This window comes from Lactuca virosa, chromosome 5, assembly GCF_052849685.1.
Source record: "Lactuca virosa cultivar CGN04683 chromosome 5, Lactuca_virosa_CGN04683_v6, whole genome shotgun sequence".
Classification (NCBI taxonomy): Eukaryota; Viridiplantae; Streptophyta; class Magnoliopsida; order Asterales; family Asteraceae; genus Lactuca; species Lactuca virosa.
In genome coordinates, this window is record NC_136430.1 from 96,506,593 (window position 1) to 96,650,771 (window position 144,179).

Sequence of the window (144,179 nt, forward strand, 5' to 3'; positions counted from 1 at the left end):
CTTGGTGAGAGAGAAAATCTAGACAAAGATTAGATTTAATGAGATAGGAACATGGATTTACCACTAGATTGAGGAATGAAGCAACAATTAGAGGTGAAAAACACTTACAACTTGAAGATCTTGAAGAATTTTCGATGAAGGTAGACAGAGAAAGCCTCTAGAGTGTGCAAAGTGTGAAATGAAGGCATCTCATCTTTTATATAGGGGTGAGTTTACGGACAAGGGTGGGTTGGGGGGTGTACGGCCGTAAACTCGAAGGGGTGTTTGGCTTGTATGCTATGCTTTGACTTTGAAAACCTCGGTTTCGAATCCAAAACTCGATTGAACTGAGCTTAGAATATTCCGTTAGACCAAAATAATACTAACGTGAACGGAAATAAATCCGAATTGATTTGTTTAAAACGTAAAGTCCTTCCCAAACTAAGAAATTTGACGGAATTAAATAAAAACCTAAATTTTATTGACGGAAACTGGGTAAGGATAACGGAAAAAGTTTCGGGTTGTCACACCGACATAGTGACCAGTTTTACCGCATTTGAAGAAGGTCACCTCTTTACTGAATTTCCCAGTGTGTTTCCTTCTACACTTGTCACACCATTTTTCTTTATTGCTATCCCCATACCTCTTATTGTTGGGGTCAGACTTTTGGGAACCTATTTTTGTTGTCAGATCTTGAAGACCCCTCAAATTTTCTCTTCTCGCCAACTTCGACCTTGTTGGTGGCTCTACTCTTGATCATCTCTTCAACGGACTTAGCAGCCCAGATGGCTGCCTCAAAAGTAGGTTCCTGGCGTACTGGCACAACATACTCCCATGGTAGTCCCTTCGTATACTTATCGATTTTTCTTAGCTCGTCAGGGAAAATGCGTAAAGCAAACTCCATTTTGTCTGTGAAGGCATTGGTATACTCGTTAATGGACATGTTGCCCTTCTTCAGTATTTGAAACTAATTCTCTAGTTCTAGCATGTTTTGGCTGAGCAGAACTTGCATTTAAAGTGGACCAAAAACTCTGCCCATGTCAGTTGTAGTGGCTCATTGGGGCGTATGGTCTTCCCTAAGGTGTTCCTCCAGCGAACAACACCACCTCTAAAATGATGCACTGCATAAGTGGTTTGTAGTTTCCCTTACAACCATATGTTATGAAAGATAGCTCCATCTCAGAGATCCAGTCCATAACTCCGATTGGATCTTCTTTCCGAGTAAAAGTTGATGGCTTGCAAGTTGTGAAGTATTTGTAATTTCATCCATTTCTTACAATCCCTTCGTCTTGGTTATTTCTTCTAACCACTGGCGGTTCATCTTGGCCAATGGTTCTACTATAGCTTCCAGCTTTTGATTGACCCTCATTCAGGTCGGGCTGTACATTGGGTACAGTAGGTTCATCCCTATTAAGCAACATTTGCCTCATCTCCTCCCTTTGTCCGGCTAGCATTGCATGAATCATTGCTTGGACTCCTGCCATCGTAATTGGCTCGGGTGCAGCTCCTACCTCTGGTGCACGCTCAATCACAGGGCGCTGATTAGCATTAGGATTTCCATTAGCATTTCCGAATGCGATTCGAGTCCCCACCATGTGGATCTATACACCAAATCAGACGTTCGGTGCGTAGTGACGAGAACTTAGATAGGGAAAGCTTTATTTATGATAGACGTATAAATCTCCTTATCTTTTCGAAAAGTTACATGCTAGTTCTAATACAGTAACAAAACGTTTAGAAATCTGAAAACATAAATTTTACAGATCCGGTCGGCAACAGACCATAGATCCGGTCAAACGATAGCATCATAAATCATTTAGCACATAAAAGCATTTTAGGCGTCTTTCCTAAATAAGCTAGTGCTTGTGTCTATTCAGGTGTACTACCTAAGATATATTAGACACACTCCTCACGATCATCGCTTAGCATTCTAAGTTTAAGTCTAGAAATAAATCCTTATTCCTTGTTCACTTAAACTAATGCTCTGATACCAAATGTGACATCCCCAAATTCACGGTCATTTTAAAAATTTTATTTATGCTTATTTGAAAATAAGAGTATTCATTTTTAAAGAATAATATTGCGAAGTTTTTTCCCAAATAAACATGATAAACATATTATGAAAGCATTTCCGAAGAAATGTATTTTGTTTATATTAAAACATTGGGATGTCATCGTCAACACACAAACATAAGCATAAACTTTGACAACCCGATATTTCGAGTCAGTGTAATGTTCAAAAAGTCAAATATTATAAACTATATTTGATGTAATAAAATAATATAAAAAATGAAGTCTTCTAAAGTCTCAATTGGGATACAAAAAATATTAAATATTGTGCCAAGGTTCTCATAAATATAAAGAACAGTCAAATCCGAGTTATAACGAAGAAGTTATGACCAATCGAAAATCCGCGACACAACCAGTAAAACACTGTTAAACGTAAAAAGTGAAATTTCAATAAAATACGTTTTATCCTTAGGTATCGAAACGAAAGTCATAGATTAGGTTAAACCGTGAGCATACATAAAAAGAATGCCCAAATCTGACTTCGTATGAGGAAGTTATGATTTTTCTAAGTTTCGGAACAGCAGTAGACAGCTAAAAACTTGAAATGGAGATCGAGCGACTTTTAGCCAACACGAACTAAACGAGTATCGAAGAGCTCGTCAATGGTAATACAACGGTAAAAAGACAGACGGAAACAGACGTCGGGTGAAGAAGTTATGAATTTTTAACGGATTTATCCTGTCCCGGCCTGTTAAAAATATATTATTAAAAATAAATCAAAATTTGCCGATGAAGTCTAAACGGGAGTTGTAGATTATATTCTCACCTATGCGTGGTTATAATGAACGTCAAAAACAGAGCTCGTATGCGAATGTTACGCATTTTTGAAGTTTTGGGCACACACTTCGAGGCTTATCTGAAGGGTTACGCCCAGCGTACCCAATGCACGGCCTCAGATCGGCCACGTCGCCCTTACACCCTCTACTACCGTCCCATACGAAGACCAGAGACCGGAGACGTCATTGCTGACATATGCCCCACGTACGAGGGTAAGCCAAGCGTACGAGGTACGCCCCGCGTACTTCGGAGTACGCCTAGCGTACGAAGCCTGTCAGCCCCCCTATAAATAGGATGCGAGGGTTCCGGTTTCATTTGCCATTTCACACCTTTTCTCCCACATTCTCAATCTCTCGAGCCTCCCGAAACTATCCCGACGCCCCGGTTACGTACCCGAGTCCCGACGAAGGTCCGAAGCTCCGAGATTCCCGAGGAATATACCACTTCCCGGTCGAGGTGCCGCCCGAGAAAATCTTGTTTTCTTCAAATCACCACACTTTCCAGGTGAGTTCATACCCCTACGTTTTCATGTCTTTTTCTTGTTTTAGGGGGGGGGGGGGAAATACAAGTGAAACACGAGAAAAACTTAGGTTTCAAATACGCACCGTTATATATGGTTTCGAATATTTTACTTACACCCTGCTTATAAATGTTAAACAACGTTAATACCCAAGTTACACCTTACATGCAAAGTTGGCATTACGTCAACTTTTTATCACCGAATGGAACACACTTTTGAAAAACTATAATAGGTATAGTTTACGAAATATTAATGACAACTTTACATAAACACGATAAAAAAAGGAAATACTTTTATTTACAAGTAATGTGGACTTTTCATTCCGTAAATCTATTGATACTAAGTTTTGTGAGACATCCGGCTTCACCGTACTCTGGAGTATGCATTTCAAGTCCTGTATTATAAACCATAATCTCTTGTAGGGAGAGCGTGATACTTGTATATAGATCGATACGGGATTGACAATCCCGCACCTAAACTGTTAGCTACAGTTAGACCGGCAGGTCTGGGGTGACAAACATCATAACACTGCAACACCTGAAGAACGTTGTTACAGGCAGTCTGGGTCAATAGCTTGGTTATAAATCTCACATGAAATATCAAAATATTTTGATTTACGAGACTCTTAAATGCATTAAGTGTTACATTATATATGTATAAATCCACTTTCACCATTTTAGCATAAAAGATACAATTGCATCCCAGCCTTTGGCACTTTTTCAAACTATCACACATACACAGAAAATATTGGATTTTTTGGAAAACACGTTCAGTTATTTTACCGAAAGACATACAAATTTTAGTACAAAAACGCTTATGAACTCACCAACTTAATTGTTGACACTTTTTCGAAACTACTTGTATTTCTTAGGGAATCAGTAATACAGGTAACCATCAACTTTTCGAAAAGGAATGCTAAGGCGTCTGTTATCAAAACATTTTAAATCATCATATTTGTAATATTCTTTTGAAACATGTATTACATGCAACGATGTAACTTTTATTATATTTATGATGGTTGGGTTAGTTTCTTTACAAATATTCAACTGTTATGATACTACGTTAAGTCACCCACCCCCGAATGTTTCCGCCATTCTGGTTTGGGGGTGTGACAAATTGGCATCAGAGCATTGTTTATAGTGAACTAAGTATATCGAACCACATAAGATATACAAACTATAAATGCAAGGGGACTAAAACCCTCTAACAAAACGTTTTCATAAACGATACTTTTAATAAATCAAAATGATATATTTTTTTATATAAAAGTATAAGTACACGCATGCATCGGTCTCGTATCATAACTAAAATTTTACAAAAGTATTAAGGCAAGTTGCGACACAACGATTAGGCTCGGGGTACGTAAGCAGATCGAGAATAAATATAGCCTGATCAACTATAGTTATCCTGGATGTGACCAACGTATGTCGAGGAATGGTCGTAGTGAGCAACAAGTCGAAAACTTACCAAACGAAATACTAGAATCAAACTTACAAATTTGAAATACTATAGGAGTATTTTATAAAACCATAAGAACTATAATAATCATGTGAACCTCGATATTTACTTAAAATTAGGAATAGTCAAATAAATAAAAAATTTATTTATCAAAAGTTACCTTTTACTACCAAATTTTTATATAATTCACTTGCCTCTACTTCTGGACTAGACAAAATGGTAGGATTTCACATTCCCGGGGATCCCTACTACCCTAACCAGGGTAATGGAGGCTGGATTGAGGAGGACCCAGAGGAAGATCCCGAAGAGATCCCCGAGGAAGAGCCAGAAGAGGATCTCGAGGAAGACCTAGATGAAGAGTCAGAAGAGGAAGGAGATGGTGGGAGCAGTGACTCGGAACCCGAGGTCTACAATCCTCCCCGAGGAGCAGCAAATCCCCAAAGGAACTTCCAGGGCCCGGCGCCCCGCTGGGCTGTGGATCTGAAGCGATGGAGCAGGGAGCAAGGGCAACGCCCACCCTACGACATGACATGAGGATTTTATAACCTCAGCAACGGGGGTTCGGCTGACAGGGCACTCCCTGTCATGGTTCGTCGCATTGCCAACCAAGGCGAGCAAGCAAGAGTAAATGTCAGCCAACTCTTGGACATTGGGGCTACCGCTGTTGTCACTGCGGTACCTCTTCGTCGTCTGGACGAAGAAGATGAGCGGACAATAGAGCACACCTTTTCACTTCAGAAGGGCATTACTGCTACTAGAGCCGAAGTAAGGGAATTCCGTAAGAACCAAGCCGCAATGGAGAGGCACATCATCGAGACTGAACGTCAAGTAGCCCGAGCTTAGACTTCCACAACCACATACCATGGTCCGCAGCGTGCCACCCGCTCGGAGTAGAGCGCGTACTTATGGTGCTATATATATTTATACTTATCGACTAAGTGTTGGTGTTACTCTTTCCTTTAAATGTAAACCCGATGGATTGTGAGTGCACAATTCGGGGGCCCGAATGCTGTCAAGTTTTCCCTTTATCATTGATGTACCCTAGACCCATGTAAGGTCAAATTTTCCTGATCGTTGTATCAAATATTAATATCAATGAGAATGACACGCATTTATTATTTCCTTGAGTATACCATTAAGTTCTTTAGATACTAAGGAAATCATACACTTATTATTGAAGGTTTCCCCTTTACTTACAAATTTCGGTAATGTTCGGAGCGCAAAGCATAGGATACTAAGACTTTTCATAATCATTTCTGAAGACTTATCAAGAATTCGTATATTAACTTATGGCAGAATCATGCCACCAAGAAGGAATCCTCGACGCTTCAATACTACATGAGCACCAACACCACCACCACCTCCACCTCCGTCAATGGATGCTGCTACCTTTCAGGCCACTGTAACAGCTGTCGTAACTGCAGTAATGGCTCAAATGAGTAACAACGGATCAGGGGGAGGAATAAATAGCTCTACTAAAGGCCAAAACCAGGGATGTTCCGGGGAATGTACTTATAAGGACTTCTCCAATAGCAAACCCATCCCCTTTAATGGAACTGGGGGAGTAATGGATCTATACCAATGGAAAGAGAAAACGGAAGTCGTGTTCGAGATATGCTCATGCCCCGAAGAGAGCAAAGTAAAATTTGTCGTATGTACTTTCTCCGAACGAGCCCTAACGTGGTGGAATGGCCACGTCAAGTCACTAACGCTGGTAGTGGTAAACTCCATGGGTTGGGAGAGCCTGAAGCAAATGCTACTGCGAGAGTATTGCCCAAGGGGCGAGATCCAGAAGCTTGAACAGGAGCTTTGGGGATTGTCTATGGTGGGCTCGGACATCACAACCTATACGAATAGGTTCAGTGATTTGACAATACTTTGCCCAGGGATGATGGCCCCAGAAAGCAAGAAGGTGGAAAGTTATGTCTGGGGGCTGTCGCCCCAACTTCGAGGAAGTTTGCTAGCTACCAAACCCACGACGTTCGACAGTGCCAAACAACTAGCACAGTCCCTCGTCGATCATGGGGTCTGCCAAGATGTCACGACCGTCGTCCCAGAACCAACCAAAGGAAACAACAACAATAACAGCAATGCCAACAACAACAACAAGAAGAAGTTTTGGAACAAGAGGAAGGGTTAAACTTCGCAAGAACCTTCAAAGAAGCAAATAGTGGCGGTCCATGCCGCTACTGCCCCCACTATTGTCCCTGTTACCCCTACGCCGGTAAAACAATATGCTGGAAACCTACCAAAGTGCAACAAATGCAATTACCCTCACAATGGGAATTGTCGGGAGATGCACTGCAAAAACTGTGACAGGAAGGGGCACACTGCTCGTTTCTGTAAGGCACCAGCGCCACCAATCACCCAAGTTCCTGGTACTGGAGTGAGCCAGGCATGTTATGGGTGTGGGGAAACTGGGCACTACAAGAGAGATTGCCCTTAGGCAAAGAATGCTGGCGGTGTAGGAAGAGTGATGGCAATAGGGCAGAACGAGGCAATGGCCGATCCCACAGTGGTTACGGGTACGTTTCTCCTCAACAACATTTATGAATGCATACTCTTTGACTGTGGTGCGGAGAGAAGTTTCGTGAGTCATAAATTCAAACATTTACTTAATCAAAAATCCCAAGCACTTAATAAGATCTTTACAGTAGAAATGGCAAACGGTAAGACAGAAAGCACAAACGATATGTACATAGGCTGCATGTTAGATTTAAATGAACACTCGTTCCAAATCGATCTAATGCCGATCACTATAAGAAGCTTTGATGTCATCATCGGTATGGATTGGTTAAGCCTTCACCATGCCGATGTACTTTCTCATGAAAGGGTCGTTCGCCTTAATCTGCCAATCGGCAAAACTCTTATCATTTATGGGGATAAACCCGGTACCAATTTACAAATCATCTCTTGCGTCAAAGCCCGAAAATACCTTCGCAAAGAATATCATGCCTTCCTAGCCCACGTGGTAGACCAGAAATGAGAAGTGAAAGAAATTAAAGATATTCCGGAAGTCTGCAATTTCCCCGACATTTTCCCTAAAGATCTTCCAGGAGTCCCACCAGAACGTCAAGTCGAGTTCAGGATCAACTTGATTCCCGGAGCTACCCCAGTAGCAAAATCGCCGTACCGTCTTGCACCGACAGAAATGCAGGAATTATCCAGCCAAATGAACGAGCTTCTAAGCAAAGGATTCATCAGACCGAGCTTCTCACCTTGGGGAGCACCAGTTATGTTCATAAAGAAGAAGGACGGATCTTTTCGCATGTGCATCGATTACTGGGAACTGAACAAACTCACGATCAAGAACCGATACCCCTTACCGCGCATAGACGATCTGTTCGACCAATTACAAGGAGCGAGCTACTTCTCAAAGATCGATTTAAGATCTGGGTATCACCATCTGCGAGTCCTGGAAGGAGACATTCCCAAAATGGCATTCCGAACTCGCTATGGTCACTAAGAGTTTGTAGTGATGCCCTTTGGATTGAGAAATGCACCGACGATGTTCATGGACTTGATGAACCGAGTGTGTCGTCCTTTCCTGGACAAATTTGTGATCGTGTTCATAGATAATATACTCATCTATTCAAGGATCAAGGAGGAACATAGCCAACACCTCCGACTGGTCTTAGAAACATTAAGGACAGAGCAGCTATACGTAAAATTCTCAAAGTGCGAATTTTGGATCCGGAAAGTAGATTTCCTAGGTCACGTGGTCAGCAAGGAAGAGATACACGTGGACCCTTCCAAAATCAAGGCAATCGAGAACTGGACAACTCCAAGGACTCCAACGGAAATCCGACAATTCTTGGGCCTCGCTGGGTATTACCCGAGCTTCATACAAAATTTATTGGAGATTGCTAAGCCACATACCACCCTGACTCAGAAGGGTGTAACCTTCAGCTGGGGAGAAAAACAAGACGCTGTATTCCAAACACTAAAGCGAGCCCTATGCAGCGCACCTTTATTATCTTTGCCAGAAGGAACAGAAGACTTTGCGGTCTATTGCGATGCGTGAAACCAGGGACTTGGATGTGTCCTAATGCAACGAGGGAAGGTCAACGCATACGCCTCGAGACAACTCAAGACGCACGAGGTCAACTATACCACGCACGATCTCGAACTAGGAGCAGTCATTTTCGCTCTAAAGATCTGGAGGCACAATCTCTACGGCACGAAACGTACAATCTTCACCGATCATAAAAGCCTTCAACACATCCTCAATCAAAAGGAACTCAACATGAGACAAAGGCGGTGGGTAGAACTACTAAACGATTACGAATGCGAAATTCGTTATCATCCCGGGAAAGCTAATGTAGTAGCTGATGGCCTCAGCCAAAAGGAATACTCGGGCCGCCGAGTGAAATCTTTAACTATCACGACCCATTCACACCTGTCCACACAAATCAAGGAAGCTCAAATAGAATCCTTGAAATCTGAAAATGTGGTGGATGAAGCCTTAAGAGGAATGGATAAGAAGCTTGAAGTCAAGGATGATGGAGTTCGTTACATCATGAATCGGATCTGGACGCCAAAGTTTGGCGGATTCAGAAATGTTGTTATGAATGAAGCCCATAAGACTCGATACTCCATACATCCTGGATCGGATAAGATGTATCTGGATCTCAAGAACCTGTATTGGTGGCCAAACATGAAATCCGAAATCGCTACCTATGTAGGCAAATGTCTGACTTGCGCCAAAGTCAAGGTAGAGTACCAAAAGCCCTCGGGATTGTTGCAACAACCGAAAATACCCGAGTGGAAGTGGGAGCGGATAACCTTGGATTTTATAACCAAGTTACCCAAGACAGTAGGTGGACTTGACACCATCTGGGTGATCGTCGACCGGTTAACCAAATCCGCGCACTTGCTACCAATAAAGGAAACAGATAAGCTGGAAAAACTAACTAGAACATACATCAGGGAGATTGTACGACTGCATGGTGTACCAATATCCATTATCTCGGACCAAGATAGTAGATTCACCTCGAGGTTCTGCCAGTCACTACAAAAATCTCAAGGAACAAGGTTGGACATGAGTACCACCTACCACCCACAGACCGACGGTCAGAGTGAGAGGACCATTCAAACCTTGGAAGATATGCTAAGAGCTTGTGTGATCGATTTTGGTAAAGCTTGGGATACCCATTTACCATTGGTTGAGTTCTCGTACAACAATAACTATCACACTAGCATCAAGGTTGCTCCATTTGAAGCCCTCTACGGCCATAAGTGCAGATCACCCCTGTGCTAGGCTGAAGTGGGTGACACGCAACTAGCAAGAGGTCGAGTACCCGACAGCACTCTCACTGGACCGGAAATCAGAAGGGAGACTACAGAGAAGATTGTCCAAATCCGAGAACTACTGAAGGCTTCAAGAGACAGACAAAAGAGTTATGCGGATAAAAGACGGAAACCTTTGGAATTCCAGGTTGGGGACCGGGTACTATTGAAAGTCTCACCCTGGAAGGGTTTAATACGTTTTGTAAAACGTGGGAAACTAAACCCAAGGTATATCGGACCATTCGAGATCCTTGCCAGGATCGACCCGGTGGCGTACAAACTTCGATTACCGCAGGAACTCAATAACGTACACCCTACCTTTCATGTGTCGAAGCTAAAGAAGTTCTTATCCGATGAGACCCTCGTCGTCCCTCTGGACGAAATTGAAATCAATGAGAGTCTCCACTTCGTAGAAGAGCCAGTAGAAATCATGGATCGGGAAATTAAAAGAACTAAACAAAGCCGCATACCCATTGTGAAGGTTCGTTGGAATGCCAAGCGAGGACCTGAATACACTTGGGAACGCGAGGATCAGATGAAACAAAGTACCCACATCTTTTTCCTAGTCCATAAAATATATCTTAGATTAAATTTCGGGACGAAATTCCCTCTAACGGGGGGATGATGTGACAACCCGATATTTCGAGTCAATGTAATGTTCAAAAAGTCAAATATTATAAACTATATTTGATATAATAAAATAATGTAAAAAATGAAGCGTTCTAAAGTCTCAATTGGGATACATAAAATATTAAATATTGTGTCAAGGTTCTCAGAAATATAAAGAACACTCAAATCCGAGTTATAACGAAGAAGTTATGACCAATCGAAAATCCGTGACACAACCAGTAAAACACTGTTAAGCGTAAAAAGTGAAATTTCAATAAAATACTTTTTAGCCTTAGGTATCTAAACGAAAGTCGTAGATTAGGTTAAATCGTGAGCATACATAAAAAGAACGCCCAAATCTGACTTCGTATGAGGAAGTTATGATTTTCTAAGTTTCAGAACAGAAGTAGACAACTAAAAACTCGAAATAGAGATCGATCGACTTTTAGCCAACATGACCTAAACGAGTATCGAAGATCTTGTCAATGGTAATACAACGGTAAAAAGACAGACGAAAACGGACGTCGGGTGAAGAAGTTATGAATTTTTAACGGATTTATCCTGTCCCGGCCTGTTAAAAATATATTATTAAAAATAAAGTCAAAATTTGCCGATGAAGTCTAAACAAGATTTGTAGAGTATATTCTCACCTACGTGTGGATATAAATAACGTCAAAAACGGAGCTCGTATGCGAAAGTTACGCATTATTGAAGTTTTGGGCACACACTTCGAGGCTTATCCGAAGGTTTACGCCCAGCGTACTTCGGAGGACGCCCAACGTACTTCGGAGTACGCCCAGCGTACCCAATGCATGGCCTCGGATCGGCCACGTCTCCCCTACACCCTCTACTACCGTCCCATCCGAAGACCAGAGACCGGAGACGTCATCGCTGACGTACGCCCCGCGTACGAGGCTACGCCCAGCGTACGAAGCCTGTCAGCCCCCTATAAATAGGATGCGAGGGTTCCGGTTTCATTTTCCATTTCACACCTTTTCTCCCATATTCTCTCTCTCTCTCTCTCTCTCGAGCCTCCCGAAACTATCCCGAAGCCCCGGTTACGTACCCGAGTCCCGACGAAGGTCCGAAGCTCCGAGATTCCTGAGGAATATACCACTTCCCGGTCGAGGTACCGCCCGAGAAAATCTTGTTTACTTCAAAACACCACACTTTCCAGGTGAGTTCATACCCCTACGTTTTCACGTCTTTTTCATGTTTTAGGGGGGTAAATACAAATGAAACACGAGAAAAACTTAGGTTTCAAATACGCACCATTATATATGGTTTCAAATATTTTACTTACACCCTGCTTATAAATGTTAAACAATGTTAATACCCAAGTTACACCTTACATGCAAAGTTGGCATTACGTCAAGTTTTTATCACCAAATGGAACACACTTTTGAAAAACTATAATAGGTATAGTTTACGAAATATTCATGACAACTTTACATAAACACGATAAAAAAAGGAAATACTTTTATTTACAAGTAATGTGGCCTTTTCATTCCGTAAATCTATTGATACTAAGTTTTGTGAGACATTCGGCTTCACCGTACTCTGGAGTACGCATTTCAAGTCCTGTATTATAAACCATAATCTCTTGTAGGGAGAGCGTGATACTTGTATATAGATCTATACGGGATTGAAAATCCCGCACCTAAACTGTTAGCTATAGTTAGACCGGCAGGTCTGGGGTGACAAACATCATAACACTGCAACACCTGAAGAACGTTGTTACAGGCAGTCTGGGTCAATAGCTTGGTTATAAATCTCACATGAAATATCGAAATATTTTGATTTACGAGACTCTTAAATGCATTAAGTGTTACATTATATATGTATAAATCCACTTTCACCATTTTAGCATAAAAGATACAATTGCATCCCAGCCTTTGGCACTTTTTCAAACTATCACACATACACATAAAATATTGGATTTTTTGGAAAACACGTTCAGTTATTTTACCGAAAGACATACAAATTTTAGTACAAAAACACTTATGAACTCACCAACTTAATTGTTGACACTTTTTCGAAACTACTTGTATTTCTCAGGGAATCAGTAATACAGGTAAGCATCAGCTTTTGGAGAAGGAACGCTAAGGTGTCTGTTATCAAAACATTTTAAATCATCATATTTGTAATATTCTTTTGAAACATGTATTACATGCAACGATGTAACTTTTATTATATTTATGATGGTTGGGTTACTTTCTTTACAAATATTCAAATGTTATGATACTACGTGAAGTCACCCACCCCGAATGTTTCCGCCATTCTGGTTTGGGGGTGTGACATAAACAAACCTTACATTCATTTACGCTAGTGATCTACATCTCATTTAATCTCTGAGTGTAATGTAGCTTCGTATCAACACCTATGATACAAATAAACAGCGTGGTTCAGGTTGGGAAACCAGGTGAGTACATAGGGATTTCAATCCCACAATGTTATATCACACACACACACACACACACACATATATATATATATATATATATATATATATATATATATATATATATATATATATATATATATATATATATATGTGTGTGTGTGTGTGTGTGTGTTTTAGAACTCACAACATATACAATTTCGCCTCATATAAGCAATTTTTACCCCACCCCGTCAATCCTTACAACGACACGATCTATACTCTCAGATCTAAAATTAACCTCTTTACCTAATCCATACACCCGGATCTAAAACTAACTTATTTACCTAATCCATGCTTCCAGATCTAAAATTAACCTCTTTACTTAATCCATGCTCCCGGATCTAAAATGATCCTCTTTACTTAATCCATAATCTCGGATCAAGTATGTCTAATAGATGCTCTCGGATCAATAATTGTGCCCATTCCATACTCTCGGAATAGGGACAATTAACTATACCTTAATCCATAATTCCGGATTTATGACAAATAGTTGTGTCCTATCCATACTCTCAGACTAAGGACAACTGACTAACTCTAATCCATACTCTCGGATGAATGACAAGTTTTAAAGTTATTCCCTCTGTGTATGTCTCACGCGTATTCGTAAGGAGATATTACTCAATATTCCTCTTAATCAATTTAGGAGTACTCTTTATCCTAAATCATCATATATTATCAGGTATGCTCTTTAACACGTATTTCAAGCAATGTCAGATGTTTCACACATAAACATATAAATTAATACTTGTGTTAAAAATCATGTGCATGAAAAGGACTATGCGCTCACTTGTTAAAGTGGTGATTCCAACTTGGACAGCGCTTCGCTTCAACATAATTTGATTTCCTTCGATGTAACATAGTATTATTACCACTAGATTTTAGTCTAAGATTTATCTCGACTATTTACAAGCGTTATTATTTTATAAGTGTTAAACAATACTTTTCAACTACTATATATACAGACAGGGGCCAGACAGGAAACACCGGAGGGTAGGACCATTTTGGCATTATAGCACTTCTGAAATCCAACAACCCTATGCAACCCTTCAAACCAGATTCCCCGTACCGTAAGTAGTTAAAAGATATTATTATAATACTTTATATATTATATTTTATAATATATATATTGTTTATAAGTTCATAATAACGATAATAAACTTAAACATAAGCTATAGTTAAAGTAGGGTAACGAGCTCTGTGGGGGAAGGACTTCCGAGCCGAAAAGCTCTTTTTCTCGGAGCCTTCGGGCGCTCCGGGGTTTTCCTATAGCACTTAGAAGTTACTAGGGATTTGGAAGGGTTTTAGAAGGCTTAGAGAGAAGTTAGAGAGAGAGAGAGAGAATGGGTTTTTGGTGTGAGAAATGAAGGCACCCTCGCATGCTATTTATAGGCTGAATTTTGGACCTACTCGTCGAGTTGGTGCCACATGTCACGTTCTGGTGGCAAGGCATGGGGAGAAAAAAATGGTCCAGATTAAACCATGTTACCCCTTACGCAGCAGCACTATTCCGACTTCTAAATTCCGTAACTTTCGCATACGAGCTCCGTTTTGATGTTCTAAATATCCACGTGTACGTGGAGACATATTCTACAACTTTCGTTTAAACTCCGTCGGCGAATTCTCGACCGTGTAAAATTCATAACTTCTACATACAAAATCCGTTTTCGACTATCTTTTTATCGTTTAACTCCTATTAATGAGATTTTCAATTCTCATTTAGGTTGTGTCGGCTAAAAATTGATCGATCTAATATTCGAATTCCGGGCTGTACACTACTATGCTAAATCTTAGAAAAATCATAACTTCCTCATACAAAGTCAGATTTGGACGTTCGTTTTATGCATGTTCTTGGTTTAACGTTGTTGGATTACTGTCTAAGTCCATAACTATAATTGGTAAGACTTGACCCGACCCGGCATGGTCCATTTGGGTTGCATGGCATCATGCATTTGGATAGACTATAATGAGAGAAATAACGCTTAAGGTTGGTTAATATATTATAAGTTCTAATATATTAATAAGGTTATTTAATTAGTATTGATCAAGAATTAATTTGGAATTAATTAAGTGGTCAAAAGGAGACTAATTAAATATATGGGTTGATTGTGTAAATCATTCATTCTTATATATGTGGGCTTGTGATCCAAGATTCCTTATGTTGGACTAAGTCCATGGGGTGACCCATGGAGGTTAAAATCCATGGAGCATAAGGAATGGGTAAAGTTATGAGTTACATGGTGTAACCCTAATAGCCACCATATAAAAGAATCCCATGGCTCAAGAAATCGTGCACTAATGTGTGAATATGAGGGCTAGACGATTTCAAGGAGTGTTCCATTTCTCTCAAGTCATTCCATGTGCATTTGGTGTTGTGTGAACCATTTGAGGTGTCACACTTCGGGCACTAGGCACTCAAGCTTCATGAAGACATTCTATATCAAAGAGGTATGTATTCTATCTTGTTATATTTATTATTTTGTATGCTAGATTAGGATAATACCTTGGATGTTCATAATTGTATGTATAATAGAGAAAACATAGATCCAAGGTATTTAGGGTTGCATGTACACTTAGGAGTGTTAGAATGCTCATAACCCAACAGTGGTATCAGAGCCTAGGCTTGTTTTCTTGTTATACTTGCAAAAGTAGCTGAAAAATCGAGTTGGATGCATATATTCGATTGTTTTGGCTGGAATTGGACTAGGAACATTACCCTAAGATGTTTTTGGACTTATAAACTTGTTTTTGATGTGGTAATGTTCATGCTAATCCAATTTCTAAGATAATTGTCATAATTTCAAGATTTGTATTAGTTTATATGTTCATGCTAATTTCTTGAAGATTGATGATTTGAATTATCTTGTTCTTATGAGGTTCTTAGATTAATAGAAAAGTTGTGTGAAATAGTTGTTTTCAATCCATTTTAATCTAAGAGTTGATTCCAAAGTGTGTTTTTGTATCTTGTCCTCAAGTTATATGAAAAGTCACATTTAAGAATCATAAAACTCATAAAAGTTGGCAAAGGTTACAAAATGAAGAGTCTAGTTCTAATTAAATGGTTTTATGACTCCATAACTTGTCCTCAAGTTATGGAGGTTCAAGAGTCTCTTCATTAAATTAAATTAAAAAAAAAGTGTAACCTTAATTAGTTCCATAAGTTACAATAAAAAAAAGTTTTTTTTTTATTAATTAGTTTAAAGTCTTCCATAACTTGTCCTCAAGTTATGGAACTTGAAGAGTTTTTTTTTTTTTTTTTTTTTTTTTTTTTTTTATAATTAAAACTACTTTAAACTCATAAGTTATGGAATTAATTAGTTTTGAATAGTTTCAAAACTTGCCCTCAAGTTTTGGAATTTGAAAAGTTTTCACTTATGAATACTTTAATTCCAAGTTAGCCCTTAGAATTTTAAAAGCTAAAATTCAACCCTTATACTTTATAATGTTATAAGTTAATAATATTTATATATATGTATAAGAGTAAAGTCAGTCTTACCATTAGTAGCCTCATTCACGAAGCCGGTCTATAAGGGGGGTATAAGGTTACTGCCTATAAAATGGCAGTTTAATGGGTGTCCACTCTCACCCACCGCTTCCTTGACTGGTGGAGGGTCGTTAGCCGAACGGGTAGGACAAGGACTATAATTCTCCTTTCATTAAAACTATTAATGATAAATACTAAGTAACTAAACTCTTATTAATACCCAATCTTATTTACTTAGGAAAATGTGAATTTGGTGCTAACCCATGAAGCGTGTGTGGTTAACCGGCACACTAACCTGGACTTAACAAGGTAGGCAAAGGGTAACTTAATATTTATCATAGTATCGGTGGAGCGTGTGTGGTTAACCGGCACACTGATTAAGGGGTAAATATTAAGGGTACCAAGTATATTTGCATGGTTATTCACACCTTGTTTTGTGATCCTCGGCATCCTAGTCACAAAACCTGAAGGGCACACTCGAGATTGAAACATGCCTTTGAACAGTTCAATGAATCTCAAAGATCTAGGACTTTCAAATCCAATTAAAACCTAATAAATTATTTCGTTTTTCATGGTGGAAATTGGTGAATCGTCATTCACCTACCTTCAAATATTTTATAGCTTGGATTACGGCATCCCTCTTCTAAGTTATAAAATAGTTTGTTGGGTCCTAGCCTTAATATTTCATATTGGGTGTCATATTAAGGACTTTAAATCAACTATCTTGAATATCTCCCAAAAAGATGTCTGGTCTAGACATTTATGATCTTCCCAAATCTCTTAAAACAAGCTTTCCTAAATGAAGATGATGTCCCATGGATATCATACTTCTTTCACCTCCTCCAATTATTCTCCCTAACCCACAAGTTCCTAAAAAGTTTAAGGTTACTCAAGCCCTATTGGCAAGGAATGGTCTAGGTGTGATCACATCTTGGAGATGTAGTCACATATTGACAAGCCGGGAGAGTTGGGTGTCAAAGTCTTGAGAAAGTTGGTGGCTCAACTACTTTCTAAGTCACATAGTGAGTTCTTTTGGGAATCCTATGAAACAGACTAAGACAAGACCCGTAATGATCTTATCTATTTGCTAAGATCAACTTCCTAAAACGCTATGGACATTGACAATGATGACATTGGATATCCAGTAAAGCTCTCTCTTCCCAATGGAAAGGGATCGGCCATAGTCAACTCGGTTGACCCAATGGTAAAGAGAGAGGCGAAATCTGAGATAGTCCCATTATCAAGGGTCCATAGGTAATTATTGCCAAAGGAAGGGGCATTGGTTACGAAGCTGCCAAATTTACCTAAGGATGTTAAAGTCAATAAGTTTGGCTCTACTTCAGGTAAAGTCCATTGTCTAACTCTATTAAGTACATGCTGATTCTGATCGCGAAGATGGATTTCAATCGCATGGTTCGGTGATCAGAATTTTGGGCTATTACTTAAGAGTTATGATATTTATATTGCTTAGGAATAGATAACAACAAGGTTTTCATATGGATTGTAAGGATAAGTTTTTCCGTAAAGTTTTAAAATAAAAGAAAAAGGTTTTGATTTTATTTATTTTAAGTATCCTTACAATGGCATTTTGTGAAAAGTTGTTGCTTATAAGATTCCATTGATAGCAATATTGGAAAAATGGATTTGATTCTTTCGGTTGTGGTAGTGTCTAATATTACCAAATAAGGAAAGATTCTCATCACCCAAGGTTCAATTGGACCGAAACTTGGAATCATGCAAGTTGTATAGTATGATGAATGAGAACTTTCAGCTTGGAAAATAAAGACTAATTCCTTATGTGAATAAGGAAAGGACTAAGGGATCGAGTACACATTCTTGTGCACTGGTCAAGTCCACCACAAAAGATCAAGAAGACTATTCGTCATGATTTACTTAAGTTCAGTAAATATGGTTATACTTATAAGTTTAAGAATAAGTATGTAGCATTGGAGAAGTTTCAATGTGAGACAGAACGAATAAGAAGAATCAAAGTATGGCAGAAAGATAAAAGTTTCTCAAATCTGAAAAGATGGGAGAGTACTTTAGTATCATGTTTATGATCATCTTAATTATTAAGATACCATATCACAATTGGTCCTCTAAAGTCATCTTAGTGCATTCTTATGACTAAGATGAGGAGTCATGAATTGTTGAAATGGTTAAATCAAAAAGATGAGTCATACTTCGTTCCAAAACAATTCTTAGAGTCATACTCCAAGATTGTAACTTGAGTGACATATCTTAAAGAGGGTTTGTTAACACTAGTCAAATGTAAGAGTAAAAGGTTATCTACTCTTGTACATTTGAAATTGGTAAGTTGTGATGTTTTGGATAAAACAGAGACCAACTTAGGCCAATTGTGTAAAGTGTTAGTCTTGATAAAGAATCCGCACTATCTCTTGAATATTTGACAAGGGAGTCTTATATGTCAAGAGGACATTGGGAGTCTTAAAGCTCTTGAACGTTTCAAGACTTAATCAAGAATAAAACCTAAAGTCCTTCACTAGCACACGAATTGAGGTTTATAACCTATCGTGTTGAAATTTTTGTGCCTATTCAAGTTGGCTTTGCATAGGAGTTCTGAGAGTTCTCAATTGGTTGCACAACTACTTCGAAGCAATGGCAGGCACCTGAGCTGCCAAATGGCAAGAATTTAAGATTGCACAAGTTTAATCAATATGAGTTTGGATTTGTCACTAACCTTGTCTTGTGATTATGGTTTTGACAAATTCACATGGATAAGAACACATACACTATTAAATCTAAGTGTCATAAGGTTTCTCTCCGATTCATGAAAATGATGGTGAGGAAACACTTTCACTATGTAGATTTTAGCTAGATAGGAATTGTGATATTTGCATTCTCAAAGTCGTTAGTGGAGCGTGTGTGGTTTACCGGCACACTAACATGGACTTGTGAGAAGTGGCAAAGGACTAAACAATTGAGACTATGATTACGGCATCCCTTTTCATAGTTCTAAAATTGTTTAGACACACATGTGAGCTATCTAAGAGAGGTGTATGATTTTGATAAAGTTTTATCAAAACAATCTAGTATCAGAAATCTGAACTTTGGTAAGAAAGTCAGCTGATTTTTGAGTACATGTCAAAGCTAGTGGGAGCATAAGTGTTATGCTAATAATCATCATGTTAGTGGGAGCATGATAATTATGACAAAGGTTGCAAGTTAGCAATGTTAATTATAGAAAACAAAAGTTTCAATTCGTGAGGTTGCAGGGGTTGAAAAAGTTGTTTTGCTATAATTAAGGGAGAGGAAATTATACTTCATTTCAATTCTAAAAGCTTAGATTGAGATTTTAATCGTATTTAATCAAGGATATATATATGAATTTCATGTTCGAATGGCTCAACATAAGGAAATTCTATATATGGGTCCATTATTTGCGTTCTAAAATTCGATTATGATTACGGCATCCCTTTTCATAATCTGAATTTTGAGAACTTGGCAAATTGAAATGGAAATATTATAGCAAAAGACTGGTTTAGTCTTTATGTGAGACATCATGAATCGTGTCCCATATGCTTCGGATATAGGATCGATTACATGTGCTATATTCATCCTTTCTAAAATTTTCCAAATGCCTAGGGAATTATGAAGGGAAAAGGTCTAGAATTGGATATGACTAAAATGATTAAGCAATTGTCGAGGACAATCTAAGGTTTACCAAAGATTGGTTGCTCAAGGACAGTTGGAAGTATAATGTTAATTCTGGAAGGACCATCTTGACATAATCTGTAAGGAGGCAACTCTTGTTCAGAAGTGATAGTCAAAATGGAATATGGAAATGTTTCAAACTTAGAAATTATTCAATCTGTGTAAGATTAGGAAACTTAATGAAAGAAGGATGTTTCCAAGGAGCTGATCTCCTTTGGAATGCTCTGTAATGATTGTTGTCAAGTCTTTCTGACTTCGTGCATAATCATTAAGAGGATCAATGCATATAAGTTTAGAATCTAACGGATTTCAGTAAATGGCATGAATTTGGAATTCTTGCATTTGCAGTAAGGATTTGGGACTGTGAAAAGAGGATCATTGGAGTGATGTTCAATTGATCTATTTTATAAACTAAAGATCATAGACAAACATAGTATGCATACTTGGTGTATGGCATGACTAGTGTTTAGAAAACATAGTGTACATGCTTGGAGCATGGGACAACTATTGTTTTAAATTAAAGTATAAAGTTGATTAAACCGAAACAATGAATAATGAGTAATCAGTATGGTGATAAATAAAAGTGTTTATTTATATTCATAGGGTTTGATACCATATTTGATTCATTTATTCTTGTGTTTCACTTTGCATGTTTTGACTTCCAGAATAACCAAGTCGCTCTTCCTGAATGATTAAGTTATTCAAACCATCCACAGTTGGTCATATGTTGGAAGTAGATATGAATCAAGACTGTCATGGGTTGGTTTGTAGAGGTCCAAGTTGGTGGACAAAGTGGTGCTACAACACTCATGGGTGCTCATAAGTTCTGAGTATTGGATTCAACCCGCGCTCATTTGAATCACTTCATGGATTTTATCACGAGTGATCATGAGACGATAATATCTTATATTCTTCAAACCTATAGATATGAGTTGTTACTATGAGTTGGTTATACATTGATTGCACGAAAACGCATTGGTAACTCGATGTTATAAAACGTGCCTTTGTGTACGATTCAACAAGTAGTAGAACAAGCCATATGAGTCGAAGTTTATCCATTCCTTTTACCTTCGGGATAAAAGCGATATCTGTGGGCCCCTCGATGATTTAAAGATGATACATGTGAGTGCTTGGACAAGCCAGGACTGATTTGATTTGTTCAATCAGTCAGTCATCATGAATCGGAAATCGGGAAACAACAAATGGACAGAGAGAATGATTGATAATCCATGTCTCAGTCCATATGATATCTAGAATGGAGGAATATATGATCCCTTATCTAATGGACAAGTCATTGACAAAGGTCAGAGTTCATCGACAAGGTCAGAGTTCGACAGAAGCTTTTGAGAGCTACGATTGTTGATCGGTTCCTGAAGTCATACGCAATAATAGTTTTAGACTTATCCAAGTGGGAGACTGTTGGATTAATGTCTAAGTCCATAACTATAATTGGTAAGACTTGACCCGACCCGGCATGGTCCATTTGGGTTGCATGGCATCATGCATTTGCATAGACTATAATGAGAGAAATAACACTTAAGTTTGGTTAATATATTATAGTTCTAATATATTAATAAGGTTATTTAATTAGTATTGATCAAGAATTAATTTGGAATTAATTAAGTGATCAAAAGGAGACTAATTAAATATATGGGTTGATTGTGTAAATCATTCATTCTTATATATGTGGGCTTGTGATCCAAGATTCCTTATGTTGGACTAAGTCCATGGGGTGACCCATGGATACTCCATGGAGGTTAAAATCCATGGAGCATAAGGAATGGGTAAAGTTATGAGTTACATGGTGTAACCCTAATAGCCACCATATAAAAGAATCACATGGCTCAAGAAATCGTGCACTAATGTGTGAATATGAGGGCTAGACGATTTCAAGGAGTGTTCCATCTCTCTCAAGTCATTCCATGTGCATTTGGTGTTGTGTAAACCATTTGAGGTGTCACACTTCGGGCACTAGGCACTCAAGCTTCATGAAGACATTCTACATCAAAGAGGTATGTATTCTATCTTGTTATATTTATTATTTTGTATGCTAGATTAGGATAATACCTTGGATGTTCATAATTGTATGTATAATATTTATGGTTGCATGTACACTTAGGAGTGTTAGAATGCTCAAAACCCAACAAACGTATACTACGAATTTCATTTGTATCGTTAAGGCTAAAGAGTAAGTTATCAAAAATTCACTTTTTATGTTACGTGGTGTCGTGTCAGTTTAGCCTTAAAACTTTGATAGGTCATAAATTCTTCGTTATAACTCTGATTTCGACGTTCTTTTATATGTACGAAACCCTTGTGACATATACTATAACTTGGTTTAGATTATTTATTACAAATAATCTTCTATCAAAAAGTCATTTTTGACGCTTATTGTCTCTAAATTCACTAGCCCGAATATGCGGGGGTTACAAAAGTGCCCTCTCCCGAAACATCGCGGTGATCTCAGCCATCGTCTCAGTAGTCTGGCGGAGATCCTAAAACTCTCACGCCAACTGCTGCACCTCAATCACCAGTGTGAACTCAGTCCTGAACTTGGTAACAAAATTATCCCACGTCCTCGAATCAACAACTTCATCACCCACTGCACGCCCGAACTCCTCCCACCAATCTCGTGCCCTGTCCTTCATAAGACAGGAGGCAAGTCTAACCTTTGCCCCCTCTGGGCAACTGCTGGTGCGAAAGGCGCTAGAAACATCCAATAACCACCTCCTGGCCGCTATCAGGTCCTTCGCCCTGTGATAATCCGGAGCTCCACATGCCCGGAACTCCCTGAAGGTCAAACAACGAAAGGTACTCAACCGCTCATCCAAAATCTCCAGAATACCCTCCTTGACCGTGCTAAAGATCACAAGAGTCTACTCAAGAATGCAATATGTAATGTTAGCTGAGATGAACTCCCTAGTCTGATCATCTAGCTGTTCGACTCCAGAACCTGAGCCCGAGCCCTCTCCAACACCAGAACTGCCAACACGTATGCCCTGCAATGAAACTATATTGAAAATAAACCTTATAAACCATCAGAATAATCATCAGAATATATTGAGGCATCACAATCTCTACAAGCTTCTTGATTTCATCGCAACCCTCCTTGACTTGAGTACGGATCCTCTGCTTCGAGTAGTATGGGCCGATACTACCATCCACATCTATTCGTACGTTCTGCAAGGATTGACTTGAATCCGCCAAGTCACCCTATATCCAAACAATTAATCCTCAACAAAATAAGCCTCCCAGCACTGGATCTCATCCTAGGTTTTCCTAGGGTGACTCGACATCACTCTTCATTATCAACAGCAGAAGGAACTCCTACTAACGTCCTCTAACTAGCTTAAAAATACAATTACATATCAGTAAAACATGATAATTCTTCAAATGAAAGGTCTCACACTACAACAGTTGGACTCACACAAGAGCTGCGCAGTAGAGTGAAAACCTAACCTTCTAAAATTATATAGTTCACACAATATGTAACTTAGCATATTTGCTCACTAGTTAGCTAAAGCTAGCGAGAACTCATAAAATCACAAAGCAAGCAACATTCGAGCATCAAGTAATCAGAACCAAGCATCACCTAATCAAACCATCCTATCACTGACTGATCAGTACTAGTATCCAAGTCTATAAGCTCATATAATAGGCATATAAAGGCATCTCTCCTAGCATTCTGCCATGAAAATATTGAGCAGATCCTTAGCCCTAACTAGCATGAGATTCCCAGATTCACACATCAAATCATATCAAATAACATGTATGGGTATTTTAGGAAACTTACTTGAGATCGATCGATTGCATGCACCAAACCCTTTCTTGTATTAGACAATTTGTTTTCCTTTTTAAATAATTTTCATTTTTTTGAAAACTTTAGCAAATCCTCAGTTTGACTTCTGACACACCCGAGAGTATGTCTGAATCCTTGAAACCAAGGCTTTGATACCAACTTGTTACATCCCAAATATAAGACCCAAAAATTTCATTTTAAATTTAATAAAATATATCCCAAATATATCATAATAAAAATCCATATAAACAGATGTATCGATCAACATATAATATCAGAGTAAATCAAGAAAATGTGGAACGAGGTGGTGTGTGCCCTACAATCATCCCGAGCTCTTCCCTTTGGAACCGGAAGTACTTGAAACATAAACTCAAAACTATAAGCACAAAGCTTAGTGAGTTCCCCAAAATACCACATACCATACATACATAACACATACTGTGTCCTGCCTAATGAGTGTATCGGGCCCCGCCCACACTCGCATAATAGGCCCCACCGACTGAGTATAATGGGGCCCCGCCAAAACTCGCATAACGGGCCCCGCCCAATGAGTATAATGGGTCCTGCCCAAAATCGCATAACGGGGCCTGCCCACATATAATTAATATAAGAATAACAGGTAATAACATACATAATAACCATCAGGCCCCGTCTAATAAGCATACAAGCACACACACATACATGTGTCACGCAGACATCGAGTATTCTAACATAATAGATCATGGGCCGGAATTGGTGCCTTCGACCAACTAAACATGGTGAGGAAACTCACCTCGAACCGCTGAATCATATTGATAAAACTCTGGTTGCTGGTCTGACAAATCCCCGAACTATCAATACCAAATATCATCCAATTAATGATTGGATTCCAATCCATAACCATAAGTACAAAATTAGGGTAGAAATACCATTTTACCCCTTACCTAGTTTGGTCCAATACTAAGGCCCAAACCTACAATCTAAAAGCCCCAAATACCAAAATAATCATCCAAGGCCCAATCATGGCCCAATTTTACAAAATAGGCCCAAATCCCTTTTCATGTGCCATTTCCAAGAGAACCCAAAGTAGGCATCAGCCCAAAAACTTGATGGCTCAATAAGGCCCTAAGCATCTAAGTCCAAATATGGCCCAAACCAAAGCCCAACTAGCTGAGTACGCGAGGAGTACTCAACACGTACGTGCCACATACTCGCATTAAGGCTTGCACGCTAAGCGTACTTGATGGTACGCCCAATGTACTCCATCATTTGGCCATTTTCCATTTCCAACTCTTAACACACTAAGAGATCACTCAAAACCTTAGATTTGACTTCCTTGATATGGTTTATCATGTTAAGTTGCTAAATTTACGTGCATGCATGGCTTAATGAAGTTCTTAAAGCTCAAAAGGACTTAATAGATGACTTAAGCCCCTCAAACGACTTTGCTCATAAAATTGACCCAAAAAGGGACCAAAAGCACAAAAACCATGACATGAAGAGATCTAAACATACACAGATAAAGGTTGGGACTTTATACCTCTGAAGTCACGAAAAGATGGAGTTAAATCTGGATCTCTAAGATTCCTTCAAAGAATAAGTCCACCAACTTCTTCTTCTTTCATTTCATGGAGCATAAACCACCAATATCAAGATCAAGGCTCAATAACACACAAAGAGGCTATTACGGTTCAAGATTAGGGTTTTAAGGAAAATGAGGGTGGTAAAGAGACCAACCCTAGGGACTTAAGGACCTTATATGGGGTGCAACACCCTAAAATTAGGGTTTTGTTATCCTCCACGTACGCCATGCACAACCCTCGTAAGCCCAACATACGAGGATTCTACTCAACGATCAGGTGCCCTCCTTAGTATGTTAAGCATACCATGTGATACACCCCACGTACTACCCTCTCAGCTAGTATGCTAAGTGTACCCGATGGTATGCCCCACGTACTAACTCCAATGACTAAATTGAAATAAATTAAATATAAAGTGGAAAAAAACATACCCAAATCGAGTGTTACAAGGAGAAGGAGCTAGCCAGGGAGAAAGAACAATCGAATGGAAGCCCATCTCAGAATTTTTGCACCGAGATGAATAGACTGATGATGACTCCTTGAAGTGGAAATCATTGAACCTCTGCGGCAAGGTGATGAAGAAGATGAAGACCTAATTGAAAATGTTCTTTTATGACTTCAAGCTATCAGGGAACAACCAATGATGGTTCTATCAGAAGAAGAAAATAGGATATGGTCCGTTGTCTCTTGGCCATCATCCTTGGCAGAAGTGCTCAAGCGAAGCCATGAAATGGCGAGGCTCAAAACCAAACTAACAGTTGATGCCTTTCGAGCTACACAATCCATGCTTCCACCAATACCTACTCCTAGAATAGCTCAGATCGATAAAGGTTCTCCAACCGATAAACCTAATGATCTCCCTGAAGAGCCCCTAGTTATTCCTCGACCATAATTCATAATCTTCGAAACAGTCCAACAAATCATCTCTGACCTACACGAGCCTCCTCAAGACAAAGGAAAGAAGATTGAAACTGAACCTGACAACACAGTGAAGATGTTCAAAAAGTCTTAGGGTTGGTCTCAAGAACAAATAAATCAAGCATTGGAAGAAATCATCATGATTCAAGCATTGAAACACAATTCGAATCCGATGCTAGGCATATCTCCTCTTTTTCAAGAATGAGTTAATCATGATATTGATATTGTGCCCTTCATGTACTATGATCTTCTAACATAGGATGCTGACCAACTTCATCTTCCAATCTCTCCTCAAGGTAAATTCTACATCAAATATGCTCCTCTTCATCCGAATTATGATTCGAAAATAATCATCATGACAGAGCATGAGAGATTGAGAACTTTCTACTCTGTTAATGCACATCCTCAAAAAAGAAGTGTGCTCCCAGAAGCCGATTACAAAGATCGATTGATTCGTAAATAAGGTTCAGAGCAAATTTGATCTCAATTGTATGCTGTACATATACTATGTCTCTTGGAGTAAAGAAGCAACACTCACACTCATGGATGCTAACTTTCCCTCAATCAACCCCAATGACATTATTACAAGTGTTGCTTACCTCCGAGATCGCCAAACTAATCACTCAAGCATCGGAGCTTACAGTGCTGCAGTCAACTTCCTGAAAACTACGTTGTAAAATTCTGCAAGTCCGATATTGAATTTGCACATTTGTTCAGAAAAGAAAATATCTTGGCGAAAATCACTTATGATTTGCCTGAAGCTCAAATCTTGGAAGAAGGACCCATGGAAGAATCGGAACTCGGATACGTCTATCTAAAAAAGAAGACCAAACAAAAAGAATTGTTTAGAGTTCTTCACAAACACCTACTTCCCTCAAAGATCTTTCAAAAGTTCATCTCCAACGCTGCAAAGAGAGAAGCTCCTGAGCATGTGAAGAAGATGTTCATTAAACACCTAAATTGGTACTTGGAAGTCCGTAGTTGGGTACAAAGTGCTTATCTTTTTATGTCTGATGAAGCCAACCGGGTTGATTGATATCTAAGTTCACGTAGGGGAGATTGTTGATGCATGAAAAGTGAACCTCTTTCAACCCGATCCAAACCAGATCCTAATTCAACCTTAGTTCGAGATGTGAAGAATTCTGAAGTCTATACTCTTCCAAGATGAAGATATTTTCAAAGTTAATCTTTTGATGTGATAGAGTCTGTACAAGCATTAAATGTTTTTTGTCTTTATGTTAATTGAACAGTTTATAGGACTAATTCAGTAAATCTTTTGGGTCAGATTTGTCAAACACTTAGTTTTACCTAGTCCATAGAATGTTCTTGGTCTGTACTATGTCTCTCCTTTACTATTTAAGGTGATGATGTTTCATGAAAGCTAAGCAAGAAATAGCATTATTCTCTTGACATCAATTACATATTCTCTTGCAAGTCGAATCTCTTTCACTTCCATTCTTCTTGTTCTTAAATTGTCTTTACTTAGTTATTACTCTATTTTTACTTACTTAAATACTTTGTTGAATATCATCTTCAAGTCTTGAATGGTTTACCATACTTGGCTGGACTAATATATTAGCATCATGCATTGATCTTAAAAGTTAATTCAAGGTTTGAGTTTGCAAACCTTGTCCGCGCACTAAATCTTGCACTCTCATGTAATGATATAAATAAGTAGAGAATAAATATCAGATCCGGTATCTTTGTGATAAGATCGGTTCTTAGTATAGATTAGACACAATCCCTTCAATCAAGGGATATTCATGTATAGATTAGTGTATATACAACATTAGGGCAAACCCTAAGCTCATGATCGTGGCTTTGTGTCAATCATCTTTGTGACAAACCCATCTTCTTGGTGAATAGAAAATTCTTTCTTGGTAACAGAACAATTTGGAGAACTTATGTGTTATTTACTTTCTATTTTTTATTTTTATTAGATTAGTTTTACGTTTGGTATTCATACTTGAAGTGTATCTGATCGATACAAACTTTTAATTGGTATCAGAACAGTTTTTTGATACACTCAAGTAATCATGTCGACTTCAAGAAAATCCAAATCCTTTGGTCTTGAAAAAATTCCTCCATTCGATGAACACAACTTCGCCATGTGGAAAACCATGGCCATGGTGGTTCTTGAAACCATGGACTATGAGATGAGAAATATTGTTGAAAATGTTGGTGCATGGAAATGCTCCACAAATAATGAGTATTTATTAGGTTGTATTTTCCCTTTATTGTATTTTGTGGTGTAAATACTCTCCCTCCTATATAAAGGGAGAGTTGGTCATTTATTACTTTAGCTAGCTCATTTTCTTTTCTTAGATTAGAGAATACACTTCTCACAATGTAATCTCTAGAGAGAGAAAGTGGTGGGTTCTCCCACCTAGGGAGAGTTTCTCTCCCACCATGTTCTTCATTGATATATCTTATTCTCTCTTGTTCTTGGTCTCTTTTTATGAACTCATAATATGTTCTTCGTGTTCATACTTCCAAAAACACGATTAATCTCGAGATATCCTTCTTCCGCACTCGCCGTTCGTTATAAAAATGGGTCTCAACAATTGGTATCAGAGCCAAAGTGGTTGCTTTTTGAAAACGGAACTCTGATTTTTCAAAGAGCCTTCTATACCACTAAAGCTCATTTCTTCAAAACAAAAAAAAACAAAATTTCAAATGGCACAATCATTATCTCTAAATGTTTCCAACAGTGTCGGTGGTTCTAACCGAGCCCCAATACTAGTCGCAAATGAATATCATCACTGGTCACAAAGAATGGAAAGGTACTTGAGAAGACTGGGTAGAGATGTATGGCGATCCGTAGAAGAAGGACCACATGTTCCAGTCCTTACACCAGTCCAAACTGACGGCGCTGCAACCAGGCTAGGAGGAGGTCAACCAGCCATGAGCCGTCCCACCAAGGATGATCTCGATAAAATGGAAAATGATGCTGTTGCTTTTTATGAAATCTCTTGCGGAGTTGCTCCTGACAACTTCGATATTATCATAAATTGCAAATCAGCGAAAGAGATCTGGGATGTTCTCAAAAACATGTACGAAGGCTCGGAACAAGCACAAGATAAGAAGCTTACTACCGCACTCAACGAGTTCAACAACTTCAAAGCTCATACTGGAGAAAGTTTGGAAGACTCCTTCAAAAGGTTCAACCTGATAGTCACCAAGTTATCCAATGCGGGCACCATCCGCAGTAACCATGAAATCAATCTTCAGTTTCGTAATGGTTTGGGCAGACATTGGACTACGGCCAAGATGATAGTCCAAGGCGATAGAAAGATTCACTCCCTGTCACTTTACAAGCTCTATGGAGAGCTGCAAGCTCAAGAATCCACCGTACTCAAAGATTGTGCTGACTTCGGAGGACCACTTGCTCTTATAGCACAAGCTCCACCACAGTCACATTACCCTTCCTCGTATGACACTCTACCGCAGTCATACGAAGCGGATTCTGAATATGATGATGAAGAAGATTTTCAGAAGGCTATTGCTCTGGTTAGCCAACAGTTCAACCGTATACCACCTCCTTCCTTCCACAAGAATTAGCAGTTCAACAAACCTCCATTCAACCGTAACTTCGGTTCTCAGAATAACTACTCTCGATTTCCCAAAAGTTCTCATCCACCACCGCAATCTCAGAATATTCAACCAAAGGAGGTACCGCAGTCTCCTCAAATCACTGACTCTGGTACTCCTTCAGAAGACAAGACTGATGTTGTAATTTGTCACAAATGCAACAAAGAGAATCACTTTGCACGAGATTGTAAGGCCAATGTAGTAAAAGACAGAGCATTCTACCTTAGAATGGCTCAAGAGTTGGAAGACAAAGAAAAAGCTGAAAAGGCAAGGGCATACGTGGCCCATGTCAAAAGGGACCATCAAGTCTGGTCATCCGGAGACGAAGATGAGGCCATCAGCAGTGTCAAAGGAAAAGGGAAAATTTGCGTGCTGGCCACTCTGGATGATGATGGGTCTACAATGTTGAACAAGAACTACTGCTACATGGCAAAGGATGGAACACTAAGCATCGTCGAACAGGTAAAACTCATGATCCAAACTCTAAACTATAGCATGCATGACTGTCAGCCTTACATAGATGATCTTAATGACACTTGCGCTGTCGTCCTTACAGACTATAATAAAGCCTTAGATGAGAAGAACATTGCGTCCCAAGAGATGTTCCACGTGAGAGGACGACTGGATAACAAAAGACTTAAGATGACTATGTTAGAGAAGGACCTAGAGTTAGAAAAGGATGCAAGAATGTTAAGTGAAACCCAATTAGAGATAGCTTTGACCCAGAGAGATTTAGCTCAGAGAGAAATTGTACGCTTAAATCTCTTAATTGAAAAATTGTTTAATGAAAGTGAAGCTATTGAAAATTTGGTAAACAATGGAACCGTGGACAATACATACAATTGGGGTTGGTCAAACGGATATCCTACCTCAATGGATTCCTCACCCCGGTTCAACAAAGACAGACTGTATGTCCCTCCAGACCGAGAATTTCATTTCCCTGTCAATGACAAGACTTTTCCCGAAGATATTAAAACTCACTTCGGTAGACTGCACCACTTAAGCAATAATTGTGTCATTGAGGAAATTGTGCCGGAGGTTTCGGGTCACACATGTGATCAAATTCCTATCTGTGGCACCATCTATCCAAATTCTCAAACTTCATCCGTAGTTGACGAAGAGATTGTTGTTGAGGGCCCCGAAGTCTCAAAAGACTTTCCATCTCTGTCCTCAGACCGCAGTGTCTCTCACTGTAGTCAAATGTCCCACAAATTTCCCACCGAAGTCCCATCTAAGACTTACTCAGCGGTAGTCAAGTCATCCCTACCGCAGTCATCAGTTCAAGGAATTGTAACTCTTCTGCCAATATTTCATGAAGTACCTATAGAAAATTTTGAAGTAGGTCAATGTTCCCAAATTCCTGAATCCTCAAGCTCTGATGACTCAACTCCGCGTTTTCAAAATCATTCCAAGAATTCCAGGAAACCGCAGTTGAACAACAATGACTGCGGTTCACCAAAATCTTTGGCAAAAAAGGCTTTTAAAGAAGAAATCAGATCTCGCGGTACTAATAGACAAATTTTTTCAAAAAACAAGAAGCAAGTCAGATTTCCTAAATCCAAAAGTCCTAAAAAATTTGTTTTCTCTCACTACATTTCAAAAAACTCTTCTTTCAAGAAAACAAACAAAAAGGAAAGTTCAGTTTCAAAAGTCATTCCTACTCCTTCTGACACAACCCAAAAGGGTGTTCAATCTTTTCGAAACTATGTTTTTCAGGTCTATTCTTCAAATGATCCTAAATGGAAAGGTATTTTACCCACTCCAACACTTTTAAAGTCACGTCAAAATTTCAAATGGAAGGGTATCTTACCAAATCCATCAAAAAGAATTCAGAAATCTACACGTGCTAAAACCTTTCATAAACAGACTTTTTCTACAATTGGTATCGGATGACACCGTTTGCATTGTTACCAAAAGTGACATTTCCACCATTTCATATAGGCGTGAAATCCTGAAGGTACTCTAACCTTCCGGTCATGTGCAAGGAGCAGGCACTGTCAATTAACCACTCTTCTTCTTGTTCCTCCTTGCACAAAGCCTCAGAAACACATCAATTGTCTCAGGCTCCAAACTTGTTTGGATGCCTAAACTAACCGTGTAATTCTCAGGCTTTGTGCAAGGAGGAACAAGAAGAAGAGTGGTTAATTGACAGTGCCTGCTCCTTGCACATGACCGGAAGGTTAGAGTACCTTCGGGATTTCAGGCCTATATGCAATGGTGGAAATTTCACTTTTGGTAACAATGCAAACGGTGTCATCTGAGGTTACGGTGTTCTCACTACGGGGAACTTTTCCATTCAGAAGGTTGCTTATGTAGAAAGCCTTAAACACAATCTCATCAGTGTTGGCCAACTATGTAAAGCAGGACAACGTGTTGAATTTGATGATCAGTTTTGCTACGTAATGACGAGTGATAGAAACACTTGCCTGATCAAATCTCGATCCGAAGGTACCGTGTACCCTTTGGTGTTTCTCTAATGATTCGTAAACCGCAATTGTGTTTCTTGTCCAAAGCTGTATCCGAAGTCAGCTGGCTATGGCACCGTAAGCTAGCTCATCTCAACTTCCGGTACATCAACAACTTAGTCACTGGAGAACTAGTCCGCGGTCTCCCTATTCTCAAATTTAGCAACGATACTCTCTGTCCGGCTTGTGAATGTGGTAAGCAGTCTAAAGCAAGTCACCCTCTGATAATGGACTCCTCTATTTCTGAACCACTGGAGCTATTGCACATTGATCTCTGCGGTCCATCAACCGTAGCCAGCCTCCACCACAAGAAGTATATACTAGTTATTGTTGATGACTATACACGCTTCACATGGGTCTTCTTCCTCAGACTCAAATCAGAGACACCGCAGATCTTCATCAACTTCATCAAACAAATCGAACTTCAGATCAAGCTTCCAGTTAGACGCATCCGCAGTGATAATGGAACCGAGTTCACTAATCATCTTCTTAACAGTTTCTTGTTGTCCAAAGGCATTTCTAACAATTTCTCAGCACCCTACACACCGCAACAAAATGGTGTAGTAGAAAGAAGGAACCGCACACTAGTAGAAGCAGCCAGATCCATGCTTAACTTCGCCCAACTTCCTCTCTACTTCTGGGCTGAAGCAGTAGCAACCGCATGCTTTGTCCAAAACCGAAGTATCGTGTGCAAATGCCTTAATAAAACACCATATGAGGGCCTTAACAACCACAAGCCCAATGTTCGCTTCTTTCATATTTTTGGGTGTAGATGCTTCGTGATAAACAACAGAGATCAGCTCAACAAGTTTGCACCGAAGTCCGACGAAGGCATATTCCTTGGTTACTCCACTAACAAAGTTGCTTATCGAGTGCTCATCAGGCGTACAAGGCTGATCATTGAAAGCTTCGATGTGAAATTTGATGATTCTCACATCCGCGACGCCCCTCCATCTAATGAAACCACCGCAATCATGGAAAGTGACATTCCTGCCTCTTCAGGTCCCTTGAATCTAGTTGAAGTCAACTATGAGGATCTTTTCGATCCTATTGAAACGGCGAAACTATCCGAAGTTCTTGTGTCACCCGCAGCTCAACAACAACATGCTGATGTTTCTGGACCATCTCTATCTGAAGTAGCCTCTCTCAATACTTCCACCTCTCCGGTTCAGGGGGAAAGATCTACTCCGAATCTAGCCGCAACCGTCGAGGTTCCAGTACTTAATGTTGTTCAAATTCCTGTCCGCAGAGAACCATTACCATCAAACGTATCTTCGGATTCGGATTATGAACTCATAGAAAATATCGACACTAGAACTGATCCAAAGATTGTCACTCTCCTATCTGCAACCCAGGGGGAACCTCTCCCAACTACTCAAGAGAATTCCGTTCCAATAGATCAAGATGACTCAGCAGGATGTTCTCAAGTCCAGGGGGAACTGTCATCTCCAACCGCAGATTCCTCTGAGATTCAAGATATTCCCTCTACCGCAGCTGCTGATCGTCTGCTGCCACTTCTTCATGTATGGACAAAAGACCACCCACCAGGTCAAATCATTGGGAACCCATCCGCAGGCATCCAGACTAGATCTTCCAAGGACCTATCTGATCACTGCCACTATGCAGCATTTATGTCCTCGGTAGAACCCAGAACGATCAAAGAAGCATTGCTTGAACCTGACTGGATAGCTGCAATGCAAGAAGAGCTTGAAGAATTGCAAAGAAATAAAGTTTGCCAGCTCGTTCCGAAGCCACGTGGTCACTCCATTGTTGGCACTAGATGGGTGTTCAAAAATAAGTTGGATGAATCTGGTGCGGTAGTCAGAAACAAGGCAAGGCTAGTTGCAAAGGGGTATAGTCAACTTGAAGGCATTGACTACGATGAAACGTATGCTCCGGTAGCACGCATGGAAGCTATCCAGATCTTTCTAGCATACGCAGCCCACAAAAACGTCAAGGTACACCAAATGGACGTTAAGAGTGCCTTTCTCAATGGGGAACTAAAAGAAGAGGTTTATCTTCAGCAACCTCCAGGCTTTGAAAATGTTAAATTCCTAGACCACTGCTACAAGCTTGAAAAGGCAGTCTACGGTCTGAAGCAAGCCCCAAGAGCATGGTATGAGACTCTTTCTGAATTCCTTGTTTCATCCGGGTACAAGAGAGGAGTGATTGATCCCACACTATTCAGAAAAGCAAATGGAGACCACCTCATGATGGTACAGATATATGTGGATGATATCATCTTCGGTTCGACGGATCAAGGCATGGTGGATGAATTTGCTAAGCTCATGACCAACAAGTTCAAAATGAGCATGAATAGAGAGATAAATTTCTTTCTAGGTCTTCAAGTAAAACAAGTACCGCAAGGCATATTCATTCATCAAGAAAAATACACCACTGAACTATTGAAGAAATATTCTATGGACAACTGTTCATCTGCTAAGGTCCCCATGGCCTTCGGTTATAAGATCTCTGCTGATCCCTCAGGCGAATCTATGGATCACAAGACTTATAGAGGCATCATCGGCTCTTTGATGTACCTCACTACAAGCAGGCCATACATTGTCTTTGCAACTGGTGTATGTGCAAGGTATCAGGCTGACCCAAAAGTCTCACATATGACCGCAGCCAAACAGATACTACGGTACCTGAAAGGAAGCAAATCTCTTGGTCTATGGTACCCCGCAGGCAATGACTTCAGCCTGCAAGCTTTCACAGATGCGGATCATGCCGGATGCAAGCTCGATCGAAAAAGCACTTCAGGAGGATGTCAATTCTTGGGTGAAAGACTAGTCAGCTGGTCCTCAAGAAAACAAAGATGTGTCTCTCTATCAACTGCAGAAGCTATCACACCCTCAAAACCAAATGAACGGCGGAAACGTTCTGGGGTGGAGGACGTCATGTACAGTATCACAACAATGCAAGTAGTAAACAAGCAACAACATCATCCATTGCATTAATAATATAATTTCATACAAGTGTGTTCCGTTAAGTTTTAAAGACACCAAAACAATATACATCAAAAATATAAGATGAGTCTTGAACGAGCTCCATCTTCCCAAAACCTGGCTCCGGTACCTGTCTACTGGTGACCTGAGAATACAAGTTATTTTGAAGGAGTTTATCAGCTTTAGAGCTGGTGAGTTCATAAGTATATTAGTGTCTGTGTTTGTATGAAAGCATTTGTAAGATGTTTTGTAAGATGTACTGTGTGTTTGTAAAAGTTTTGTATTTGTTTGAACTATCCTAGAAAACCCTATGTTTCCTACTAAAAGTAGCCTTCTACCAAGGCATCTAGTGTCTGCGTGTGTATCTTTTGTAAAAGTCAGTATTTTCCAAAATCCGACTATCATTAACCAAAAATATAGTTTTTACATTATTGTTTATTGTGTGAAATCACAAAGTAAAATGTAAAGGGAAAATGTTATAGTACTTTAATGTAGTATTATGAAACTACTGATGTACTAACTACCTTAAGCCAATTGTATATTTTAAGGTAACATGTGATCGGCCTGTATCTTGCTACCGACTCAATAGTAAAGTGACAATGTAAGATGCCACAAAAATGACGTTTGGCACCCGTAGACTTGCAAGTCCCACTGTAGCGAGCAGCAAGGTGTAGGATAGTCAATCCAGTATAGATCTATACACAAACTCATACGCTCCCCAATTAAGGAGATTCTGATACAAAAACAGTCATGGCAGGTAGTGCCATGCCCTGTTTAATGGCTCACATAAATGTATTAATGTAAATGTTATGTGAATTGTGTGCTAGCTGTATTGTGTTCTTTCTCTGTCTAGCCTGTATGTTTGTTTCTCATCACTCTGTTTCATGTTTGTTTCTCATTATAGTATGTATTGACTCATGTATGAACTGACTCATTGTATGTTTCATCGTTCTAGTAATAGTATCTTCCTAAACTACCCTTATGGTAGCTTACTAGCAATGTATGAACATGTTTGTATACCCTTGCTACCCAAGGGCATGGACTTGAATGAAGGAAAACCTTTTATATCTATATACATATACATAATACATAACTAGGATTCAAACGACCTTCAGACAACTAACGTTGATACCCTAAGACCACAATCAAACAAGAACAGGAAGCAGGGTAGACTAGGAGTCCTAAGTCCTTCCAATCCTACTTATATAACTATATCTATATAGATACACATAATATAAGTTAAAAGAGTTTGATAAATGTAATTGACAATTAAAAGAGTTTGTAGAACAGTTTGATAAACAGTTTGAAAAGTAAGAAAACCATTTGATTGGTAGTTATTAATCACATGTGATTGATATAATAACTATAATTGTTCAACTTGTATTCCCTCCCATAAAAGCATTTAAAAACATTTAAAAGGTTAATTAAGGGGTATAAACTCACCTGTAGTTGGTGGTTTGGATGAACTGAAGAGATAGGATTGCTAGGTGTCAAGTGACGACTTGTACACACACAATGATCCTATTTAACATATAAATACAACATATATGTATCTAATTAGACTTTAAACAACTAATTAGCAAAGTTAAGACATCCTAAGACAAGTTAAACACTTTATATAAGTGTTATAAGTCCCAAGGAATGCATCTAAGTGTTGTAGAACAAGGCTATAGGGTTTGGGGTTCAAAAGAAACCCTAACTTGAGTTTACGGTTTTGTGACCTCAACCTAATGGGTTTACGGTCGTAAACCCTAGAGTTTACGGCCGTAAACTCCCCTTCTTTTGACCATTTGTTGATTTGAAGGTTTCTAAGTCCCTTGAAGTGTTTCCACTTGAAGTATAAGCCTAAGGAAGAAGCTAGGGCACCATTTCACTCCTATTTGGAGTTTACGGCCCAAAGACCACATCCCTTTGGGTTTACGGTCTTAAACCCTTATGGATGTTGGTATTTTGATGATTTCAAGTCCTTAACACATCAAGTTAAGGATCTATGCTAGTTACCAAGGCTTAGGGTAAGCTAGGGCACACATTGGTACCCTTTTTAGGGTTTACGGTCCAAGAACATCTTGGACCGTAAACACCTTGATCTTGGTGTTTCTTGGGTGTTTTCTTGTTATAATGAAGTGTAGCAAGATTAAACATACTCTAGGATAGAAGTACTTACAATATAGAAGCTTGAAATGAGCCAAAAGTCCAAGAACACTAGTGTGTGTTCTTGGTGTTCTTGGTGAAACTTGAAGATTTGATCTTTTGGAAAGATCTAACGGATAGAAGTGTGTCAAATCACTAGATTAAGTGATATACTAACTTAAAATGGCTAGAAACACTTACTAGATTGAAGATCTTGAATAAAACTTGGATGATACTTGAGAGGATTTGATATTTGTTCTTGAGAATTTGGAAAAATGATATAAAATGACTAAGTGTCATATATATTCTCTCAAATTTAGGGTTTTTGGCTGAAAATATTTTATTCCGGCAGTAAACTCCAATTTCTTGAAGTTTAGGAATAACAGAGTTGCACTATAACCCTAGGGCATCCTCTCTCCTGGTATCTCCTAAAGTGTAAATCCTAAAATAATCCAACTTAATCCAAAAAGTCTGAAAATTTAACTGTAACTGATTTGACTTCTATTGAATTGACATGTTGTACAGAATAGAAATTTCGGGTTGTCACATCATCCCCTCCTTAGAAGGAATTTCATCCCGAAATTAGAATTTAAGCAAATAAGTAGTTACAAAGAACTAAGTAAAAAGACGAGGATATTTCAGTTTCATCTGATCCTCTCGCTCCCAAGTGAATTCAGGTCCTCGTTTGGCGTTCCAGCGAACCTTCACTATCGGGATGCGGCTTTGTTTCGTTTGCTTGACCTCCCGGTCCATGATCTCTACTGGTTCTTCCACGAAGTTGAGGCTCTCGTTGATCTTGATCTCGTCGAGTGGGATTACAAGAGTCTCGTCGGACAGACACTTTTTTAAGTTTGTAAGCTACAGGGCCGATTCTGGCAAGAATCTCGAAAGGCCCAATGTACCTTGGATTTAGCTTTCCACTCTTTCCGAAGCGTATCAAGCCGTTCCAGGGTGAGACCTTCAATAGAACATGGTCGCCCACCTGGAATTCCAACGGTTTCCTTCGTTTATCAGCGTAGCTTTTTTGTCGGTCTCTGGAGGCTTTCAGTCGTTCACGGATCTGAACGATCTTCTCCGTCGTTTCCCGTATGATCTCCGGACCTGTGAGAGTGCTTTCAGGAATACGTCCTTTAGCTAATTGGGTATCACCCACCTCAGCCCAGCACAGAGGGGATCTGCACTTGCGGCCGTAGAGGGCCTCGAATGGAGCAGCCTTTTTGCTTATGTGATAACTGTTGTTGTAGGAAAATTCTACAAGGGGTAAATGAGTATCCCATGTTTTCCCAAAGTCAATCACACAGTCTCGTAACATGTCCTCCAAGGTTTGGATAGTCCTCTCACTTTGCCCGTCTGTCTGCAGATGGTAGGCTGTACTCATGTCCAGCCTAGTTCCTAAGGAACCTTGTAGCGACTGCCATAACCTAGAAGTGAACCTACTATCTCTGTCCGAGATAATGGATATAGGGACACCGTGCAATCGTACAATTTCCCTTATGTATGTTCTGGTAAGCTTCTCCATCTTGTCTGTTTCCTTGATCGGTAGGAAGTGCGCGGACTTGGTCAATCTGTCGATGATGACCCATATGGTATCAAATCCACCCGTTGTCTTGGGCAACTTGGTAATGAAATCCATAGTGATCCGCTCCCACTTCCATTCTGGGATCCCAGGCTGTTGAAGAAGACCTGAGGGTTTCTGGTACTCGACCTTGACCTTTGCGCAAGTAAGGCATTTACTTACGAAGGTAGCAATCTCTGCTTTCATGTTAGGCCACCAGTATAACTTTTTAAGATCCAGATACATCTTATCTGAACCTGGGTGAACGGAATAACGAGTGTTGTGCGCCTCATTCATGACCAAGTCTCTGAAACCACCTAGTTTCGGGGTCCAGATCCGATCCATGAGATAATAAGCTCCGCCACCCTTAACTTCCAAGTTCTTACCCATCCCACGAAGGGATTCACTGATCACATTTTCAGGTTTCAAAGCGTCGAGCTGAGCTGCCTCTATTTGTGTGTATAAGTGTGAATGGATAGTCATAGTCAATGATTTGACTCTACGACCAGAATATTCTTTCCGACTTAGGGCGTCAGCTACTACATTGGCCTTGCCGGGATGATAACGAATATCGCATTCGTAGTCACTGAGTAGTTCAACCCACCGTCGTTGTCTCATGTTGAGCTCCTTCTGGTCGAATATATGCTGCAGGCTCTTGTGGTCTGTAAAGATTGTGCTCTTCGTACCGTACAGGTAGTGTCTCCAGATCTTCAAAGCAAAAACAACTGCTCCTAGTTCAAGATCGTGGGTCGTGTAGTTGACCTCATGTGTCTTCAGCTGCCTCGAGGCATAGGCGATGACCTTACCTCGCTGCATCAGAACACATCCGAGACCTTGGTTTGATGCATCGCAATAGACAAAGAAGTCTTCTATCCCTTCGGGAGGGATAGTATTGGTGCAGTGCACAAGGCTCGTTTGAGCGTTTGGAACGTTCTCTCCTGCTTTTCTTCCCAGTCAAAGGATACGCCCTTCTGGGTAAGTGTTGGAAGAGGCTTCGCAATGCGGGAGAAGTTCTGAATAAACCTGCGATAGTAGCCAGCGAGGCCTAGAAATTGACGAATTTCTATAGGTGTCTTCGGTGTTGACCAGCTCTCAATGGCTTTAATTTTGGAAGGTTCCACGTGTATTCCCTCCTTGCTAACCACGTGCCCTAAGAATTCGACTCGGCGGATCCAAAATTCGCATTTCGAGAACTTCGCATAAAGCTTCTCCGCGCGCAGGGTTTCTAAGACTTGTCGCAGATGTTGACTATGTTCTTCCTTACTACGAGAGTAGATAAGTATGTCATCGATGAAGACGATGACGAACTGATCCAAGTAAGGACGACACACCCTATTCATTAAGTCCATGAATACAGCGGGCGCGTTTGTTAATCCGAACGGCATCACTACGAATTCGTAGTGCCCATAACAAGTTCGGAAGGCTGTCTTTGGAACATCCTCCCCTAGCACTCGTAACTGGTGATATCCGGATCTTAAGTCGATTTTAGAAAAGAAATTCGCCACTTGAAGTTGATCGAATAAATCGTCTATCCGAGGCAAAGGATAACGATTCTTGACGGTCAGTTTGTTGAGCTCCCTGTAGTCGATGCACATACGAAAAGATCCGTCTTTCTTCTTGACGAACAAGACTGGAGCTCCCCAGGGTGAGAAGCTTGGTCTTATAAAGCCCTTGCTGAGCAGTTCGTTAAGTTGACAGGATAGTTCTTGCATCTCTGCAGGTGCTAGACGATAAGGCGATTTGGCTACGGGAGTAGCCCCTGGAACTAAGTCGATTCTGAACTCGACTTGTTGTTGCGGAGGTAATCCTGGTAGCTCTTCTGGAAAGACGTCGGGAAACTCGTGTACTACTGGAATGTTCTGAATAGATTTAGTTGCTTGGCTCACATCGACAACATGAGCAAGGAATGCACGACATTCCTTTCGCAAGAATTTCTGAGCTTGAATGCTCGAGATGATACGAAGGTTTGTGCCGGGTTTGTCGCCATAAACTACTAGGGTTTCGCTAGACGAAAGATTAAAGCGGACTGCCTTTTCGTAACACATGATGTCGGCACGCTGAAGACTCAACCAATCCATGCCAATGATGACGTCGAAACTTTTAATTGAGACTGGCATGAGATCGATCGAGAATGAATGGCTATCTAAAGTTAAGGTACACCCTATGTATATGCAGCTAGTGCTCTCTGTCTTCCCATTAGCCATTTCTACTGTGAATGGTTCCTTGAGTGCTCGTGATTTTTGCTTAAGTAAATGAGCAAATTTCTGATTTACGAAGCTTCTCTCCGCTCCACTATCAAATAGTATACAAGCATAAGAGTTGTCGAGGAGAAACGTACCAGTGACCACTGTGGGGTCGGCAACCGCCTCCTCATGACCTATAGCCAGAACTCTTCCTACTCCACCGGCAGTCCCTGCCTTGGGGCAGTTCCTTTTGTAGTGGCCCACATCGCCACAATTGTAGCAAGCTTGGCCCACTCCAGCGCCGGGGACTTGGGTGATTGGCCTCACCGGAGATTTGCAGAAACGGGCTGTGTGCCCCTTCCTGTTGCAGTTTACACACTGCATTTCCCGACAGGCTCTCACATGGTGGTAGTTACACTTGTTGCATAGTGGCAAACTTCCAGAATACTGCTTTAATGGAGCAGCAGCAGTGAACTTCACCTTGCTCCCTTCTGGACAGGAGCAGATTGCGAAAACCGATTCGGTTTTCTCAAACCATTCCGAGAGTACAATGACTCCGCCAGTTCCTCTGAAGGATAATGGCTTGCAGTTTGTAAAATCTTTGTAGGAGCACTCTCTCGAGCGCACAGGGGTTTCAACCTGTATTGTTGGAATAGGAGTCCCTCCTCCAGTGGAACTTGAAGAATGATATGCAACCATGGTTGTTGCCACAGCCGCAACTACAGCAGCATTGAGGGCTGCTGTATCAAATTGAGGAATGGGTGGTGGAGGATTACGTCTTGTTGACTTACGTGGAGGCATCTTTTAGCTGAAAGTTTAGAATGAATAAGATATTGATAAGAATTTGACATGAACATTGATGAGAATGACTCATGGACTAACTCTCCATAGTCCAACAGCATAATTAAATGGAATACTTGAATGAAGATGAAGGCATTAGGATAATAATTTCCATTAGATTTTTATATCTGTCAAAGATATTGGAATTACAAATGTAATGAGTTTGGGGAAAAATGACCTAGAAGTAGGTCTTACATCAACCAAGATGGGAAAATTTTGACAGCATACTACCTAATCAAAACCTAGCAGGTCTAGGATTTATAAGGATAGGAAATTAGACTTAAGTTTTTACATAACTAAGTTATATCCAAAAGAGAAGTCGGTAAGATTCTAACGACGACGAGAACTGCTTGAGTGAGTCCTTGAATCCGAAAGCAGACGTTCAATGTCTCTTACGCGCCTATCAGTCCTTGCTTGTTGAGCTCGAAGTTCCCCGACTTCGGCTCGGGTCTCAGCAAGTTCTCTTTGAAGAAGAGCATTACCGACCTGAGCCCTTTCATGAGCGGACTCCAGCTGGCAAATACGGACAGTATTAACACCCGAATTGGCATCAAATTCTACTACCCGGTCGATAGCCGCTCGACCCTGCTCAGTGTTCCGAGCAATCCTACAAACCATGATAGGTAGGACCCTATCAGCTGAACCTCCCTCAGTGAGGTTGTAGAAGCTTCTGTCTCCATTGTAAGGAAAAGGTTGACCTTGTTCCTGATTCCACCTATTCAAGTTTGTGGCCCACAAAGGTGTGGGTCCTTGAAATGCGGGACGAGGGTTTGGGTTTTGAATAGCTGGGGGTTGGTTGTTGACTTCTGGCTCCGAGTCGGAACCATCAGAAAAACCTTCAGCTTCATAATCATCTAAAGGAATTGGGTGATTATCTTCTGGCCATCCTGCGTTGCCGTGGTTGGGAAAGTACGGGTCTCCGGGAAGATAAAATCCAGCCATTAAATCTATGCGAGAAAAGGGATATAAGAAATAACTAAATTAGATTAACTAACTAAATTAGATTAACTAACTAAATTAGATTAAATCTATGCGAGAAAAGGGATATAAGAAATAACTAACCCTAAGCCCACAACCAAACAAGGAACAGGAAGTAAGGCAAAGATCACAGATTCTAAGTCTATGACATCCTAGTACATATAACTTTAGTGTATCCACTAAACAACCATTGATATACTAATAAAGACCTTTAGTTCTCGAATAAGTAATTATAGTAACACAAAATACTCCTATAGTATTTTAAGTTTAATGTTTTGTTCTACTGTTCTTGTTGTAGAAGTGTTGGTAAGTTTTTAGACTTGTTGCAACCTCACAACCACACTTAGGCACATGCTAATCACTCCTCGGATAATGTAGTTGATCAGGCTACATCTTCCCAGGGTTGACTATATGTCTCTAAGTCTGCTTGTGCTGTCCAACAATCGTAATACTTTTGTTCTGTCCTAGTGACACTGATTTTAGTATGAATGCAGGTATGTATACTTTATTAAATATTTTATTATTTAAAGTATAAACTCTTTATCAGAGTATTTTAAATCCCGCTTGTGTTTATAGTTCGTATATCTTTTATGGGTTGATACACTCGATTCACTATAAACAATGCTCTGATACCAATCTGTCACACCCTCAAAACCAAATGAACGGCGAAAACTTTCTGGGGTGGAGGACGTCATGTACAGTATCACAACAATGCAAGTAGTAAACATGCAACAACATCATCCATTGCATTAATAATATAATTTCATACAAGTGTGTTCTGTTAAGTTTTAAAGACACCAAAACAATATACATCAAAAATATAAGATGAGTCTTGAACGAGCTCCATCTTCCCAAAATCTGGCTCCGGTACCTGTCTACTGGTGACCTGAGAATACAAGTTATTTTGAAGGAGTTTATCAGCTTTAGAGCTGGTGAGTTCATAAGTATATTAGTGTTTGTGTTTGTATGAAAGCATTTGTAAGATGTTTTGTAAGATGTACTGTGTGTTTGTAAAAGTTTTGTATTTGTTTGAACTATCCTAGAAAACCCTATGTTTCCTACTAAAAGTAGCCTTCTACCAAGGCATCTAGTGTATGCGTGTGTATCTTTTGTAAAAGTGAGTATTTTCCCAAATCCGACTATCATTAACCAAAAATATAGTTTTTACATTATTGTTTATTGTGTGAAATCACAAAGTAAAATGTAAAGGGAAAATGTTATAGTACTTTAATGTAGTATTATGAAACTACTGCTGTACTAACTACCTTAAGCCAATTGTATATTTTAAGGTAACATGTGATCGGCTTGTATCTTGCTACCGACTCAATAGTAAAGTGACAATGTAAGATGCCACAAAAATGACGTTTGGCACCCGTAGACTTGCAAGTCCCACTGTAGCGAGCAGCAAGGTGTAGGATAGTCAATCCAGTATAGATCTATACACAAACTCATACGCTCCCCAATTAAGGAGATTCTCATACAAAAACAGTCATGGCAGGTAGTGCCATGCCCTGTTTAATGGCTCACATAAATGTATTAATGTAAATGTTATGTGAATTGTATGCTAGCTGTATTGTGTTCTTTCTCTGTCTAGCCTGTATGTTTGTTTCTCATCACTCTGTTTCATGTTTGTTTCTCATTATAGTATGTATTGACTCATGTATGAACTGACTCATTGCATGTTTCATCGTTCTAGTAATAGTATCTTCCTAAACTACCCCTATGGTAGCTTACTAGCAATGTATGAACATGTTTGTATACCCTTGCTACCCAAGGGCATGGACTTGAATGAAGGAAAACCTTTTATATCTATATACATATACATAATACATAACTAGGATTCAAACGACCTTCAGACAACTAACCTTGATACCCTAAGACCACAATCAAACAAGAACAGGAAGCAGGGTAGACTAGCAGTCCTAAGTCCTTCAAATCCTACTTATATAACTATATCTATATAGATACACATAATATAAGTTAAAAGAGTTTGATAAATGTATTTGACAGTTAAAAGAGTTTGTAAAACAGTTTGATAAACAGTTTGAAAAGTAAGAAAACCATTTGCTTGGTAGTTATTAATCACATGTGATTGATATAATAACTATAATTGTTCAACTTGTATTCCCCCCCCCCCCATAAAAGCATTTAAAAACATTGAAAAGGTTAATTAAGGGGTATAAACTCACCTGTAGTTGGTGGTTTGGATGAACTGAAGAGATAGGATTGCTAGGTGTCAAGTGACGACTTGTACACACACAATGATCCTATTTAACATATAAATACAACATATATGTATCTAATTAGACTTTAAACAACTAATTAGAAAAGTTAAGATATCCTAAGACAAGTTAAACACTTTATATAAGTGTTATAAGTCCCAAGGAATGCATCTAAGTGTTGTAGAACAAGGCTATAGGGTTTGGGGTTCAAAAGAAACCCTAACTTGAGTTTACGGTTTTGTGACCTCAACCCAATGGGTTTACGGTCGTAAACCCTAGAGTTTACGGCCGTAAACTCCCCCTCTTTTGACCATTTGTTGATTTGAAGGTTTCTAAGTCCCTTGAAGTGTTTCCACTTGAAGTATAAGCCTAAGGAAGAAGCTAGGGCACCATTTCACTCCTATTTGGAGTTTACGGCCCAAAGACCACATCCCTTTGGGTTTACGGTCGTAAACCCTTATGGATGTTGGTATTTTGATGATTTCAAGTCCTTAACACGTCAAGGTAAGGATCTATGCTAGTTACCAAGGCTTAGGGTAAGCTAGGGCACACATTGGTACCCTTTTTAGGGTTTACGGTCCAAGAACATCTTGGACCGTAAACACCTTGATCTTGGTGTTTCTTGGGTGTTTTCTTGTTATAATGAAGTGTAGCAAGCTTAAACATACTCTAGGATAGAAGTACTTACAATATAGAAGCTTGAAATGAGCCAAAAGTCCAAGAACACTAGTGTGTGTTCTTGGTGTTCTTGGTGAAACTTGAAGATTTGATCTTTTGGAAAGATCTAACGGATAGAAGTGTGTTAAATCACTAGATTAAGTGATATACTAACTTAAAATGGCTAGAAACACTTACTAGATTGAAGATCTTGAATAAAACATGGATGATACTTGAGAGGATTTGATATTTGTTCTTGAGAATTTGGAAAAATGATATAAAATGACTAAGTGTCATATATATTCTCTCAAATTTAGGGTTTTTGGCTGAAAATATTTTATTCCGGCAGTAAACTCCAATTTCTTGAAGTTTAGGAATAACAGAGTTGCACTATAACCCTAGGGCATCCTCTCTCCTGGTATCTCCTAAAGTGTAAATCCTAAAATAATCAAACTTAATCCAAAAAGTCTGAAAATTTAACTGTAACTGATTTGACTTCTATTGAATTGACATGTTGTACATAATAGAAATTTCGGGTTGTCACAGAAGCCGAGTATGTGGCCGCAGCTAGCTGTTGCTCTCAAGTCCTTTAGATGAAAACTCAACTAATGGACTACGGGTATAGAATGCTGCGGATACCGATCTATTGTGACTCTGAAAGTGCTATTGTTATTTCTCACAATCCAATTCAGCACTCCAAGACTAAGCACATTGAACTACGGTATCATTTCATCAAAGACCACATCTTAAAAGGTAATATTGAACTCATCTTTGTCCCTTCTCATGAAGAGATTGCTGATGTGTTCACAAAAGCGCTCGATTCAAATGTTAGGAATGACGAATCCGGACCCGCAATTCTTTTTGAATTGTTAGCTACCGCAGACCATCCTTGGTCTCCGTTGCGGTTCTAACTGAGAATTACATGTGATAGATGGTTTTGGTACCGCTGTCTAGGTACCGCAACCATATATCATACGTATCTCTCATGGGTCTTTATGGTCTGTTATTACTAATCTTTGTACCAGTGTTTTCCTCTGTTTCTCACTAGTCTTTCCGTGTTCATCCGCAATGACGTTTCTCAACTGCAATGAAAGTTTCATCCGCAATGACGCTTCTCAACCGCAATGAATTTTCCATCCACGATCTTCATGATAATTTCTCAACTGTTTTATCAACTCTTGAATCTTTGTGTGCTATTTAATGATCCTTCAATAAATTAAACATTAAAGACAAAAAAAACATTCTCTTTAGAAACTGTCACATTCTCTTTCTGAATAATCCTTGTATCAGACCTATTTTAGGGATGATGACAAAAAGAACGTTTTTCAATAAACTCATCCTTAATTTGTCCTTTCCTCTCCCCAATACGTCCCATCCGTTACAACTTCCTCTCCCATCACCCCCTCGATCACCTGACGTATTGACATGCGTCTGACTTTACATTAAATGCAAAACCCCTTTTGGAAATCTCCCAAAATCTCTTCAAACCCGTTTTAATTATGTGTGGCTGAGATTTAATCCAAAATTCATAGATTCCCCCCAAAACCCCAATCGACATTTTACCCTATCCTTACCATTTACCTAGGGTTAAACACTTTTTTTACCCCCCTTTATAAACCCATCTTCTTCCCCAACAATACTTTACGTTTTCTGAATATCGATTCTTTCTCCTAAATTCCTCAAAACCTTCAAAACTTTCAAGAACTCTGTTTTCTTCTCTCAAATCTTCAACAATGGTGAAATCAGGTGCATCAAAGAAGCAATCCAAGGCTTCAGGTTCTGTAAATCCAACAGGTTCCGACTCTCCAACAATCGCTTCAAGTAATTTCAGAGCAATATTTGAAGATCATCCTTCATATAATGCTCCCATCAAGCTTATGATCAAGTTTCTCAGGAACCACCCTCTGTTCGTTCCATTCGATGCATTTACAGACGTTGTTCCAGTTTCTACTCTATTCAAATGTGCATTCTCTGCATATCGCCCAATGGAAAACCCCCAATAAGTTCACTTCAATCTCATGAACGATTCTTTGGTCATCTTGTCCAAAGAAAAGTTCTTAAATGCCATTAATCTTCTGGTTCACCCCTCCATCAAGATTTTCTCACCTTCAATGGCAGATATTACATCCGCACTCTACCGGATGGGGTATCAGAAACCAATTCGAGGGAGTGGTGAGTTCAAAAAGAATCAGCTGCCTGCAGTATGGCAGTTTGTGTGTCATTTTGTCATCCGCTGCCTATCCGGCAGAACCGGAGGCATCGACAACATGGGACTGAAGCTACTGCAATTGGTATGGAGCATCTACACAGGCCACGACGTAAACTCTGGACAAATCCTTTGGGACGACTTCCTCCAATACATTCCCAAAGAGCACCCAAGGGAAAACCCAACCGAGCTCACATTTGCACGGTTTTGGTCACTTTGCATCTCAGACTTACATGCGGATGCTGGAATAGACATGGGTAGTGACATCAACTTTTTCGTCACCAAGGATCTTAAAAGGTACAACCCTTCTTCTGATCAAACGATATTTGGACCGATCCGCAGACTCCCTACTCATATCGTTTCTTCTCTTGGTCTTGAGACTGCTGATGTCTCAGACCACATTGAGGCTACGGAAGGTATTGCCCCATACCCTCCTACCCCGCCTCTTCCATCCGCAACCATTATCCATGAGGGTACCGCAGTCCCCTCTTCCACTACACTATCCAATCTTTCTCAAAGAAGAAAGCAGTTGGCAACCAAGAAACAAAGAACACCCAAGAAGGATGCTCCTAAACGAACCGCACCCACCAAGAAACGCAAAACAAAACCTGCCCCAATCATATCTAGCAGTGATTCAGATAAGGATAGGCATCCAATCTCTATCTTCAAGAAAAGAAAATGAGCTAGCTAAAGTAATAAATGACCAACTCTCCCTTTATATAGGAGGGAGAGTATTTAGTTATCAAAAATAGGGAGAGAATATCATCCGAATTTAGTTATTATGATTGTTTGAGTTTGGATTTTGAAGACTTCTGAAGACGATTATTTATTTAGTGATGCGATGTGACACTTCTTTTTGGTCTTTACGGATCAAATTTTTGGCATTACTCGATGTTTTCCGATTCAGATTATTTATTATTCGGACTCTACCACAGGATGATTTTGTGTTCGCATCCGGTTCAGATCTTATGGTTTCACGAGTTTGGATTTGTGATATGTTGAAGACGAAGATTATTTTGGCAATGTGACGTGGCACTTATTTTTGGTCCTTGGATCAAATTTTCGACATTGCTGGACCATGTTTTTGGACTCACATTATTTTTATCCGGACTTCATTTTATGGATGCTTCACATTTTTAGCAGGTTATTCTTTGAAGAATTTCGGTGTATTATGATTCGAGAACTCGAGATGTTTTTCAGACTTTTGAAGCCGAAGTGTTTCTTTTATTGGATCTTCTACTTGCTCATGGTGACCTCCTTCTTCGGGTGATTATGACTGGTTTGAAGATTTGGATCTTATTTTTTCTGCTTCATTGGTTGTGCTTTGAAGCCGAAGACCTTCATTGTTAGAGATTCATGGCCACTTTCAGACTTCACAGACACTTCAGAGTTTCAGAGACATTTCAGCACTTGATTTCACTTTATTACCACACTTGCTAGTCGGATTACTGTATTATAGCCTTGTATCACTTATTGGATCTCTCATCATTTGTAAGCATTTAGGGAGAGAATGTTGGTGCATGGAAATGCTCCATAAATAATGAGTGTTTATTAGGTTGTATTTTCCCTTTATTGTATTTTGTGGTGTAAATACTCTCTCTCCTATATAAAGGGAGAGTTGGTCATTTATTACTTTAGCTAGCTCATTTTATTTTCTTAGATTAGAGAATACACTTCTCACAATGTAATCTCTAGAGAGAGAAAGTGGTGGGTTCTCCCACCCAGGGAGAGTTTCTCTCCCACCATGTTCTTCATTGATATATTTTATTCTCTCTTGTTCTTGGTCTCTTTTTATGAACTCATAATATGTTCTTCGTGTTCATACTTCCAAAAACACGATTAATCTCGAGATATCCTTCTTCCGCACTCGCCGTTCGTTATAAAAATGGGTCTCTACAATTGGTATCAGAGCCGTACCTTGAAGATCTCACGATTATTTCAAGGGAACGACTCCCGTTCGGTGATTATCTTGTGATTTTTCCGTGTTTCTGCAAGAAAAAAAATTTCGGGTTGCAAACCGGAATATTTTTTCTGATGTTCTTTCTTATTTCTATCTTCCGGGTGATTCTATCTTAGGAAAAATAAAAGTTGCTGCTACTGATCGTTCTCTTTATTGCTGGAAAAAGATGTTCTTACAAGATTATTATTTTTGCTGTTGAAGAAATGAAGAAAAATAGGAGAAGAAATTAATTTTGGTGGTCTCCAAATTGTTGAAAAATTTGTTCCAGGGAGTTCTCTTATTCTTGGATGAGAAGACACAATTAATGGGCTTATTTTCTTTGAAGTGGTGCTCTTTGTTTTTACCCAGCAGCTTGAAAATCTTCTTGAGGTATGAAGTTCTTTATTCCTCATTTTCTTGCTGTGAATCTTAAATTGAAAGAAAAATGGACGTAATATGTGTGTTTGCATAAAGCACTTTGTCCTTTTTGCTCTTTTGGGTAAAGAGTAATTCACTCTTATTTGCCTTCCCAAGCAAAAACCATGTGACTATGACAAATCCCATCACCTTTTGTCCCCTAAAATCCCCTGCACACTCTTCCTTTTTGCCTTCCCAAGACCACATGTTTACTTAAAATGCTTTATAAAAAGATTCCCTCATTAAAATATGAATAAATGGCCTTTGCGGTACCATTTTTCATGAAAAAATACCATTTTTCGTCACCTGTTCAGCCCTTCTCAGCCCCCCGGACCGCAGCCAAAAACTGCCTACCGGAGTCCCCTCAGAAGCCTACCCGCAGCCCTTCTTAGCCTTGGTACCGCAGCCCCTCTCAGGCCTAAGTACCGCAGTCCTCTTAGTCTATATCCGAGGACCGCAGCCTCCCTCTTGCCTTCAATGACTTCGGTACCCAGCTTCCTCCAACCGCAACCAGCCTAGCCTCCCACCGCACTCAGCCTAGACCCGCACCCAGCCCTTGCACCCAAGACTCCTACCGCAACCACCTCCCACCCAAATCACCTCTCTCACCCGCAGTCACCTCCTACCGCAACCACCTCCCACCCTATCCACCCTCTCTCATCCGCAACCACCCAGACCCTTCCATCCGCACCCAAGAACCCCACCTTCCCCTCTGATCCGCAATCACCTCCTACCGCAACCTCCTCCCACCCAAACCATCTCCTCTCATCCACAAGCTACTAGACCCGCAACCACCCTCCATTAGCACCCTCCTCCTTCCTTCGACCAGACCTCCCCTCCTCCCCTCTCTTCTTCCTTCTTCCTCCTCCTCCCCCCCTCCTTTCCTCCTTATTTTTCCTCCCCTCCCCCCTTTTTTTCCCCTTCCTTTTTTTTAAACCCTTTTTTTTTCTAGAATTATTTTTTTATTATTCAGATTTTTTTTTTCTGCATTATTTTTTTTAATTATCTTTTTTTACACCAATTTTTTTTTATTTAGCCAATTATTTTTTTTAACACCAATTTTTTTTATTTAGCCAATTATTTTTTTTAACACCAATTTTTTTTTTATTTTAGCCAATTATTTTTATTTAGCAATTTTTTTTATTAAAACCAATTTTTTTTTTACATCAATTATTTTATTTAACACCAATTTTTGCCATAACCGCACCCTTGGATTGTCACATTGGTTCATTTCATGCCGGTTATTATTATTGGAAGAATACTCCTACCGCAGTCGGACTTCATATTATTTTTGGTGATGCTTGCACCACAACGGCGATTGATCAACAAAGTTGTTTCGCATTCTTCACATTATGGAATTTTATGACTTGTCGCTCTTGATTTTTGGTTGACGAATCGTGTATCTTGAGCATTTGGACTTTACTTTCTATTGAAGACCACTTCAAGTGTTCTGGCACCGCAGTTTAGATATTTGGATATATTTTTGGCACAACAGGTTATTCTCAGCACAGCTTCAGAACCTATGTCACCCGCCTCCTCATGACCGCAAGAGTATCTCTTTTACTCTGTCTCGTTTCTTATCGAGACCCTTCATACATCTAGGGAGAGCTTCTCTATTAGCTCTTGGTATCCGACACTCTCCATCCGATGATTTGTTGATTTTTGATATCCGGTCATTGGTTATCAAAAATAGGGAGAGAATATCATCCGGATTTAGTTATTATGATTGTTTGAGTTTGAATTTTGAAGACTTCTGAAGACGATTATTTATTTAGTGATGCGATGTGACACTTCTTTTTGGTCTTTACGGATCAAATTTTTGGCATTACTCGATGTTTTCCGATTCAGATTATTTATTATTCGGACTCTACCACAGGATGATTTTGTGTTCGCATCCGGTTCAGATCTTATGGTTTCACGAGTTTGGATTTGTGATATGTTGAAGACGAAGATTATTTTGGCAATGTGACGTGGCACTTATTTTTGGTCCTTGGATCAAATTTTCGACATTGCTGGACCATGTTTTTGGACTCACATTATTTTTATCTGGACTTCATTTTATGGATGCTTCACATTTTTAGCAGGTTATTCTTTGAAGAATTTCGGTGTATTATGATTCGAGAACTCGAGATGTTTTTCAGACTTTTGAAGCCGAAGTGTTTCTTTTATTGGATCTTCTACTTGCTCATGGTGACCTCCTTCTTCGGGTGATTATGACTGGTTTGAAGATTTGGATCTTATTTTTTCTGCTTCAGTAGTTGTGCTTTGAAGCCGAAGACCTTCATTGTTAGAGATTCATGGCCACTTTCAGACTTCACAGACACTTCAGAGTTTCAGAGACATTTCAGCACTTGATTTCACTTTATTACCACACTTGCTAGTCGGATTACTGTATTATAGCCTTGTATCACTTATTGGATCTCTCATCATTTGTAAGTATTTAGGGAGAGAATGTTGGTGCATGGAAATGCTCCACAAATAATGAGTGTTTATTAGGTTGTATTTTCCCTTTATTGTATTTTGTGGTGTAAATACTCTCCCTCCTATATAAAGGGAGAGTTGGTTATTTATTACTTTAGCTAGCTCATTTTCTTTTCTTTGATTAGAGAATACACTTCTCACAATGTAATCTCTAGAGAGAGAAAGTGGTGGGTTCTCCCACCCAGGGAGAGTTTCTCTCCCACCATGTTCTTCATTGATATATTTTATTCTCTCTTGTTCTTGGTCTCTTTTTATGAACTCATAATATGTTCTTCGTGTTCATACTTCCAAAAACACGATTAATCTCGAGATATCCTTCTTCCGCACTCGCCGTTCGTTATAAAAATGGGTCTCTACAGAAAAAGGTCCCCATGTTCCTATGTACCGACCCATGGTCAACAACGCTCCCATTGGCCCCTGAAGCAAAAGCCAAATATGAGTTATGATGCAATGACAAAAGACTACATAGTCTTGATGTAAAAGACATGGCTGCTATTGGAAACTCTATTCCATACCACATGTATCATCTCATATGGAACTGTGAATCAACCAATGAGATGATGGAAATGCTGATAGTAGCTTATGAAGGCCTTATGGAAGTCCCGATATGACTGTCAATAATCTTAATCGGAGATACGAGCATTTTTTTGCTCAATATGGTGAGTCTCTTACCTAAACCTTCAATACTTTTAACTGCTTGGTTAATGATATGTGGAGGGTAGGAATCATTAAGAACTCATCACAATTGGTTCTGAAGTTTCTTGATTCTCTTGGGAAAAGCAGGGAACATCACGCTGATGTTCTTAGGAATGATGAGAAGATCGATACCATGGATCTGAATTCTTTGTACGGTAATCTAAGAAATTATGAAGAGACCAAAGCTCTTTTTAAGGAAATCATGAAGGACTCAAGCAAGGAAAAGTTTGTTGCCCTCGTGTCTCGAAATAAAGCAAGGAAGACCATCAAAGACAAAGATATTTCAGATCAGGGTGAAGAAAGTGATGAAGATCTCACCGATGAGCTTGTTGCCAGTGTTGTACTTATCGTCAAGTCTTACGAAAAAATAAGAGAAAATGGGGTTAGCACAACTTAATTGAAGGGAAGTATTAAGAAAGAAGATCCACTTCAAAGAATAGAAACTCAGGTAACTGCTTAAACTGTGGAAGCCCTGATCAGTTTGCCAGTGATTGAAAGGAGAAGAAAGAAGCCCAGAGCCCTGAGAACTATAAAGTTTTGTATAAGAAGTTGGTGACCCACATGAAGAAAGAGAACATCTCTCTGCCGAAAGCTTTCATTGCAAAATAAGAGGATAATGAAGAGGATACATCTGAAGATGAGGGGTTGAACGTTAAGAGTCTCATGGCACTTGTAAATGATTCCATTGATGGCATTTGTAATGCTGATGGTTCTCACGCCATTAAAGGATCAAATCCAAATCTATGTCAAACTTGGTACCTAGACAGTGGAAGTTCTAGACACTTGACTGGTTACAATCCACTCCCAACAAATTTTGCATTAAAGGATGGTCCAATGGTGACTTTGGTGACAATAGTGGAAGAGCTGTTATAGGTGTTGGAACTTTTTAATGCAGGACAATTAAATTGAAGGATGTGTTTTATGTAAAAGGTTTGTAAGGAAACTTCATCTCCATCGGTCAACTTTGTGACGCTGGTTACAAAGTTCTTTTCAGTCGTCATGTAGGAAAAGTGTTTGATTTTGAAAACAAAATCGTGCTTTCTGCTCCGAAGGAGAATGATATTTATATGGTTTGATTTGTTGGTTTTGATGTTGATACTTTATTTTTGTTTTATGCTTTGATACTTTTATAAAATTCTGCACCTAAGCTGCTATTTTTATTTACTATATCTTTTTATGCATTAAACTTTTGTTTTGTCTTACCAAAAAAGTATACATTGTGAATACACATTTTGCTAGTAACATTGCCAATGTTCGTTCTTCTCTTTCCTCTGTATGTGTCTGGACCTTCCGTTTTTCTATCAACATTGATCTTAACTGATTAAGATCAGCGTATCACTTCTTGAATGCATCACCCTCCTTGTAAGATCTAGTTAACACTGACTGTGAATTTTTTCTTCAGCAACAACTACCCTCTCACTGATGTTGATGCACATGTTGATTAACATGTTACTCCACGTTGATGAGACCAGACGGGGGATAACTATGCAACCCAGTGTTCTTCTGGACACATATATTTTCTGTCTTGAACATCCTATTTCTGTTTCAATAAGATGAGATGAAGTTAAGTGATATGGCATGCCTAACTTCCAGAGAGCCTGTCATTGCAACTCCATCACCTCAACGATCCAAATGCGTCTTTAACAAGACAGTAATCCCACCTTCTCTTCCCTCAGGGACCTCAATGTATGGAACCTTCAAGTTTTGTCTTGGTGACTCTCATAACTTAAAGGTTACAAAGATGGGATCCCTTTAACTCGTTGGTTACAAATACGGGTTCATGTTCTTCTTTTGTTCTTGGTGAAAATCAAGCTTGGAATCAATCTACAGAATCTCAACGATTAAAGGCATTATCTCTCTTTGTTTACTATGATATGTATTGTCTTTGGGTGATATGGTTAATCTTGTTTGTTCTCTTTTATAGCCAAAAATTCATGGGGTAGATATCTCGGAAAATGTAAATTCATTAATGACCATTCAATTCTAAAGATTTGGTGGAACGAGTCTGTGACAACCCGAAACTTTTTCCATTATCCTTATGCAATTTCCGTTAATCAAATTCGGGTTTTTTATTTAATTTAATTCCGTCAAATTTTATAGTTTGAGAAATACTTTGCGTTTAAATAAATCAATTCGGATTTATTTCTGTTAATGTCAGTATTAATTTGGACTAACTGAATATTCTAGACTTAGTATATCAAAGGAATCGGTGTTAGGATGAATTTGTTGAAGTTCTAGACATGAAGCAAAACGAAAACCTCCTCAAAAAGGAGTTTCGGTCAAGACCTTAGAGTTTTCGGTCAAGAGACCGAGAACTCCCCTACACATATCTATTTCATGATCATTTTGATCATTCTTTCCCTTTTTACAAGTCTAGAACTCGAAAACTCTCTCAAGTATCATCAAGTTCTTCACTTTGATCTTCAAATTCTCGAAAATGTAAGTGTTTCTTTCCCCTTGTTTTGTTATTAGATCTTCCTAACTAGTAACACCCTTCGATTTCATCCATTAACTTCATCTTTTGGGTTTAATCTTCAAAAACACCAACAACACCAAGAACACACACTAGTGTGTGTTTGGCCGAAAACACCCTTCTTTGCTTCCATATCGTAAGTATTACTTTCTGCACTTATTATCTAGTTGAAACTCTTGTTTAAGGCCTTGAAAACGTTATTTTCCAAGAACAAAAGGAGTTTTCAGTTTAGTACATCTCCTTAAACAGAAAACCCTAAAGAAAGGTGCCTTTAAGACCTTAAAACTCACTTAAGGCTTCGGATAAAGCTTAGAACCCCTATGCATGTTTGAAAGCCCTTGAAAAGCACCACATGCATCAAACATCCTAAGTTTTCGGTCAACTTCATGGACCGAAAACCCTTCATGGACTGAAAACCCTTCATGGGCCGAAAACCCTTCTTGGACTGAAAACTTCCCTTAAGTGGCTTTACAACCCCTCTTGTGCAATCCTAAGTGATTGTAACACTTCCATTAAGGATTTCTTAGTCCTTAAAGTGTTATTCTTTACCTGATTAGTTGAGTAAACACTAATTGTATTCATATATGTGCATTTATATGCTAAATAGGATCCGTGTGCGCTCAAGTCTTCACTTGACACTTAGCATCCTATTTTCGATCTTGCATTCGCATCACTCACTTCAGGTGAGTTCATACCCCTACGCTTTTCCGAGTTTTTCATGTTTTCAGGGGGGGAATACAAGCAAAAGTACAAGGAAACTCGTGCTCAAGTTTTATTATTTTGTATAAAATAATTATATGTTCAGTATGCTTTTAACACAGAAAACCGTTTTACCAATCCATTAAGAAATCAACTCGTAGAAACAGTTTTCAAAACTAAAGCAAGGAACTTGTGAATCTTGTCATAAAATGTGATATTTTATAAAGGATTTATACAAAACATAAACAGGATTTTCGGTACTATTACTTGTAAGTTTGTTATTTTAGGATTGGAGACACGTCCTTGGTAACACTCCACCGGATTTCGTGAGTGTAGGACTAACCCTTATAACCAGAATCTCTTGTAGGGAGAGCGTGACTATTGTGTATAGATCTATACGGGACTGACTATCCCGCACCTCACTGCTAGCTACAGTGGGACCGTCAGGTCTACGGGTGACAAAGTCATAAAAGGATACTGGCCCCGTTACGTGCCATATCTAGTTTAATGTATGGTTATAAAACTCGCAACCTAGATAACAGAGATTTACTTTGGTAATAATGAAACAAGTGAACTAACCTCAAAGTAATAACCGATTTGATTACTAGAGGGTATTGATAATACCCTTAGGATCTAGTTCACTACCAATTTTATTAGTTTTATTTATGTAATAAGGCTAATACACCTCACAGAGAACAAACAGGGTTTTCAAGGAAACTACATCTTACGATACGTGTATGGTAGATACTTGTACACCTCATTTCAGAATCGATAACCAACTATCAACTTTTAAGGAAAATATAGGATTTTCCTGGGATAACTCAACCTTACATAAATAGGCTGTTAAATAAATAACGATTGGATAATCAAACATCTTTCATAAGAAAATATAGGATTTTCTTGGGAAATACTTTTCAAAGGGTCAAAGGAACATTTCTCTTACCAGAACTAAACGCTTATGAACTTACCAGCTTTATGCTGATATTTTAAAACTGCTTGTATTCTCAGGGCATCAATAGACAGGTACTCTTGCCAACTTTTGGAGAAGACGGAACATTCTGAAGTCACGTCTTTACTTTTATTATGAACAAAACTATGTATCAAACAATGTAAACCTTTTTCATGTATGTATTCAATGTCTGGTCATGTTTACTATGCTTACTATGATACAATTGTTGTGGTACTACGCATGACGTCCTCCGCCCATAACGTTTCCGCCATCGGTTTCGGGGTGTGACAGAGTCTTTATCACCTTTCGGAAAAATCTGCACATTTTTCCCCGTTTAAACTATTTTCTTGTTTGAATAATTCTTTTGGTTGTATTCTTATTTTTTTAATTATTTGTACCATTTTGTAAAAGGAATTTGACGGTGGCAATTTTGAGCCTAGTATGCAACTTTTGACACGTCATCGTCCCTAGAAGCATGTTGTTGTATGTGACAAAATCTTTCTAAGTTTCTGATTAGCGAGACCATCTGCAGAGAACATTAGGCCACCCTATCATGCTGGTTGTCTAGCATTTTCTAAACTTTTAAAGTGAGATTGCCTAGTCCAAATAAAAAATATTGATAAAAGGTTGGGATGTCTATTTTTAATTCAATCATCTTTACCTGACCCTGTCGCTAGAAGCATGCTTGTCATATGCATTAAGTCTAATGTTCTGCTGAAACATTGAGCATAACCCAATGGCTGGCCCTGATTGCATAGTCATCAGCGTAAGAGATACTTGTCATGTCCTTAAATGACAAAGGGTTGTTCATGTCCCCGACCTCCCAGTTTGAGGTATGACATGGTACCATTATTAATTAACGGTGAATCTTTGATTCTAGATTGCAACTTACTCTATGATATGAAATTTTAAACCACTTCTTGTTGATGAGTTAAACTATGAAAGTTTGAAACCACCTCAGTGTGACTGAAACGATCCATTCTCTCCTTTATCTTCTTAAGAAAACTTAACGATTCACTATGATATGCCACACACCGATGAAAGTTTGAAACTCTGTGTCGATAGGTATATCATTGATTGTGATATATTACACGTACCTATCCACTCTTGCCATTTTTTTCTAATAAAAGAGATTTATGGTTCAGCGTATGAAACCTTATGTTGATGAGATCTCGCAATATTATATAAGTGAATGGTAGTTTTAGCCCACACTATCAGGAGACATCAGAAACAAAACTCGTTCGCTGATCGCGTAGGTTGATGCTCATTGCTGTTGATGACTTGTCTCACTGATGTAACTTCCTTGTCTTAATGGTAACTTTTTGGATAACTTCTAAAACTATTCTTCATTATCTTGGGATACGAGATCTTTATGGCTCATATATCGTCACTCATGGTTATGTAAAAAGGATGAAACTATTTGGGTATAAATTGGGGATTCTTTATCCTAGGTCTCTCTCTCTCTCTCTCTATATATATATATATATATATATATATATATATATATATATATATATATATATATATATATATATATATATATATATATATATATATAAAGACTCCAAATCGTCATCTCCCTCAAAGCTTTCACCATGTCAAAGTCTTTGTACGAGTTTTCCCCCAACGCTAATATCATCAAAGGTCCTCATGCTCCCAACTCTACCATATTCATTCAATCGATAAATGTGGCGTTCTTGGATGAAATTCCAAAGCAGTTGACGAACTCAGGAATCAAATATTTTGTCAACAATATCAAGAGCTGCCCTCTTCGATATGCATTTTGTGATTTACCAGACCCTTTCTACCGTAAACTAGTATGTGTGTTTTACTATACATGCTCTATTGATACTGTTGCTTGAACCGTCACTGGAACCAGTGGAGATGGTCAATATAGGGTTACCATTGATGTGGAATACTTTCGAACTGCTCTTTGTATTCCTCGATTCAAAAGTGACTTTGAAACTCCCTCTGAAGAAAGTTGAAAATTTGTTCGTGAAAAATTAGTGTATAACTTCCATCTTCCATGCCTCACTCGTGATCCATATAAGACCATTCTTCGTCAATTTTTTAAGGAAGGGTGGAAGTAGTTAATAGGTGTAATTGGAAAATGTCTTGGACACAATACTGGGAGTTTAGATGAACTGAATCTCTTTATGGAAGGGATTTTATACTGCATCTATTACAACAAAAGAATCGACTTTTCTCAATTTTTTCTTGATCAAATGATTGATTGCATTACTGGAAATAAGAAGCCATTAAATGTACCTTATCCTCTTTGGCTTGGTTTGATCATTTCTGGAAAAGAATGATATGTTGAAAGTCATGGAATTATTATTCCAATTCCTGTCCTCTCCTAAAAAATTATCAATGCTGCTCGATCTCAGGGTAATTTTCAAATTACTGCAAGGATGTAAAAGTGGATTGAAAAACCCTATGTGGTTGAATCCTAAGACTCATATGATGCTGATGATGCTGATGATGCTGATGATGAAGAAGATAATGATGATGATTCAGAAGCTGGTAATAAAGAAGGGGCTGATGAGGAAGAAGACACCGATAAAGATGAAGAAGAATCAGTAACTGACATGAGATAAGACTTCTCTTAGAAAATGTACTCTCCTCCAAGGTTAAACAAGTATTTTCGTTTCCCACCTACTTCTTCATCATGTTCCTCTACTGATGACACTATACCTCGTGGATCAACCCCTCCCGTTGGAGATACTATTGAGCCAATGATCCAGGATGAACTTTCTCCAAAACCGTCTCATTCTCCTCAAGCTGATACTGTTCCTCAAGATGAGATGGCCCCCCTATCCCAACACCCATTATTACTGTTTCATTTCATCAGGGTGATCAGGAAGCATCTATCTTCTACTGTCAAAATGTTGTGCTTTCCCAACTCTCTCTGATTGTGTAGATTACTCAGTGAATGGATAGAAGGTTAACAAAAGATGAAAAGGATGTGGCTACAATGAAGCGATGTATGGCTTTAAGTGATGAGGATGATATGGTTGTTCATGAAACCCCGCCAAGCTCTCCAGGTGATCAACCTCCTCGACCTTCACCTCGATCAATAAATCTTCCTCCAACACCTCCTGCACCATCATATCCTTCTCCGAGCACTCCTCTTCCTCCTCCTCCTCACTCTCCTCCCCAATATGACACTACCAAAAAGCGGGAGAATAATCAAGAGGGTCATCATCCAATGCAAATGCAAGTGATGATTGTATAGAATCCATCTCAGCCTGAGATGATTGGAAGGGTTGACGCTGAAGCTGATCCTCAAAACCAGATTGTTGTTGTTGATATTCCGGATGTTGATGCTACAACTGATCAACCTATCCTAGACAAAAGTGAAAAATCAAAAGCCAATGACCATGAAGGGTTTTTGATATTGGTTTCATGCAACAAGTTGCTTTTCCCTAAAATGTTGTCTATTTCGGTTCTTGTTTTGAGGGGGAGATTTCTCAAGAGGTTCCACAAGGAACCAATAGTGATATTGATTTTGATGATGGTGTCCAGCTTAATCCTTGAAATAGGAAGGCTTCCTTCTTAGGGGAGTTCTTAACAGTAACGCTGAAAGTTCCTATGTAGTTGGTGATATTTCAGCTACTCTTAAAAAGAAAAGCAAGCTCATCTTTGATCTTAATTAGTTAGCAGAAAAATGGAACTTACCTATCGAGGAAGTTAGAAAAATCATGTTGGAATACAATGTTTTTGTTCAAAAAAAAGAAAGAAGCCAGAATAGAAGAACATTTGTCCGCCAAACTTGTTCAAGAACTTGTTTCCGCTGATGAGAGTAATGATGTTCAAAGCACTGATAATCAAGTCAACATGATCTTCAATAACAATGTAGAAAAGCAACGCATTGTTTCAGACCTAATTGACCGGATCAATAGAAAGAAGTTTGGAGACGTTCTGATTGGTAGAACAAAGCCTGATCCCATCATCAAAGTAAGATGTACCAAGCCAAAGAACGAGCCACTAAAGCTTAACTTGGTTAGAAAGAAGGTGAAATTTGAATACATTGAGGTTGTATTTTCTCGTGAGCTAGTCAAAATTGGTTACAACGAGCGTCTGGAAATTCTGTAAATCATTGAAACACACAAGGGTGTTCATGCTCAGGAGGTGAAGTTCGCAATTCAGCATCTTCTCAACAAAGTAAAGAAGCTGAATCTTATGCCATCTGCTGGTCCATCAGCTAGTTTATCTAGATCAGCCTCATCAGGAAGAAGAGGCGCACCCAGACAGTCCAAGAATACCAAGTTTCTACTTCCTTATGGCACTAGATACATCAACAACAAAATGCTAGCAGGCGGCTGAACCTGTTTAGTATATGTTTATTCTAGAACCAGAGCACGAGATCTTCTATCTCGATAGTCAAAATCAAATGTGCTTTCAACGTACTAGTAATCTTCTGTCTGCTCCCACTGAACATTTGTTTCATCTTTGCATGGAAGGACTCTGTCATTATGAACTAGAAAGAGGATATCATCTGCTGATATCTCTGGAGCCGAGTCGAAGACTGGATGAATTTAAGCTTGATCAATTCAAACGGATCAAGCTATAAATCTTAAAAGAAGGTGACAAGTTCTACAATGGCTCTTCTGATGAGTCCGAAGAAGAAGTTTAGTTTTGACATCATCAGATTGGGGGAGATTGTAAGGTCACACCTTATGATCTGATGAGTCAAACACTAGACACGTTGATCTGTCAGCATCAACATATACACATGACAGAATTAGCGTATCAAGTTGATCAACATCATCTTACAGTTCAGTTATCCGATTGTAATATTTTGTATATTAGGTAGTGATATAGATAATTATAGAATAGATCTTAGATCTGGTATCTCTGTGATAATATCAGTTCTTAGTATAGATTAGACGCAATCCTTCAATCAAGGGATATCTATGTATAAATTAGTATATATACAACATTAGGGAAAACTCAATGTTGTGATCGTTGCTTTGTGCCAATCGTCTTTGTGACAAACCCGTCTTTTTGGTGAAGACAAAACTCTTTCTTGGTTAAAGAACAATTTCGAGAACTTCTGTGTTATTTACTTTCTCTTCGTTATTTTGCTTAGATTAGTTTTGCATTTGTTATTCATACTTGAAGTTATCCGATCGATACTAACCTTCACCGGGGTCCTGCACCAACTCCAGTACAACATCTCAAAAGTTGGTCGGTCAACATTGACATGATAACTATTGGTGTAGGAGAACTCGACCAGTGGAAGCTATGTATCCAAACCACCTCCAAAATCTAATACACTCGACCGGAGAATATCTTCGAGCGTCTGAATTGTTCGCTCGCTCTGACCATCGGTCTGAGGATGGTAGGTTGTATTGAAGTGTGGCTGAGTACCCAAATCCTCACGAAACTTCCTCCAAAACCTAGAGGTGAATCGAACATATCGGTCTGAAACTACTGAAACTGGCACCCCGTGCCAAACGACCACCTCCCGAATGTAAATGTCAACCAACTTCTCAGCAGATATACTTTCAGCAATAGGTACAAAGTGTGAACTCTTGGTCAATCTATCAATAATTAACCGATATAGATGCATCACAATAAACCACAAAATAATCCATACCCTTGGGAATCACGGGAAGCACGAGAACCGGGGCCTCACACAATCTCTTTCTCAGCGTCTCAAAAGCCACTTGCTAATCAAGTGCCCATCAAAAAGTAACATTCATCTTCATCAAGCAGGTCAATGACACTGCAATCTTAGAGAAATCGTGGATAAATCTCTGATAATACCCTGCGAGACCTAGGAAGCTCTGAATGTCAAATGGTGTCCTTGGAACGTCCCATCGCATCATGGGATCGATCTTGGCTAGATCGAACAAGATACCCTTCTCGTTTATGATGTACCCCAAGAACTCAACCTCGCGCAACCAGAACTCACATTTGGAGAATTTGGCATACAACCTTTCTCTCCTCAGGGTCTCAAATACCTCCCGCAAGTGTTCCTTGTGTTGCTACTTGGTCTTGGAGTAGACGAAAATATCATCTATGAATACTATCACCGAACAATCTATCATCGACCTTAAAACCCTGTTCGTGAGATCCATAAACGTTGTTGGTGAATTGGTGATCCCGAATGGCATCACCACAAACTCGTAATGACCATAACGAGTCCTGAAGGAAGACTTCTATACATCATCGTCCTTGACACTCATTTGATGGTAGCCTGATCGGAAGACAATCTTGGAAAACCAAGGTACACCCTGAAGCTAGTAAAGTAAGTCGTCGATCCTCAGGAGTGGTTAATGGTTCTTCACCAATAGCTTATTGAATTCGCAATAGTCAATGCACATACTGTGTGAGTCATCCTCCTTCACGAACAGCATTGGTGCTCCCCAAGGTGAGCTACTCAGCCGAATACATCCCTTGTCTAGCTACTCCTGAACCTGCGTAGACAACTCCTGCATATCTGGTGGTGCCAAGCGATACGATGCCTTGGCTATTGGGGTCGCACTATGAACCAGATCAATCTGAAACTCGACCAACCTATCGGTAGGAACTCCTAGCAACTCCTTCGGAAACACATCGGGGAAATCTTGAACAGTGGGTACCTCACTCAATGCTATCTAGCCTTCAACTCGAGTATCTGCCACCTAAGCCAGGAACCCAGAACAACCCTGTTGAAGATATCTCCTGACCATTGCAGCACAACAGAGTGTTGGCCTATACAAAGCTACCTCGCTAGGAATATCCAGTTCTCCGCCACATAGGCTTCGAACTATCACTACCTGGTGGTCACAGTCAATCACCTCCGTGTTGGGGGCCTACCAGACCATCCTGATGATAAGGTTCGGTCCCCACAGAGGAATCGAAACCAAATCAATAAAGTACCTCTCGCTGAACAAGTTCAGGACATACCCATGATGGACCCTTGAAGCACTCACAGAATGATCATCATCAATCTCGACTTCTAATGGATAATCCATAATCCCAGGATCATCACTAAAGTTCTTGCTAAGCGTAAGAGATTCATAGGATCGAGTAGCACCCGAATAAAACAACACATGAGTAGCCGTACCAATTACTAAAAAGGTCCATATACAAAATCATATATATATATATATATATATATATATATATATATATATATATATATATATATATATATATATATCGTAAGTATAAATATAGAAAGAAATAAAATATGCGATAAAGTCAAGTGCTAGTAACCACTTCTGGTGCTGCACGGGCCTCATCGGTGGTCAACTGAAAAGCCCTGCTCTTCACCATATGTGCCTCTGCCTTGCCCTGGCAGCCATTAGTAATCCTCAAGGTGGCTGGTGCAGGCATTCCCACTGGTCATCCGGACAATCTCGTATAATCAGCCTTTTTATGGCTGGTCTGACTGTAATTAATGTAAATCAGAGCTCTCTGGGGACAGCCCCTACTCAGATGACCTTGTTGACCGCAATTGACATACTGTGCGGCTTGCCGCACATTCTGCAGCGGCTCTTACCCTACTGGCCTCTGGTACGTGACACAGACGTCTTGGGCTTCTTATCCTGGCCCACTGCTATCTGCAACTGCTCCGGCCTGTGCTTCGTCCGAAGCTCCAACTCAATCGCCTACTCATGGGCCTTCTCGTTCATATCATTCAGGGTCTTACACCACGAAAAGGTCACAAAATCCCTGATGTCATCCCTCAACATGTCATGATATCATGTATTTTTCATCTCCTCATCTTCAGCGTATTGCAGAACCAATAGAGCCCTCTCTTGGAACTTTGCGGTGTTCTTCGCCACAGTCTGAGTAGTCTGGCGAAGGTCATGAAACTCCCCCGCTAGCTGCTGCACCTCGATCGTTGGTGCAAACTCCCTCTGGAAACTCGTAACAAACTCCTCCTAAGTCATGACCGCCACTGTCGTAGACCTTATAGCTCGGCCAATCTCATCCCACTAGTCACGTGTTCGGTACCTCAACAAGCAGGATGAAAATACCACCTTTTCCCCCTCAGGGAAAAAACTTGCCCTCTGAGCATTCTTCGTATCAACGATTGAACATCGGCTAGCAATGGGGTAATTAGCTCCAAATAACTCAAGAGCTCCATAAGCTTTGTACTCCCAAAACAAGGGAGTCCGTCCTCCTATTTGACCCACAACGATCTCGACCCGGAAAGCCCGGAGTCGCTCCTCCATAAGGTCCATAATATCCTCCTTGATGGTACTAAGAATCACAGGAGTACCATCCAAGATGTCGTGAATAATCTTGGATGCTATGAGCTCATGCAGCCTCTTATCAATTGGTTCTACGATAGAGCCAGAACCAGAACCTGAACCTGAGCAAGAACCTCCTCATCGAGTAATCACCACCATCCTCAAACTAAACCACAAAAATATAAACAATCAGAATAAAACTCGAGGGAACCCTTACCATAAAGGTATCCTTAGAGTCCCCACGTCTCTTCTTGTGTTGAGTACAGATCTCGTGCTTCCAGTAGTACGGGTCTAATACTACCTTTCACACATGTCTGTACCTTCCTCAAGAGTCGTCCTAATTCCTCTAAGTCACCAACCTAAATCTATATACCAATCCTATGCTAAACAACATAGATATCTTAGACTTTCATAAGAATCCTCAACTCCACCGCCCGCACTACCAAGAACCTCAATCAACACCACTGGTTGCCTTATTCATGCAAGTTATACACAAAATGAAATCATATAAACTACCAAAGGACGATTCTACCCTTTGTCCACAACCAAACAAGGAATAAGAAATGAGGCTAAATCGACCATTCTAGGGCTATATGTTCCTAATCGTACACAACTTTAAAAGCATACACTTAGCAATTAATTGAGCCAATATCCCTTCCAAGTAATACATATCATCCAATCCTCCTAGGCTACAAGGCATCACACAAATTAGGTAATGCTATCACATGATTCCTAAAGGTATCCTTATCTAGCATGCAATTAACATATCAAGAATACTAATCATAATACATAGGTATGGGTAATTTGGGAACCACTGACTTGAGCTCGGCTGATTGCATGCATTACACCCCTTTTCACTTAATGAAATATTTGTATATATTCAATTTATTCTTCTTTTGAAAAGATTATCATTTCCTCAGTTTGAGTTCTGACACACCAGAAAGTGTGCCTGAATCCCTTAAACCATGGCTCTGATACGAACTTGTAAAATTTTATAAATAGTGGTAAAAATTTTCATTTTAAAATCAATAATTTCAATCATCAAATTGTTTTAAGACAATCAAAATGTATAATATCCAAAACATCAGAGTAAAAATATCCAACAAGTGCGGAAATCATGAAGGGTGGATATTGTTCCTTCACGTTGGGTTCTTTCCTATTCTACAGGAAGTACCTAAAATGATAAACACAAGTTGTAATCATAACGCTTAGTGAGTCCCCCAAAATACCACTTACCGAACATACAAATGGGCCTAGCCCTAGGGTATATTCCTACCAAATAAAAAAATATGGGCCCAACCCTACGGCCCTATCCTGGGGATTATTTCAACCCGATCGTATAATAATGGGCCCCGCCGTGGGGTTTATTTTAACCCGATCGTACAATAATGGGACACGCCCTGGGGTTTATTTCAACCTGATCATACAATAATGCACCCCACCCTGGGGTTTATTTCAACTCGATCATACAATAATGGTCCCTGCCCTGTGGTTTATTTCAACCCGATCATACAAACATATATGAAAGTCACATGATAGTTAGCATTCTACATAACAGAATAATGGGATGACATTGGTGCTTTCGACCTATGGATACAGTGATAAGACTCACCTCTAACTGAAGATAACTAAATAGCAAACTCGAGTTGCTGCTGACACGAATCCTCACACTAACATATCCTAATAATAACCTTAATTAATAATCAAGATTAACCTATAAATGTAAGTCTAATTTATCCTTTGTCTATCTAAGGGCAAAAGACCATTTTTCCCTTCCCATTCACGACTCAACTAGTCAAAGCCCAAAAACCTAAAGACCCAAGGCCTAAAAATGGCCCAAAAGCATTTTGTTCGAGTACGCCCGACATATTCTCTGCTATGCCCGCGTACGGCTTGGTTCATGAAGGGGAGGGTACGGAGCATCAACCTTCTATTCCCAACGTATAGAGCATTACGCCCAGTGTAATACCCTGATGTCCATACTCCAACTAACTGATCTTAATGCGTTAAGACTCCATGTCCAACTTCATATCCAAGCTTAATAAAATGTCAAAGGCCATAAAGTTGCAACCTTTATGCCTTTGCATGGCTACAAGGAGCCCATCACTAAAAAACTAACTCATTCAACCATCTAAAACTCTAATACTCTTGCATGGGAGAATACGAAGGTCCAAGCTTAAATTTTTATGACACTAAACAATCTAAAATGTTTGAAAGGACAAGTCAGAAGCTCTGGAGTATTCCATACTCACAAAGATCAAGATTTGGGACAAAAAAACATAAAACTAAGCTTAAACATGATCTAATAAAGAAATCGTCAAGACTTAAACTTTATACATGTAGAAGGTGTACAAAGGTGAGAAGAATCTGGATCCAAAGTCTTGAGAGCAATACCACCACTTCCAAGGTTTTCTCTCACCACCAAGAATACCAAAATATCACTAAAAAGCTTCAAATATTTCACACAAGGTTTAGGGTTTCGATATGGGGGTTGGAGGTAAGGAAAGGTTAGAGTCAATAATGTCCTTTACATAGGGGCCACACCCGGAAATCAGGGTTTGTACTCTACTTGTATACGCCCAATGTACATACACGTACACCTATTGTATGTGATGGGATTCACGTTCATCATTTAAGGCCCTATGCCCGGTGTACCTAGCCTATACACCTAACATAGGGACCAATTTTGCAACTTTTAAAAAAATTGGGCCATTAATAAAATTACCTATAACACTGGTGTTACGTAATGTTAGTAGCACAATATACAATGTCTAATCCTTTGGTAAAATAAAATTTGAAAATAATTTTTAAAGCATAAATTTCATAGTAAACTAAAATTTCAACAACTTATATTCAAAGTTTTTGAGGTAGAAAAAACATAATATCAAGTCATAAAGTAGCATTGTCTAACATAAATAAAATAAGAGCATGTAAATGTTATTTTCCCTGAGTACAGTGAGCACAATTTTTTTCTTTAAATCAATAACATTTCCCTCATTGCAATCAAATAGAACTTTAATCGATCGTCACAATGTTGACTGATGGAAATAAGATTGCTTTTAAGGCCCTTGACGTAAACACATTCTTCAGCTTGAATGCTCTGCACTCAAACGTTCCAGCGCCTATTATTTGTACTTCAATGTTATCACCAATAACTACAATCGGACCATATTTCTCCACAAACTTTGTTAAGAGGGACTTTAGACCATTCATGTGTCTAGAGCACCCATTGTCAAGGAACCAAGTATGTTCCAGATCCTAACTTGAGTCTTGGACAGCTTGAGAAGTATTAGCGTCACACTTGCTGAAATCACCATCAATGGCGAATCATTGAAAAGAGCCATAAGACCCTTAACATTCAGCTCTTCATCTTTAGATGTTTCCACTTATTCCACCCGTTCCCCAGGTTCCCCCTACTTTGCAATGAAGACCTTTAGCATATAGATGTTCTCCTTCTTCACGTATTTCAATAGATTCTTGTACAATACTTCATAATTATGTAAACTTTGAGCTTCTTTCTGCTGTTTACAGTCCCTGGAAAAATGGCCAAGGCATCCATAGTTAAAACAATTACTTGAATTTCTTTTCTCCGAGTTGAATCTTTTCACTATACTGCCTCCTTTAGTCTCAGCTCTTCGGACTCCATTTGATTCGCTTTCTTCGTAATGTTTACTGATCAACGCGACACTAGCAACAATTTCATCAGTAATTTCTGTTGGGTTTTGAGCATTCTAACACTCCTATGGTGTACATGTAACCCTATAAACCTTGGATCTATGTTTTCTCTATTATACATGCAAATATTAACTATTCCAAGGTTTCATCCTAACTAGCATATTATGAAGCACCTATACTACAAAGTTCTAGTTAGATGACATACCTTTTGATGTAGCTTGATGTCTTCAAGCTTTAAGAGCTTAGCCCCAATAGTGTGGAAGCCTCAAATGGAATCACAAATCACCAAAACACCTTGGAAGAACTTGAGAGAATATGTATGCATACTAAAATCGGCTCACTCTTATTTTCACACACTTGTGCCAATTTTGTGAGCCAAGGACCCCTTTATATATTATGGAGGATTAGGGTTACATCCATGTAAACCCTAATACCCATGACCTTTCATTTACATAGGATCCATGGGTTAAAAGCTCCATGGACCATCCATGAAAGCTTAGCCCAACCTAAATGAACTTGGCCCATTCCATATATATAAGAGTCCATATTTAATTAGTTCTTTTTGATCACTTAATTAATTCTAAATTAATTCTTGATCAATACTAATTAAATAATATGATTCCATATTAATATATTAGAACTTATAATATATTAATATAAATCATAAATATACTATTCTCAAAAGACTATCCATATAAATTGTGCCGGTGAAGTGCAACCCAAATGGACCATGCCGGGTCGGGTCAAGTACATACCAAATATAGTTATGGACTTAGACATTAATCCAACAGTCTCCCACTTGGATAAGTCTAAAACTATTATTGAGTTTGACTTCAAAACCTAACTGGCAATCGTAGCTCTTAAAGCCGCTGTCGAACTCTGACCTTGTCAATGACTTGTCCATTAGATAAGGGATCATATATTCCTCCCTTCTAGATATCATATGGACTGAGACATGGATTATAATCATTCTCTCTGTCCATTTGTTGTTTCCCGATTTTCGATTTATGATGACTGACTGATTGAACAAATCAAATCAGTCCTGGCTTGGCTAAGCACTCACATGTGTCATCGCTAGATCAACGAGGGGCCCACATATATCGCTTTTATCCCGAAGGTAAAAGGAATGGATGAACTTCGACTCATATGGCTTGTTCTACTACTTGTTGAATCATACACAAAGGCACGTTTTATAACATCGAGTTACCAAATGCGTTTTCGTGCAATCAATGTATAACCAAGTCATAGTAACAACTCATATCTCTAGGTTTGAAGAATATAAGATATTATCGTCTCATGATCACTCGTGATAAAATCCATGAAGTGATTCAAATGAGCGCGGGTTGAATCCAATACTCAGAACTTATGAGCACTCATGAGTATTGTAGCACCACTTTGTCCACCAACTTGGACCTCTACAAACCAACCCATGACAGTCTTGATTCATATCTACTTCCAAAATATGACCGACTGTGGATGGTTTGAATAACTTAATCATTCAGGAAGAGCGACTTAGCTATTCTGGAAGTCAAAACATGCAAAGTGAAACACAAGAATAAATGAATCAAATATGGTATCAAACCCTATGAATATAAATAAACACTTTTATTTATAACCATACTGATTACTCATTATTCATTGTTTCGGTTTTATCAACTTTATAGTGGAATTAAAAACACTAGTTGTCCCATGCTCCAAGCATGTACACTATGTTTTTCTTAAACAATAGCTTTGCCATACACCAAGTATGTACTCTATGTTTGTCTATGATCCTTACTTTGTGAAATAAACCAATTGAACATAATTTCAATGATTCTAATTTCACACACCCAAATCCTTATGGAAAAATGTGAGAATTTCAAATTCCTATCATTTATCGAAATCTATTTAGATTTTAAACTTATATGCACTGACCCTCCTGTAATGAATATGTACAAAGTCACAAAGACTTGTCAACAGTCATTATAAGGTATTCCAATGGAGATCAACTCCATGGAAACTAAGTCTCATATTCAAAGTACATTGCTTTGGACATGCTTCTTGCATTAAGTTTTCTAATCTTACACAGATAACTTCCACCTATGGAGACAACTCCATATTCTCATTTTGACTATCACTTCTGAATAAGAGATGCCTCTTTTGAGAATATGTCAATATGGTCTTTCCAAAATTAGCACTATACTTCCAACTGTCCCTGAGCAACCAATCTTTGGTAAACCTCAGATTGTCCTCGACAATTGCTTAATCATTTTAGTCATATCCAATTCTAGACCTTTTCCCTTCTTAATGCCTCTGGGCATTTGGAAAAATTTAGAAATGACAAATATTATAGCACATGCAATCGATCCTGTACCCAAAGCAAATGGTACACGATTCATGATGTCTCACATAAAGACATGATTCTAGACCAGTCTTTTGCTACAATATTTTTATTTGCCATGTTTTCAAAATTTGACTATGAAGAGGGATGCCGTAATCATAATCGAATTTTGAGAACGCAATATATAGAATTTCCTTAAGTTGAACCAATCCAACATGAAATTCATATATATATTCTTGACTAAAGATGATTAAGGTCTCAATCTAAGCCTTTAGAACTGAAAAGAAGTATATCCTCTCCCTTAATTATAGCAAAACAACTTTTTCAATCCCTGCAGCCTCACGAATTGAAACTTTTGTTTTCTATAATTAACATTGCTAACTTGAAACACTAATAATAATTATCATGCTCCCACTAACATGATGATTATTAGCATAACACTTATGCTCCCACTAGCTTTGACATGTACTCAGAAATCAGCTGGACTTCTAGAAATCAATACTTTATTGACTTTCTTACCAAAGTTCAGATTTCTGATACGAGATGCTTTGATAAAACTTTATCAAAATCATACACCTTTCCTTAGATAGCATGCATGTGTGTCTAAACAATTTTAGAACTATGAAAAGGGATGTCGTAATCATAGTCTCAATTGTTTAGACCTTTTGCCATCTGCTTCAAATCTACTTGGTGGAAGTGTTTCCTCACCATCATTTTCATGAATCGGAGAGAAACCTTATGACCCTTAGATTTTATGGTGTAAGTGTTCTTATCCATGTGAATCGTCAAAACCATAGTCACAATACAAGGATAATGACAAATCCAAACTCATATGGACTGTACTTATGCAATCTTAACTTCTTGCCACCTGGCAGTACAGGGCCTGCCATTGCTTCCAAGTTGTTATGCAACCAATTGATAACTTTCAGAACTCCTATGCAAAGCCAACTTTAACTGGAATGGGCACAGAATATGTCAACACGATAGGTTATAAACCTCAAGTCGTGTGCTAGTGAAGAACCTCAGGCTTTATTCTTGATTAGTTCTTGAAATTCTTTTTAGGATCTTGAAGACTCGCACTGTCCTCTTGACATATAAGACTATCTTGCCAAATATTCAAGAGATAGTGCGGATTCTTTATCAAGACAAACACTTCACACAATTGGCCTTAGTTGGTCTTTGATTTATCCAAAACATCACAACTTACCAATTTCAAATGTACAAGAGTAGGACACTTTTACTCTTACATTTGACAAGTGTTTTAAACCTTTCTTTAAGATATGTCACTCAAGTTACAATCTTGGAGTATGACTCTAAGAATTGTTTTGGAACGAAGTATGACTCATCTTCCTGATCTAACCATTTCAACAATTCATGACTCCTCTTCTTAGTCATAAGAATGCACTAAGATGACCTTTAGAGGACTAATTATGATATGATTTCTAAATCATTAAGATGATCACAAACATGATACTAAAGTACTCTCCCATATTTTCAGATTTAAGAAACTTTTTTCTTTCTGCCTAATTTTATTCTTCCCATTCGTTCTGCCATACATTGAGACTTTTCCAATGTTTCAGAATTATACTTAAACTGGTAAGTATAACCATATTTACTAAACTTTAGTAAATTAAATAGTCTTAACGAGCTTTGTGGTGGACATGACCAGTGCACAAGAATGTGTACTCGATCCCTTTAGTCCTTCACTTAACTCACACATCCATGTGAACAAGTAATTAGTCTTAATTTTCCAATGCTTGAAAGTTCTCATTCATCATACTATTCAACTTGCATGATTCCAAGTTTCGATCCAATGGAAACTTGGGCGATGAGGAACTTTCCTGATTTTGTAAATTTAGACATTACCACAAATGAAAGAATCAAATCCATTTTCCAATATCGCTGTCAGTGGAATCATATAAGCAACAATTTTCCACAAATGCCATTGTAAGGATACTTTAAATAAATAAAATTAAACAACTTTCTTTTATTTTAAAACTTTGCGGAAAAACTTATCCTTACAATCCACATGGAAAATTGTTGTTATTTATTCCTTAGCAATATATCATAACTTCTTAAGCAACTGCTCAAAATTCTGATGCGATCGAAATCCACCTTCGCGATCAGAATCAGCATATACTTCCTTTAAGATTTCTCTCTATTCTTTGATTCTTAAAACATCAACATGTGACCCAGTCACATCATGTAATGAGGAACTCAGAATAGAACTTAACAGAGTTAGATAATGGGCTCTACCTGATGTAGAGTCAAACTTATTGACTTTAACATCCTTAGGTAAATTTGGCAGCTTTGCAATCAACGCCCCTTCCTTTGGCAAAATAAACATATGGACCCTTTGGTAATGGGACTATCTCAGACTTAGCCTTTTCTCTTTACCATTTGGTCAACCGGGTTGACTATGGCCAATCCCTTTCCATTGGGAAGAGAATGCTTTTTCTGGATTTCCAGTGTCACCATTGTCACTGTCCATAAAGTTTTTGGGAAGTTGATCTTCTAATCAAATTTGCTTTACTATCGTTCCAAATCATTGCTGATTCAGCAACACCAAGCAAATAGATATGATCATTAAGGTTCATGTCATAGTCTGTTTCATAGTAGTCCCAAAGGAACTCACTATGTGACTTAGAAAGTGATTGAACATCCAAATTTCTCAAGACTTTGACACCCAACTCTCCCGGCTTGTCAATATGTGACTTCATCTCTAAGATGTGATCACACATAGACCTTGCTTGCCATTAGGGCTTGAGTGACCTTGAACTTGTGGGTTAGGGAGAATAATTGGAAGAGGTGGAGGAAGAGAAGTATGACTTCCATGAGCCAAACTCGGGAAGTCATATTCATTAGGAAAGCTTGGTTTGGGAAGATCATTGTTGTCTAAACCAGACATCAACAATGGGAGAAATTCACGTAAAGTTGATTTAAGTCCTTAATATAACACCCAATATGATATATTAAGGCTAGGACCCAACAAACTATTTTATAACTTGGAAGAGGGATGCCGTAATCCAAGCTATAAAATATTTGAAGGTAGGTGAATGACGATTCACCAATTTCCACCAAGATAAACAAAATGTATTATTAGGTTTTAATTGGTTTTGAAACTCCTAGATTCTTTTGAGATTCATTGAACTTTTCAATGGCATGTTTCAATCTCGAGTGTGCCCTTCAGGTTTTGTGACTGGGATGCCGAGGATCACAAAACAAGGTGTGAAGTAACCATGCAAATATACTTGGTACCCTTAATATTTACCCCTTAATCGCTGTGCCGGTTAACCACACACGCTCCAACGATACTATGATAAACATTAAGTTACCCTTTACCTACCTTGTTAAGTCCAGGTTAGTGTGCCGGTTAACCACACACGCTCCACTAACAACTTAAACAAAGTGCAAAGTGTAATTTCATGGATTAGCACCTTATTCACATTTTCCTAAGTAACTAAGATTGGGAATTTATAAGCGTTTAGTTACTTAGTATTTATCATTATACTTATAATGAAGGGAGAATTATAGTCCTTGTCCTACCTGTTCGGCTAACGACCCTCCACCGGTCAAGGAAGCGGTGAGTGAGTGTGGACACCCATTAAACTGCCATTTTATAGGCAGTAACCTTATACCCCCCTTATAGACCGGCTTCGTGAATGAGGCCTACTAATGGTAAGACGACTTGCTCTTATACATATAATATATTAAACTTTTAATATTATAATAGTATAAGGGTGTATTTTAGACATTTAAAATATTTGGTGGTTTAATCTATTAATTAAACTAGACTTTTAATTTAATTAAACTCAAACCATATATTTATGGATTAATAATATTCTTTTAATTAAACGCTTTAATTAACTATTAATAAAGTCCATAAGAGTTAATTTGAACTATTCAACAAAACATCATAATTCCAATTATTAAACTCAAAATTAAAACCATTTAATTAATTGTTTAAGTTATGAACCCAAGAGTTTTACAAATCAATTCTTTTTTTCATAAAAAACTTTTCTCAAATTCCAAAACTTGAGGGCAAGTTTTGTAATTCTTGAAAACCTTTAGATTCCATAACTTATGGAATTAATGGTGTTTTATGATGAAACTTTCCATGTTCCATAACTTAAGAACAAGTTATGGAATTCTTTAAAACATTAACACCAAATTTTGTAACTCCACAAAAACTTTGAATCAATTTTTTTTTTAAAAAAAAAACTTTCATATCCATAACTTATGGAAGTTTCAAAAACCCTTAAGATCACAACTTTAAAAAAAACTTTTGAGCTCCAAAATTTTATGACAAAATATGTAACTCCTTAAAACATTTAGATCAAACTTTTAAAACTAATAAAATAATCATATCATTTTATCTTTTACTAAATTTGACCTAATTCAACTCATATAACAAATGATTCAAATTTTACAAATAATTCGTTTTTCACAAAACAAGTAATTATCTTAAAATTTGACAAACGTCAAGATTTTTTTTCCTTTTTTTTTCAACTTGAAAATAAAACATTTGCATCAATATAACAGAAAACAACCCATGACTCTGATACCACTGTTGGGTTTTGAGCATTCTAACACTCCTATGGTGTACATGTAACCCTATAAACCTTGGATCTATGTTTTCTCTATTATACATGCAAATATTAACTATTCCAAGGTTTCATCCTACCTAGCATATTATGAAGCACCTATACTACAAAGTTCTAGTTAGATGACATACCTTTTGATGTAGCTTGATGTCTTCAAGCTTTAAAAGCTTAGCCCCAATAGTGTGGAAGCCTCAAATGGAATCACAAATCACCAAAACACCTTGGAAGAACTTGAGAGAATATGTATGCACACTAAAATCGGCTCACTCTTATTTTCACACACTTGTGCCAATTTTGTGAGCCAAGGACCCCTTTATATATTATGGAGGATTAGGGTTACATCCATGTAAACCCTAATACCCATGACCTTTCATTTACATAGGATCCATGGGTTAAAAGCTCCATGGACCATCCATGAAAGCTTAGCCCAACCTAAATGAACTTGGCCCATTCCATATATATAAGAGTCCATATTTAATTAGTTCTTTTTGATCACTTAATTAATTCTAAATTAATTCTTGATCAATACTAATTAAATAATATGATTCCATATTAATATATTAGAACTTATAATATATTAATATAAATCATAAATATACTATTCTCAAAAGACTATCCATATAAATTGTGCCGGTGAAATGCAACCCAAATGGACCATGCCGGGTCGGGTCAAGTACATACCAAATATAGTTATGGACTTAAACATTAATCCAACAATTTCTTCATTACTTGTTTTTCCCTGAATATAGTAATCGGAGTTGTTGATGAAATTAATTGCTTCTTTTGGGGAGAGCAAGGCTACATACTTCTCCTTGTTTGAGTCCTTCATTATGTCTTTACGAAGGGCTTTGGTTTCTTCATAATTTCATAGATTTCCAAACAAGGAGTTAAGATCCATGGCACTAATCTTCTCATTATTCTTAAGAACATCAGCGTGATGTTCCCAACTTTTTCCAAGAGAGTCCAAGAACTTTAAAACCAACAGAGTAGAATGCTTGACGACTCCCAACCTGCATATATCATACACCAAACAACTAAACCTATTAAAGGTTTGAGTTAGAGATTCACTTGTTGAGTAAACAAATGCTCATATCTCCACAGTGTCTTCATAGGCCACCGTCAATGTCTCCATCATATCTTGAGCTGATTCACAACTATAAACTAAATGATACACATGGTAGGGAAGAGAGTTTATGATGGCTTCCCTAGCTTTCACATCAAGACTGATAAGCCTCCCGTCATCATCGTTATAACTAGCCTTTGGCTTTTGCTGCAAGGGACCGACAGGAGCATTCTCAACCATATTTTGATACATAGGAACGTGAGGATCCTTCTCAACAATGTTAAGCATCTCACAATCCATAGTTTTAAGAACAACCATAGCTTTAGTTTTATGTATTGTAAAGTTGTGAGCTTTGAAAGGAGGGATCTTTTTGAGTGTAGACAATTTGGGATTATAGGATGTCGACATGGCAACTTGAGTGTATAAAACCCGCTCTGACACCAATTGAAGGTTTGTATCGATCAGATACACTTCAAGTACGAATAACAAATAACAAACTAACTATGAAACGATTAAATGGAAAAACAAAGAACACGTGTAATTACAAACATGCTTTCACTAAGAAAGGATGTTCTCACCAAGAGAACGAAGGTCACAAAGACGGTCACCAAGACATACATTTGGGTTTCACCCTAATGTTGAATATATACGATTATAATAACTGAAATCCCACTAAATTAAAGGATATATACCTATATAAGTAAAATTTTGATCCTAATCACAAATATAATATATATATATATATATATATATATATATATATATATATATATATATATATATATATATATATATATACGTATAAGTACCTAATATACAAAAGATCACAAAGATCATAATCTTCACAATGACACTGATAAGGTCTTGTGTTGGTGTTGGCGTCGGTGGTGACGCTAGCGTTGGTTCTTGTCACACCCCGCTAAAGCGGAAACACGAGGCATGGCAGTATAAAGGGTTTCATAGCAAAAGTTAGAAGACAACACCAACCATAGTATTAAAAATCTTTACAATTTACAATGGTTTGAACAAATTTTAAAAGAAATAACAATGTAAATTGAAATACAACACATGTGAATGCTCCTAACAATGATGTGTCCCTAAGTGCCACTTACTCGATGATTCCTGAAAAAGCATGTAAAACGAGCGTCAACTATAAAAATAGTTGGTGAGTACTCATAGATAAACAAAATAATACTGGTTCCAATAATTGAAATCAAAGTTTTGATAAAAGTTTCCAATAATAAAAGTATATTGTTAAGATGAGTAAATAAGTTTGTAAAAACAAAGTTCTTTGTCATCATGAGAGATAAGGTATGTTGCCCAAATAAGATGCAACATTCATATTCTCATGGAAGATAAAGTTCGTTACTCAAACGAGTAAACAAGTTTCATTGCTAAAATGAGCAATCAATTTCGTTGCTACAAGGAGCAAACAATTCCAATGCTAAAACATGTATATAAGTTTTCAGTAATAACAGTTCGTTGAGAAACAAAGTTCATTGCTATAATTAATAAACATGTTTATTGCTATAACGAGAAACGAGTTTGTATGTGTATGAGCAAACAATGAGTCTCAACCAAACCTATGACTGAAGCCCTATCAGGATCTATGCTTATCGTTCCATAGATGAATATGGTATCATGCACTCCAGCAATAGGGCGAGTGAGGAGTTGTCAATTCCTAATAGCGCTATCCATAATGACCATTGGCTCAAAGAGTTAATGGTTAGAGATAAGGGAAGGGCCTTAGTACGATAAGTTCTCATGTTCCGTGTTGCATAGACATACATAGATAGACATAGCAATAAAATAGCAATCATGTTTGATACAAATCAATTTAAATACAACATTCAAATAATAGTTTTTCGGGACATGCTTTTCCACCCCAAAACATAAAAACTGAAAATAGGGGAGTGCGTGAATACTCACAATGCATTGAGATGATGCAAATGATGCCTTGAACTACGTTCCACGTGTACCACTACCGATTCCTACAATAATGGTATTCGCTAGTGAGTATCTAATCGAAATCTAACACTACTATACTTACTACTACAATAGAATTATGCCAATATTGTGTCAAAATTTAATATTGATAAGTTACAAACATTTTTCTGTGAAAATTAAATTTCAAAGAATCAATTGTTATATAACAATTTAAGTGGAAAATTTCCATTATTCAAAACTAAATCAATTTAGTTCTAAACTTTCTCAAACTTTGCATTTCAGTTTTAATTGATGTCAAACACCTTAAGATAAATTTTCTTGAATTTTTGATTTGTCTGACTAATTTTCACGATTTTAGTTTCTTGAATAACCATAAAATCATGAAAAATACTAAACAGTTAATAAAAATTACCAAACTTCAGATTTTGGTTCTAAATGTACTAAAAGACTTCTAGATAAATTTTCATGGATTATGAATATGTATAACCATTTTTCACATATTTAATTCTCTAAATAGATACAAATTCATGAAAAATAGAAATCAGTTATGAAAATACCCCAAACTTTTTATAACAATGTCATTACAAATACTTAAGTTGGGAAAAATATAAAAAGGGATTTCTCAACTGTTTAACCCAATTTCATGATTTTTATGCATTTATTCTAATAAAAATGGGGATAAACAGAAAACAGTTTCCAAAATTACCCAAACTTTTTGTAACACTTTTATTATACATGTAGAAGCTGTGAAAAATATAAAATATATTTTTCAATTAGTATTTCTATTTTTCTTTGTTTTATCCTCTTAAATAATAATTAATTGGAGAATAATTATTAAACAGTTAAAGTAAATTACCAAAATTTTTGTACACTTCATTTACAGAGTATATAATCTGGGAAAAATACCAAATGTGGTTTTTATATACTGAAATCCGATTTTGTGTATTTAAGTGTATTTAATCTTAGAAAATAGGAGAAAAATAGTATACAGAAGAGAAAACTCATCAAAAAATTTATGTAGCCTCCTAATGTACTAAAAAGTGTTCTGGTAAACTTTCATGAATTTTGGGTGAGCAGAACTATTTTTTCTATTTTTAGGCCATTATAAATACAAAAATCAGGGAAAAATAGGAATGCATTATGAAAAAATTCTGAAAATATTTTTCTAAGTCTTATAACTCTGGTAGAAGCTGCGAAAATTGTTATACAGCCTTTTCCAATTGTCTAAAGTGGTTTTATGATTTATTGGCGCTAAACAAAAATAAAATTCAAAACCATATTAAACAGTAACAAAAGTCATTGAAACTTCATGGGAGATATTTACTAACTTAAAGAATCATCCAAGAATTTTTCCAGAATTTATTTACTAGTGTAAGTATTTTATATGATTTAACACTCTATTTTCTTATTATTTTCATATAAAAATAAAGAAAATATATATTGAGCTGAAAATTTCCAGAATGCATCTTCATACAATTTAACAACAATGAAAAATTGTTTTCTTATTTTTGATGTTGAAAACCATTCCTAAAGACTCAATAAAATGTATAGAGAAAACTTGGTTCTTGTGATTTATGTAAAGATTATTGATGTTACTTTGACAATTTTTGCAACATGTTACAAAGACTTTTGAATCAAGATCTTTTTGTTCCTATTAATACATTATATTAAGAGTTTAAAATAATTTTTAAATGATTTGTAGTGATGAATAAGTCCTTTGAACATGCAACACAAAACAAATGTTCATAAGGAAAGTGCTGTTTGAGCAACAGTTTTGTAAAAATTGGTAAAAATCGAAATATTGGAATTTTCCAGTGAGGTCAGATGGGTTTCAAAGCTAACTCAAAATATTATATTTCAGAAAAAGAATCACGAATTTTGGCTAAGAAATGAGTGAGATATGACAGTTTAAAATTCAGGTAAAGAAATCTGGCAGATTGCATGCATGATGATTGGTTAGAAAAGTGGGTTTTCATCATTTCCTTGAGTAAATCTTTTCAAGTATTTTAAATATATCATGATAAACTCATATTTTAGTCATGTTTCCAGAGATCAAAAGATTAAAACTTATCAAAATGTATACATGCATTTATGAACAAAATTTTGTTTCTCAAAAACTCTTAACTTGAGTTTGATGTTTTACTCCTTAAAATCGATTTTTGCACTAAGATCATGAACATGCAACCTTGTTTATCATACATGCATGGTGTTAAAACACATCCATCATGTTGTAAAAACCATTTTAACAAAAAGAAAACAAGTTTGAAGAAGATGAAGAAGGAGAAAGTGTAAGAAAAAGAGCAAAACTTGAAGGAAAAGTGAAGTAGAAATCGATTTTACCTTCAAGAATACCACAAGATGATGAAGATTTCGAGTTTGAGGAGTGTTCTTGGGTTTGTTTTCTGGAAAATTTATTGGTTCTTAGAGGGAGGAAGAGAGAATGGAGTGGTGTTTGGAGAGAAAAAGTATAGAGAAGGTAGAGAGAGTTTTCTAGAGAGAGAAAGAAGAGAGATGTGTGTGTGTTGGAGAATGAGAGTGTGAGAGATATATGGGGAGAGAGGGATCTGATTTTAGGGGAGGAGAGGCTCTCTCTCTCTTGTTTCTTTTATAAAAATTCAAATCTTTTATAAAAATATCCAACTTTTTATAAAATGTGCACCTTAACCTAGTTTTTATGCATAAAACTCTTGATTTTTGACTTATAAATCAAGGGTAAATGTTAATAACTAAATCTTTATTTTTCATTGAATTTTATTTCATAATAATTATTATGATAAGATAATATTATAAGGTTCATAATTGTTTTTATAGGATTTTTAAGGTTAAAGTTTATAAATATGAGTTTTTAGGGCTTTTAGGGTTTTGGAGTTTAATAAACTTTGAATATCAAAATAAATAGAATATTTGAGACTTTAAATTATCTTATGGTATTATAACTCTTTTATAGTTATAAATAATATTTGTAATTTATTTTTATCGGTTTATTGGCATTCTATGTAGTGATTCTGAGATTCAAGCGAAATTAAGGAATCAAGTATACTAGTCCTAGTCTTCAAATTTGACTTAAGTTTCTATGAGACTTTGAACTAACTTCTACTTCTAGGTCAAGTGCATGATGTGTGTACATGATTCATGAAATATTGTTCGAGTCAAAGAGTGATCCAAATATGGATAGTCACTACAGCTTAGTAGATGTAGAATTCACATATCAAGGTGAAATCTAAGTACACCATCCATTGTTTCTATCTGTTTCCAAGTTTCTAGTAGGTTATAACTTAGCTTCTAATTACTAAGTCTAATATGTGTTGTGCCTATATGTGCAACTAAGTTTATCAAATCTAGAACTAACTCGAATTTTGACGGTTGTCACAGTCTCCCCCGGTTGAAAGAATTTCGTTCCGAAATTCAATTCGTGACACATTCTATTAGAACTCAGCCGAATACAATTGTATAATTGGAGAGATGATGACTTGAAGAGCTCTTTGATTATTTTGGGTTAATTCCTCAAGGGAACAACCCAACTCTTTAGCTATAATCAAATTAATGGTTCCCTAATTCGAGTTCTACAGTCTAGATTGCGAGAAATTAGGATCATGGAAATCATGATCCAACCATGGCGACCTAGTTGAAAAAGATTATATAGTTAGATATTATCTAACTTAAAAGAACGTTATAAGTTTTGCTGAAGCACCAACTGCACTGAGCGTTAAATCCACATTGATGCTTAAGTCGCATTCTAAATTAACACTAAGTGTAACTTCGCCGCTTAAAAAAAAGAAGAGATTAGGAACAATTTGTTCACTTTCGGGTTGGCTACTAAATCTGGAAAAGATATATTCCAAAATAAGAAGGGGTACCACGAATGAAAGAGAAGCGGTCGAGGGTAAGTTCCTAAAAATACGTAGTAAGGGTAGGCAACGAAGTTTTGGTACATCTCAAATGTAAAGGCTAATTAAGTGTCGTCGACAAAATAAATTACGAAATGATTGAGCATCTCCGAGGCTATAATTACTACTACGGTTACTCTTACAATAATAAAACCTTATTCGAAGAATAAATATATTTAGAGAGTCATTGTTGCAAATGGAAGCGATGAAAGTTTATGCTAAGTTAAATCACATTGTGTAGATAGCATTTTAAGTGTTTAGAAGTGATAAAAATCTCACTGTTATCAAAATGTGTGTTTAAAAATGATAATTAATCTCACTATTATCAAAATGTGTAATAATTCCAAGATAATGAAGATACATGTGTGGCGATCCAACAAAGTAGTAAAATAATATAAAGATTAATTAAGGTTAAAGGTTTAAGTCGTCATTAAAGGAATTTGTATAGAAATATTTGTATTAAACTTTTGAGAAATTGTCCAATTGTCTAAGTCAGGACAAATTCAAGCTTACGGGTCAGACTATTTATGAAAACAAGTTTGAGAGTTTAGGGACTCACTGAAAATTGCAAAGTAAAATACTATTTTAAGAAAGGTGTCAAAATGTTAATCTTTGAAAATAGTGCATTCATAGTTTAGTGTTTCTACAAAAACAATCATTTAGAGAATAGATAATCGTAAAATTCAAAACTTTTGATGTATTTAAAGAAAAGAAGAAACATAAGGAAATATATCCTTCACATATATTTTTCAGATATAGAAAAATTATAAGCATAAGGGTATTCATCTTTGTATTACTTATAAGGAAAAATACAATGAAACTTGCATTTTAAATCAAGTTTCCGAATTTAGAACGAAAGGGCAAATGTAAATAAGGATTACTTGTTTATTGTAGATTTCAAAATAAAAACAAGATGTATGTGGAAAAAGGCGTAATTGAATATATCAAAGTTGAATAAATCGAAATTATGACTCACAACTATACACGAATTAATCGCTCAAAACGAAAGGGTAGACTTCTAGTCTATATGTGTAGGAACATGGTACCAAGAGAAGCAAAATAGATAGAAACAAAGTTAGACAATGTATTATGTTAATATTATGGCGTGCGAGTTCTAAAATCAGAAGGAGAGCGAGAAATAAAGTTTGGGGGAAAGAAAAAGGAAGGTAGCAGCGACAATGATTGTTATTGTTAAAATTATAAGAACAATACCTATAAGTAGATTTAAAACCACGTTGAGATATATTTCAAGCTTCAATATTTGTTGTATATTGATGACTAAATAGAAATGTAGAAGTTTTAAAGTGTTTTCTAAGTTTTGCTAAAAATCCACGAGTTATCTATTAAGTTAAACTCCATTTGTGAAAAAGAAGAAACACTAAAACTTGTAATTGAAAATCTGACAGTTTTGACCTTTTTGACTGGGGTCCAACAATGGTTAAAACGGATAAGGTAAAGACTTAACATATTTAGATGAATAATCGAGCATTGTCAAAAGTACGTCGCTGGAAGTTTAAAAGTGAACACTAAGTTTTGCAATGTTGTAAGTTTTATAAACACGGATTATAAAACTAATTTGAAATAAAATAAACAAATGATGTGTGTTGGAAATTTAGGAATTAGAGATATCTTAGAAACATGTGTGAAGTAGAAAGTTGTGAAAATATCATGTTGGGATTCAAGAAAACACATTTAAGTAAGGTGCAATGCCTAAATGAGAAAGTGGTCAAAAGAGTCAAAACAAAAGTGGTTTGAAAGATCCGATGAAGCTTTTACACGTAATATGAACTTCAATGTCATATGTCTATGTTTTATAGCATAGAATTTAAACACTTTTATAAAAGAAAATGTATCTAAGTTTTTCGAAAACGTGCCAAAATGGTAATCAAGGTTTAAAATGGTTTCTATGCCCTTTAAAAGCACATCTATCCATTGAAATGGATTTGAAATGAAATTGAAATAGCAAGGTAAAAACCAATATTGGTTAAGTTGAGTTTTGAAGAAAAGCGTTAAGTTAAAGCAAGTTGTCAAAAGAGTTTTAGCGAGAATATGGCTTAAATTGTTAGGAAATGTCTACTAAGTTGAATGAAGTGGATATAAAATATTTTATCGATGATAAATAAAACCGATGAAGCGAAATAATTTTTCGATGGAAGATTAAGAAGTAAGGAATAAGTATGTTAGTGTAGCTGATCGTACCTAAATACTAAGGCGAGTGTAAGGCGAGTGTCGGTGTCTTTTCCCCCGAGATAAAGGACAAGAAAAATTGTTTGAGAAAAAAAAACGTTTTATGGTCTCAATACAGTTTACGACCTTTTATAGAGGTCAAAGGGACATCCTATGTTAAGTTTTAAGCTCAAGGTGGAAACAACGTAGAGCTAAATCGTAGCGTAGTAATAAGGTCTCATGTATGGGTTAAACTTTCGTGTCTCCTCGTGAGTCGAATCCGGAATGCCCACCAATGGTATACAAGTGATTACTTAGTGGCGACTCATCTACCTCCTTACGCGATGCTCCAATTATCATTTGTGTCGATATCGAAACACTTTTTCATAGTTGTAACTCTAGTACGAAGACGATGAAGAGGTATTGAGGAATAATTGATATAGGTTTCGACTTATGATTATTACTAGTGTATATCTAACTACTAACCTTACATCTAAAGTCAATAGCTACCAAGGAATACTCATTCTCAGTACTAAGTGCATTGCTCCTAGAGTGGCTAGTGATATAACCTAAGTGGTTAACCTAGCACTTGATAAGGGACAAGAATATTTCTAAATAAAGACATTGTGGTAAAAGTGCACTTAGTTTCTAAGTGTACCTAGATGAATGCCTATAATATGCAATGCTCGTACGCACACCGAAAAACTTTGTTTTTCAAGAGTTCAAACTGAAAATCGTTTTGAACATAATTCTATTATAACCGTTTCAAGCCTCACATTAAGTTTCCTTAATTAAGCATAGTTGGCCAGGCTATACTTAATTAAAGTCCAATAATGCGTACTCGAATTAGTTATACTAGTAGTATGTTCTATATTTTAAAAACGTTTAGAAATTTTTTGGCTATAGTTGTGGTTTTCCAAAGGAAAACCGGTATTCTCTATAACCTTCGGCTCTGATACCATTTCCTGTCACACCCCTCTAAAGCGGAAACACGAGGCATGGCAGTATAAAGGGTTTCATAGCAAAAGTTAGAAGACAACACCAACCATAGTATTAAAAATCTTTACAATTTACAATGGTTTGAACAAATTTTAAAAGAAATAACAATGTAAATTGAAATACAACACATGTGAATGCTTCTAACAATGATGTGTCCCTAAGTGCCACTTACTCGATGATTCCTGAAAAAGCATGTAAAACGAGCGTCAACTATAAAAATAGTTGGTGAGTACTCACAGATAAACAAAATAATACTGGTTCCATGAATTGAAATCAAAGTTTTGATAAAAGTTTCCAATAATAAAAGTATATTGTTAAGATGAGTAAATAAGTTTGTAAAAACAAAGTTCTTTGTCATCATGAGAGATAAGGTATGTTGCCCAAATAAGATGCAACATTCATATTCTCATGGAAGATAAAGTTCGTTACTCAAACGAGTAAACAAGTTTCATTGCTAAAATAAGCAATCAATTTCGTTGCTACAAGGAGCAAACAATTCCAATGCTAAAACATGTATATAAGTTTTCAGTAATAACAGTTCGTTGTTGTAATGAGAAACAAAGTTCATTGCTATAATTAATAAACAAGTTTATTGCTATAACGAGAAACGAGTTTGTATGTGTATGAGCAAACAATGAATCTCAACCAAACCTATGACTGAAGCCCTATCAAGATCTATGCTTATCGTTCCATAGATGAATATGGTATCATGCACTCCAGCAATAGGGCGAGTGAGGAGTTGTCAATTCCTAATAGCGCTATCCATAATGACCATTGGCTCAAAGAGTTAATGGTTAGAGATAAGGGAAGGGCCTTAGTACGATAAGTTCTCATGTTCCGTGTTGCATAGACATACATAGAGAGACATAGCAATAAAATAGCAATCATGTTTGATACAAATCAATTTAAATACAACATTCAAATAATAGTTTTTCGGGACATGCTTTTCCACCCCAAAACATAAAAACTGAAAATAGGGGAGTGCGTGAATACTCACAATGCATTGAGATGATGCAAATGATGCCTTGAACTACGTTCCACATGTACCACTACCGATTCCTACAATAATGGTATTCGCTAGTGAGTATCTAATCGAAATCTAACACTAGTATACTTACTACTACAATAGAATTATGCCAATATTGTGTCAAAATTTAATATTGATAAGTTACAAACATTTTTCTATGAAAATTAAATTTCAAAGAATCAATTGTTATATAACAATTTAAGTGGAAAATTTCCATTATTGAAATGTTAATATTTAACATTTTAGAGGTGTTCCAATGATTAAATATTCAAAACTAAATCAATTTAGTTCTAAACTTTCTCAAACTTTGCATTTCAGTTTTAATTGATGTCAAACACCTTAAGATAAATTTTCTTGAATTTTTGATTTGTCTGACTATTTTTCACGATTTTAGTTTCTTGAATAACCATAAAATCATGAAAAATACTAAACAGTTAATAAAAATTACCAAACTTCAGATTTTGGTTCTAAATGTACTAAAAGACTTCTAGATAAATTTTCATGGATTATGAATATGTATAACCATTTTTCACATATTTAATTCTCTAAATAGATACAAATTCATGAAAAATAGAAATCAGTTATGAAAATACCCCAAACTTTTTATAACAATGTCATTACACATACTTAAGTTGGGAAAATATAAAAAGGGGTTTCTAAACTGTTTAACCCAATTTTATGATTTTTATGCATTTATTCTAATAAAAATGGGGATAAATAGAAAACAGTTTCCAAAATTACCCAAACTTTTTGTAACACTTTTATTATACATGTAGAAGCTGTGAAAAATATAAAATATATTTTTCAATTAGTATTTCAATTTTTCTTTGTTTTATCCTCTTAAATAATCATTAATTGGAGAATAATTATTAAACAGTTAAAGTAAATTACCAAAATTTTTGTACACTTCATTTACAGAGTAAATAATCTGGGAAAAATACCAAATGTGGTTTTTATATACTGAAATCTGATTTTGTGTATTTAAGTGTATTTAATCTTAGAAAATAGGAGAAAAATAGTATACAGAAGAGAAAACTCATCAAAAAATTTATGTAGCCTCCTAATGTACTAAAAAGTGTTCTGGTAAACTTTCATGAATTTTGGGTGAGCAGAACTATTTTTTCTATTTTTAGGCCATTATAAATACAAAAATCAGGGAAAAATAGGAATGCATTATGAAAAAATTCTGAAAATATTTTTCTAAGTCTTATAACTCTGGTAGAAGCTGCGAAAATTGTTATACCGCCTTTTCCAATTGTCTAAAGTGGTTTTATGATTTATTGGGGCTAAACAAAAAGAAAATTCAAAACCATATTAAACAGTAACAAAAGTCATTGAAACTTCATGGGAGATGTTTACTAACTTAAAGAATCATCCAAGAATTTTTCCAGAATTTATTTACTAGTGTAAGTATTTTATATGATTTAACACTTTATTTTCTTATTATTTTCATATAAAAATAAAGAAAATATATATTGAGCTGAAAATTTCCAGAATGCATCTTCATACAATTTAACAACAATGAAAAATTGTTTTCTTATTTTTGATGTTGAAAACCATTCCTAAAGACTCAATAAAATGTATAGAGAAAACTTGGTTCTTGTGATTTATGTAAAGATTATTGATGTTACTTTGACAATTTTTGCAACATGTTACAAAGACTTTTGAATCAAGATCTTTTTGTTCCTATTAATACATGATATTAAGAGTTTAAAATAATTTTTGAATGATTTGTAGTGATCAATAAGTCCTTTGAACATGCAACACAAAACAAATGTTCATAAGGAAAGTGTTGTTTGAGCAACAGTTTTGTAAAAATTGGTAAAAATCGAAATATTGGAATTTTCCAGTGAGGTCAGATGGGTTTCAAAGCTAACTCCAAATATTATATTTCAGAAAAAGAATCACGAATTTTGGCTAAGAAATGAATGAGATATGACAGTTTAAAGTCAGGTAAAGAAATCTGGCAGATTGCATGCATGATGATTGGTTAGAAAAGTGGGTTTTCATCATTTCCTTGAGTAAATCTTTTCAAGTATTTTAAATATATCATGATAAACTCATATTTTAGTCATGTTTCCAGAGATCAAAAGATTAAAACTTATCAAAATGTATACATGCATTTATGAACAAAATTTTGTTTCTCAAAAACTCTTAACTTGAGTTTGATGTTTTACGCCTTAAAATCGATTTTTGCACTAAGATCATGAATATGCAACCTTGTTTATCATACATGCATGGTGTTAAAACACATCCATCATGTTGTAAAAACCATTTTAACAAAAAGAAAACAAGTTTGAAGAAGATGAAGAAGGAGAAAGTGTAAGAAAAAGAGCAAAACTTGAAGGAAAAGTGAAGTAGAAATCGATTTTACCTTCAAGAATACCACAAGATGATGAAGATTTCGAGTTTGAGGAGTGTTCTTGGGTTTGTTTTCTGGAAAATTTCTTGGTTCTTAGAGGGAGGAAGAGAGAATGGAGTGGTGTTTGGAGAGAAAAAGTAGAGAGAAGGTAGAGAGAGTTTTCTAGAGAGAGAAAGAAGAGAGATGTGTGTGTGTTGGAGAATGAGAGTGTGAGAGAGATATGGGGAGAGAGGAATCCGATTTTAGGGGAGGAGAGGCTCTCTCTCTCTCTTGTTTCTTTTATAAAAATTCAAATCTTTTATAAAAATATCCAACTTTTTATAAAATGTGCACCTTAACCTAGTTTTTATGCATAAAACTCTTGATTTTTGACTTATAAATCAAGGGTAAATGTTAATAACTAAATCTTTATTTTTCATTGAATTTTATTTCATAATAATTATTATGATAAGATAATATTATAAGGTTCATAATTGTTTTTATAGGATTTTTAAGGTTAAAGTTTATAAATATGAGTTTTTAGGGCTTTTAGGGTTTTGGAGTTTAATAAACTTTGAATATCAAAATAAATAGAATATTTGAGACTTTAAATTATCTTATGGTATTATAACTCTTTTATAGTTATAAATAATGTTTGTAATTTATTTTTATCGGTTTATTGGCATTCTATGTAGTGATTCCGAGATTCAAGCGAAATTAAGGAATCAAGTATACTAGTCCTAGTCTTCAAATTTGACTTAAGTTTCTATGAGACTTTGAACTAACTTCTACTTCTAGGTCAAGTGCATGATGTGTGTACATGATTCATGAAATATTGTTCGAGTCAAAGAGTGATCCAAATATGGATAGTCACTACAGCTTAGTAGATGTAGAATTCACATATCAAGGTGAAATCTAAGTACACCATCCATTGTTTCTATCTGTTTCCAAGTTTCTAGTAGGTTATAACTTAGCTTCTAATTACTAAGTCTAATATGTGTTGTGCCTATATGTGCAACTAAGTTTATTAAATCTAGAACTAACTCGAATTTTGACGGTTGTCACAGTCTCCCCCGATTGAAAGAATTTCGTCCCGAAATTCAATTCGTGACACATTCTATTAGAACTCAGCCGAATACAATTGTATAATTCCTAGTTTAGAATATACAGTTCCTCTAGAACAATGAATATTGATCTTGAGAACTGAGTCATATGTTGATTTCAAAGACACTTAAGTCAAACCACATATAGTGCCAAAGCATCCATTTGACACCTATGGGATATGGAATGTAACACCATCAAAATTAGGGTTTTGATTTGCCAAAATCATCTTGATCCATTTTTGAATTGGCACCCTAATCAGCCTATCACTCACCTAATAAACGTGGATGTTGTGAAGCTAGTTTTGTACCATTATTCTTTTACATTTTCTATTATTCTTATTATCTTCATCAATAGAATTCTTTACCACTTGTCCATCAACGTAATCCAACATTAGACCACTTATAGATTCAATAACATTTATTGTAGTTTCCATCAAGATTATTAAGATTATATTTATCACTGGAATCTTGATTTTCCGTTTCTCCATATGTATCGGGAACCCCATTATCAAGATTCTATTCATCATCCATGTCATCACTTTCTTCCTCCTCATCTAATCCATCATAGAAATCACGATGGAAATTGTGTTCATTTCTAGAAAAACCTTCATTCTTTTCAAGTGTTGGAATCATCTAAAAAACTCATGATACCGAACTTCATATATATTGTATTCTTTAATGGTGTGTTAATACACACACTTCAATAACCTATAATGTTACCTTATTTGGCATACATATACATAGTTAATATGTACGTATCCAGAACTTACTTAAAGGCACTACAACTTCATGTATATGGCGGTAACCCCTCAATCTCAAGCCGCACCATTCGTTCTCGAAACACTAAAAAATTCTTCGTCACTTGTCATTGTCTTTAAAGAAAATTTTTATTCTATCATGTTCCTTAAATTTGATATGCCTCTTTAGTCTTGAATTCCAACCACATCCAAGTGCCACCAACATACTTGATCTCTAAGTCAATGAACCCTTAATTCTTTGATAATTTCAAAAATTCTCAATGGAAATAACCTTTTTCATATTCCCTAACACAATACATGTCACTTTTTGAAAAATAAGTAAATATTTAGTGTCTGAAATTACCTTCTTCTCATCTTTGTTAACATAATTTCTAGCTTCTTATGATCCATTTCCAAAGGCAATGTGTACATAGTACTCATACAACCACTCTCATAATCACCAACAAATCGTTTTTTATTCACCAGGTTCATATGTTTCCCTTATATTGTATATTTTTCTTCTTATCATGATACAACCTAGTCACCGATGTAAAAATATGATGACAAGCTACCCATAAATGAACACAACTTATTCTTTAATGGAAAATTGTCCTCAAAACCTCAAAAACCATATGCAACAAAAATATTTACCCAACTTTGATGGTTTCGAAGCTATGTCAACATTTTCCATGGACTTTAATTTATGTTTCACATAAAAAATTCTAATCTGCCATGTAACATCTCGATTCAAGCATCTGATACTCTAAGGTTTTTTTTTATTTAGAGTTTGGGTTCTAGGGTTTTATGGATTGGCATGGCGCGACAACGTCATTTAAAACTGTGATGCGATCAAGTGGTGACCCGTGGTGTGGTGGTGTCTGAGCACAAAACCTTAAATCTTAGGCTTTAGGCCCTATATAAGTTCACTAACTTCTAGAGTTTGCAGATTCTCTCAGCCTCCATTCTCAACAATGAAACCCTAATCCTAGTGTGCCCTTGTGAGTGTGTTTTCTTGGTTTTTAAGCTTTGGAGTGATCTTGGAAGAAGAAGGTTGTTGTGGGTCAAGGTTATAAATCCACTCAACTGTAAAACATATTTCCTTTATTTGGTCCTCTATAAGTCTTCAAGCTTGGAAGTTGTTGTATTTATATTCTTAGATCCAAGTGGGGGAGAATTGTAACATTTAGATTCAGGTTTGTGATACTCTAAGGTTGTTTTAATTAAAGTTTAGGGTCTAGGGTTTTTTTTGGCATGGCGCCACTTCTGGAGATCGCGGCATAATCACGTCATTTAAAACCATGACATGATTAGGTGGTAATTCGCAATGCGGTGGTGGCTAGGCAAAAAAACCTTAAATCTTAAGCTTTTGGCAGTATACAAGTGCACTAAATATTAGGGAATTGCTAATTCTCTTCGCCTCCATCCTCAATAACGAAACCCTAACCCTAGTGTGCCCTTGTGTGTGTGCTATCTTGGTGTTTGAAGCCTTGGAGTGATATTGGAAGAAGGAGAAGGTAGTTTCTATGCATCAACCTTCTTTCCTTGCTTTGGATCTGTATAAGTCTTCCATCTTGGAAATTATTGTGTTAATATGCTTACAATGAAGATTTAATGATTGTTTTGGAATCTACTATGCGATTATTGTGGAGTTTGGAAAACTCCAAGGTTAAAGTTTAAGTCTATGGGTCTGCTAGACCCATAGGAGTGAAAGACTCCAATTCTTATCTTCCAGTTTTTTCCATGCAAAGCCTTGGAGGCGTTGAGAGCTTAATCTAGACCTAAGGTTGGTATTAAGATGTTATAGTGCATGCTAATAAGGTTGGAAAATTTATCCACTAAGTCCTTATTTTAATATGATTTTGAAGCTTAGGGCCTTCGTCTTATTGATTAAGACCTTATGAGAAAGTTAGCTTTTTACCGTAAAATGCAACATGATGGGTTGTAGGTTACGATTCAAGTCACAAGATTTGGTCATGACTGTTTTGGATTTTAGTGACTGCAATGTGACCAAGTAGTTGGTAGTGATCCGCTGGTTGTTAGACAATTGACCATTGACCTTTGACCTGGTGGCTGATAGAGTGCTAATTCAAAAGATAGGACCGAAGGTCCAACAACGAAGGAGGGGCGGGTGTAAGTTTGAGTACCACCGACAATTAAAAAGTCCAGGAGTTTGATATTTGTTTCGAAGGATAGAGGAGTTACAGTTATTACCTAGGATGGAAAGGTAAAGCATGGAATTATTATACAAGCCTAATTTTGCTGATGATTCCAAGACATAATCATCCTAAAGGGGAGATAACTGTAACGCCCACAGATTTGGGCTGAATAATCAAGATATAATAAGCGATAAAATGATTTTTTGATAGAATATTATAAGGATAAATAATCTTAACCAATGTTATGGTATATGTGACATGGATATCGTATATATAAAGAACTTTAAAATCCAAATTAATATGACGAAGTTATACTTCTTCGAAGTTTTGTGATTAAACCGACACAGCTGTAGGCATCATAAAAAGTGAATTTTAGATAGGTTGCTTAATAGCTTAAGTAATCTAAACAAAAGTCATAGTAATCAATAAACCGAGAGCGCACACATAGAGAATGTTCGAATATGACTTCATATGATGAAGTTATGATTTTTTCAAAGTTTCAGCGCAGTAGTGTGGACACAAAAATCAAAATTCCAATTGGTTGATTGTGAGCCGAAACAATCTGAACAAGAATTGAAGATCTCGTAAATATGAACCTATCCATATAAAGACGGTGGGGAACGAAGTTCGTATGAAGGAGTTATGAATTTCCCATGGACTTTAGTAGTCTAAACCGGTCTAAATATGAATATTATTATAGTGAGAATTAACTGTTATGACCATAATGAAATGTGTTGAGCTCATCGAGAGGATTCTGGGGATATAAAGAATGTTGAAAACGGAGCTCGTATGTGAAAGTTATAGCCATTTAAAGATTAGCGAGAAATACACTAGGTTGATGACGTGGCAATGCCACATGGTCATGTCAGGTAGCTGCCCTCTCTCAGAGATCGAGTGACGTGCCCGTTCCGATAGAGACACATGGATCAACAAGGTACTGATACGTGACAGCTTTGACAAGAAGGTGATGTTGCCTATTCTGAGTTAGACATGTGGTATATTTCTATTGGGCCATCACCACCCAGAGGCGTGGTACGATCCCCCTCCCCCCCCCCCCCCCCCCACCCCCGCCACCCCTGTAGCCTTTATATACCAAGCAAATTAAGCTTATTTCTCACACCAAACCTTCCTAAACACTCTCAAATCCTCCTAAATTCTATTGATCCAAATTTAGGGGTTTTTATTAACTAGTAACGGGGCTCTAGTGCATTAGAGGGCTTGAGAAATAGAAACTTCTGGGGTTGGATTTCTCCACATGTAATTTCCCGGTTTTTCCTAAAATCGCTGTAAATTAAGTTGCACCTATTTTAATTCAAGTGTAACTTCTATTTATGTTCATAGTCGTTATTATGAACATACAAAAAAGATTTTTCATTGATTCCAAATCATTATATTGATTGATCTACTAAGGGGAATGATGTCTATGCTGGATTTTGTGAGGTATTTTAAGTGGGATTTCCAAACAATATATTATGCATACCAGAGGGACCCTAAATCTAATATGATCCTACCTAGGTATTCCTTACTTGATAGATCTTGATGTAGACATTACGATGGTGGAGGAATCAAGACTATCATTAGTCATAAGAAATATGAGACTAAGACTTAGTAATAATCATACATAGTTCACATCAAGGTGCTAGGTGAAATGTTGTCCAAATTCCGAGGCATCCACTTTTAACAAGTGACTGCATAGTTACTTTCATCTTAAACATAGATATGAAATTTATAGATAATTAAATGCTATATGTGCTTATTATCTGTGAAATGTGTTGGATGAATCTATATGACATGATTTTACTTGATTTAATTATATAAGTATTTTCGTACTTACTATATCTATATATATATATATATATATATATATATATATATATATATATATATATATATATATATATATATATATATATCGGGTAGTGATGGGCAATTAGAGATGAGAGATGAGAGATGATTAAGAGATGACATGAGCTTCACTTGTGATGATTGCGATGTAGTCATCTAGCAGGGTACACATGAGAACCACATACCATTCTAAACGGTCCAGTGGAACACTAGCTGGTTCAAAACATGTAGGTGATGGACTACTTGTTCATGTGATGTACTCTACTGCCATTTATTGCGTATGAGTCCCCAAAGTAGTACTGTCTACGGAATGTTACCGATGATCCTTAGGAGAGGTCCTTAGCTCTATAATAAAATGCAATGTTGACTATAATCTAGGTCTCTAAAGGTTAATAAAGAAGATAATGGGGATGGGTAATTGGATTAATTGTTGATGTGAGATAGATAATTAAACAAAATATAATTATATTATTTTGGGTTGAAAACCCTATGTACTCACCAGCTTTATCAACCTCACCCCACTCAGTTTCTTTGTATCACAGAAAGTTGTGCAAAGATATTAGTGTTTGGATTCGATGAGAGATTCAAGGTAATATAGCCCATAGAATAAAATATGTTGTAAGAACTGCAATTTCTATGTTTATGCTTATGTTTTTTGTATTATTTATAACATCCCAAGTTTTTAATAATCAATAAAAACATTTCTTCAGAAATACTTTTTATGGGATAAATTCCGCACTACTCTGTTTTTAAAATAACCATAAATAAAATGTCTTTTCTGGCCGAGAAAGTTGGGGATATCACAGTTGATATCATAGCATTATTTTACGAGAACTAGTAATTTTTATGGATTTCTAGACATAAACTTAGAATGTTAAGCAATGATCGTAAGGTGAGTATCTAACTTATGCTAGGTAGTATACATGAATTGACACAAGAACTAGAATACTTCAAGGAATGTGACTTAATTGTTATTATGTACTAAACAATTTATATGATAACATGCTTTAGAGAGGTGCCTAAAGTTCTATAATCATAAGCACGCATACTATAGGGAGATGCTTGCTAAAGTACTATAATCATAATCACTAGCATACTAAATGATTTATATGATAAAAGGCTTTAGAGAGATGCCTAAAGTGCGATAATCATAAGCACTATCATACTATAGGGAGGCGCATAAAGTGCTATAATCATAAGTACTAGCATACTAAGTAAAATATTACTATATTAAAATAGTCGAACCTATGGTAATAGAATGTTATGAAGATCACAAGGAGTGGTAGAGTCCTCAATAATAAAGGAGGTCCGACACCTCAAAATGTCAGAGGAGGATATGTTTAGTTCTCGATGGATGAAGTCAGATTGATGATGCAAAACATGCTAGATTTGCAAAAGCGTGAGTTTAGAAAACTCCTAAATCAGGAGATAGCTAACACTAAAGGTGGAGTACCAGTGGTCGATGAACCAATAGTTCCCGAGCGAGACAATAAGGGACCAGTTCCCTCTCGTCCGATAACGGTTTAGGAAGGAAACGATGATCCAGAAAGTCATGAAGGACCACTACATCCTCTGGAAGACTCAGGGATTTGAAAGAATGATGAACCTAGAAGCTACTGCAAGTATAAGGATTTCACAACTTGCAAACAGTCATCATTTAGTAGGAAGGACGATCCAGTTGGATTCGTGGACTGGATTTTGGAAATAGAGCTAGCTTTCATCACATGTTGTTGCACTAGCAAGTTGCATACCGTCGATGCTCTGAGACAATTCAAGGGTGCAACGATCCGTTGGTGGAATACATTAGGAAATACTTTAAGTCCTAACAAACCACTATAGCTAACGTGGGTGGTTTTCTTGACCCACTTCAAGCACAAGTATTGCTCAACAAAAAATATGTTGGAGTTAGAGAATCAACTCCTAACATTAAAAAAAGGAAGCATGTCCGTTGATGAGTATACTAATGCTTTCACTGGCAAAATGGAGTTCGCCTACGTATAGTTGTGGATGAATTAGAAAATATAGATAGGTATTCCAAGGGCTTGCATGAGAGTGCGTTGTGTTCGTTAAAGATACACATACTTTCAAGGCTGCAGGCTAGACTGCAAGTTCTATGGAAGACATGATCAAGATAACAACCATCAAAAAGACTGATGTTGGAAAGAAGAGGAAGAGTGAAGGACTCCCAAAGTCCGATAAGAAGAGTGAAATCTCAATGCCTGACCCCAACAACAAGAGATCTAGGAGTAACAACAAAGCAAAATGGTGCGATAAGTGCAAGAAGAAGAACTTTGGTAGATATGATGGGGAGGTGACCTGTTACAAATGTGGAAGAACGGGTCAGTATTCCAAAGCTTGTACGTTTGATGAAAAGAATTGTTATGAATTTGGAGGTAGTGGGAATATATCGAAGGACTGCCCAGTGAAAAAGGAAGTGGCAAGGCCGAATGTGTTTCCAAGTCCACAGGCGAGGGCATTCTGTAAGTCCCAAATCTGCTTGTGTATCAATCAGATCCGTTTGATGGTGCGGAATCCCAATCAAACGTATGATGCCAGATCTAATGAAGAAGAAGGAGAAGAAGAAGATGATGAATCTTGTATGATTTGATTAGAATGAAGATCCAAAACAAGATTCACACAAAACTTACACACACTTAAGCTCCTCTCTTCTCTCTAACTTTCTCTCTCTTTTGGCCATACACTCTATCACGTTCATCAACTACTCCTCACCCACCTAACGTCTATTTATATAGCAACCATGGGCCGTACACGGGTACACGGCCGTGAACGGGTTTACGGGCGTAAACCCGTTTACGGCCGTACACACCAACATGGCCGTGAACACAGCCGCAAACACATATTACACTTCAGAAAAATAAAGTTGTCTAGAAAAGCAAAGTATAAACCATAATTTTAGACCCACCAATCTCCCCCTTGGTTTATAGATTTCTTTTCTAACTGACCCAACAAACTCCCCCTAAAAAGTAGCTGGCTTTTCTTGTCAATCTTCATTTGGAGCTTGGCTTCAGCGTTTATATTCGATTTCTTCACAGATTCAAGATGAACTTGATGAATCATCAATAAATGACTTCATCGTGAGCAGTTGGGCTTTTCTTCAAAATTTGACTCTGAACGCACGTTGGGTGAGGAGGCATCATGAAAAGATTATTGAAAGATAGCACTTTCATCTTGAGAATCTTCAGAGAGAATAGAGAACGAAACTTCTGGATCACTTCAGCAGGTACAAGATAGCAGAAAATTGATTGAGGAGGCTTCAATGCAACTTGTCACATAATCTTCAAGAACAGCTTGACCTTGCTTCTACGGTTGAAAGATTGAATGTTGAAAGAATAATCTTCAGTTCTTGCTCCTTTGAATGAAAATTCTTCGACACTCACGGATGAAGTCTTGGCTCAGAAATTCTTGATACAGTCTCCACGAGTCTCATCTACATCTGAATTCACTTTTCAAGACAAACAAAGCTAAAAATAGAAATAAAACTAAAATAAAACTTAGCACACAATATTTTTGGATTTTTCATATTTTCTGAAAAAGAAATAAAACAGAAATAACACTATTTTTTTTTGGTTATTTTTTTTAATTGTCTGATTTTTGTTTGGTTTTTAAAATTTTTAATTCTCTCGCTAATTTTTTAAATTAGAAGAAAATTATTAAAAAATTTAACAAAAACAAAAATAATAGCTAACTTTAAGAGTGATTTGGGATCAAAGTTTTTAGACAACCTTTATCCGTTTATCAGTACCTCTCCCTTCATGAATATATCTGGTCAATCGTCGGTATTGTGGTCCACTTAAACACGAGATATTGTGACAAAATTAGGACATACTACAAGTGACAAGACAATGTGATCCTATGTTCCTAGATAATATTCCTAAACGACCATTCAACTGACGACGACCAAAGATATTGTTGTCCACCTAAATTGAGCAGCTAGATCTACAAACAACCTAGAGATTGTTCAATTTTAAATGTACTAGAACATGTTTCCCGCTTCCTTACATACCCCAATAATTAGGAACTTCCAAAGTACTCCTTACTTTAGGTGAGCATACAATTATTATGAGAGAAGTCAGATTTAGAATGCATATGCTATACACCCAGGTCGGATCTCTTCCAATCTCACAGAGGGTGAAACATATGACTAACCAGATTTAGAGGGATTGAGAAGTAGAATTGTGCATATGTTGTGTACCAGGTCGGATGTATTTTAATCAAGCAAAGGAGACAGCATATGACTAACAGACAGGAAGAATTACATAGATTGAAGATGCAGAGAAATAGAATTGCATATGTTGCAGTCCAGGTCGAATGTATTTCAATCACGCAGAGGAGGCAACATATGACTAACAGAAAGAAAGCAAGAAAATAATTTCCTACAGACCTACTTTATCGGAATTCCCCAGTCGCCCCATCAATACCAGAATTAAGGACAGATTCCGTACATCGAAGAAGAGTTAAACCACGGTTCTAGATACGGATTACTTTAGTGTGACCGAGGGATTCTCATGTATATCTCCCTGCTCAACCTATCTGAGCGTCGTATTGTCAGGCTAAATGGATCTATCTAGGTCAAGATTTTTCAAGTCTCTAGATTCCTTAAGTTCATCAATGCCTAGTCAAGTCCATTTTAAATCTTCCGTGCCTACCAGTGCATTGAACACAGGGCCTAGACAATTCAGCATTGGTACATTACACAGATTCAAATTGCCTGTTACACTTGTTGATATCACTTCCCAACACATCACCTGCAAGCACATTCCATTAACAACATATTTTTGGATTTTCTGATTTTCTAATGTTTTTGGATTTTTTAAAATTTTTAAAATTTTTGTTTTGTTTTTATTTCTCCCCTAAATTTGTGCATAGGAGAGAAACGAAAGTAAATGCGTAAATTTAAATAATCCTAAAACAAAAATTTGTCTTTGAAGCTAATCAACTTAAGAAAAACTCAGGAGTATCGAGAAGAAAACTCAAACCGTAAGTCACCGATTGAATTTGCATCCAGAAGGTCTGAGAACAACACGCATAATCTCATAACAGATCAGAAAATTCTTCACATCGTTAAGCACAAACCCCATGAGTGATCCCTTCCTTTCTTCCTTTCCCGCAAAGTACACATACTCTCAAACAATATTCTGAGTGTTGTACAGTTGAGAGATGCCTCCTATCATGTGCATGTAACAACCACTACCAACAAACCGAAATCTAATGATATGCCTCCATAGCTGCTCCGACACAAAGCGGGATTAGTTGGTCTTTGGAACCTAGTCCATTTTGAAACTGGGTTGACCTTTGTCATCTTTGCAAGGTACCCTCTCCCATAACATATCCTGCTTATCACAAACAGAAGATGAAGAAATATTAGAGCCATTAGATGATTTGGGAGATTGAACCTTCGGTACCCATCTGTAGTCGGGTTTAACCCATTTCTTTTTCGAGCGGATCGGTGCCTTGGCACTTGATTTTGAACTTGAAGCCGATCGTCGAGATGAATTTGACCTAACTGGTCTTGGCTTCACTGGAGCATCTCTTGGATTGGACTTCTTGGCTGGCAATACCTTCTTGTTCTTGGGATTCGGATTCTTGGCATTGTGGGTTGGATTCTTGCCCTTCGTGGCATTCTAGTCGCCATTGTCTGAACGTGACCTTGAGGGGTTTCTTTTGGAAAATCTCCCTCTTGGCGCGTTCTGCCACCCTTGTGCATAGTAGGGAACGTATGCGCGATTTGGACAATTTCTGGCAATGTGTCCAGGTGTTCCACAGTGAAAGCAAGTATTTTTCTTCACCGGGAAGTTGTTTCTTCCTGCCCCTGGTGGCGTGTCCATGCCTTGTCTCTTATTGTTCCCACAAGCACAATTACAGCAAGCACTCTGTTTCGCTTGTTTTGGTGGCCTGTATTTCTCAACAGCAGTTTGATCAGAAGCAACTGAGTTCGAAGCAACAGATTCAGAGTTCAAGGAGACATTGGTTTGTTCAATAGTTTTCCCCTTGTTCTCTTCTTCCGTTACTTTACCTGCACAAGAAGTAGAAGCATTAGAATCGTTCAGCTCAACACTTTCTGGCACAACCACGACAGAATTATCAAAGATATCATCAAATATATCGAAAAAATTTAAGTCATCAGACTTTGACACAGAATCAGCACAAGACAAAGCATTAGTTTTAGAGTTAGAAACAAGAGTAGCATCGTTTGAAACAAAAACATCAGACTTTGAAACAATCTTATTATCAGACAAACTCTCTTCAGCAGGTTGTTTGCAATGACTTAGTGGTTGATCTGCATAAGAAGTATAAACATTAGTACTTTTAACCTGAGGACCACATCCCAACACAAATACACCAGGTTTGCCATATTTAAGATGTGTCTCTCTGTCCATTTTCTCTTTTGTCAAAGGGTTATACTGATAGGTGTGATTAAAAGGAGGAGGCACTTTGTCATACCCTAAACCCTTTTGCTGGTTATTTTTAATTCTCAAACTATTTTCCATCATTGATGCAACTACCTCACTTGACACATCAAATTTTCTGAAATTAAAATCTGCATTTTCAAACTTATTTTTCAATGTGTCAAGTTCAACAGTTAACTCGGCAAGTTGTTCTGTCACATATCTGTAGTTAGCACATTTATTGTTGTACTCTTCCTGAAGTTTTCTAAAATCTTTGGTTTTGGCTTCTAATTGGGCTTTCAGAGGTTTCTGTCCTTTCCTCAGTTGATATCCTTCGTATTTTAGGTCCTCATTTTCCCATTTTAGCAAATCAATTTGTTCGCGAAGAAATTTAATCGTAGCTTCACAAGATGGAGTACATGAAACTTCATTTATCGGGATGGATGTGGAACTCATTGTTTACCAAAAATGCCCTTTGACTTAAAAACTCAAAAGTCAACCTTAAAAGTCAAATTTAAAAAGTCAAGCTTAAATGTCAAACTTGAAAATTCAAACTTAAAAGTCAAACCGAAAAGCTAAATGTGAAAATTTTAGGGTTAAACGAGAAAGTCAAAGTTTAAAGTCAAAGGTCAAACTTGAAAGTCAAAGTCAAAATTTTAGGTTTCTCTCTTTTGGCCGTACACTCTATCACGTTCATCAACTACTCCTCACCCAGCTAACATCTATTTATATAGGAAACATGGGTCGTACACGGGTTCACGACCGTGAACGGGTTTACAGCCGTAAACCCGTTTACGGCCGTACACACCAACCTGGCCGTGAACACAGCCGCAAACACATATTACACCTGAAAAAAATACAGTTGTCTAGAAAAGCAAAGTATAAACCATAATTTTAGACCCAACACATTCCAAATGATATTGGCTGCTGCAAAAAGATGGAACAAATGTTATTTGAGGAAATCAAGAGAATGGAGTTGCTTATACAAATTTAAAAACATGAAGTGGTCATCCCACATATATACTATTGTAGTATGTAGGCTGATATAAGAGACATAGGATTTAATATACTTTGAAGATGATTGCAATCTCTTTCAATAATTATATAATCTCTAAATTTTGCTAAGTTGCTATGTAAATTTTTTCGTGTGTGGTGACTTGGAAATTATGAGACAACTTTTTGAGACAACTGAGTAGGTGTCGAAGGTAGTATGGACCCATACTACAGAAAGAACAGGACTCATACATGGATAAGGAGTAGTCACAAAGTTACTAAGGCACTAGTAGCAAAATTCGTTTTATTCTTGTTCGTTATTATCCTTGTTCCAGTGATGACGGAGGAAAAGAATATTATTCCGACCATAGTGTTCATTACGAATCAAGTTCGATTATTATAATTTACGAAGTAAGTTACTTGGTTCAAAGAAACATGATCGACGTAGTGTGTGACTTTAGTTAAAAGACTGAATGAAAGATAATCGAAGAGAACCATAGAACTACCGCAGCCATCGTCAAGACTAAGCAACCTGTAGCTAGAAATTCATCTTGTTATGACGTCATTATATCACATTAGAACATAAAGAAAGGTGCATTCCATGCTAGATGAAGGTTTGTGTTGATTGGATACACTTTAAGTATAAGAACCAAGAACAAAATTACTAAACGATTAAGGAACAGAAAAGTAAATAACACATAGGATTCACCAAACTGCCTTTCACCAAGAAAGGGGTTGTTTTCACCAAGAAATTGAGGTTATTACAAAGACGGTCGCCAAGAAATGTACATTAGGGGTTCAACCTAATGTTGAATATGTACAAGTAGGGATTGTATCTAATCTATACTAAGAACTGATCTTCATAACAAAAATATCGGATCTTCTATATATTGTGTACTTATTTGTATCATTAACTAATATACAAAACATTACATAGAATAAGTATCTTCACGTTGGCATTGATAAACTTGATATGCTGACGTTAACGATGATGTTATTGAATCGATATGCCCAAGAATCATTATTGAGTGACATTGCTAATAATATATGATCCTATAGGGTCACACCTTTATCAAGTTGGCACATTTTGTATATTTATTATTAATACGATTATTAAAAAAATAATATCACTTCTTTATTTTAATTAGGGAATATTTATTGTTTTGTGAAAATAATAATTATAAGAGAGTATAACTAGTTATTATTTCATATGGTATGAATTAATAAGTGATGCACAACCATTTGGACTAGTAGGATTCTTTTGCCTTTTACCTAAAGACAAAGTTTTTATTTTATAAACATAGAGTTTATAAAAATTAAAGAATCCATCCTCTTTTGAGAGGTATGACCAAAATTAATAAAATAATATGGAGGTTGCTCGTCAACCTCAATGCTTTGTCTCCCCTAGCTTCTGAAGGCTACAAATACTTTAGTGTATTTTATTAGAAGGCCCTTACTTTGCATGGGGTATATAAAGGATGTGTCTTGCATGTTTTTTGATTAGCTTTTGGTCTTAATTCCTCACTTAAAGCTTGTGGCCTAAAATTTTCTTTCTATCCTCCTCTCTCTCTCTTTTGAAGTTAGTTTGGTGGTTTAGATGTCTTCTTGAGTTGTCTCCTTTAGTGCTTATTTGACTAAAGCACATAAAGGCATAAGAAACTGAAGAATACAAGAAGGAAATAGTATTCCAAGTGCCTTACTCTTGATGTTAAATACACATAGAGAAAATCACGTTCTTTGATTTTTTTGATATCTTCATCAACACCTAAAACTATGTGGGTTCAAAGGCTTCAAAGGTGGTCATTCTAAAAACTCTTTAGTTGTTTTTATTTAATTCTAACCTCTATAAATGGATCCTTGATGGTTTGTTTTTGTTATAAACTAAAACTAAAATTGTTTTATTAACGCTTCCGTTGACTGGTTTTTATGAAAAACAAACTTATATTTTGTATCAAAACCCATCAGCGGTATCAGAACGATCTTTTATATGTTTGAATGATATTTTATGTTTGATAATCTTTAGTTTTTGGAAAACAAACATGGATTTCTTTTCGTTAAGAAAAATCCGTGTTTGTCTTCTTTGGCAACTTTTTGGTTAAAAATGTTTAGTTTTATATATAACCATTATTCATGCATTTTGGTTATATAAAAGTTTCCTTAGAAAAAGCAAAGAGCTTTTTGTTATAATATTTGATATGTTTTTGTGTATAAATATGCCATTTGGACCTTTATGTTGTGTTTGGTTGATATTTATTTATTCATAAGATGTAATAGATAAATAGGTAATTTTTCATTTGCTGATTTGTTGTAATAAATTAGTTAAACTAGTTGTATTTCTTTTTAAATGTAACAACATGAAGAAATGACCTCCTTGTAGATAACTTAACCATTTAAGACCATAATACCAACCATAAGCTTCCACTTTTGGTTTTGGGCTTAATTATAGTCTTAATGGTTTAAGTGTTGCAACTTTCACAACATGAAGATTTGAATTCCTTTTGTAATCAACAGTTGACTTGGCAAGTGGGATATTGAAGACCTTTTGAAGTTTCCCTTAAGTCCTTTAGGAAAGACTTAATAATTCTTGTGATGACTCACAAAAATTATTATTAGACATGGCTTGGTTTATGCACATTATAATGTATGCATGTGATGTTTATTTTTATGTTATTGTATGTTATGTTTTGTGCATGTAAATGAGTTCTATATGTCAAACAACATTTTAACATAAGATAATATCACCTGGAGTTTGAGTACAAAATATTTAAAAGATAACATAAGATTTTTATAAATAGATATTTATGAAAGGGTTTTACGGGTTACAGGTTAAAAATCGATTTTTTGTTAAAAATAGTTTTATGGTAAACTTATAAATACACAAATTTATAACATTTGAAATGGTTTAAAAGATGTTTAAACGCTATTTAAAATCTATGTCTTTATAATAAATAAGGAGTTTTTATTAAAAAGACTAAAATCGATTTATAGCGTTAGAACAGCAATTAAAAAATCTAGTGATTTATATGAGATTGGTGTTTTAAACATAAAGCAACATGTTGATATTATGTTTCGTCCATGCCAAATGAGATTTAAAACATAAGTATCATCACCCAAGTTTTGGTTTATCAAAATATGACTTTTATCTTAAGATGCATAAAATTGAGTTAATAAAATAAAATAACTTTATTTTATTAATTCATGAAGCCATAAGTTTTTGATTGTTAAAAGGAGATTTGAAATAGTGATTTTATAACTCATCCAAAGCTCTAAATCTTAAATATAAAATGAAATTTTATTAATCCTATTAGCGGTTCTTAAAAACGATCTATGACAAAAATTTAAAACACCAGATTTTAGTTTATAATTGATGGCAGCTAATGGAAAATAAAATGAAGTTTTATTTGGCACCTAAATAACCTCATAATAAGTGATATGAATTTTACAAAAAAGGTACATTAATTGTTGGATGCATATAATATTCGTGAGACCACATTTTTATAAACTATAATTGTATAACATATATAAAACCTTTTTCTAAAACTGCAAGTCATCGCCGCCCTTTAGAAAAACACTCGTTATCATTTCGTAAGGTCTTAGTCTCACAGGGTCACCCGGTCATTAGGATTGAATTATGATGATCGGGGGTACTTTTGTAGTTTCTGGTTTCTGGTTTCTAAAGGGCCACCTTGTCACTGGTTAGTTACAATACTACAAGTTGTTTCAAGTAGGATGACTTGATCGGAATGATAAAGGTCACCTAAGAATGAGAAGTCTGAGGCATAGATTAGATTAACATGCCAAGTTAAACAATAGTTGTTTAGGATCCCACAATCTAAGAGGTGCATATCGTATGCAATTGCTAATTGCTACCTACCGAGTTTGATTAAGTTTATGGGATAAAGGTCACCTAACCATTTACTTGTTTCTTTACTTGGATCCTAGACTTTAATAAATTAATGTTTTAAGAAAAAATAAAAGGTATTAATTTTTGAAGACTAAATATTGAAAATACCAAATGAAACTTTGTTAAATTTTGTTAATAACTATTAATACTCTTTCACCCTGCAAAACCTCTCTCTTGCTGAGTTTCAAGAGACAGTAACAATTGATGTTATAATTTCTATAACTGGTATAATATCTTGAGGTTCTACATTAAGGATAACTAGGAATTATATATACTTAAAGATATCATACCTGAATAACCTCTATAAGCCAGTCAGTATGATCATGATGTTGATGTGTCTCACATCATACTGGAGTAATTAACCTTGACTTGCAGAAAGTGTTGGATAATTATGAAACATATCAATGTCTTATTAAGTAAAGTAGGTATTCAATTTAGAACAATAGAAAGTGCTTCAAGTCTATTCAAGTATTGAATAAAGGAAGTCTACGAGATTGTGTAGTCTAATAGATTTATAGTTCAGTTAAGTCAAATACAACATTAACCTAGAAATCAAGAAACGACCAAATGATTAGTGTTGTTTCAATTGTGGAAGAGACTAGACACTAAAAGAGAAATTTCTCCTCTAATCTCATTGAGCTGAAGAAGTCTAACTTGGACAAGACTGCAAATATCTATATGATAGAACTATTTATTTTTCCATCATTCACTTGAGTATGTTATACTTCAGGTGACACTAATAATTGATATTATATGTTGATGATTAGAAAAAATAATCAACAAATTACAAACGAATGGTATTTTGTGCTGAAGATATAACAAGTGTTGTTATAGTCTTTATTTAAACAATAGATATTTTGTACCTATTTTATAGGAACATGTAACAGTTGAAATTTATGAATAAATATAGATTTACTTATCGTCTAATGGATGTACACATTCATTACCTAAAACGATGTATTCTGTGTTAAAGAATATTTTCTCGTAATGTTAATTATGAAGTGAATCTGTATGCTTTCATTAAATTGATAGTATTGATCATAACACCTAAATAATTAAATGATATTTGATTAGAACTTATTTCCATCATAATCATCATGACTATGTAGATATGAAACATATATACCAACTTCAAAAGGATGGAATTTTTGAAGAAAAATGAGCTTGATTCATTTGATATATGTCAATCCTATATGAAAAGATCATTCGCAAGTGTATTTACCTATTAGTAGTTAAATAAAAAAAGGCTTGACAAAGAATTATACATAAGTGATGTATGTAATATTTACAATCCAAGAATAGATTTGTTGATAGATGCTTAGTCAATTTCACTGACAATTTTTTCGTTATTATTGAAACTTTTAATTTGCTCAAATTCTTTCATATTGGAGATTGAAATACAACTTAATGAGATCATTATTAACCTTTCGTTGTGATGAACAAAATGAGTTTTTGAAACAAAGTCTTCTTGGAACATCTTAGGAGTTGTGGAATATATTCACAACTCATTCTGACAAAAACACTCACTCATCATTAGTATGGTTCTTGTGGCATAGGATCACGTGGTCACTTGGATCTATGTTTTGATGTTCGAGGTAGCCTTCATATTCTCTAGTGGGATATGGTCACCTAGCCACTAGCTGAATGTCGATAGTACAAGTTTTTGAAAAGGATAAAAATAGTCCTTTCAATCTATTGTATGATGTTGTAAAAGAACTATTTACTTTATGAAAAATTTTGAATTATGCTCACTGCAACAAATGCATATTGAATATATATATTTTTCAAACAAACTAGTGGATTAAATATTTTCGTTAGACTAAGGATGTAACGGTTTGTCCTTATCTAAAAGGTATGGAATTGTAGAGCTTATGTTAGACAATAAGCTTAACCACTCTACCATCTACGAATTGCATTTTTGTAGACTATCCTAAATGATTGTTTAGGATGAAGTCTCTACTAACCCCACTAATTGTAATTCCATAAAACAAGTACTTAGAAAGTTCTTTTTCGAAGTGGGAGCTATATGGAAATTTAAGAGTTAAAGGACCATAAACTAAATGCATCAGAGTTTGGAACTAGCAAGTTTTTCAACTGTTGTTGAATATACCTAATAGTTGATCAGAAATTGATAAAACACATAAAGATGCATTCATGTAAGATTATCAAGTATAGGCTTGATTAATCTTCCTCGATATAGTTTACCTATAAAGACTAGGTGAGTTTTGAAAGGAGAGAACATACATGTATGAAAATCTTCTCAGATTTAAGCTATCATCTCAAAGTAAGAATCTACTTTCTTATAAGATAATTACATTGTGTGATTTGATTATAAATCAAGATGAATCTTGTGTTTTCTATGAAGCTAGTGGGAGTGCAGCAACATTCCTAGTCTCATATCTAGTTGACATATGGGTTTTTTGAATAAAGATCTATATAGATAGATCAAGGCAACTTAGAGGATTAAGTAAAATTATATTAATTTCAAGGATGTTAAAGATCTTAAAATAAATGACTCTGAGAAAGTTATATTGTCAGATACCACATGACATGATTTTGAGCAAAATCCTAGTGCAATGTGTTGAACTAGATAACATGATTATATTCCATATGCTGCTGCAATTGGGGTAATCATATATGTCCTGATTATGAACGAAGCCAAACAAATTGTATGCTTAGAGCATGTGGAATGATACCAATATGATCCAAGAATAAGTCATTGTGTATGTGACAACCCGAACCTTTTTCCGTTAAAGTTAGCCGTTTTCCGTTAAATAAATTATGAATTATATTTGTTCCGTTAAATTCTTATGGTTTAGAATATCATTTTTATAAGAGTCGGAAACAAAATCGCACGGAAACCCGAGCTACTTCGATAATCAGTGAAAACCGGCCTGACTAGTGTTCACGGCCGTAAACCCATTCACGGCTGGTGGACACTCACCGACCATGAAACCCCCCTATAAATATGAGCTCCTACCCCTCATTTACACTTTTCTGGCCGTGGACACCCTCTCTCTCTCTAAAAATCGTCACCCGAAAACACTAGATTTCTCTTCATCTAGCACTCTATCCGCCTCGGAACTCGTTTTATAGCATCAAAACATCCGTTTTTCATCAAATCGAGCTTTGTTGTTCTTGAGTTCACGGTCGTGAACCCTTCAAATCTTCATAATCACCAAGAACAGACCGTGAACCCTTCAAACCTTCAAAGGCCAAAAACCCTTCAAGGGCAGTAAACTGTTCACGGCCGAGAACAGTTCACGGCCGCAAACCTCCTCAAACTGTGAACTTGGCTGAAAACCCGCTTTTCTGATTCAATCGAGTCTCGGTAACATTCCTAAACCAACAGCAAGTGTTTTTCCAACACTATAATTAATGGTTTCATTAATAAAATTCATATATGTATTTAATTGTTATTAGGATTCCGTAAAGTGCTGCATACATCAACCCGAGGGTCTTCATTCCAGTTTCGTTGTCCGACACTTTCACGCAACTAACAGTAAGTTCATACCCCTATACGTTTACTGTTTTAACGTTTTCAGGGGGAAATACAAACCAAACATAAATGACTTTGTGAAGTTATATAAAAGGATTTCAACACACTTAAAATTGATGCAATTGATACAACCATACAGTTTCCACACTTTTATAAAAATATTTAGATATTTTATCCCTTTTGTAAAATGTTGAGCATAAGGGAAGTTTTCCACATAATCGTAGAGTTTTCAGTGTAAAATATGAACTGAATACATTAACGAACATATAAACTATAATAGCTATAGTTTATGGAACAATTATCTTATCAATGTACGAAACATAGATTCAATGCGATCAAACATATAAGGTATATAGATTATAGTTTATGAGACATATAGACAACAAGTTAAATTCAATGGATTCATTTTATTCTACACCTAATCGTTAGTATAGCATTTTATAAGTGAGCATTCTTCGCGTACTTACTTAAGTACTAACAAAAGTCCTGAGATTATAACCAGAGTCTCCTTGCGAGAGAACGTGAGTTTGTGTATAGATCTATATGGGATTGACCATCCCGCACCACAACTGTTAGCTACAGTTAGGCCGGCAGGCCTGGGTGACAAAGTCATTTCGATTCCGACACTTGAAGAACGTCGTTTAGGCAATTCAATGGTCAAGTGTGGTTATAACAACTCATAAATTTGGTACTAAATAATACGATTAATGTATGAATGCTAATAACTTCAATTAGTTTTATTTTGAAGTAATAGAACTACTATTCATACTGCAGGATTCCAGAGTTTTTCCTAACTTACTATACATACTGGTGATAGCCAGGGTTTTCATGTAAAAAGGGTTTTTCATTCAAAACAACAATATACAACACATCTAGTGGTAATCAGGCATACGAACTAATACATTATGTGATACCGTAACAAAAACACACATGTTAGAAAATATTGGATTTTCTTGGAAACATACAAACATTGTCATTAATTTATTAACAGGTTTTCATTAAAAAACATGTTTATGAACTCACCAGCTTAATGCTGATACTCTTTCAAAAACCACTTGTATTCTCAGGAAATCAGTAGACAGGTACCCCTGTAGACTTTTGAGAAGACGGAAGCGCATAGAGTCACGTCTTTATATTTTGCTACTTTTGATATATATAAATATGAATCAAACAGATGTAAATACCTTTTATATATTCAATGTAATGGTTGTGTTTACTTTGATTACTATGATGCAATTGTTGTGATACTATACATGACGTCCTCCACCCCCGAACTTTTCTTCCGTTCCGGTTTGGGGGTGTGACATATTGGTATCAGAGCTATTGTTTATAGTGAACTAAGTATATCGAACCTTACATGGTATACAACTATAAACACTAAAGGGGCCGAAGTGCTCTGAAACTAAAAGTATACTTTAAAATATAAGTATTTTACAAGAAGTATACAAGTATACAGATGTATAAGAAGCTACAATACAGTAAGAACTACATAAAAGTATTTAGGGCAAGTTAGACACTACGGTTAAACCTGGATAGTTATGTAGTATTATGTGGGGCCAATATAACCTGATCAACTATATTTGTTTGAGATATGACCAACATGTGTTTGGGAGTGACTATAGTGTGCGACAAGTCTAAAACTCACTAAATCGGATACTAATGAAGAACATAGTTAAAATACTATAGGAGTATTTTATAACACTGTAACACTGCACAGCGTCGTTTCAAGTAATACTAATCCTAACAAATGAAAGACCTGCAATTCCTTGTTTATGTTAGTAAACCTTTATTGTAGATCTCTGTTATCGCTATAGGATTAACAAATATCTTGCTCGAAAATATTCGATTCATGATCATGTAGGAGGCTTATCGTCATTTTTACCCTTGTATCTTTTTAGAAAAACATGCCTCCCAGGAAGAGACCCAACAGAAATAACAACGATCCTCCACCGCCGCCACCTCCCCAGTTCGATCCTGTCATGTTCCAGGCAGCAGTGACAGCCGATGTGGTTGCGTAATGTTGCAAATGAATCCGGGCGGCGCTGGCGGGTCAGGGAGTGGATCCAACCCCCGAAATCTTGATGGTGGTCAGGGACACCAGAAGGAGTGTTCCTACAAAGATTTTATGAATGTGAAACCCAAATCATTTGACGGAAATGAAGGTGTCATTGCCCTCACTCGGTGGTTCGAGAAGATCGAATCAATTTTGGAGATCTGTGCATGCCCCAAGGCAAGCAAGGTGAAGTTCGCCGCCTGTACCTTCACCGATAGAGCCCTGACTTGGTGGAATAGCCGAGTCAAATCCCTAACTCTGCCAATAGCCAATGCCATGAGTTGGGAGAGTTTAAAGGAGTTAATGCTTCCAGAGTACTCCCCAAGGGGCGAGATGCAATACACTAGAGCACGAGCTCTAGAACCTAAAGATGAAAGGTTCTGACATTGCTACATACACTGCTAGGTTCAACGACCTGGCTCTTCTCTGTCACGGGATGGTCACCCCGAAAAGCAAGAAAACTGAGAGATACATTTGTGGATTGACACCCCCAACTTAAGGGAATGTCATGGCTGCTAAACCTTCCACTTTTGGCAGCGCCAAGTGCCAAGCACAGACATTAATAGATCACGGGGTTGATCATGAAACAGTAGCAGTCGAGCCTGAACCACCAAAGGAAAGCAGTGAGAGGAAAAAGTTCTGGAACAAACGCAAGGGCAAGTCTTCGCAGGAGCCCACCAAGAAACAACAAGTAGTGAGAGTTCATGCTGCTACTGTTGGGTTTTGAGCATTCTAACACTCCTAAGTGTACATGCAACCCTAAATACCTTGGATCTATGTTTTCTCTATTATACATACAATTATGAACATCCAAGGTATTATCCTAATCTAGCATACAAAATAATAGATATAACAAGATAGAATACATACCTCTTTGATGTAGAATGTCTTCATAATGCTTGAGTGCCTAGTGCCCGAAGTGTGACACCTCAAATGGTTCACACAACACCAAATACACTTGGAATAACTTGAGAGAAACTTGAACACTCCTTGAAATCGTCTAGCCCTCACACTCACACATTAGTGCACGATTTCTTGAGCCATGGGATTCTTTTATATGGTGGCTATTAGGGTTACACCATGTAACTCGTAACTTTACCCATTCCTTATGCTCCATGGATTTTAACCTCCATGGAGTATCCATGGGTCACCCCATGGACTTAGTCCAACATAAGGAATCTTGGATCACAAGCCCACATATATAAGAATGAATGATTTACACAATCAACCCATATATTTAATTAGTCTCCTTTTGATCACTTAATTAATTCCAAATTAATTCTTGATCAATACTAATTAAATAACCTTATTAATATATTAGAACTTATAATATATTAACCAACCTTAAGTGTTATTTCTCTCATTATAGTCTATCCAAATGCATGATGCCATGTAACCCAAATGGACCATGCCGGGTTGGGTCAAGTCTTACCAATTATAGTTATGGACTTAGACATTAATCCAACAGCTACCACTCCTGCTGATGTTCCCACTACTCCAACAACTCCCAGCCATAATGCTGGAAACCTGCCCTTGTGCAACAAATGAAACTTCCATCATTTGGCAGTTTGTAGAGAGATGCAATGTGAAAAATGTGGCATAAAGGGGCACACAACATGTTTCTGCAAGACACCAGTCTAACCAACCAATCAGGCCTATGGAGCTGGAGTAAGCCAAGCTTGTTATGGTTGTGGAGAAACCGGGCACTTCAAGAGGAATTATCCCAAAGCAGCAGCCGGCAACACGGTGAGAGTGCTAGTAATGGGCCAGGAGGAAGTAGTCGTTGAGCCCACCTTAGTTACGTGTACGTTTCTCCTCGACAACTCTTATGCATGCATTCTTTTCGATTCTGGTGCGGAGAGAAGTTTTGTTAGTCATGCATTTAAACATCTACTCAAGCATAAATCCCAACCTTTAACCGAAACATTCACCGTCGAGATGGATTACGGAAAGAAAGAGAGCACTAATAACGTCCTAATAGGTTGTACCCTTACCCTAAACGACTATTCTTTTCCTATCGATCTTATGCCAGTTTCCATAAAAAGCTTCGATGTCATCATCGTCATGGATTGGTTGAGTCCCAATCGTGTCGATATTCTTTGTTATGAAAAATCCATTCGTCTCAATCTGCCTTTTTGCGAAGCCCTCATTATTTGTGGTGATAAGCTCAACCCAAACCTTCGAATTATTTTGTGCATCAAAGCCCAGAAATATCTGCGAAAGAAGTGCTATGCATTTCTAGCCTATATCGTTAATGAGAAACAGGAAGTTAAAGACCTCGAGAGCATCCCCGAAGTCTGCAACTTTCCTGATGTTTTCCCTGAAGATCTTCCCAGAATTCCTCCCGAGTGCCAAGTCGAGTTCTGAATCGACTTAATACCCGGAGCTAACCCCGTAGCTAAATCCCCTTACCGTCTAGCGTCGGCAGAAATGAAAGAGTTAACCAGCCAGCTCAATGAAGTGCTCAACAAGGGATTCATCAGAACAAGTTCCTCCCCTTGGGGAGCCCCGATTCTATTCGTGAAAAAGAAGGATGGATCCTTTCGGATGTGCATAGATTATCGTGAACTGAACAAGCTTACCATCAAAAACTGTTACGCCTTACCCAGAATCGACGACCTCTTTGATCAACTTCAAGGACCCAGCTACTTCTCCAAGATAGACCTAAGGTCAGGGTACCGTCCGTTACGAGTCCATGAGGGTGATGTTCCTAAGACAGCATTTCAGACTCGATATGGTCACTATGAATTTGTAGTGATGCCCTTTGGTCTAACCAACGCACCCGCGGTATTCATGGATCTGGTGAATTGGGTGTGCCGCCCCTTCCTAGACAAGTTCGTAATAGTATTCATTGATGACATACTTGTCTATTCTCGGAGTAATGCAGATCATAGACAACATTTGAGGCTAGTGCTAGAAACTTTGAGGGCGGAGAAACTATATGCAAAATTCTCAAAGTGATAATTCTGGATCAGAAAAGTAACTTTCCTCAGTCACATGGTTAGCGAAGAAGGCATACACGTGGACCCTTCTAAAATTAAAGCGATAGAAAGTTGGTTAGCACCAAAGACACCCACAGAAATCCGTCAATTATATGGTCTTGCTGGCTACTATCGCAGGTTTATCTAGAATTTCTCCAAAATTGCTAAACCTCTTACTACCCTGACTCAGAAAGGTGTAACCTTTAGTTGGGGAGAAGAGCAAGACAATGCGTTCCAAACATTGAAGCAGGCCTTATGCAGCACACCTATCTTATCCCTGCCCTAAGGGACAGAGGACTTGGTTGTCTACTGTGATGCATCCAATCAGCGCCTAGGCTGTGTGTTCATGCAACGAGGAAAGGTTATTGCCTATTCCTCGAGACAGCTGAAAGCACACGAAGTCAATTATACAACTCACGACCTGGAGTTTGGAGCAGTGGTCTTGTCACTAAAGATTTGGAGACATTATCTCTACAGAACCAAGTGCACTGTCTTCACCGACCATAAGAGTTTACAGCACATTTTCGATCAAAAAGAGTTGAACATGAGGCAACAACGATGGGTTGAGCTACTCAGTGCTTATGAGTGCGATATACGCTATCATCCTGGCAATGCCAATGTGGTAGCAGATGCCCTCAGTCGGAAAGAGTATTCAGGTCGGAGAGTGAAGGCACTTACGATGACTATCCATTCCCATCTTTCCACACAAATCAGACCGGCTCGTTATAATCCTTAAAACCAAAGAACGTGGTGGATGAAGCCTTGAGGGGAATGAAAAAGAACTTAGAGATCAAGGGAGACGGAGTTTATTATTTCATGAACCAGATCTGGACCCCGAAGTTCGACGGTTACAGAGAGGTTGTTATGAGCGAAGCTCACAATACTCGATACTCCGTTCACCCATGTTCGGATAAGATGTATCTAGATCTCAACAAGCTATATTGGTGGCCAAACATGAAAGCAGAGATCGCTACTTTCGTGGGCAAGTGTCTGACTTGCGGCAAGGTGAAGGTGGAATATCAAAATCCCTCAGGTTTGCTTCAGCAGCCAGAAATACCTAAGTGGAAGTGGGAACGGATCACAATGGACTTCATTACCAAGTTACCAAAGACCTAGAGTGGCCATGACAATATCTGGGTAATCGTCGACAGATTGACCAAATCCGCCCACTTCCTGCCAATCAAAGAAACATGCAAGATGGAGAGACTGGCACGAATATACATCCAAGAGATAGTTCGATTGCATGGTGTACCTGTGTCCATTATCTATGATCGAGATAGCAGATTCACCTCGAGATTTTGGCAGTCTTTTCAAAGGCTCTTGGAACTAAGCTGGATATGAGCACGGCTTACCATCCACATACAGATGGGCAGAGTGAGAGGACCATTCAAACTTTAGAAGACATGCTGAGAGCATGCATTATCGACTTTGGTAAGTCGTGGGATACTCATTTGCCCTTAGTCGAGTTCTTCTACAACAACATCTATCATTATATCATCAAGGCTGCGCCGTTTGACGCCCTCTACGGCCGTAAGTGCAGATCCCCTCTGTGTTGGGATGAGGTGGGTGACACGCAGCTAGCCAAAGGCCAAGTCTCCGATAACACTCTCACATGCCCAGAAAATCATCCGAGAAACCACATAAAAGATCGTACAAATCAGAGAACGACTAAAAGCTTCAAGAGATAGACAAAAGAGCTACGCCGATAAGAGACGAAAACCTTTGGAGTTCCAGGTTGGTGACCGCGTCCTGTTGAAGGTCTCACCCTGGAAGGGCATGATACGCTTTGGAAAGCGTGGAAAGCTAAATCCGAGATACAAAGGACCATTTGAGATCCTCACTAGGATCGGTCCCGCAGCATACAAACTTCATTTACCCCAAGAACTTAGCAACATTCATCCAGTCTTCCACATGTCAAACCTTAAAAAGTGTCTATCAGACGAAACTCTTGTGATCCCTCTTGATGAGATCGAGATCAACAAGAACCTTAATTCCGTGGAAGAACTAGTCGAAATCATGGATCGGGAAGTCAAACGAACAAAACAAAGTCGAATACCGACAGTGAAGGTCCACTGGAATGACAAGCGGGGACTTGAATTCACTTGGGAGCACGAAGATCAGATGAAACAGAAGTACCCGCATCTTTTTCCGAGTCGAGTTCCGAATCGACTTAATACCCGGAGCTAACCCCGTAGCTAAATCCCCTTACCGTCTAGCACCGGCAGAAATGAAAGAGTTATCCAGCCAGCTCAATGAAGTGCTCAACAAGGGATTCATCAGAACAAGTTCCTCCCCTTGGGGAACCCCGATTCTATTCGTGAAAAAGAAGGATGGATCCTTTCGGATGTGCATAGATTTTCATGAACTGAACAAGCTTACCATCAAAAACCGTTATGCCTTACCCAGAATCGACGACCTCTTTGATCAACTTCAAGGACCCAGCTACTTCTCCAAGATAGACCTAAGGTCAGGGTACCGTCCGTTACGACTCCATGAGGGTGATGTTCCTAAGATAGCATTTCAGATTCGATATGGTTACTATGAATTTGTAGTGATGCCCTTTGGTCTAACCAACGTACCCGCGGTATTCATGGATCTGGTGAATTGGGTATGCCGCCCCTTCCTAGACAAGTTCGTAATAGTATTCATTGATGACATACTTGTCTATTCTCGGAGTAATGCAGATCATAGACAACATTTGAGGCTAGTGCTAGAAACTTTGAGGGCGGAGAAACTATATGCAAAATTCTCAAAGTGAGAATTATGGATCAGAAAAGTAACTTTCCTCAGTCACATGGTTAGCGAAGAAGGCATACACGTGGACCCTTCTAAAATTAAAGCGATAGAAAGTTGGTTAGCACCAAAGACACCCACATAAATCCGTCAATTATATGGTCTTGCTGGCTACTATCGCAGGTTTATCTAGAATTTTTCCAAAATTGCTAAACCTCTTACTACCCTGACTCAGAAAGGTGTAACCTTTAGTTGGGGAGAAGAGCAAGACACTGCGTTCCAAACATTGAAGCAAGCCTTATGCAGCGCACCTATCTTATCCCTGCCCTAAGGGACAGAGGACTTGGTTGTCTACTGTGATGCATCCAATCAGGGCCTAGGCTGTGTGTTCATGCAACGAGGAAAGGTTATTGCCTATTCCTCGAGACAGCTGAAAGCACACGAAGTCAATTATACAACTCACGACCTGGAGTTTGGAGCAGTGGTCTTGTCACTAAAGATTTGGAGACATTATCTCTACAGAACCAAGTGCACTGTCTTCACCGACCATAAGAGTTTACAGCACATTTTCGATCAAAAAGAGTTGAACATGAGGCAACAACGATGGGTTGAGCTACTCAGTAATTATGAGTGCGATATACGCTATCATCCTGGCAATGCCAATGTGGTAGCAGATGCCCTCAGTCGGAAAGAGTATTCAGGTCGGAGAGTGAAGGCACTTACGATGACTATCCATTCCCATCTTTCCACACAAATCAGACCGGCTCGTTATAATCCTTAAAACCAAAGAACGTGGTGGATGAAGCCTTGAGGGGAATGAAAAAGAACTTAGAGATCAAGGGAGACGGAGTTTATTATTTCATGAACCGGATCTGGACCCCGAAGTTCGACGGTTACAGAGAGGTTGTTATGAGCGAAGCTCACAATACTCGATACTCCGTTCACCCAGGTTCGGATAAGATGTATCTGGATCTCAACAAGCTATATTGGTGGCCAAACATGAAAGCAGAGATCGCTACTTTCGTTGGCAAGTGTCTGACTTGCGGCAAGGTGAAGGTGGAATATCAAAATCCCTCAGGTTTGCTTCAGCAGCCAGAAATACCTAAGTGGAAGTGGGAACGGATCACAATGGACTTCATTACCAAGTTACCAAAGACCCAGAGTGGCCATGACAATATCTGGGTAATCGTCGACAGATTGACCAAATCCGCCCACTTCCTGCCAATCAAAGAAACATTCAAGATGGAGAGACTGGCACGAATATACATCCAAGAGATAGTTCGATTGCATGGTGTACCTGTGTCCATTATCTATGATCGAGATAGCAGATTCACCTCGAGATTTTGGCAGTCTTTTCAAAGGCTCTTGGAACTAAGCTGGATATGAGCACGGCTTACCATCCACATACAGATGGGCAGAGTGGGAGGACCATTCAAACTTTAGAAGACATGCTGAGAGCATGCATTATCGACTTTGGTAAGTCGTGGGATACTCATTTGCTCTTAGTCGAGTTCTCCTACAACAACAGCTATCATTATAGCATCAAGGTTGCGCCGTTTGACGCCTTCTACGGCCATAAGTGCAGATCCCCTCTGTGTTGGGATGAGGTGGGTGACACGCAGCTAGCCAAAGGCCAAGTCTCCGATAACACTCTCACAGGCCCAGAAAATCATCAGAGAAACTACATAAAAGATCGTACAAATCAGAGAACGACTAAAAGCTTCAAGAGATAGACAAAAGAGCTACGCCGATAAGAGACGAAAACCTTTGGAGTTCCAGGTTGGTGACCGCGTCCTGTTGAAGGTCTCACCCTGGAAGGGCATGATACGCTTTGGAAAGCGTGGAAAGCTAAATCCGAGATACAAAGGACCATTTGAGATCCTCGCTAGGATCGGTCCCGCAGCATACAAACTTCGTTTACCCCAAGAACTTAGCAACATTCATCCAGTCTTCCACATGTCAAACCTTAAAAAGTGTCTATCAGACGAAACTCTTGTGATCCCTCTTGATGAGATCGAGATCAACAAGAACCTTAATTCCGTGGAAGAACCAGTCGAAATCATGGATCGGGAAGTCAAACGAACAAAACAAAGTCGCATACCGACAGTGAAGGTCCACTGGAATGCCAAGCGGGGACTTGAATTCACTTGGGAGCACGAAGATCAGATGAAACAGAAGTACCCGCATCTTTTTCCGAGTCGAGTTCCGAATCGACTTAATACCCGGAGCTAACCTCGTAGCTAAATCCCCTTACCGTCTAGCATCGGCAGAAATGAAAGAGTTATCCAGCCAGCTCAATGAAGTGCTCAACAAGGGATTCGTCAGAACAAGTTCCTCCCCTTGGGGAACCCCGATTCTATTCGTGAAAAAGAAGGATGGATCCTTTCGGATGTGCATAGATTATCGTGAACTGAACAAGCTTACCATCAAAAACCGTTATGCCTTACCCAGAATCGACGACCTCTTTGATCAACTTCAAGGACCCAGCTACTTCTCCAAGATAGACCTAAGGTCAGCGTACCGTCCGTTACGATTCCATGAGGGTGATGTTCCTAAGACAGCATTTCAGACTCGATATGGTCACTATGAATTTGTAGTGATGCCCTTTGGTCTAACCAACGCACCCGCGGTATTCATGGATCTGGTGAGTTGGGTGTGCCGCCCCTTCCTAGACAAGTTCGTAATAGTATTCATTGATGACATACTTGTCTATTCTCGGAGTAATGCAGATCATAGACAGCATTTGAGGCTAGTGCTAGAAACTTTGAGGGCGGAGAAACTATATGCAAAATTCTCAAAGTGAGAATTCTGGATCAGAAAAGTAACTTTCCTCAGTCACATGGTTAGCGAAGAAGGCATACACGTGGACCCTTCCAAAATTAAAGCGATAGAAAGTTGGTTAGCACCAAAGACACCCACAGAAATCCGTCAATTATATGGTCTTGCTGGCTACTATCGCAGGTTTATCTAGAATTTCTCCAAAATTGCTAAACCTCTTACTACCCTGACTCAAAAAAGTGTAACCTTTAGTTGGGGAGAAGAGCAAGACACTGCGTTCCAAACATTGAAGCAGGCCTTATGCAGCGCACATATCTTATCCCTGCCCTAAGGGACAGAGGACTTCGTTGTCTACTGTGATGCATTCAATCAGGGCCTAGGTTGTGTGCTCATGCAACGAGGAAAGGTTATTGCCTATTCCTCGAGACAGCTGAAAGCACACGAAGTCAATTATACAACTCACGACCTGGAGTTTGGAGCATTGGTCTTGTCACTAAAGATTTGGAGACATTATCTCTACAGAACCAAGTGCACTGTCTTCACCGACCATAAGAGTTTACAGCACATTTTCGATCAAAAAGAGTTGAACATGAGGCAACGACGATGGGTTGAGCTACTCAGTGATTATGAGTGCGATATACGCTATCATCCTGGCAATGCCAATGTGGTAGCAGATGCCCTCAGTCGGAAAGAGTATTCAGGTCAGAGAGTGAAGGCACTTACGATGACTATCCATTCCCATCTTTCCAAACAAATCAGAGTGGCTCGTTATAATCCTTAAAACCAAAGAACGTGCTGGATGAAGCCTTGAGGGGAATGAAAAAGAACTTAGAGATCAAGGGAGACAGAGTTTATTATTTCATGAACCGGATCTGGAACCCGAAGTTCGGCGGTTACAGAGAGGTTGTTATGAGCGAAGCTCACAATACTCGATACTCCGTTCACCCAGGTTCGGATAAGATGTATCTGGATCTCAACAAGCTATATTGGTGGCCAAACATGAAAGCAGAGATCGCTACTTTCATGGGCAAGTGTCTGACTTGCGCCAAGGTGAAAGTGGAATATCAAAATCCCTCAGGTTTGCTTCAGCAGCCAGAAATACCTAAGTGGAAGTGGAAACGGATCACAACGGACTTCATTACCAAGTTACCAAAGACCCAAAGTGGCCATGACAGTATCTGGGTAAACGTCGACAGATTGACCAAATCCGCCCACTTCCTGCCAATCAAAGAAACATTCAAGATGGAGAGACTGGCACGAATATACACCCAAGAGATAGTTCGATTGCATGGTGTACCTGTGTCCATTATCTATGATCGAGATAGCAGATTCACCTCGAGATTTTGGCAGTCTTTTCAGAAGGCTCTTGGAACTAAGTTGGATATGAGCACGGCTTACCATCCACATACAGATGGGCAGAGTGAGAGGACCATTCAAACTTTAGAGAACATGATGAGAGCATGCATTATCGACTTTGGTAAGTCGTGGGATACTCATTTGCCCTTAGTCGAGTTCTCCTACAACAACAGCTATCATTCTAGCATCAAGGCTGCGCCGTTTGGCGCCCTCTATGGCCGTAAGTGCAGATCCCCTCTGTGTTGGGATGAGGTGGGTGACACGCAGCTAGCCAAAGGCCAAGTCTCCGATAACACTCTCACAGGCCCAAAAAATCATCCGAGAAACCACATAAAAGATTGTACAAATCAGAGAATGACTAAAAGCTTCAAGAGATAGACAAAAGAGCTACGCCGATAAGAGACGAAAACCTTTGGAGTTCCAGGTTGGTGACCGCGTCCTATTGAAGGTCTCACCCTGGAAGGGCATGATACGCTTTGGAAAGCATGGAAAGCTAAATCCGAGATACATAGGACCATTTGAGATCCTCGCTAGGATCGGTCCCACAGCATACAAACTTCGTTTACCCCAAGAACTTAGCAACATTCATCCAGTCTTCCACATGTCAAACCTTAAAAAGTGTCTATCAGACGAAACTCTTGTGATCCCTGTTGATGAGATCGAGATCAACGAGAACCTTAATTTCGTGGAAGAACCAGTCGAAATCATGGATCGGGAAGTCAAACGAACAAAACAAAGTCGCATACCGACAGTGAAGGTCCACTGGAATGCCAAGCGGGGACTTGAATTCACTTGGGAGCACGAAGATCAGATGAAACAGAAGTACCCGCATCTTTTTCCGAGTCCATGATTATAATCTACGTTTGAATTTCTGGACGAAATTCCCTCTATCGGGGGGGATGATGTGACAACCCGAACCTTTTTCCGTTAAAATTAGCCGTTTTCCGTTAAATAAATTACGAATTATATTTGTTCTATTAAATTCTTATGGTTTAGAAGATCATTTTTGTAAGAGTCGGAAACAAAATCGCGCAGAAACCCGAGCTACTTCGAAAATTAGTGAAAACCGGCCTGACTAGTGATCACGGCCGTGAACCCGATCACGACCATAAACCCATTCACGGCTGGTGGACCCTCACCGACCATGAAACCCCGCTATAAATATGAGCTCCTACCCCTTATTTACACTTTTCTGGCCGCGAACACCCTCTCTCTCTCTCTAAAAATCGTCACCTGAAAACACTAGATTTCTCTTCATCTAGCACTCTATCCGCCTTGGAACTCAATTTGGAGCATCAAAACATCCGTTTTTCATCAAATCGAGCTTTACTGTTATTGATTTCACGTCCGTGAACAAGACGTGAACCCTTCAAACCTTCAAAGGTCGTAAACCCTTCAAGGGCAGTAAGTTGTTCACGGCCGAGAACAGTTAATGGCCGCAAACCTCCTCAAACTGTGAACTTGGCTGAAAACCCGCTTTTCCGATTTAATCGAGTCCCGGTAACATTCCTAAGCCAAAAGCAAGTGTTTTTCCAACACTATAATTAATGGTTTCGCTAATAAAATGCATATATGTATTTAATTGTTATTAGGATTTCGTAAAGCGTCGCGTATATCAACCCGAGGGTCTTCATTCCAGTTTCATTGCCCGACACTTTCACACAACTAACAGTGAGTTCATACCCCTATACCTTTACTGTTTTAACGTTTTCAGGGGGAATACTAGCCAAACATAAATGACTTTGTGAACTTATACAAAAGGATTTCAACACGCTTAAAATTGATGCAATTGATACAACCATACAGTTTCCACACTTTTATAAAAATATTTAGATATTTTATCCCTTTTGTAAAATGCTGAGCATAAGGGAAGTTTTCAACATAATCGTAGAGTTTTCAGTGTAAAAGATGAATTGAATACATTAACGAACATAGAAACTATAATAGGTATAGTTTATGGAACAATTATCTTATCAATGTACGAAACATAGATTCAATGCCATCAAACATATAAGCTATATAGATTATAGTTTATGAGTCATATAGACAACAAGTTAAATTCAATGGATTCATTTTATTCTATACCTAATCGTTACTATAGCATTTTATGAATGAGCATTATTCGCGTACTTACTTAAGTACTAACAAAAGTCCTGAGATTATAACTAGAGTCTCCTTGCAGGAGAACGTGAGTTTGTGTATAGATCTATACGGGATTGACAATCCTGCACCACAACTGTTAGCTACAGTTAGGCCGGCGGCCCTGGGTGACAAAGTCATTTCGACTCCGACACTTGAAGAACGTCGTTCAGGCAATTCAATGGTCAAGTATGGTTACAACAACTCATAAATTTGGTACTAATTAATACGATTAATGTATGAATGGTAATAACTTCAATTAGTTTTATTTTAAAATAATAGAACTACTATACATACTGGAGGATTCTAGAGTTTCCTAACTTACTATACATACTGGTGATAGACAGGGTTTTCATGTAAAAAGGGTTTTTCATTCAAAACAACAATATACAACACATCTAGTGGTAATCAGGCATACGAACTAATACATTATGGGATACCGTAACAAAAACACACATGTTAGAAAATATTGGATTTTCTTGGAAACATACGAACATTTTCATTAATTTATTAAGATGTTTTCATTACAAAAACATTCTTAAGAACTCACCAGCTTAATGTTGATACTCTTTCAAAAACCGCTTGTATTCTCAGGAAATTAGTAGACAGGTACCCCTGCAGACTTTTGAGAAGACGGAGCGCATAGAGTCACGTCTTTATATTTTGCTACTTTTAATGTATATAAATATGAATCAAACAGATGTAAATACCTTTTATATATTCAATGTAATGGTTGTGTTTACTTTGATTACTATGATGCAATTGTTGTGATACTATACATGACGTCCTCCACCCCCGAACGTTTCCGCCGTTCCGGTTTGCGGGTGTGACAGTGTAACTTAATGGAACGTTCTAAAGTGCTTGCGAGAACTGGAGGAATATTCCTAATCTACGGAGTATTTGAAAGGAAGCTATGTTTATGTTGATTCACATATGCTAAACATCCAAATAGATTGAGATGATTCTCAATCACAATCGAGCGTACCCTCATTATGAATGAAGATAAAGTTACATGTACAGTTACACATCAGAGTTAGAGTACATTGTGGTTTGGAGAACTACATAAAAAGATGCTTAATGTATTGCTCATTATGACTATGAGTAATCCCATTACGCCAATATTGGTATCCAAGTCATATTTAAGCATCTAATACATTCTTAATGTATTTCTTTATATATATATATATATATATATATATATATATATATATATATATAAATATAATATGTTTGTATTCACAAAATTGATACAAATAAAGTTTGACAAATCTACTTAACAAAGCTCCTTCATTAGTTAAAGCATGAAAGTCAAGCTGGTGCTATAGGGCCTAGTTGATATAATTAGATGCATTTGATTGAAATTTAGTATTTGGATATTGGAACAATAAAATCAATATATATTGTAATGAGTTGAGATATTCGATATGAGTCTTTCATTAAATAATTGTTGTGTTCTATACTAGCATGTTTAAATCATTGAAGAACTAGGTTATTCTAAATGTGCATAGTGGTTCACAGTTGTAGGAGCAGCTATAAGGTAAGACTAATATGACTGGATTGGTTGATTTTCATGGAGATGAAAATAGAAAGAGCTGCTAACAACTTCGTAGGTACTTGATTAGGAGAATAAGTATTGGACCCGACCCTCATCAAAATCACTTTATGGATCATAGTAAAGAGTGATGTTTTGATCATGGTTGTATCTTTGTAATATTAGACCTGAGATACATATTTGGGACTTGAAATGTAGGAATTGTTATACTTTGACATGGTTTAACGTTGTTTCGTAAAAGGCAATCATAAGGGTCATCGTTGAGTTTGACATGAACTACATTAATGGGCATATTTAGTTAAGATGGGATTTTTCCCTCTTATTCATTGAGAGTTAGACATCTAATGGCTTACTCAAAGTTGAACACCAAATATGATTGATCGCGATCTATATCTCATGCTCAATAGGATGTCTGACACGAAGGAATAATTGATACCACACATTTAGTCAGAATTTTAGCTTAGAGCTCCTGGAATTGGCTATTGATGAGATGACACACTTCATATGTTGTTAGGGTAGTAGCCCATTGCTATATGTCAACTACTATCTATGTCAGTCTGTAATTAATCTTGTCCAAGTGGGAGATTCTTCAATCTATATGCCCAAGAATCATTATTGGGTGACATTGCTAATAATATATGATCCTATAGGGTCACACCTTTATCAAGTTGGCACATTTTGAATATTTATTATTAATATGATTATTAATAAATAATATCAATTCTTGTATTTTAATTAGGGGATAATTATTGTTTTGTGAAAATAATAATTATAAGAGAGTATAACTAATTATTATTTCATATGGTATGCATTAATAAGTAATGTACAATCTTTTGGACTAGTTGGATTGTTTTATCTTTTACCTAAATACAAAGTTTATATTTTATAAACTTAGAGTTTATCAAAATAAAAGAATCCATCCTCTTTTGGGAGGTATGGCCAAAATTAATAAAGTAATATGGAGGTTTCTTGTCAACCTACATACTTTGTCTCCCCATGCTTCTAAAGGCTAAAAATACTTTAGAGTATTTTATTATAAGGCCCTTACTTTGCATGGGGTATATAAAGGATGTGTCTTGCATGTTTTCTAGCTAGTTTTTTGTCTTAATTCTTCAATTAAACCTTGTGACCTAAAATTCTCTTTCACTCCTCATCTGTTTCTTTTGAAGTTAGTTTTGTGGTTTAAAAGCCTTCTTGAGTTGTCTCCTTTAGTTCTTATTTGAGTTAAGCACTTAAAGGCTTAAGACACTCAATAATACAAGAAGGAGCTAGCATTCCAAGTGCCTTAAACATAGAGATAATCATGTTCTTTGATTTTTTTGATATCTTCATCAACACCCCAAAACAAAGTGGGTTAAAAGGCTTCAAAGGTTGTCATTCTAAAAACTCTTTGATTTTTTTTATTTCATTCTAACCTCTGTAAATGGATCCTTGATGGTTTGGTTTTGTTATAAACTAAAAATAAACTTCTTATTTCTAATGCTTCCATTGACCGGATTTTATGAAAAACAAACTTATATTTTGTTTCAAAACCTATCAGATGTAGACGCTGACGCTGACATATAGCGTGTAGAGTGTTTGAGTCATGAGATCATATGGTGTCACCTTACAATCTCCCCAATCTGATGATGTCAAAACTAATCTTCTTGTTCAGAGTCAAAAAAGTACCTTTGTATAATTTTTTTACCTTCTTTCAAGATCGCAGGCTTTACCCATCCGAATTCATCAATTTGAAGCTCTTCCAATTCTTTACTAAGCTCCATAGATATTAGAACATGATATCCTCTTTCTAGTTCAAAATGAGTAAGTCGTTCCTTGCGAAGATGAAACAAGTGTTCAGTGGGAGTAGCAGGAAGATCATTAGTGCATTGAAAGAAAATGTGATTTTGACTGTCAAGATAGAAAATGCCATGCTATGGTTCTCGGATGACATATACTGAACTGGTTCAACACCCGTTGGTAGTTCATTGTTGATGTAATGAGTGCCATAAGGAAGAAGAAACTTGGTATTCTTGGACTATCTGGGAGCGCCTGTTCTTCTAGAGGAGGATGGTCTAGATGAACCAACTGATGGCATCAACTTCAGCTTCTTGACTTTATTGAGTAGTTGCTAAATTTGCAACTTCACCTCCTGAGCATGAATACCCTTGTGTTTCTAAATAATTTCTTGAATTTGCATCCACTGGCTATAACCAAATTTGAGTAGCTCACAAGTAAATACAACCTCAGTATATTCATATTCAGTCTTCTTCCTAACCAAGTGAAGCTTTAGAGATTGGTTCCTTGGTTTGGTGCATCTCACCCTGATAATAGGATCAGGCTTTGCTCTACGAGTCAGAACATCTCTAAACTTCTTTTGGTCAATCTGGTCATTCAGTTCTGAAACCATGTGTTGTTTTTCCACACTATTATTGAAGAGTTGAATTTTATTGACTTGATCATTAGTGTATTGAAGATCAACACTTTCTTCAGCGGAAGCAAGAGCTTGAGCAAGTTTAGCAGACAAATGTTCTCCTTTTCTAGCTTCTTTCTTTTCTTGAATAGAAACATTATTTTCTATCATGATTTCGCTCACTTCATCAATAGCTATACCCCGTACTATTTCCATTTCATTCAAATCAAAAATAAGGTTGCTTTTCTTGGAAGGAAGAGGTGCTGAAGGATCACCAGCAGCAGAAGAACTTGTAGCTTCATCGTCATGAGATCCCCCTAACAATGAAGCCTTCCTTTTTCAAGTATTGAGCTCCTCATGAGGATTGAGATGATCAACATCAATATCATTATTAGTTCCTTGAGGAATCTCCCCCTCAAATTATGAATCAGGGTAGATGACATTCAAAGGAACAGTAGGAACAAAAGTTGGTGGCATGAATCCTAAATCAAGAAACCCTTCATAGTCATCGGTCTCTGATTGATGACGAGAGTTTGGAATGGGATGATCATCGGTTGTTGCATCAGCGCCTGGAATGCCAGCAACAATAATTTCCTTTTGAAGGTCAGCTTCAACTCTTCCAGTTTCAGGCATCTCAAGCGGAGATGGACTTGGTGCAATTACCACCATTTTCATTTGTTGATCATGACTCTTTTGATTATTCTCCCCGTTTTTGGCAGCATCAAATTGGGCAGGAGAACCATATGGTGGAGGTAAACTTGATGAAGAGGGTAGAGGTGGATTTGATGATGGTGGTGGAGGAGGAGGAGGATTATTACCTATAGAATTTAGTGGGGTGTCATCAATAACCATATCATCAGTATCGTCATCACCAAAAGCCATAAATCTCTACATATCAGTCACATCCTGTTAAAATTTAGACAATATTTCTCCCAGCGATTGATTTATTTTCACTAGACGAGAAAGTTAGCAGAGTATAGTTTTTTCAAAGGTGGAGCTTGATTCCCCCTGATAAACAGTAGCAGTCTGAATTGGTGTTGAAATAGGTGGAATATTCATAGCTTGAGGTGAAGGAAGAACTAGCCTTAGAAAGATCTCATCTTGGATTAGTGGCTCAATAATTACCACTAAAGGTGGGGTCGATCCACGTTTTGCAACATCACCTGATATGGAGTGGATGAACAAGTGGATGAGACTTGAATGTGCTTGTTCATCCTTGGAGGAGTGTTCATTCCCTGAACAATGTCTTAAATGTTGGTGACAAGCTCATCTACAACAATCCTAGCATCTTCCTATTCAGAATCAGTGCTTTCCTCATCTTCATCCTCATTATCCTCTTCTTCAGAGTCATAGGATTCAACCACATATGGTTTGTCAATCCATTTATGAATCCTTGCTGTAATATGCAAAGCATCTTCAGTAGGAGAAAAATTAATGATCTTTCAGGAGAGAGCATGAACTGGAATGATAATCCCACGACTTTCAACATGGCCTTCCTTACGAGCTAAGATCAGCACAAGCCAACAGGGATAGGGAACATACACTGGCTTCTTCTTTACAGTGATGCAATTAATCACCTGATCAAGAAAAGGTTGAGCAAATTCTAGTGTTTTGTTGTACACAATAGAAAACAAAATACTTTGCTCAAAGAGATTCAGTTGATCCAAACTCCCAGTCATGTGTCCAAGAAATTTCCAATAGCCCCGGTTAAGTACATCCATCCTACATCAAAACACTCATGAAGATTGTATTTGTAAGGATCACGAGTGGTGCCCTTAAGATTAAAATTGTTCCCTAATCTTTCACGAACAAACTTGCACCTTTCTTGCAAGGGAGTTTAAGAATAACTTTCTAATCGAGGAAGATGAATTCCACATTGTTTAGGGTAGAATGCATCTTGGAAATCACAGAAGGCATATCAAAGAGGACAACTCTTGATATAGTCGACAAAATCTTCGATTCATGAGTTTGTGAATTGCTTTGGGATGTCATCAGAGAATGACACATTGTTTGCTTGAATGATGATGGGAGAGTCAGGGGCATGAGGACCTTTGACGACATTAGCATTCAGGGCAAACTCGTATAGAGGCTTTAACATGGTGAAATCTTGAAGAAGATGATGGGTGAGAGAGTCTTTTGAGAGAGAGAGAGAGAGAGGGAGATAGGGAGAGGGAGAAAGAGAGAGAGAGAGAGAGAGAGAGAGTCAATTGCTTGAATAGCTTGTAAAAGTGACCTAGGATGGAGAATTCCCAATTTATACCAAAAAGTTTATTCCTTTTAACATAATCATGATTGAAAAGATCGTCTCCGTAAAAAACTCATATCCCAAGATATTGATAGATCTTTTAATCATTATCCAAAAGTTACCATTGAGATAAGGAAGTTACATCAGTGAGACATGGCATCAACAGTAATGAACATCAGTGTAAGTGATCAACGAGTGGCTTGTGATGGTCGCCCAATAAGTTTGTGATGTCTCCTGATAGAGTGGGCTTAAACTACCATTCACTGACATAATATTGCGAGATTTCATCTATGTTTGGTTTCATATGCTGACTCATTAATCACTTTTATTAGAAGAAAATGGCAAGAGTGGTATGATGTGTGTAATACATTCTGGTATGAAATGTGCCCATCGGCAAAGAGTGTCGAAGTTTTATAATTGTATAGCTAATAAAGTGAATCATTAACTTCTTAATAGAAGAATTGTTAGGAAAGAATGGGTAGGTGTGTGTAATATATCACAAATAATGATATACCCATAGGCACAAATTTTTTGAATTCTCATCAACATCTAGTATCATAGGCTGAATCATAAAATTATAAAAAAAAATATGGATAGAATGGCTTGTTTCGGTCATGCTGAGGTGGAATCAGCGTGAATCATAAATAGTGATAACCCATCAACAAGAAATGGTTCAATCCTTGCATCAGAGAGTTAGTTGCAGTCTAGAATCAAAGATTCATCGTTAATTCATTATGGTACCATGTCAAACCTCAGACTAGGAGGTCAAGGACACGAATAACCTTTTTTCATTTATGGAACAAACAAGTTACTCCTATGTTGATGACTATGCAATCAAGGTAAGCTATTAGATTATGCTAAATGTTTCAGCAGAACATGAGAATAAACACCCAAGCCTTTCTCTAAATTTTTTAGATGGACCAGGAAAACTCACTTAGTAAGTTTAGACGATGCTAGATAATTAGCATGAGGGGGTGACTAAATGTTCTCAATAGATGGTCTCACTGATGAGATATTTAGAGAGATTTAGTCACATAAGCCAGCATGCTTCTAAGGACGATAATTTGTCAATAGTTACATACTTGGCTCATGAATTTCCACCGTTAAATCCTTTATAAAATGGTACAAAATAATATAACTAATACAAGAATATAAATAAAATAGTTAGTCAAACAAGGAAATATTCTAAATATTATACTTTTGCAGCTTTTTCAGAAGCATGAAAAAGACTCGATCCATTAAATCTTTTGAATTGAACGGCCATAAATGAACTTCCATTTTCCAAGATATCTACTCTTCAAGTCTGTCTATAAAAGAGAGCAGACAAGATTAACCACATCAAACATAAACACAATTCATAGTAAACAAAGAGAGAGAGAGAGATAGAGAGGGAGAGAGAATGCCTTTAATTTTTGAGGTTTCGCAGATTAGTTCAAAGCTTCGTGTTCACCAAGAACTAGACAAGAATATGAACCAATCTTTGTAACCAACAAGTCAATAGGACCCAATCTTCATAACCTTCAAGTTCCATTCATTGTGATCCTTAATGGAAGAGAATGTGGGGCCACTGTCTTGTTGAACATGCCTCTGCATGTCATAGTGGAGTTGGTGTTGCTATAAGAGCATCTATGAAAGTTGATGTGCTATGTTACCTAACTTCACCTCATCCAATTTCAACAGAGATAGTCAATTCAAGACGAAAGATATATGTGCCAAAAAGAACACTTAGTGGCAGAGTTATCCCCTATCCGTTCTCATTAACATGATGTAACTAGTCAATCAACTCCAACATCAGCAACAAGGAGAGAATTGTTGGCGCTGAAGAAAAGATGCAGAGCTATCTTCAACTAGCTTTACTAGGAAGGTGTTGCATTCGAGGAATGACACGCTGGTCCTTTCAATAGGAATAAATCAGATAGGGTCACTATAGATAGAGAAGAACATGCATAGTTAAAAGTTAGTAGAATAATGTATAATGTTCAATCTAGCAGCTTATGCTTAGAAGTTTAAAATTAGCAAATCATAAAGCAAAAACAAATAAAGTAGGAATGTCTAAACAAACAAAGTCAAACCATATAAATGTTGTTGTTCCTAAGTGTAGTAAGCAAAATTTTGTTCTCATAATCAAACACCTTTCTTTCATGGCAATCGAAAAGAACTTTATATCCAACATCACAAAGTTGACTGATGGAGATAAAATTGCCTTTTAGACCCTCGACATAAAACACATCCTTCAGCTTGATCGTCATGCACTTAAATATTCCAACACCCATAACAGCTCTTCCAATATTGTCACCAAAAACCACCATTGTACCATCCTTCTCTACAAAATATGTTAAGAGGGACTTAAGACCGGTCAGGTGTCTAGAGCACCCACTATTTAGGTACCAAGTATGTCCTAGATTTAGACTTGTGTTGGGTTTTCTATGCATCAAATACAATCTAAACTAGGTAGCGGACAAATCAAAACTATGATATACCTAAATGTACATGCAACATATGGATTTATGGTTTCAAGCCAAGGTGCAAGGAGGAATGAAATCCCTAAGGCCCTATTTATAGCCGTGGATCCCTTCCTAGGTTTTGTACTCTATCCCATGTGGGATGGAATACCTAGGATGAAATTCACTCCTTTTCTTATGTGGTATGGAGTGATTTTCATCCAACCCTAATTCCATAAGGGTTCTGCAATATTCCTCATCAACCAAATATTAATTAATTGAATTTTCAACCCTTTAATTAATTAAACTGATAATTAATTCCCAAAATATATTTCCAATTAGTTTCTAATTAATTATTAGCAATAATAATTAATAAACCAATTTCTTCTTCATTTATTCTACTCAATTTGGGTCTTGATGGCAACCCAGAAGGACGTTGTTGTTATTAAAAATATTATCAATAGTTAATGACCTTGGGCACTCTTTCCAGCAACTTGATCCTTGGACAACGTGAGAATTATTAATGTCTAACATGTTGAGATAACCATCAGGGGAATTATTGATCATAGCCATTAGACCCTTAAAATTCAGCCCCTGATCCTCATATGTCTCCTCTTCTTCCACCCATTCTTTACGATTCTCTTGTTTGGAAATGAAGGCTTTTGGCAGAGATATGTCTTCCTTCTTCGTATGAGCCAACAACTTCTTGTACATCACTTTAAAGTTCTCAGGACTTTGAGATTCTTTCTTATCTTTGTTTTCCCTGGAAAAATAGTCAGGGCTTCTACAGTTAAAGCAGTTACCTGAGTTTTTCTTCTTTGAAGTGGATCTTCTGTCTGAACTACCTCCCTTGAACTGAGATCATCGATCTCCATTTGATCTGATTTCTTCATAAAGCTTGACAATAAGTGCATCACTAGCAACAAGTTCATCGGTGAGATCTTCATCACTCTCTTCACCCTAATCTAGGATATATGAGCCACTGATGTGCTTTATTGCTTCCTTTCGAGAAACCAAGGCTATAGACTTTTCTTTGCTTGAGTCATTCATGATGTCTTTACGAAAGGCTTTGGTCTCTTTGTAATTTCGCAAATTTCCAAGCATGAAGTTTAGATACATAGCATTGATCTTTTCACCATTGTTAAGGACATCAGCATAATGTTCCCAACTTTTCCCAAGAGAGTCAAGATTTTGCTTCAAGGGACCAACAGGAGCATTATTGACCATAGGTTGATACATAGGAACGTAAGGACTTTTTGCAACAATGTTGCGCATCTCATAGTCCATCGTTTCAAGCACAACCATGGCCTTATTTTACCGCATGGCGAAGTCGTGCTCCTGAAATGGAGGAATCTTTTTTAGACCAAAGGATTTGAAATTGTTGGAATTCGACATGATTACTTGAGTATATCAAAAACCTTCTCTGATACCAATTGAAGGTTTGTGTCGATCGGATATACTTCAAGTATAACAAACAAGAACAAAATTACTAAGCGATTAAAGAAAAAAAAGCAAATAATGCACAAGATTCAGCAAATTGTCTTTCACCGAGAAAGGGGTTGTTTTCACTAAAAAACGACGTTGTCACAAAGACGATCAGGAAGACATGTACATTAGGGTTTCACCCCAATGATGAATATGTACTAATCTGTAGAAGTATATCTCTTGATTGTAGGGATTGTATCTAATCTACACTAACAGCCGATCACCATAACAAAGATAACAGATCTACTATCTATTCTATACTTATATTTATCATTATCTAATATACAAAAGATTACAAAGAACAAATATCTTCACGTTGGCCCTGATAGACTTTATATGCTGACACTGATGGTGATATAGACGTTGACGCTGACAGATATCCTGTAGAGTGTTTGACTCATCGAATCATAAGGTGTGACCTTACACTAGAGTCTGACTCAAGGATACCTGAGTCTAGCTATTGCATTGTACGATGAAAGGTCATTAGAGCATGACCCATCGGTCTGGTACGGTTGTCGAAGTAAATACATCATCACGGATCGATTATATTTGAGAAGGTGTAGGAGTCCCCAATGAAGATCGAGTGGTAATTTGAAGATTAAGACTGAAGGTCCAACAAAGAAGGAAGTGTGAGTGCAAGCTTGAGCACCACCAATAATTAAAAATTCTAAGAGTTTGATACTCGTTCGGAAGGACAGATAGATTACATTTATTACCTAAGATGGAAAGGTAACGTACAGAATCATTATACCAGCCTAGTTTTGCTAATGATGTCGGGACATTATCATCCTAAGGGAACATAATTGTAATGCCCACAGATTTGGGCTAGACAATCAAGATATAATATGCAATAAAATGAATTTTTGATAGATTATTATTTAGGATAAATAATCTTAACCAGAGTTATAGTATATGTGACAAGGATTCCATACATATAAAGAACTCTGAAACCTGACTCCGTATGAAGAAGTTACACTTCTTCGAAGTTTCGTGAATAAACCGACACGACTGTGCACGTGACAAAAAGTGAATTTTAGATAGGTTGATTATTAGTATAAACGAATATAAATATGAATTTTAGTTAGATTAAGAATTAGCTGTTTAGACCTTAATGAAAGTTGTAGAGCTCGTTGAGAGGATTCTAGAGATATAAAGAACATCGAAAATGGAGCTCGTATGTGAAATTTATGGACGTCTAAAGATCTGTAAGAAATACATTACACTGATGATGTAGCAACACTTGGTGGCGCCATGTGGCCATGTCGGGAATCAGCCCTCTCCAGGACACCTAGTGACGTGGCCCATTCCGATAGCAACACGTGGATCAACAAGGTGCTTACACGTGGCACCTTCTAGAAGGATGTGACGTGGCCCATTCTGAGTTCGACTCATGGAACATTTATGTTGAACCAGCACCACCCTGAGGCGCGACACGCCTCTAGTCTAAGCGTAACACACCCCCCTGACGCCTTTATATACCTCGCGAATTAAGCTTCTTTCTCACACCAAAACTTCCTAAGCACTCTCAAATCCTCCCAAATTCTCTAGATCCAACATTAGGGGTTTTTAATGATTAGTAACGGGGCTCTAGTTCATAAGAAACATCGGGAAATAGTTACTTTTGGTTTGGAGTTCTGCTTGCTTAATTTTTCGGTTTTCGCTAATATCCCTATAGATTAAGCTGGACTTATTTTAATTCAAGTGTAACTTATATTTATGTTCATAGTCGTTATTCTGAAACTATAAATAAGATTTATTAGTGATTCCAACTCATTATACTGATTGAGGTGTTTTAAGTGGGATTTCTAAACAATATATTATGTGTACCTAATGGACCCTACCTCCGATATAATCCTACCTAGCTATTCCTTACTTAATAAATCTTGATGTAGACATTGGGATTGTTGATGAATCTAGATTATCATTAGTCATAAGAAATATGAGACTAAAACTTAGTAATAATGATGCGTAGGTCACGTCAAGGGAAACAACAAGGTGCTCGGCGAAACGCAACCAAAATTCCGAGGCATCCACTTTTAACAAGTTATTGCGTAGTTACTTTTATCTTACATATAGATATGAAGATTTAGATAATTAAATGCTATATATGCCTATTATCCATGATACGTATTGGATGAAAATTATATGACATGATTTTTGTTGATTTAATTATATAAGTATTTTTGTACTTAATATATATATATATATATATATATATATATATATATATATATATATATATATATATATATATATATATATATATATATATATAGTAGTGTACCCGCGCGATGCAGCGTCGGCGAGTAGTCTTTTACAATTAATAGTTCCGAGCGGCGATTCATTTTCTATTGGCGAGTATTTGAATATACGTTTTCTCTATCACCGGTTAATTTTCGAGAGACTGTTTGTTTCCCTTTCCACGGGCGTCAAATGTTTTCATTTGGTGAATACTTTGTTTTCAGTTATGATCTTCTTTCCTTAGTTTTAATATGAAAGTTATCTATGAAATGTATCATATGAAAGTCTTATTTACTTATGTAAACTAGATGGAATTAGATGCGCCGTTGGCGCTGTGCACCTTGTTTTCTTTCGTTATTTGAAACTGTAGTAGATAAGCAACCATATTATAATATTTATGAAAGGATATTACATATATGAAACAGATGTTGATATCAATTACATAGTAAGGAGTAGACTAGCAAAAGATGATCGCATCAGACCACCACATTAGCAAAAAATGGTTTCTGGGAAGATGCAGTAAACATAGGACCGCATTACATGTAGGGATGGAATATCATATATCTAATACCTTGTAGTACTTTCTGATACCAACAAAATGATTTTAAAAAATAATTTGAGATATATATTTTAGAAAAGGTAATAGAAATAAGAGTAAATTACACTAAAGATGAAATTGAAAACTCACATGAAAGTACATTAATATATCAAAAAACACCAAATAAACATTAAACAGGTGAAAACAATGATAAGTGCAAAATTCAACTTACAGTTGTTCGTTGTATTAGATGCATGATGTCCACAATTCGGCGTTTTTTCGTCCCATATTGTCACACCCCCAAACCGGAACGGCGGAAACGTTCGGGGGTGGTTGACGTCATGCGTAGTATCACAACAATTGTATCGTAGCAAGCATAGTAAACACAACCAGACATTGAATACATATATGAAAAAGTTTTACATTGTTTAATACGTAGTTTTGTTCATATCAAAAGTAAAATAGTAAAGACGTGACTCTAACGCTCCGACTTCCCCGAACTCCTGGAAGTACCTGTCTACTAATTTACTGAGAATACAAGCAGTTTTGAAAGAATATCAGCATAAAGCTGGTGAGTTCATAAGCATTTAGTTTTGGTGGAAAAGTGTTCTTTAAATCCTTTTGAAAAATGTTCCTCAAGAAAATCCTATATTTTCTTATGAAAAGCGTGTTTGAAAACCCATTCCTTCCATGACTTCCAGATTCATACAAGGTATGTACAATCCAAGGAGTCGTGGAAGGAATATGAATATCCGTAGGTTACATCTTAAACAGTTCATTTTTGAATAGTCGGGTTATCCCGGGAAAATCCTATATTTTCCCTAAAGGTTGATGATTGATTATCCGTTCTAAACTGAGGTGTACAAGTATCTACCATACGTGTATCGATAAAAGCAGTTTTCTTTTAAAAACTATGGTTACACCCAGTGAGGTATATTAGCCCTATTACATAAATAAAACTAATAAAAGAAAACATGGTGAACTAGATCCTGAAGGCACTATTAATACCCTCCAGTAATTAAATCGGTTATTACTTTGAGGTTAGTTCGCTTGATTCATTATTACAAAAGTAAATCCCTGCTATCTAGGTTGTGAGTTTCATGACCATAACTGACTGGATATGGCCCGCAACGGCCGATATCCTTAATGACTTTGTCACCCGTAGACCTGCCGGTCCAACTGTAGCTAGCAGTGAGGTGCGGGATTGTCAGTCCCGTATAGATCTATACACAACAGTCACACTCTCCCTACAACAGACTCTGGTCACAAGTGCTAGTCCTACACTCTGTTTCTTGTGGTGAGTGTTACCAAGGACGTGTCTTAAACTTAGACTAACAAATTTACAAGTAATAATACAGAAAATCCTTTTATGATTAACATGAATTCTTTCTAAAATGATATATGGTTCACAAGTTCATTACTCTAGTTTTGAAAGCTGTTTCTACGAGTTGATTTCTTAATCGTTTGGTAAAACTGTTTTCCATGTTTAAAAGCATACTGAAAATATAATTATCTTAAACAAAATAATATATTTTGAGCACAAGTTTCCTTGTACTTTTGCTTGTATTCCCCCCTGAAAACATGAAAAACTCGGAAAAAGCGTAGGGGTATGAACTCACCTCGGGTAAGTGGTTTGATTGAAGGATCGATACGGAATGTTGGATGTTCAAGTGAAGCCTTGAACACGATTTGATCCTAATTAACACGTAATGACACATAAAGGAGTCAAATGGAGGTATTTCACCACTAGATGTGATGGAGAACCACTATAAGGACTTAGAACTACTTGCACTAAGTGTTAGGGCCTTAAAGGATTACATGAGGGAGGTGTATGGCCACCTTAAAGGTTTGTACGGCCATGGGTGTGCGGCCGAATGGGTGTGCGGATGTACACTCATGATGAAAGGTAATTTTGAGGTGTTCTCATGGTCCATACTTGCATCCATGAAGTGTTCTAGGTCCATACTAAGTTGTAGTACAAGTTTAGGGTCTTAGGAAATGAGCTTGTGGTCCTAGGGTGTGTGTGTGGTCGCACACAGGAGTGTGCTGCCGCACACAAGGGTGTGTGGTCGCACACTTGGGTGTGTGGTCGCAAACTTGGGTCTGTGGTCGCACACTTCGGTGTGTGGTCGCACACTTCGGTGTGTGGCCGCACACTTGAGTGTGTGGTCACACACTTGAGTGTGTGGTCGTACATCCAACAAGAAAATGTCCAAAATGCCAATTCCAAGGTGCAACAAGGCTAGGGTCATGTCTATCTCAAAGATGGAAGTCCAACTCTCACTTTGGAGGGTCTATTAGGAGTCTGTTGCCAACCTTATGAAGGTGTGCGGCCGCACTCCTTCAAAGAGTGAAGAACATGATGATTCAAAGCTTAGATCAATAGGTCCTTCATGTATGATAAGTTAGGTGATGGCAAACTCACGTTTTTGAGGCCTTGGGAGGGTTTGCGGTTGAAGAGTCTTGAGAGAAAAGGTGTTGTGTGATGCCAAGGTGTTAAAGGAATGAAAGGAAAGGGGTGTCCCCTTTATATAAGGGTGGGTATGCTACCATATGGGGGGTGTGCGGCCGCACACCCATGTATACGGCCGTACACTCCTCCTGAAGGTGTGTATGGCCCGGTTTTGTCACCCTATGGTTTGCTGACTCATTCCTTACCCCAACCTTGGCTATACTCAGACTTAGAATGCTTAAATGAACCCTTAAACAATTCAAGAAGTTTTCAAAAACGAGATTAATGTAGATTAACTGACTAGATGTACCAGGTGAAAGTTTCGGGTTGTCACATCATCCCGCCATTAGAGGGAATTTCGTCCCAAAATTCAAGAACAAAGACGTAACCCGTGGACTTGGAAACGATGGGGGTACTTTTGTTTCCTTGGATTCTTGTGCTCCCAAGTGAATTCAGTTTCTCGTTTGGTATCTCAGTGAATCCTCACTATCCGGATACGACGTTCGTCTCGTGCGCTGAACTTCCTGGTCCATGAGTTCAAATGATTCCTACACGAAGTGTAGACTCTCGTTTAACTCGATATTGTCGAGGGGAATCGCAAGTGTCTCATCAGACAGACACTTATTTTGGGTTCGACGCGCGAAAGACTGTATGTACGTTGCTAAGTTCTCGAGGTAAACTGGCTACCCCGGTCGGAGGCAATGATTACAGGTATCCCATGAAAACGGATTACTTCTCGAAGGTAGACATAGGTGAGTCTCTCCTTCTTGTATTCGGGCTCTCGCCCGATGCTTCAGTGGATCTTCACTATTATATACGCTGGTTCTTATTCATACTCTTCGCATGGATACCTTCGGTTTTCGAAGAGAGATTAGTTTTCGAAGTTTGCATCTAGTTTGCTGCTACGTGCGACGAGAGTTTTGCGATCAAACGGTTTAAGACAACAGGGTTTGGTATAACATAGACTCAGTCGGACTAAACAGGATGACGTCGTAGAATCGCGCTTTAAGTTAGTCCGGAAAAGTCGTTGTGTTAGGACATTGATGCCCTAGATGAATGTCTCTGGTGTTTTCTGTGTTTGATTCGAAATTGGTGGGTATTACTAACACGAGGATCCTGACGTTTTGAAACTACGAGCTTTTTATGAAATGGTTCTTACCAGATCTTCCTATGATTGTTTGGTGCATACAAGCCACGTATAACAACAACTGACTCTAACGTATTCACTGAGCTGTCATAATTTACTCATTGGGGCTTTAAATCTTATAAGAACGTTGTGATTCAATTTGGATGAGGAAGTAATCACGATTATGAGCAATTATAGGGGTTTTCGAAAACGTACCTAAACATAGTAGGATTCTTTGATGCTTCCTCATTCCCTGAGGTCAGACTCTCCCTATTTCCTCATTGTTCTTTTCTGTTGGGCAGTCTATTTTGAAGTGTCCCATTTCGCCACATGTACAACACACTTGAACTATGCTAGCGTCGGTAGTGGAAGTGATGTGTTGAGTCGGGGTCTTTGCGAAGCGAGCTTCCTTGCCATCCTTAGCCCTTGGACAATTTATTTTGAAATTTCCTACATTACCACAGAGGTAACAGGTTGGACTTGCACCAACATTGGTATTCAGAGTGACGAACTTGCCTAGGGTCCTACAGCTGCGGGAGGTGTGCCCCTTCCTGTTGCATCTGGTGCAATGCAGCACTCGACAGACTCCATGATGATGGTAGTTGCATTTGCTGCAGTGTGGGAGATTTCCATAGTAAGGTATGGTTGGTGTTGGAACTGCAGGGATGACTGGAGTACTGACTGTCCCAATTCGTTGCCTCTCAGTAGGTCTTTGGGTTGAACAACTCCATTTGAACTTTCGTTTTAGGATGTTAGGTTGGAGACCAGGTGTGTCCTTCCTAGTAGGCACTTGTTGTTGAGATTGGTTAACACCAAGATTTGGATTGCCATTAACACTTCCACTCACATTTGTATTGTTAGCGTTAAGAACAGCTAGGGCGGCTGCTACAGCTACTATGACAGTAGCTTGGAACGTAGCTGAGTCCATCTGGAGGTTTGGTGTCTTATCGGTGGGTTAGTTACGTTTCTTCGGAGGCATGATCTGATACATGTCAAGAAAAGAAGCTTGTGAGCAACAATGGTTGCCTCTGGATGTACCCTAAATGTTCATCTATCCATTGGGATTTCCCGTTTTGCTATCTGACTCTCATTGATTCGACCCACATCCCCATGATGTGGTCTTAGCAAGAATAGAAAAATATCTGAACACAGTAGAATTCACATACGATAAATTTACGAACTCTTGGTTGCTCAGCTCATTGAGCTGGCTGGATAACTCTCACATTTTCGTCGGCTCTAGATGATATGAAGGGTTAGCTATAAGGGTAGCTCCGGGGATCAAGTCGACATAGGATTCAACTTGACGCTCAGGAGGAATTCCTGGAATGTCTTTGGGGAAGACTTCAGGAAAGTTGCACACTTCAGGGATGCTCTCGAGATCTTTAACTTTTTGTGTCTCATCAACCACAGAAGCCAGGAATGCATGGCATCCCTTTTGCAGATACTTCTGGGCTTTGGCGCAGGAAATAATACGGAGGTTTGAACAAATTTTATCACCATAACCAGTGAGGACTTTGTCAGAGGGAAAGATTGAGACGAATCGCTTTCTCGAAGCAAAGGATATCAGCACGATTTGGGGCTTAACCATCCCGTGTCGATTAGGATATCGAAGCTTTTATGGAAACTGATATGAAATTGATGGGGAAAAGGAATAATCGTCTAAATACATCTTATGATACATGTTTTGAGGACAAAAAGTGATAGGACCTTGATAAAGTTGCTTACTTTGAATGCTATCGATCTAATGTATGTTTTAACAAAGATAATCTTTAACTGAAATATGATTGTTGCCATCATAACTGAAACCGATATTACATATCTTTTGGAAACCTTGACCTAAAAGTAGGTCTAAGTCATACTAATACAGAGGACATCTTGGCAACAAGAAAGACAGAGATGTTTACGGAAAAGAACTACTCAGAACATAGATACGAAAGTTATTCCTTAGGCCAAAAAGGAAGGATGAGGAGAGTATTCTCCTATCGACGATGGGCACTCCTCGGACGGATCCTTAAGTTAGCCAGCTGGCGCTCCATGTCAAGCAGGCGGCTCTCGTATACTCTCTGGCGTGCTCGGAGCTCTATGACCTTAGCTCGAGTGGTAACTAGCTCTTGTTGTAGAGCTTCATTGTCCCTTATAGTTCTCCTGTGAGCAACTTCAACATTGCGAATGCGGTTGGTGTTGGTATCCGAGTCTTCCTCAAGCTCCATAGTTCGCTGAAGGGTTGCCACACCTAGATCCACATTGCGAGCCACTCGGCATATCAGGATTGGAAGGGCCCTGTCTGCAGGACCTCCTTCATCCAGATTGTAGAAGTTGCGATTTCTGTGGTATGGGAGGGGTTGGCCTTGCTCATGGCTCCACCTAGTCAAACTCCCAACCCACATGGGCGTTGGACCTTGGAATTCAACTCGAGGGTTAGGGTTTGGCATTGGGGCCACTTGAGGTAGGTTCTAGACTTCGGGTTCCGAGTCAGTCTCTTCAAGAAATGGTTCGGTGAAGTCATCGTCCAAAGGAATCTCATGGTTCTCTTCTGGCGTTGGCTCGAGCCATCCATCATCTCCTTGGTTGGGAAAGTACGGGTCGCCAGGGAGATGGAATCCGACCATGCTATCTACGCGATATAAGGGTAAAGGGATAGTTAATAGGCATCAAATCTAATAATACTTCCAATGTATTATAGCTACATGCTTGATTCTTGAGGAAGGAATTCTTGGGTAACTTTCTGGTTCGGTCGTTATAGCATCCTAAAATATTCCTATAATATTTTTAACCCTTATGTTTGGTTCTAGAACT